Raw genomic sequence first — 144,179 nt, 5'->3', positions numbered from 1 at the left:
CGGCCTGTCGATTTTCTTTGTACTTTTAAAAGCCTTGTTGATGGGGAGATTTTCGGCTCTTCAATCTTGAAAAGAAAGCTCTGCAGGTTTTGTACTTTGCAACAAATATATCCACCCAGGTACAGAATGGTCCAGCTCCTTGCACTGCACTGGGCTTGAAGCTTGGATATCCCTTAGCTTGGAACAAAATCCACTCTCCTTAATTTAAAATGAGAGTGAAGTTATTTTCTTTCAGTTTATGTGCTTTTAAAACTAAGATTTCAGCATTTTCAAAATGCTTGCGAGGGTTGTACTCACAGTTTGTATTGTAACTCTGCAGGAACTTTTAAAACAGCAGCAATTTTTTTCCTCTGTACAGGAGGCTAGAGATCTGACTGAAAAGGGTTCTCTTCCTCTTAAACTCTGCAGGCTCTTTCCTTTTTTAACCATTCTCTGCAAGTTCCTTTCTTTACTCTGCCAGCCAATTTTTCTCTAACTTTAGCCTGGTCACCATGTGTTATGCTGTGGTTGTGGAACCCCTCTACAGCTTTCTTTCAGCTGCCCTCTGGATTCTGAGCCCTGGGACTGCCACCTATTTGAAAATGTAAGTACAGCTTCTTTTCTGTATTTTTGCTTATTGTCTCGTGAACTGTCCAGGTCCTTTGACTGTGAGTCACTCAGGAGCTTGCAATTTCCTGTAGTGTTGCTCACCCTACTTGTGATCTGAGTAGTATTTTTTGCTCTGTGTCAGGGGTCTTGCAATCTTTGTAGTTGTGCTCGCCTGTCTTTGTGATCTGCCCAGGTTATTTTCTTTTTTACTTTGTGTCACTTGGAGGGTCTTGCAATGGACTTCCACTCACTCTGGTGGATTCCTGAACTTCTAAGCCTGTCGTGAAGCTTTTTCAACTGTTTATTCTTATGCCCTCGTCTCTCTGGTTTGACTTCAGCTGCTTTTAATTTGTCAGAACTTGGGATATTCTTCTGGGTTCATCATTCAAAATGCCAGGTCTCATATCACCATCATTGCTCACCATGCTGTATTATCACAGCTAATACCATGTTGTATTATGGTGTGTGGTGGTGTCTCAATGATGATATCTTGAGACTTGTATGTTTAAATGTGAACCGTTATTGTTAACCTTTAACGATTTACAGATTCCACGTTACTGTCATGCATGGTGTTGCTCCATGTAGGTAGGCTGCTTCTAGAGTGTTCTTACTAGAATTTTCTCTCAGTCTATTATCATGTGACTCTATGCATCATACTGTCAGCAGTATTATTCTACAGCCCCATGTTAACCTTTGCTCTGCTGAGCACCTTCACATTACAATGGCATACAGGCACACACAGCATCATGCAACAAGAGTAATATGGTTGAAGTGGTCTACATGGACTTCCAAAAGGCATTTGATAAACACCACCTAACAGGCTTAGCAACAGAATTAGAGCCCATGGAATAAAAGGGGCAGAGTAACATAGGTACCGGCTGATTGGCAAGAAACAAAGAGTAGTGGCAAACGGTTATTTTTCAGATCGGAGGAAAGCATGTAGTGAGGTTCCTTATGGGTCAGTATTAGGACTGGTGCTTTTCTTGTTCAATATTGACCTAGATTTGGTTCAGAATGACATAAAACCTGGAAATACTGTGAACTGTGAGGAGGATAGTGATAAACTTCAAGAGGACGTAGTCATGTTAGTGGAATGGGTGGACAAGTGGCAGATGAAATTAAATGCAGACAAGTGAGAAGAGATTTATTTTTGTACGAAGAATGAGGAGAGGCAATAGAAAATAAAGGGTATAAATCTAAAGGGGATGCAGGAGCAGAAGGATCTGGGTGTGTATGTGAACAAATCATTGAAGATGGAAGTGCAGTTTGAGAGAGTAGTTAATTAAGCATACAGGACCCTGGACTTTATAACTAGAGGCACTGAGTACAAAAACAAGTAAATTATGATAAACCCTATATAAGACACTGGTTTGGCCTCAACTGGAGTATTGTGCCTAGTTCTGGGCAACACATTTTAGGAAGGATGTGAAGGCTTTAGAGAGAGTGAAGAAAAGATTCACCAGAATAGTTTGTGGAAGAGAAACTTCAGTAATGGGGTTGGTTGGATAAGCTTGGGCTGTTCTCCTTGGAGAAGATTAAGAGGAGATTTGATAGAGGTATTCAAAATCCTGAGGGGCCTGGACAGAGTAGGTAGGGAGAACCTGTTCCCATAGGCAGAAGGTTGAAGAACCAGAGAACACCATTTAAGGTGATTGCAAAGAAGCAACAGGGTCATGAGGAAAAAACATAGTGAATGGTTAGGATCTGGAACGCACTGCCTGAGAGTATGGTGGAGGAAAATTCAATCGTGTCTTTCAAAATGAAATTGAATAATTATCTGAAGAGAAAAAAAAATTGCAGGGCTGTGGGGAAAAAGCTGGGGAGTGGGACTAAGTGAGTTGCTCTTGCAGAGAGAGCTGGTACAGACTGTCATGAGAGCATAATGCTTTTCATAATATTTTTCTAGTTTATTGTAAAGTAGGCTTATGGGGGTAAGTAGTTGGGTTTGTCTGTGTGTATGATTTAATTACATTTGAAGTAAAGCAGACTGCAAGCTTGAACTAATCAAAAGAAGCTAGGTGCTTGATATGCTAATGAGTAAACATGGATGCGGCTTAGCATGTAAGATGTGAAGAGAATTTGTAGTTTTAGATAGATGAAGGGGAATTGGATTTCAAAGGGATCTCAGTCTATTTACAAATAGCTAGACAAGCAAGCTAAGGAACGTGTTTATTTTTCCAAGGGTTACTGACAATATATAGTGATAACATGAAAGTTTTTATGTTATGTGGATGATATAGTTTCAAAGGCGTATGAAACAATATAATTTAGATATTAAGAAGAGAAATGTTTATAAAGGAAAATGAGGCTATGTGTCAGGAGAAGGCATTGTGAGACGTAACAGAAGTGTGTGAAATAGCCTTCATGAAGCCTCCAGTATTTGTGCAGAAGCCTGCTGTCTACCGAAACTGAAGTTGGAGGAGAAAGACATTTGGAATTCCACTGTCCAGGGTATTGTGTTAATTTTCTGGATCTGCTTAAAATCTAAAATCTATTTTTGGACTGTTGCCTTAAAGGGGGTGTGACTCGGAGTCAGGTTAATTAGGGATTTTAGGAGTTATTATAGAAGTAATTTGTATGTGCTTGAAATCTTCTCTTTTGCTAATGAATATTTTAATTTAGTTTTTAAAAAAATCTCTACAAGTCTTGGTGGACTTATTGCTTCTGCATTCAGTGCAAGCATTTTGAAATAAATACAAATTATATAACCATTGTGATAGCTCGATCAAGTTTCCCTCGTAGATTTGATCCACCTGGCACACATCATCTGCCGTGTCATAACATAGACACAGTAGGTCCAATGGCCTCCTGTTACCGTAACCATTCTATGAGTCTGGATAAGCATATTTCTCTTCTAAATTCAATAAATCTTTATTTTCCAGCGGCGATGTTTTAACTTTACAAAAACTTTCAGATTATATTTAAACTTTAAACTTTCTGCTGTGCCTAAAATGAAATCATTTGAGCCACAATTACTAATTTTAGTAGAAAACATCTGACACATGATACAGGTAAATATGCTTCACTTTTATATTTACATACAAAACATCTAGCACTACTCAGTGCAAAGACCTACGGTCTTTCACTTTCACTAAAGTTTGGAATTCTGGTGTAAATTTATCAGAGACAGCATATCTTAATGCAGCTTCTTGGTCTTTGTCCAACAAAATGTGTGCTAGTTTGGCTTCATCAGAGTGATTGGTGAGAATGTTCGTTCACACAACAAAATGTACTCCCACGCTCCATCCAGAAACAAACTTGTCCTCTATCTAGAATGCGGTTGGATGCTGCTCGCCCTTTGCCACAACGTGTCCTGTTGGAGCTTCTCGTAATTGGTTGAACCATCCTTTCTTTTGTTGTTTTGGAGTTATCATTCTGAATTGTTGAGTTGACATGGTGACAGCTCCGCTCTCTATACAATGTTGTTGTTGTTGTTATAGTGCTGAAGTCCAGCGTTTTCACCTATGTTACACAACATTTTAACAGATAACTAATAAGAAGTGACCAAGGAACTGAAACACACAGAGCCATAAAATCTATGGTTTTTATTTCAAATATAGTTAAAAGCCCCAGCATTGTGCAATCAGTCATTCTTGAAACTGGTCTCTGTTTTTGGCAAGCACATTCCCTCAGTTTAAAAAAAAATACACAAAGGGCAGAAATTTTCGCTCTGCAGGCGGGCACGCGCCTGACCCGCTCGAGTGTGAAATGACACGTGTTGCCATCGACCGAGTGTGCCGATGTCAATGTGCAGTCGCATGATAGTTCAGTCGGCGGGTGCACTGCTGGCTCCGGCACCCGCGCGCTGACAATTAACAGGCCTGTTAAGGCCATTAAGAAATTAATTAACTTAAATTTGTCACTGCCCGTCCAACCTAACAGTTGGTGGGCAGACAAAAAGGCCAAGCGGCCTTTGCATTTTTTTGGAAACCTCATCCACGGGTGGGTTGAGGTTTCCAAAAGCAAATAAGGATAAAATAAAAGTTTTAAAATGGAATTAATAACATGTCCTTGTTTTATTACATGTTTCATTGCATTTTTATTTACTTCATTTTCTTTTTTTTAACAGCGCTTCATCTCCCTGAGTCTGGTCCCGGTTGCATGCCGTGGTCGGCTTCCCGATTGCCCCCGCCCACACCCACCGAGCCCGCCTGCCAAGGTCAAAATTCTGCCCAAAGAAAAGTTTACCCAAACTAAAGCTTTACAATTTTCTTCCACATCGCTTCAAACAATTTCGAAAAACAACCCAATGGATGTTATGGAAACTGAAAATAAACACTTTCGGCGGAATTTTCTGCACCTGCCCTCTGCCGCAATTTTCCGGTCCCGCTGCAAGTCAATGGACTTCTGGCTGGGGTGCTGCCTCACCCGCGGTGGGTCCCACCCACGACAGGGCCGGAAAATCCCGGCCTTGAGCGTTTGAGGTGACAAAAATTTGCTGATGCATTTTGTGCAATTGTGTATATTATATTGGCCTTAGTTGGCCCACCCACTCAAAATGGCAGCGGGGCCTGCTTCAGTGGCGGCAATCGGCTGTCCACCCACCCATCAAGGGAAAAATTCTGCCCTGTAACATTCTTTCATGTTATCATCACAGCCAGCAATTTTAGAAAAAAATGTCATAATCACTTTGTCTTACTTATCTTGCCAGTTGTAAAAATCTTCCATGTCTCTTTGAAAATCAAACACTTCTCTACTTATCTAAACATACTAATTCAATCCACACCGTCTCTGCTGAGGCTTCACCCTAGCTTTACTCATCTCCATTTCTAATGCCTGTTTTACACCTCAATTCTTTGATAATTAAAATTTTGCAGTCTATCCATCTCTAATCTAATTAATTTAGCCCCACACACAGAACCATACACATTCGCACATATAAGCCTGCTTTAAAATATCCTACAGTAATATCAGGAAACATAGGTTAGTTTCTTGACATCCTGCAAGAGAGAAGACAAAATGTCAGTGTTTGTGTTGTGATTGGGTTATGAGCTTGCCCTGGCTTAATAGCTGGAGGTATGTGGGGGCAACAAGAGGTGGATGTAAGGCTGGAATCATTGGAAGATGGATGAAGGTAAACTGGAGTAACTGAATGCCAGGCATGAGTCCTGAATGCTAGAGACTGCTGATAGTTGAGTGACGCGGGTATGTGCATTAAGCATAAGAAGTTGCTGGTGTGGTGGATATACAACAGGCCTGTCCCACCTTTTCACTCGGGTGGTCACGTTTCCACTTTATTCTCACTCAAGGGGCTGATGAACAAATTTCGGAAAGAAAAGGTTTGGCACAACATTAGACTGAATTTCGAAAAATAGTTGAGTATTAAAAAAGAAACAACTTGCTGAGCAAAAGTAAATCAATATCATAGCAATAAACTGTTATGTTAAAGGAGAGTAGTTAATAAAAAGGGGGTCAGTGTGTGTGTGCCAGGTTCACTCCCAGTCTCAAGGTGTTCCCTCACTCACCCTCAGCCACTGTGAGTGGGTGTGAGTATGTGAAAAATTTTCCCCCCGTTGCGGGAGAAGGGCAGGAGCAGGCACAGGCGGGTCTCCAATCGACGGTCCCACCATGGTGTGCTGCCATTTTACGTGGGCGGGCCAATTAAGGCCCGCCCAGCGTGACGTCCGCCAGGAAGCGCTATGCGCTCCCTGTGTGGGCGGGGGGGTGATTCCCTCAGCCAGGAGTGAGCTCCGATCTCCCTAAGGTTAAATGCTGCCTCAGGGAGATTGGTTCCCAAAGTGAAAAAGTTATTCTGTTGAAAATTTCATTTGCTATCCATGTCCCCTCATGTGACAATGTCACATGAGTTGGGACATGGACACAGCTTTAAGTAAAAGTGAATGTTAATTTTTTAATTTAGTCATGAAACCTCATCCTGCCCATGGAGAAGTTTCATGCTTTTTCAGGCGGCCGCCAGCGCTCCCAACCTGCCCACTTGGTTTAATTGTTTTTTGAATGGCCTCAATAGGCCATTGACAGGTCGGCGGGCGCACAGCTGACTTGGCCGCGCCCCCGCTGACCTGAAAATGCAAATGATGCGGGATCACGTTGGGAGTTCTGCCCAACGTCATTTTGCGTCATTTTACACGTCGCCGAGTGGGCCCCGCCCCCTCTCGCCGACGGGAAACTTCTTCTCTATGTGTTGCTGTGTGATGGTGGGAGTGAGTGAGAAATCTGAGACTGGGAGTAAGGCAGACACACAATCAATTTCTCACTCCCACACACGCACACACTCGCTCTCACTTGCATACACACACACAGACACACACTCACTCTCCATTACACACACACACGCTCACACTCACTCTCATTCCCATGCACACATATAGAGGCACACACTCACTCTCTCACTCCCACATTCACTCTCTCACTACCCCCTACTCTCCACCCTCACACACACTTTCACTCCCACACACATACACACACTTACACACACACTCATTCTCCCACTCCCACACACACACTCGCACATCCACACACATGCTCTCACTTCCATGCGCACACTCTCACTCCCACAAACACATACAAACACTCTTTCTCGCTTGCTCCCACACAAACACACACAACTCTCTCTCTCTCACTCCCACAACCACAAACTCACACTTACTCACACACACATTCTCGCTCCCTCTCCCACACTCGCGTGCACACACACACACACACCACACAATCCCACACACAAGCTGCACTCTCTCACTCCCAGGCGCACGCACACACTCTCTCTCCCACTCACACACACAAACTCACACTGTTACTCCCACACACACACTCTCTCTCCCACACTCCCACACATACACACTTTCTCGCTCCAATACTCAATCTCACACTCTCACACACCACATGCACTCCCACACGCGTGCGCACACACACACACACACACACACATTCTCTCTTTCTCACTCACACATTGGGCAGAATTTTATGCTGATTGGTCGGGTGTGCGCCCTACCCGATAGGGCATGAAATCGTGAGAGAAGACGTCGGGCGATCGTCCCGATGTGATTGAGCACTCGCATGATAATTTGCTCAGCAGCCATGTGCCAAACCCGGAATCGTGCCTGCCGGTAATTAAAAGGGCAATTAAGCCTATTAATGGTGCAATTGTCTGCTATTTTTCATCGATCGTCCAGTTGGCGGATGGGCGAATTGGTCAGGCGGCTTTTACATTTTTCATCAAACCTCATCCAAGGGCAGGATGAGGTTTCCATTATGAAATAAAATAGAAGTAAAAATCTGTGGGCGGGATTTTTATCATCTATATTTTCAGGTGCCTGATTATGATGCTCGGACATTTTTTTCCTGCTTTTTAAAACTTCATTGGAACGTATTCGGGTCTGTAGCTCCCTGAGGCAGCTCTCCGCCTTCAGGGAGCGTTCTCTCAGCGCTCGCCTGCACCCGCATTGATGTTATCACACACCCTCTTCCTGCCCCCAACCCGGCAGCGCTGAGCTTTTCAACATGCGCTTCATGCTGACTGGTCATCAATTGGCCAGTGTGAAATTGCAGTCAGGGGCCGATTGCAGTCTGCGGTCCATTTCCCGGCTGATCCCAGGCCCGCCAAGCGTGCCCGCCCACCGAGCTGAAAATTTAGGCCATTGTTTCTCTCACTCCCACACACACACAAACACATGCACACAGGATGGAATTTTACAGCCCTGGCGCAGCGGGGTGGAGCCATTAAACGCGGCAAGTGGTTCAAAAGCCCATTGACTTCAGCGGGATCAGAAAATCCTGCTGGCGGGCGGGGCTATAAAATTCCACCCATGAACTCTCACACACGCCAGCCAGCCTCTTCCACACACCCATCCTCCAGCCAAAGGCTCTGCAGCGTCTCACCCCCAGGCCTCACAGCCAGCCACTCCTCCCCAGGGCCCCCAGCACCCTCTCATCACCCGCTGAGCCCTAGCCCTCTGTTCCGCCGCCCATCCCGGCACTCCGCTTACCAGCCAGGCCTGGCACTCTGCTTCCCTACCAGGCCTGGCACTCCGCTTCCCAGCCAGGCCTGGCACTCCGCTTCCCAGCCAGGCCTGGCACTCCGCTTCCCAGCCAGGCCCGGCACTCCGCTTCCCAGCCAGGCCCGGCACTCTGCTTACCAGCCAGGCCCGGCACTCCGCTTACCAGCCAGGCCCGGCACTCCACTTCCCTGCCAGGCCCGGCACTCCACTTCCCTACCAGGCCTGGCACTCCGCTTCACCACCGGGACCCCGCGCTTTGGCGTCCCCTGCCACACACCACCTCCACCCTCACAAAAGAAAACCTCTTTCTCCTCAGCACAATCACCACCACTGGTGTTCGCTGCTCCTCTACTCACAGAGCGTTTCTCTCCCACATTCGCTCCTGTTAACCTCATTAGTGGGCCTATCAGCAGCAAATGCAGGAGAGGATGGCCTGTGATTGGAGGAGCAGCTCCTTGCAGAATCTTCCCCTCCAACTTACCCGTCTGACCAGCATTTTGAAACTGGCTCTGGGGGCCACTTTGAATGGCTTTGGGGACCACAATCTAGCCCAAAGGCTGCCAGTTGGATAAGCCTGGTGTAAAGTGTCATGTGAAGATCCATTCACTGCCTTTGGTCAGCCGTGCTAGGTCATTAAACATTTTCTGGTGCTGCTGTCAGATCCTTAGGGCCAAACTCTGGGAGTTCATCCCCCTTGTACCTACTCCCATATCATTCTGAAGGCATTCCTTGAAGGCATCCAGGACCTCCCATGGGATCATAGTGTTGCACCCACCCCAAGGAGGGAGTGTTGGTGTGTCGTATTTGTGTAGTCAGTAGTTGAATTAGATGGGCAATAGGACCATGTGGCATCCCATTCATTGAGAGGAGACAGTATGAAGTTCAGGCCTTGCATAATCCAGCCAAAATCTTTGCCAACCCAGCAGCGAACTCACTGGAAACAAGACTTTTTTTCTCATCATGGTTTCTGCTGCCTTTTGATGCTAACATTTTTATTCCTTAATTTCACCTTCATCAGGAAAATCTGTTACATATTGGGAGAAATTTGTTAAACACAGACAGACAAAGATAGCCAGAAAACCACTTTAATGGCATCATCATGCACTAGGCATGGTCATGCATGAACACATTTAAAAGATTCAAAGGGGGAACAGAAATTGTAATGAACTTTACAACTTCAAAAACAAATAATCAAATCTCTGTGAAGATTCAAGTTTTCCTGTAGGCATCGCAGTCCTTTCGATAACTGTAGGATTATACATTTCACCCGAGCTTCTGAGAACAGTGGCTGCATATTCTCCAGAAGACTGACAAGATTCTGTTCACAGTATCCCATTACCAGGAAAATACTGCCTTAGAAGCTTCTCACTGTTACTGATGGGATTTTCCAGCCCTGCCAGTAGTGGGCATCATCACGGGCAGGAAATTAACTTGTGGGCGGTCTCCAAGTTTTCCTGTTTCACCCACGACGATGCCCGCCACTGGTGGGACCGGAAAATCCCAGCCTACTTATTTTAGATCCACACTAGGGGTGCTGCAGTTTAAGGAGCAAATTAATCTCTCTCAAACTACTGAAGGAAATTCCTATCTTAACACATCCTTTATTGGTCACTTGCAAGTTCGACACCCGAAAGTCTCTGTGAATATTGACACTTGGCAAAATAACAACTGACTCTTTTTCTATTTGAACTATGTCTACAAATCATGCCTAATGCTTGATTAATCTGAGAACTTTAGCACATTGGTTAAATGGGGGGGTAATTTCTTGGAGGTCTCACCATAGCATTTCTCCATCTGTTAACCTCCATGACTAAAGCCTCCAGTGCTTTTAGCATAAACAGCAGAGTTCTCTCTCTGTCCTGATGTTTCATTTCCCTTCTCTCCGACTGCAACACTGTAGTCTGCTTTCATTCAGTGCAGCTTCCCTTTAAAGAGGGGAGGACTATCTTTTAAGGGTTGGAGCCTAGCCTGAACACATGCTTGCATGCTGTTATGGCTGTTCTTGTGCATGTCGCAAGGCCCTGCTAATATAGAGGGCAAAACAAAAACAGAATTACCTGGAAAAACTCAGCAGGTCCGGCAGCATCGGCGGAGAAGAAATCAGTTAACGTTTCGAGCCTTCATGGCCCGATTTCCAGCATCCGCAGTAGCTTTTAGCTTTTTGTTTTTATTAATATAGAGGGCACTGTTTTTATAACAACAAAGAACAGATGCCTAGCAAAATCTCACTCATCGGACAGGAGTTTGACTTTGTTTATTTATTAAATCTCTGCCATCAAAAGAAATAAAGTCAGGCCGTACTGTTGTAAAATGGACCAAATGACATACACTGGTGTACAAGCACATAGCATCTAGTTTGTCAGCAAGCGCATTTCTAGGGGACCTTTTAGGACACTCTATGACCCACCTGTAATAAAGACTAGTTGCAGTTGGTTATATAGAATTACATCAATTATACAGCCTAGAAACAGGCCATATGACCAGCCAGTTTGTACCAGCTTTTATTTTCCACTCAGTTGTGTGATGGAACTGAATAAATTATGATTTGTTTGAACGGTGAGCTATCTTGAGCTTGTTCACAAGAAAGAATAATAAGTTGCACAGGCTCCCAAATTTATTCACTCAAGCAGCAACCTTGCTGGTTTAGTGACCTCGGCTTAACCTCACTGATGCTGGCCTGAGCCCTAACCATACAGTTCCCAGCCTCGGCCTGAAAGTCACAGGATGGAATTTTCTGTGCTGGCTGGCGTTGGGTGTGTGCAGCGGCGTGAATGGACAACATGGTGAGAAGGCCAAAAACCTTTTGCTCAGCCCATCGATGGCTGGCAGTGTTTCCCGCCATTGGACGTTGGGAACCTCATTGTAATACATCTGCATATCATTATAAGGCCAGCCTGCCAGAATCATCCCCTCCCCGACTGGATCAAAACACGCCGGTAACAGGGGACAAGACGGCAACTGGGGAGGTAGGTGTAAGGGGTGGTGGAAGGTGTAAAGGGGGGTAAGGAAAGGAGTTCAGAGTGGGAGAAGGAGTGCGGAGAGGGGAGATAGTCCAGGAAGAGGAAGGAGTGTGGAGAGGGGAGGGAGTCCACGGGGAAAGAGTTCGAGGGGGGAGGGAGTAGGCTGAAGGAAGAAATATGGCTGGAGGAAGAAGAGAGGCTGGAGGAAAGATTTGGGAGCGGGGAGGGGGGAAGGACTAAGTGGGGGGGGGGATATTTCGGGGGTTGTGGGGGTAGTGGCGAGGACTAAGGGAGGGGAATCTGGTGGGGGGAAGGGCTTCAAAGGGGGAAAGCAGTTCCAAGGTGGGGGGAAGGGATTCCAAGGGGGAAGGGGTCCAGAGGCAGGAAGGGGTGACAAGGGGAGGATGGTTTCCAAGGGGGAAGGGGTCCAGAGGAAATGGGTGACTGGGGGAAGGGAAAGGACGGGGGAGCAAATGAAAAGCCGAATCACTGTCTAAATCAAAAGTGAAACGAGAGTCATGGGGGTGAGATCAGGTGCTGTATGGGAGTGTGATCAGTGGGTGGGCGGAGATCCAGGTCAGCTCAGATGGACAACTGAAAGCAAACCCCAGCAGGCAGCATTGAAAATGCTCAGGACATTGAGGTGAATATGATATGGAAAGCATCCGTGTGCGTGGGAGAGTGCTTTCATGGGCCTCTGAAAGACTCTGACACAAACACAAGTCTCCCTCCAGAATCACTCGTTGACCAGCTGCTCCCTCTGCGGTGACAGAGGACGAGGTTGAGGGGCTCACAGGCAAACGGGACTCGGAGGGAGAGGACAGCCTCTGAGATTCCTCAGTGGGTGACCCAGGTGTGTCCAGCTGCCGCTCCTCCTCCCTTCAGGTGCCCAGGGGCCCCGGCCTCATTCCTCGAGGGGAAGAGGAGCGGCAGCTGGAGGGATGTCGATGTGCCCCGTTTTCCTCTCATGTTGTCAATGGAGGAACTCACCCAAGACTCCCACGATGGAGTGCAGATCTGCACACGTCTCCATGGCACCTGCCATCCTCGCCATGGAGACTTCCATACGCGCACATGTGGGAATCATTTCATCAGAGAGCAGGTGGACGCACTCCTCCAACTCTCGAGCCACTCTGTCGAGGGCTTCCAACAGCTCTGTGTGATGTTGCCACAGCTTCTGCTGACTCTCCAGGACGAGTTGGAATGTCAAATCCAGAAGCTCATCATTTGACTCAAACCTGACAGATGCCTCTTCCCCAGCAGTCCTCCGAGTGCCGGGGAGCTCGGCTGAACCTGCCTCCTCCTGCGGACACGGGTCCATGTGGTGGCCACCAGATTGTGAACCCGAGCCTGCTCTAGGTCGAGGTCCCACCAAGGTGTGTGTCTCTGTGCTGGTGGGGGATGCGGGTAAGCACTGTGACAGGTCTTCCAGGCTGCTTATTTCTAGCTCTTCAATGGAGGAGGTGACCCCTTGGCTGGAGGAGAGGGCCTGGATGGAGTTGAGGGACTGGCTGGCTGAGGGTGATGGTCACTTGGCAGAGTTCCCTGTGAACCAAAGTAGAGATAATTAGTACATGGCAGCAGAGTCAAAAGCAGGAGAGAGAGCACTCATATTTGCATTGAGAGAGAGATGATGTGGTGCAAAATCCTCACATGGGTGTTCGCCGCTGACCTCACCGTCACTGCAGGCAGGGCCTATGTCCTCACAAGTCAGCGCGATGGCATGGTCCTCAAAGGGAGTGAGGGGCCGAATGTGGGCCACTTGAGTCCCGGTTTGGGACCTCTCCCTGCTGATGTGAGCAGGCTTCTTCTGCATGGAAACAGATGGAGAGAGTGTGAGCAGGATGTATGCCACTGTGTGGAGTGTTTGTGTGGTGAGCGGAGCCATGGACATGATAATGATGTGAGCTCCAGGGTATATGAGCCTGATGGAGATGTGAGGGTGTGTGCGAGAGTTAGTGGTGTTGTCCCTTGAGATGTGAGATCCCTGTGGATGTGTGATGGGTTTGTGAGTGTGTGAGGTATGAGAGTGATGAGAATAGTGACTTACCCTGTCAGAACGGATGCGACCATTCATCCTGTAGCGGCGCTGTCTTCTTCTGCAGGGTGTTGGTGCTGACCACTGCTGCCACTGCCTCCCATGCTGGATTGATGATTCTACTGTTCATCTTGCAGTCAGAGCAGGGGTAGAGGACATCACGGCAGGCCTCCACAGCGTCCAAAAGACGCTTGAGGGGCACGTCACTAAACTGGGGGGCTGCAGTCTTTTTGACTTTTGGGGCTTTCCTGCTTTCTGTGCAGAAGTCCTGGTTGAAAGCACTGAGAGGTGTGCATGCTGCTGGACTTTAAATGTGGTGCCTGCTGTGATGAAGCGGCGAGGTGATAGTGTGGCAGCCAAGTAAGAGCCTGCCCGCCATCAAAATGGCGTGTTTCCTGGGAATGCAGAATTAATGCGGCGTGTTTGGACGCTACGACGTGAGAAGCCACCATTGCCTCTGGTGGGTAAAACATTGTTTTACCCGCCTGCTACCACACTTAATGCAAATCTGGGATGATTCCACCCACAGCCTTGACCCAAAACTCTGCGTCCATTGTTAGGTCCAAGCTAATTGCCTCCCAGTCTCTGCTCTGGTTTTAATCTCACTGGCCCATCAGACCCAAAATGTGCTACCTCCACGTTTTATTGCAAGAACAAGGTAACCTTCTGCATTAAATGTAAAATGTCATGTTTCAGGTAGTGTCATGGCTCAGTTAGTGTCACAGTTAGATTGTGTCATGGTTTAGCTGCGTCTTTCTTCAGTATAGTTCAGGTAATGCCGTAAATCGGTAGTGATTCAGACATGTCTTGGTTCACATAGTGACATGGTCCAGTTGGTGCAATAGTTCAGGTGATGCAATGGTTCAGCAGTTCTAGGTTCACATAGTGGCATGGTTTCTGGTGTCTTATAGTTCAGCTAGCATCATGGTTGAGCAGTGTCATCATTCATGTAGAGTCATGGTTCAATAGTGGGTTAGTTCAGTTAGTGTCATGGTTCAATAGTTGTTTATTCGGTCATATCATGGTTCAGTTTGTGTCAATGTTCAGGTTGTGTCATGGTTCAGTTGAATCATGGTTCAGGTCAAATCAGGGTTTAGTTGTTTCATTCTTCATTAGTGCTATGGAGCAGGTTATGCCAAGGACCTGTAGAATCATGGTTCGGGTGGTGTTAAAGTTCAGTAATGACATTGTTCAGTCAAGTCATGGACCAGTTAGTGTCATGGTTTGGTCATATCATGGTTCAGATAATGTCATGATTCAGTTAGTTTTCTGGCTCTGAAGTGTCATGGTTTCAGTAAAGTCATGATTCCAGTAGTGCCATGGTTCAGTTAATATCAATGGTTCAGTCAGGTTATAGTTCAGATAGTGTGATGCTTCAGTAGTGTAATGATTCAGCAGTGTCATGGTTCAGTGAGGATCATTATTCATCCAGATTCATAGTTCAATAGTGCCATGGATCACTTGTTGTTGCAGTTAGGTAATGTCATGGATCAGGGTTGTGTCATCTATCTGATAATGTCATCTCTTACAATTACGAGATTTATAGGATTGTTATGTTTTGGGACTGTGTCTTTAATTCAAGGTAAAATTAAAGGATTTGTGAGACCGGTTCTGAAGTCTGCCTGAGAGCAATCCTAGTGGTTTGATTGTTAGAGATTAAAAGGGGTGCAGATTGTTTTACTGGTAAGAAAGTGCAAGGTGTTTACGCTTGGAGACAATGGCAACAGGCTTTTAGTCTCAAAATCTCAGAAAAGTGTTGAAAATATAGGGTTGTAAACAGTTCTGCTTTAAACTATCCATTTACTTCCAAGATAAAAGAGAACTGGGGTCTCAAGGATAGCTAAACTGCATTTCTACCTGGATACAAGGTCCATATGATTCATGTCACCATGGGGATGGGCTTTGAGAGGGGAAGGGTCTCTGATATCACTGAAAACTCACAGAAAAAGTTCATCTGCTGGGAACTGGGAGAGGGAGAGCAGCTATAAAAAACAAAATGCTGTAGTTCACCATGCCGGAATATGCGTAAAAGCTAACACTCAGATTGAAAAGGCCAAATTCAGAGGAGTTAAAACAAGGTTAGAAGATTTGCCTAGCTTGAGCTAGAGGAGAAATCTCTGGGAAGAAACCTCATTGTAAAAGACAGTCCTGAGATTGAAAGCCTCCAGGCTGAGAAGGGAAAACAACAGAAGTAAACCCTCAGGAACTAAGAATCAGCTTGGACTGAGAATTGAATGTCTACTTTGAAGAAGAATGGAAAGTATTTCTGTGAAGTGTGTTTTCAGTTGTGCTGAAAGAAAAAGGGGAATGTTCTGTTTTGTGTTTTAAAGTATACGTTACCTACAAAGATCATGTTTATTTAAAAGTGCTTTTAGTCTTTTGCTACAGTAAAAGTCTTAACAGGTGAAATCCTGTCATGTCTTTGTTTCAGTTATTAGCAGAAAGTTTGAATTTCTTTTTAAAAGTTACTGGTCTCAACGGAGGTCAAAAATTATTATTTGTCGTGTCATGCTTCAGGTAGTGACTGGTTTAGTGCTGTCATGAATTTGTGTTATGGTTCATGGCATAATGTTCTATGTGATGGTTCAGGTTGTGTCATGGTTCATTAATGTCATGGATCAGGTAGGCCCAGATCTTCTGCTCTCCAGATAGTCGGAGGCCGGATGTACTCTGGAAAATGTGCCATGGGACCTGTTAGAAATCCCAACACAAGGACCCTGTGGGAATTGCCCGGGGAGTTTGAACTTCTGATGCGCAGTTCCCTTGCTCCCCGGGACCCTCCTAAAAAATGTGCAACTCTGAGTTAGAGCTGGAGACTTTGGACAGTTCCTACTTACTTACTTGGATAGTTACCCTTGAAATGTTAGACAGGAAGAAACCTTGTCTCGCACCTGGGTAACTATACAACTAACCCTCCCAATTATTCACACTGAACCCCCAACTACCCTCCAACTCCTGCTGGCTACCCCATGAGCCTCTGATCACACCCCCTAACCCCGATTCACCACAAACTTGACCTATTGAGACCCCACCCCCAGACTCACCACCGACCCCGTAACCTGACCCACCTCCTGCCTGACCTGACTACACCCCAACACATGTACCCACTCACCCACCTACCCACCTGTCACCATACAGACCTTAGCCACCTTACCCACTCTACCCCCTTACCCACTTACCTTACACACTTACCTTCTCTCCGTAGCTGTTTTCAAAGCAGCTTTGGGACTTTTAAACTCTACTTACTGGAATACTGTAGGTAGTGTTGTAAAAAGTGGGCGCAGCTTCTGTGCTGATTCTTTTTGCTGCTCTCTACGAGCTTTGCTGCGCTGGATTGGATGAGAAGGAGCTTCCATCGAAGCATTGCTCAGAAAAATCAGAGGAAAGTAAGTGTGCATTTTTTTGTCTGATCAGTGTTGGAAATAGGAGTTTCAGCCCCGATCGACAGATTTGGGCCGTAGTGTCATGCTTTAGCCATTTCATGGTTCGTCGAGTCACGGTTGAGTTACTGTCATGGTTCAGGTAGTATCATGGTTCCCTCATGCCAAGATTCAGCTAGTGCCATGGTTGAGTAATTTCATAGCTCAGGTATTGTCATGGTTCTGTCATGTCATGTTTCAGTAGATTTATGATTCAGGATAATTCAGGTAGTGTCAGGTTAAGGAGAATCATGTTTTAGCAAGTGTCATTATTCAGGGCCTGTCATGGTTTACTAGTGAAATGGTTCAGTAGTTTCATGGTCCAGGTAGTGCCATATTTCAGGTGTTGTCATTGCTCAGTCAGTTTCAAAGATCAGTAGTGCCAGAATTCAGTTGAGTCATGGTTCAGTAATGACGTGTTTTAGTTGTGTCACAATTTATATAGTTTTATTGTTCATTGGTGAAATGGCATTGTCATTGTTCAATCATTTCATGGGTCAGATTGCGTCATGATTCATGTAGAATCAGGATTCTGAGGTATCATGATGCAATCTTGCTGTGGCTCATGGTTCAGTTGTGTCTTGATTCAGCGAGTACCATGGATCAGATTGTGTCATAGTTCTGGTACTGAATTAATTCAGTTGTGTGGTGTTTCATTTGGGTTAAATTTAGATAGCGTCATGGCTTAGATGCCATGGTTCAATAGTGTCACGATTCAGTAGAGGCACATTTCAGTAGTGTCATCTTTCAGATAATGTGATCATTCAATAGTATTATGGTCCAGTAGCATCATGATTCGTTAGTATTGGTGTCATGGTTCAGATAATGTCATCATTCATTAGTAGTAATACCATGGTACATAGGTAGCAATTCGCTCATGGGATGTGGGCATCGCTGGCTTGGCCAGCATTTATTGTTCATCCCTAATTGCCCTTGTTCAGATGGCATTTTAAGAGTCAACTACATTGCTGCTGTGGGTCTGGAGTCACATGTAGGCCAGACTGGGTAAGGACAGCAGATTTCCTTCTCTAAAGGACATCAGTCCTTTGGATTTTTACAACAATCAGCAATGATTTTGTAGTTATCATCAGACTTTTAAATTCAAACTTCACATCTGCCATGGTGGGGCTTGAATCCAGGTCTCTAGAATACAAGTCCAGTGACAATACCACTGTGCTACCACCTCCCCTATGGTTCAGTAACGTCATGGTTCAATAGTGTTCTGGTTCGGTAGTGTCATGATTCAGTAACGTCATGTTTAGTGGTGACATGGTTCAGTAATGTCATGGTTCAGTAGTGTCATGATTCAGTAGTGTCATTTCTCAGGTACTATCATGGTTCAGTAGTATTATGATTCAGTAATGTCATGGTTAAGTAGTGCCATTTATCAGTTGTGTCGTGGTTCAATGGTGTCATGATTCAATAGTGTCATGGTTCAGTAGTGCCATTTTTCAGTGTGTCATGGTTCAGTAGCATCATGTTTCAGTGGTGTCATGGTTCATTAGTGTCACGGTTCAATCATGTCATGGCTCAGTAGTGTCATAGTTCAGTAATGTCATCATTCAGGTAGTGTCATGGTTCATTAGTGTCATGGTTCAGTAGCGTCGTTGTTCAGAAGTATCATGGTTCAGGCAGTGTCACGGTTCAGGTAATCATCTTTCAGGTAATGTTATCGTTCAGTAGTGTCATGGTACAGTAGCATCATGATTCAGTAATGCTATGGTTCAGTAGTGTTCTGGTGCAGTAGTGTTATTTGTTTTTAAATTTATTCGTCATGGGGTGTGGGCATCGCTAGCTAGGCCAGCATTTATTGTCCATCCATAATTGCCTTTGTTCAAGGGCATTTTAGTGTCATGGTTCAGTGGTGTCATGGTTCAGTGGTGTCATGGTTCAGTGGTGTCATGGTTAAACAGTGTCATGGTTCAGTAGAGTCATGGTTCAGTGGTGTCATGGTTAAACAGTGTCATGGTTCAGTGGTGTCACGGTTCAATGGTGTCATGGTTCAGTGGTGTCATGGTTCAGTGGTGTCATGGTTCAGCAGTGTCTTTTTTCAGGTAGTATCATAGTTTATATAGTTCAGTTGTGTCCTGGTACAGCTTGTCTCATGATTTAGTACTGTTTTGGTTCAGGTAGTGTCATGACTCCGTAGCATCGTGCTTCATGTAAAAGCATGGTTCTGTAGTGTCATTGGTCAGTCGTACCATGATTCAGTTAGTGTAATTGTTTTGTTGTATCATGGTTCAGTGATGTCGTAATGTTCAACCACGTTATGGCTCCTTATTGTGATGACCATAGCTGCTGTTAATTGCTGCACAAACCAAATACCAGCGGGAAACTTGGCTTACAGGCCAAACCTTTTATTTCTGCATTCTGAAAACGAGAAGAGGACGTACCAATCTCAGCAGTAAGAGGTCTAGTAATGCTTTTGTGTTTTAAAAATTAAAAGTAAAAGTTTTATTTACAAGAATAAAAGAAAACTTAAGCACAAAAGATTACAGTTATACAATTAATGTTATTCTTACAAAACATTCCCCAAAAAACTCTCTACTTAGTCAATCCCAGAAATAAACACCTTCCAGGCAACACTCCCTTACAGATATTTAAATACGAAATCCAGTAATATTATCCAAGGCAAACTGCTGTAACTTTAATAAAGTCATACCACACGACCTCTACCCTCATCCACTCTGAAGTAGAATCCACTTCAGAATAAAACTGCTTGTTGCAGCCCAAGAATTTTCTGCCTTGACTGGATGGCTGGTTCAAATGGCATCCTCTCCCAGGCCAAAGTGAACAGCTCCCAGCTCAGCTCCAGCTATCTCCATCTAAGCTCTCCACAGTATCTCTAAAATACCATTTTTTCCTTTCATCTCTGGTTCAATTGTTCTCACACCTGTTTGAAACTCAAATCCTTCCAAAATATAACACATTTTATGCCTGTATCTTGTCTTTGCTTACTATTTACTTATTGAACTCCTGCAAGATGCAAACATGTTTCTTGGAACCTCTGACTCCTCTTTGATATTCAGACAAACTCTCAACTTATCTAAAAATGCAAATTTTATGTCTAGCCTACTTACTTGTACCTCAAACTTAACACCGCTATGCTTTTCATGTTTTAAACCCCCCAGACAACCTGACTCCTATCAATCTCTTGCCGGTCTTAATTAAATCACATGCACGCAGACACCTTTTTTTTTACAGAATAGCACAATATTACCTAAAAATATTAAAACAAAACATCCATTCTCGCAAATGTCATGATTCAGGTAGTGTCATAGGACAATGATGTCAAAGTTCAATAGTGTGATGTTTCAGGTAGTGTCTTGGTACAGCTGGGTCATGGTGCAGTAGGGTCCATTATTCTTTAATGTCATGGTTCAGTAATTTTGTGGCCCAGTGGTGTCATGTTTCAGGAAATAACATGGATTAGACAGTGCCATGATTCAGTTGTGGAATTGTGCAGTAGGGTCATGGTTAAGTTAGTATCATGGTTCAGGCATGTCATGAATCAGGAGTGAAACTGTTTGGTTGTGTCATCATTCAGGCAGTGTCAGGGTACAGTCTTTTCATAGTTCTGGCAGTAGCATGATTCTGTACTACATGGTTCAGGCACTGTCACAGTTCAGCAGTTTCATGGTACAGGAAGCTTTACGGCTCCTTTGCATTATCGCTCAGGGAGTTGCATGGTTCAGTGGTTTTATGGTTCAGATATTGTCATGATTCAACAGTGTTATCATTCAGGTAGTGTCATAATTGAGCAGTTTCATGCTTCAGGTCATGGTTTAGTAGTGCATGTTTCAGGCACTGCCAGGGTTCAGTAATGTATTAATACACATAGCATTGCGATACAGTAGTGTTATGGTCCAGGTAATTTATTCATTTAGTAGTGTCACAATTCTGGTAATTTAATCATTTTGTCATGTCACAGTTCAGGTCATTTCATAATTTATTTGTGTCAGAGTTCAGGGGATGTCGTGATTCAGATATTGTCAGGTTTCAAGTGGGGTCTTGGTGCAGCAGTAGAACCATAGAAAGGTTTTGGTGTAGAAAGAGGTCATTCAGCCCATCGTGTCTGCGCCAGCCACAAAGGAAAAAAGGAAACTAGCCACTTATTTTAATTCCACTTTCCAGCACCTGGTCCGTAGCCTTGCAGGTTACAGACCTTCAGATACAGATCCAGGTACCTTTTAAATGAGCTGAATATTTCAGCCCCAACCACCAACTTAGGCAGTGAATTCCGGACATGGTTCAGGTAGTCACACAGTTCAGTAATGATTTGGTTCAGGTAGTTTCATGATGCAGTTGTGTCACCATTCATATAGTCTTATGGTGTCATACTGTAGTTGTTCAGGAAGTGTCATTGTTCAATATTGCCACGGTGTCATGTCTTAGTAGTATCATGATTCAGTCATGTCATGATTTAGATAGTGTTATGGTACAAGGGTGTAAAAGTTGAACAGTGTCATGGTTAAGTTTCTGTCATAGTTCAGTTGTGTAATGGTTCAGTTGGCTTCATGGTTTAGGTGGTGTCATTTTTTAGTATGGCCATGGTTCTCCTCATTTCACAGAATGTCTTACATTGACCTGAAAGGATAGAGCAATTTCATTTTAACATTTCACTTGAACAATGGCACCTACTTTAATGAATCAACCCAAGTACAACTTGAATTAAATGTTCAACCGACTGCAGCGGTTCAAGAAGGCGGCTCACCAGCACTTTCTCAAAGGCAACTAGGGATAAGCAATAAATGCTGGCCTAGCCAACAATGTCCACATCGCATGAAAAAATAAATAAAAACAATCCTGAAGTGGGCTTGGAGATGTAAGGAGCACATGGTCAGTAAACTAAGCCTGAGTGAGTGAGACGGAGACCGAGTAAATAGCGAATTAGGTTCACGTGGTAAATTCTGTTAAGTCTTTTTCAGGTTTAAATATAGATTAAGAGTCAAGCTCTGATATAGAACTAACAAGCTTCAATTAAGTTAGACTACGGTGGTAAGCAGGGAACTGCCTGGTAGTGGCAGGTATCTGTCAATCAGCCAAAAGTAGTTAGTTCAATTGGTGTTAATTACTGTAGTAAGAAGCTAAACTAGCTGGTGACTCATCAGAGGGTCGAAAGGAAAGTCAGGCTTTTCAAACCACATGGTTAGTAAGGGGCACATAGTCAGGTGACTTTGCCTGATTGAGATGGAGACTGAGCGAGTAGCGAATTAGGTTCACATGGAAATTCAGTGAACAGGGGAAAGAGGCGCTTTAAGTAAGGTTTATTGCAACGCATAAGCTGTGTTAAGTATGAGTCGGATTTATCTATACTAGTAAGGTTTATCAATAATTGTAAGGTTTATTAAGGTCAAGTAAAATTAATATAAGTAAACCAAAGTAAAATAATCTTAATGTAAGTGAAATAAAGTTATACATGGCAGGGCAGTTTGGTTGCGTGGAATACGTGTCCTGTAGTACGTGGAAAGTTGTGGACGCTACCAGTGACCTAGATGATCACATGTGCAGGAAGTGTCACCAGCTGCAGAAACTCCAGGTTTTGGAGCCCGAGGAGTGGCTGGAGTCACTGTGGCGCATCCGCGATGCTGAGAGCTACATGGATAGCACGTTCAGAGAGGTGGTCACACTGCATGTTGGGAGCAAGGAGGCAGAAAGGGAATGGGTGACTGGCAGGCAGTCCAAGAGAACCAGGCAGGTAGTGCAGGAGTCCCCTGAGGTCTCGCTCGCTTATCGGTTTTCTGCTTTGGATGCTGGTTTCTTGGAGGAGTGCAGTCAAGTCAAGTACGTGGCACCATGGGTGGTTCAGCTGTACGTGACGGGTGGAGGAAGGGGGAAGAACAGTAGTGATAGGAGATTTGTTACTTAGAGGAACAGACAGGTGCTTCTGTGATCGCAGACGTGATTTCAGGATGGTATGTTGCCTCCCTGGTGCCAGGGCCATGGATATCACCGAATGGCTACAGAGCATTCTGGAAGGTAAAGGTGCACAGCTAAAGGTCGTGGTCCACCTTGGTACAAATGATATGGGTAGAAAAGTGAATGAGGTCCTGAAGGTTGAATTTAGGGAATTAGTAAAGAAAATAGTGAGCAGGACCTCAAAGCACGGGGTAATCTCTGGATTACTCTCAAGGCCATATGCTAATGAGTATAGAAACATCAGAATACACCAGATGAATGTTAGGCTAGAGAGATGGTGTAGGAGGGAGGGTTTCAGATTCCTGGGGCATTGGGACTGGTTCTGGGGAAGGTGAGATCTGTACAAGCCGGACAGTCTACACCTGAACAGGAACAGAACAACTATCCTTGCAGAGAGATTTGCTAGTGTTATTGGGGAGTGTTTAAACTCGATTATCAGGGGGGTGGGAACCCGAGGGCAGATTCAGATAGGACAAATTCAGAGCAGGGAACGGGAGACAGAAAATTAATAAGTGACTCTGCAAGGCTGAAGAAGCAAAGGTTAAAAAGTGTACGGCACAGGAATTTGGCAGTGTTAAAAAATATATATTTAAAGGTATATAAGGTATAAGATATATATTTAAAGGTATATAAGGTATAAGATATATATTTAAAGGTATATAAGGTATAAGATATATATTTAAAGGTATATAAGGTATAAGATATATATTTAAAGGTATATAAGGTATAAGATATATATTTAGTATAGCAAATAAAGCTGAAGAGCTGAGGGCACAGATAGACACATGGCAGCATGATATCATTGCTATAACAAATACTTGGCTTAAAGAGGGGCAAAATTGGCAGCTCAACATCCCTGGATATAGGGTTTTCAAGCAGGATAAAGAGGGGGCTAAAAAAGGTTGGGGTGTAACATTATTGGTGAAATAATTAATTACAGCTATCAGGAGGGATGATATGGTAAATGATTCATCGAATGAAGCCATATGGGATGAGCTCAGAAATAAAAAAAGGGCTGTGACACTACTAGGAGTGTACTAAGGACCCCCAAATAGTGAGGGGGAGATAGAAGAGCAAATATGTAGGCAAATTTCTGAGTGCAAAAACAATAAGGTAGGAAAAGTTTGGGACTTCATAGCAACTGGGCTACAAACAATATAAAGGGCACAGAAGGCTCAAAATTCTTAAACTGTATTCAAGATAACTTTTTTTAGCTAGTGTGTAACAAGCCCAATGAGAGGGAGCACGATTCTAGAGTTAGTCTTGGGAAATGAAGCTGGGCAAGTGGATGAGGTAGCAGTGGGTGACCATTTTGGAGATAGTGACCATAATACAGTTAGATTTAGCATAATTATGGAAAAGTATAAAGATAGAGCAAGAGTATAAGTTCTAAATTGGGGAAAGACGAATTGTATGAAGCTGAGAGGTGATCTGGCAAAAGTGGACTGGTTACAGCTACTTGAAGGGAAATCAGTGACAGACCAGTGGGAGGCCTTTAAAAGTGAGATTCTATGGGCACAATGCAGGCATATCCCCACAAAGCAAAAGGGTTGGTACTGCAAAATCTAGAGTGCCTTGGTTATCTAGAAGCATACAGTGTAAGATAAAGCAGGAAAAGAAAGCTTATGACAGTCACAAAAGAAATTAATACGTTAGGAAGTCTAGAGGAGTATAGAAAATAGAGGGGTGAAGTAAAAAATAAAATTGTGAAGACAAAGAGAGGATATGAAAGAATGTTGGCAGGTAAAATCAAGGAAAACCCAAAGATGTTTTATCAGTACCTTAAGAGCAAGGAAATAATTAAGGAAAGAGAAGGGCCTATCAGGGATGCACAAGGTAACTTATTTGTTGATGTAGAAGATGTGAGCAGGGCTTTTAATGAGTACTTTGTCCCTGTCTTCACAAAGGAGGGGAATGATGCAGACATTCTAGTTAAAGAGGAGGATTGTGAAATATTGGATGCAATAAGCATAACGAGAGAGGAAGTACTGGAAGGGCTGACATCCTTGAATGTAGACAGATGGATTGTATCCCAGGCTGTTAAAGGAAGCCAGAGAGGAAATAACAGATGCCCTGAGGATCATTTTCCAATCCTCACTAGATACAGGTGAGATGCCAGAGGATTGGAGGTTTATGAATGTTGTACCATTGTTTAAAAAATGTGTGAAGGATAGGCAAAATAATTATAGGTCGGTCAGTCTTACTTTGGTGGTGGGCAAATTATCAGAATCAATTGTGAGAGACAGGCTAAACTGTCACTTAGAAAGACAAGGATTTATCAGGGATAGTCAGCATGGTTTTGTTAAGGGAAATTCATGTTTTTCTAACTTAACTGAATTTTTTGAGGAAATAACAAGGAGGATTGATAAGGGGAGTGTAGTGGATGTGGTCTACATGGATTTTAGTAAGGAATTTTACAAGGTCCCACATGGCAGACTGGCCAGATAGGTAAAAGCCCATGGGATATAATGGAATGTGGCGGGTTGGATCCAAAATTGGCTGAGTGACAGGAAACAAAGGTTAATGATCGATAGATGTTTTAACGAATGAAAAAGCGGTTTCCAATTGCATTCCACAGTGCTCAGTGTTGGGTCCCTTGCTGTCTGATGTATGTAATTTGGACTTAAATGTGGGAGGCATGATTTGAAAATTCACAGAGGACACAAAAATCAACAGTCTAGTTGACAGTGAAGAGGATAGTGGACTCTAGAATGATATCATTGATTTGGCTGAGTGGGTGGAAAAGTGGCAAATGGAATTCAATCCGGAGAAGTGTGAGGTCATGCATTTTGGGAGGGCAAACAAACCAAGGGAATACTTGATAAATGGGAGGATATTGAGAAGGATAGAGGAAATGAGAGCCTTTGGAGTGCATGTCCACAGGTCCCTGAAGGTGGCAGGGCAAGTAGATAAGATGATAAAGAAGACACTTGGAATGCTTTCCTTTATTGCATGAGGTATAGAATACAAAAACAGGGATGTAATGCTGGAACTGTATGGAACACTGGTTAGGCCACAGTGTTTCTGGTCACCACATTATAGGATAGTCATAACTGCTCTGGGGAGAGCAGAGAAAAGATTTACAAGAATGTTGCCAGGGCTGGAAAATTGCAGCTGTGAGGAAAGATTGGGTAAGCTAGGGTTGTTTTCCTTAGAACAGAGGAGGCTGAGGGGTGAATTAACTGAGGTGTACAAAATTATGAAGGGCCTAGATAGAGTAGCCAGGGAAGACTTGTTCCCCTAGCAGGACGGTCAATTACCAGGGAGCACAAATTTAAGCTGATTGAGAGAAGGATCAGAGGAGGTATTAGGAAAAAGGTTTTCACCCAGAGGGTGGTAGGGGTTTGGAATTCACTGCCCGGACTGGCAGCTGAGGCAGAAATACTCAAATCATTTAAAAGGTACCTGAAGTGTTGTAAACTGCAAGGCTATGGAAGGTGGGATTAAAATGGGTGGCTACTTTTTTTCAGCCATCGCAGACACTATGGACTGAATGGCCTCTTTCTGTGCCATAACATTTTCTACGGTACTATGGTTCTAAGATGTATGGTCACATATTAAGAAAAATTCACAACTTTCTCCACTCCCAGGCATGAAGTTTAACCTGGTGGTCCTGTGTGGAGTTGCTGTTGATAGGTTGGGAAAGCATGAATTTAGCTGCAGGGCACTATGAAGCAGGATTTTTGCTCACAGCTAGCATGATGTTTTAAAAAAAAACATTCATGGCATACGGGCATCGCTGGCTAGGACAGCATTTATTGCCCTTGAGAAGGTATTGGTGAGCTACCTTCTTGAATTGCTGCAGTCCATGTGGTGTAGGTACACCCACAGTGCTGTTAGGAAGGGAGTCCCAGGACTTTGACCCAGTGACAGTGAAGGAACGGCGATATAGTTCCAAGTCAGGATGGTGAGTGGCTTGGAGGGGAACTTCCAGTTGGTGGTGTTCCCATGCATCTGCTGCCTTTGTCCTTCTAGGTGGTAGAAGCCACAGGTTTGGAAGGTACTGTCAAAGGACTCTTGTTGAGTTGCAGCAGTGCACCTTGTAGATGGTACACACTGCTCCACTGTGCGTCAGTGGTAGAGTGAGTGGATGTTGAAGATGATGGATGGGGTGCCAACCAAGCAGGCTGCTTTGTCCTGGATAGTGCCGAGCTTCTTGAGTGTTATTTGAGCTGAACTTATCCAGGCAAGTGGAGATTATTTCATCACACTCCTGACTAGCACCTTGTAGATGGTGAACAGGTTTTGGGCAGTTAGGAGGTTACTCACTGCAGAATTCATAGCCTCTGACCTGCTATCATAGCTACATTGTTAATACGGCTGGTCCAGATCAGTTTTTGGTCAATGGTAACCCTCCGGATGTTTACAGTAGGGGATTCAGCGATGGTAATGCCATTGAATGTTGGGGGAGATGGTTAGATTCTCTCTTGTTGGAGATGGTCATTGCCTGGCACTTGTGCGGTGCAAATGTTAGTCGCTGCTTGTCAGCCCAGGCCTGAATGTTGTCCAGGTCTTGCTCCATTTGGACATGGGCTGCTTCAGTATCTGAGGAGTCGCGATGGTGCTGAACATTGTGCAATCATCAGCGAACATCCCCACTTCTACCTTATGATGGAGGAAAAGTCATTGATAAAGCAGTTGAAGATGGTTGAACCTAGGGCACTACCCTGAGGAACTTCTGCAGTGATGTCCTGGGACTCGGGTGATTGACCTCCAACAACCACAGACATCTTCCTTTGAGCTAAGCATGACTCCAACCAGCAAAGAGTTTTTCCCCTGATTCCCAATGACTCCAGTTTTGCTAGGACTCCTTGATGCCACACTTCGTAAAATGTTGCCTTGATGTCAAGGACAGTCACTGTCACCTCACCTCTTGAGTTCAGCTCTTTTGTCCATGTTTAGACTAAGGCTGTAATGAGGTCAGGGGATGAGTGGCCCTGGCAGAACACAAACTAAGAATCAGTGAGCAGCTTAATGCTGAGTAAGTGCCGCTTGATAGCATTGTTGATGACACTTTCCATCACTTTGCTGATCACCGAGAGTAGACTGATGGGGTGGTAATTGGCTGGTTTGGACTAGTCCTGCTTTTTGTTGACAGAGCATACCTGGGCAGTTTTGCACATTGTCAGGTAGATGCCAGTGTTGTAGCTGTACTGGAACAGCTTGGCTAAGGGCACAACTAGTTCTGAAGCACAAGCCTTTAGTTCTGTTGCTGGAATGTTGTCAGAACCCATAGCCTTTGTAGAATCCGGTGCCTTCAGCTGTTTAATGATGTCATGTGGAGTGAATCAAATTGGCTGAAGATTAGCATCTGTGATGCTTGAGATCTCACAAGGAGGCTGAGATGGATCATCCACCCTAAATTTCTGGCTGAAGGTGGTTGCAAATGCTTCAGCCTTGACTTTTACACTGATGTGCTGGGCTCCCCCATCATTGGAGATTGGGATATATCCAATATATCCTCCTCCTGTTAGTTGTTCAACTGTCCACCACCATTCACGACTGAATGTGTCAGAACTGCAGAGTTTTGAACTGATCTATTGGCTGTGGAATCACTTAAGTTTGTTAATCGCATGCTGAGTTACCTGTCTGGCATCCAAGTAGTCCTGTGTTGTAGCTTCACCAGGTTGACATTTCATTTTTAGGTATGCCTGGTGCTGCTCCTGCCATGCCCTCCTACATTCTTCATTAAACCAGGGTTGATCCCCTGGCTTGGTGGTAATGATAGAGTTAACAGTCTGACAGCATCTAAGGAGAGAGAAACAGAATTAACGTTTCGAGCCCATATAACCCTTCTTCAGAGCAAGATGGATCTGCTTCCTCTTTCAGATTTCTTGCATTTTATCCTCTGACACAACCCCAAACCACCATCCTTTAGCCCCCATGTTCGGTGTTTGTTAGTTAAGGACTGGGGCAGTTACTGATTTCTTATGTTCTGTTGGGAGGACATCCAGTACAAATTTAGTTTGTCTCGGTTTACTAAGCTACTAGTCATATATGTTGTGCATATTTTGTAGAATCATTTTTTTCCAATTACTTTTGAGTGTAACTTTCTTTTTCTACTGATGCATTTTACGTAACACAGTTGCTGTTGCAATTCTAACTTACCCAGGTTCTTTTTTTCACACCCAAATTTAAAAGTTCCCATCAACAAACTGTGAAATGAAGCAAAACATTTTGTACAAAATAATCCATGATAAGAGTACCAAGTGAAGATTAGACTAAACAACCGAATGGCCATTCACAGCTGCAAGCAGTGACAACAAACTGTGAAGTCAGTTCAAATAACACAGCAATCCTGAACCAGTTCATGAAAGATTAAACAGACAAATCTACTAGTCAGGTTCCTTTGAATAGCTTTCCTAGCAGATCTTTCAAAGAAAATATAGATAAACACTGATCAGAAACTGACTATCTTCCTGATTCCTACAGGGTATAATCTTTCTCTGGATTTCATGCCTGTTCCTACCTATAAGAGTCATGTTTTGTCTTCTTATCAAAACTATTATGAACTGGTATATCAAAAGTGGCTGATCCTGATACCCGTGGACCTATCTGAAATACAATGCTCCCAACTGAGACCTTTTACTTGTATAAGCAAATTCCAGACTATAAGCAGGGAGGCATGCTGATGGCTACCTGCTGGTGCTTGACAAGTGCTGTCTATGCTAAGGTTATTCCTATTCAATTAGGTCATTGATTAGTAGCTTGATGATATCTGTTAATTGTTTCTAGTGTTTTGGTATGCTCATATCTGTTAGTAATCAACAATTTGGATTTGACTGACTTCTTTTTGATATACCTCATGCACACCCAAAATAATAGAGGTCAACCTCCCAGCTTTGCAGAAGTGAATGGTATTTTTCTTAAAAGAATTAAGCAAGAAAGGTAGCAAAAAGGCCAAACATTACGGACAGAAATAGTAGAACAATTATGTCTTTCAATGGTTTCACTAGTAATGTTTTGATATGCGTTTTCCATTTTGGCACTGCAGTTGTTTACACTGCAGTAAGACACTGTCCAATAGCACAGCACAAAAGCAGCAACATTGTACCAGCATTTTATAATAACATTTAGATCCATCCTAGGAGCTAAACGTTTAAAAGATTAACTGCTGCACTAGAGATGCACAAATTAGTACTTGAAATGGACAAGTCCAGTCAGCCGCAGTGTCCTGGTTCAGGTCATTTGTCCCTGATCTTTCTGGATTATGTCCCTGAATGGCTGATTCAGAGGTGCTGTATGCATATGCAAATATAAGAGAAAAGATCATTCATAGCCAAACTTTCCTTCTGGAACTGTGATCTGTCATTGGCACTCATTGAATTACTGCCTTAACTGCGAAGATCATTTCAAGGATCCTCCTCAATCACGTCCTCCCAGTGCCTGAAGATCTCCTTCCCGAGTCGCTGTACAGTTTTTGTCATTGTAGAGGCACCACAGACTTGATTCTCACTGCACGACAAATTCAAGAAAAATGCAAGAAACAGCATCAACCGCGGTACATTTTTTGACCTCATGAAAGCCTTTGACTCTGTCAACCGTGAATATCCTCATCAAAATTGGCTGCCCTCAGGAATTCATCACCATTCTCTGTCTCCTCACATGACCTGCAAGCCATGATCCTCACCAGCACAAACCCTATTCCAGTGAAGACTGGGATTAAACAAGGCTGTGTCATCACACAAACTGCTCCATTTTTTTTGCTGCAATACTACACCTTGCCTCCAGCAAGTTACCCATGGGCATGGAGATTATCTGTAGGACAGAACTGAAATTGTTCAGCCTACAATACCTTCAATCCGAAATCAAAATTACCCCAACCCCAGTCATTGAGCTCCAGTAGTCAGACTATTTGTATGCTCACTTAGAAATTGAACTCCTGGTCATCATTGCTCCAAAGCATGTGAGAAAATGGCCCTTTCGCTAAACACCCAAAAAAGTAAGGTCCTCTAGAAAACAGATCCTTCAGCACAACACATCACCCTGTCGATCAAGGTCAATGGCGAGATCCTGGAAAATGTGGACCATTTTCCATATCTTGGAAGCCTCCTCTCAATGAAGGCTGACATGAAAGATAAAATTCATCATCACCTTCAATTTGCCAGCTCAGGTTTGGCCAACTGAGGAAAAGACAATTTGAGGACCAGGATCTCAAACCTGAGACTAAGGCTTCACCAAGCAGCAGTCCCGAATCCCTACATTCCTATATGCTTTGGAGACTTGGACAACCTACAGCAGACACCTCAAAGCATTGGAGAAGTACCACCAGCAAAGCCTTCACAAGATCCTCCAAATTTAGTGGCAAGAAAGGCGGTTCAACAGCAGCACCCTCTCCCAAGCCAACATGCCCAGCATTCAGACACTAATCACTCAAAACCAGTTCCACTAGGTGGGACATGTTGTTTGTATGTCTGACACCAGACTCCCAAAACAAATGTCCTACTTGGAACTTGGTGGTGGCAGAAGAGTCCTCAATAGGACAGCAGAAATGCTTTTGGGATGTTCTCAAATCACCCCTGATGAGATCAACCTGCAGTCTCATGGGAGTCCCTGGCTTATGACCGACCAAAATGGAGAAGGTTATTTGGGAAGGCACGGAAAACATTGAGACACTTTGTTAGGAACATGAAGAGGTGAAGCCAAAGCTCTGGAGAGGGCACACAAGCCTCCAAACAATTCATCTGCCCGATCCTTCAAGCATCATCTGCCCTGTCTGTGGCAGAGCCTACAGATAATGCATTGGATTTATAAGCTAGCTCAGAACCCATTAAACTAGATTGGAAGCAAATCATCCTCAATCCTGAGTGACTGCCTAAGAAGACTCACTGAACACTCAGAAGTTCACCAACACAATGCAAATGAAGCCTGAACTTGAAACTTTTTCAGGTTTCACGCCACTGCTATCAAGCAGCTGGAACATCACTCCACCCACAGCCTGACTGATATGGGTAAATGTTGAAAATTGCCGCCTAGATATTTAACATTATTTTCAGTTGAATATTTAGTTAACTTATGAATGGTACAAAAATAATATTTGAAAATCGCCAATGAGTTTGTGTTTTTCACAGTTTGTTTTCAAGTAAGTTCCTTTTTCTTCAGGTGAATTGTTGAGTATTTGCATTGCTCTCTATTTTCGTAAATGGTCGTGTGATACAACTCAAGTACAGACCTGCTTAAAAGACGATTCTTGTTTACACTGTGAAAGCCATGCAGGTCTGCAATCAGGCACAATAGCTACATTAGAACATACAACAGATTGTGTTGTGCCTTGGGGCCATGCAGAGATGACACACCAGATTCTATGGGCAGAATTTTTCATCCTGTGGGCGGGCGCGTGCCCGACCTGATCGGGAGTAAAACAACGCACAATGATGTCAGGCGAGCATTCCCACATCATCGCTCACTCGCACAATTTTCTGCTCGTTGCACGGGCAAAACAGGCAGGCGACTAGCTGACATTTTCACAAACCTCATCCAAGGGCAGGGTAAAAAGGGTCAGCAGCATTGCCAGTGTGAGTAGTGAACAGTTTTGGGGATAGTTTGCAGCTGGTTGCCTTTTGGTACTTGGCAGCTTCATCTCTGTTCAGGGCTTCATTCTATGCATTTCCAAGCCTAATTTCAGGACTCATTGCCGTCTGCCAAGCTCCCGGAGGATTCAGACCGTGTGGACCCTTCCAGTTATCAGCCAGCCTTCCCTTATCCTGGTAATGGGGATTGTGGTCTCTGCTGGAGGCACCTCCTCTGAGGAGGAAGCAAGGGGCAGAAGGGAGAGGAGGCCAGGTGTCCCAATGCAGCTTTCAGGGGAGGGACCTGTGGGAGGAGAGGCACAGGCACAAGGGGCGCAGGGCCAGCAGGAAGGAGCCATAGAAGACACCACTATCCTGCCACCAAGGTTTACAGGCAGCGATGCAGCTACCTCAATATGTCTGAGGTGCAATGCCGAAGGAGGCTCCGCCTCTCAAGGAAGAGCGTGACCTCCATTTATCAGATGATTAGGCCTGAGGTCAGCTCTGACTGTGTGTGTGGACACCCCATGCCAGTGGCTCTGAAGGTCACAGTGGCCTTCAACTTCTATGCCTCTGGCTCTTTCCAGGGGTCAGTGGGGGATCTGTGTGGAGTTTCCCAATCAACTGTCCACAGTTGCATCAAACTGGTGACAGAAGATCTGTTCCGGCGGGTACTGACCTTTATTCCTTACCATACAGATGAGGCCAGCCAGGCTGAGTGAGCCAGTGGCTTTGCAGCTATGGGTTCCCCACGTCCAGGGTGCCATCGACTGCACACATGTGGCCATCAAGGCGCCGGCGGGTCAGCTGGGTGCCTTTGTCAACAGGGAGGGATTCCACTCGGTGAATGTCCAGATAGTGTGTGACCACAGGATGCAGATTCTGCAAGTCTGTGCACGGTACCCTGGCAGCTTCCATGATGCTTACATCCTCAGAAACTTCCAGGTGCTGAGGCTCTTCAGTGCTCCAGCCCAGATGAATGGATGGCTGCTGGGTGACAAGGGCTATCATTTGAAGAGGTGGCTCATGACGCCTCTCCACCGCCCAAGAACAGAGGCAGAGAAGCATCACAATACGATTCATGTCTCCACAAGGGCAGTGGTAGGGAGGACCATAGGTCTTCTCAAGATGTGCTTCCGATGCCTGGACCATTCAGGAGGAGCACTACAATATCCCCCAGAGTGGGTGTCACTGATTGTGGTTGCATGCTGTGCTCTCCACAATCTGGCACTGGCAAGGGGGGACCCACTGGAGGAAGAGGATCTTGATGTAGCTGCACAGGCCACAGGTGAGTCCAGTAGTGATTCCAAAGATGAGGATGGTGAGGTGAACGCTGAGGGCATGGATCCAGACCTTGGTAACCTCCAGGGAGGCAGGGACACCAGGGATGCCTTGATCCAACGCCTTGATCTTGATGACGGCAGCAGCTCCTCTGCCCCTCTGCCAGTGATCGTGGCATCTGATGAGGTTGTGGCAACTGGGGAGATGCCAGGCATGTCTCTGGCCACTCCTTCCCAGGTGGGGCTAGCACAGGCTCCACTGACCAGAGGACAACCATCAAGGTCATCAAGGCCAACAAGACAGTAGAGTCAGCAGGCTGTCTCCAATGCCAGTGCCAGTGAAGGGGGAGTACCTAGAAGTAGCACTCGCAAACGTAAGTTAAAGGCAATAAGAGCACAAGAGGGACAGTTCATGTGTGATTTTATGTTAATTTCTGTTCACTTTATCTATTCTGGTATGGGATTGAAGACCTGAAACATTTATGTAAATAGTTTTGAAGTGTGACAAGGAGAAATAAATCTGTTTTTGTCATCATGGCCTGGCCATATACTTCACCTTCAGCTAGGCTACCAAAGATCAGCTTCAACCGCATGCCAGGGCTGCCGTCTCAATCCCAGATGTCTGAAATGACCCTTTCATTTGAACCCAAAGAACACTCAGTGTCTGAACAATAAAGTTCAGAGCCACTTATGTCCAGCATTACATACTGGTGTACCCTGCACCAATTAAATAAAAAGGTGAAGTATACAAAGGTCATGATGACAAAAACAGGTTTCTTTTTCCTTGTCACACTTCAAAACTATTTACATAAATGTTTCAGGTCTTCAATCCCATACCAGAATAGATAAAGTGTTCAGAAATTAACATAAAATCACACATGAACTGTCCCTCTTGTGCTCTTGCTGCCTTTAACTTATGTTTGCGGGTGCTACGTCTAGGTGCTCCCCTCTCACTGGTACCGGCATTGGAGGCAGCCTGCTCACTCTACTGTCTTGTTGGCCTTGATGACCTTGGTGATCGTCCTCTGGCCAATGGAGCCTGTGCTGCCCCCACCTGGGAGGGAGCAGCCAGAGACATGCCTGGCATCTCTCCAGTGGCCACAGACTCATCAGATGCCACGGTCACTGGCAGAGGGGCAGAGGAGCTGCTGCCATCATCAAGAGCTTGAGAGGAGCCCACAGAGACAACGGGAAGCTCGCCCTGGACCTCCCTGCTCACCATTGATGGACCTTGTTGGGATACTGGGGGCCTCATCCCTCTCCCACACTGACACTGACCACCTCATCCTGTCCCTGGACCTGCATCTCCATGAGAGTCACCACTCTCTTAATAGGGGAGGCAGTACGCTCGCTGATGACAGGCAATGCAGTGCTCACGCTCCACATGGACTCCTCCATCACGGAGACCATGGCACGCGGACCCTCTCGGATCTCCGTCAGATCATCCCACACATCTCACTGGGCATCCAGCATATGCCGCCAAATGGACAACTCCAGTGATTCATCAACAGCCTTCAACTGATCATCGTCCTGGTCCCTATCAGTCCTCCCACTGCCGGGACCCTGGGTACTCTCAGCCTCCGCCTGCACCTCAAGCGACTGTGAAATGCCCTCACCAATATGTTCCGAGATACTAGCCGCTGCTCTAATGCCCACCGAGGTGCTGGTATCTGTGCTGCTGCCTGCTTCATAGAGCGGGTGACACAGGTGAAAATGATGCCTGGTGGTCCTGCGGTGTCAGGGGTGGCCCTTCGGAGTCCACAGAGCATACGCCTGCTGGTGAACCTAAAAGGGGGAAGAAGAACATGTCATTAGTTACAGTCATCGCACTGTCCCTGCGCATGCCAGGCACCCTGGTGGGACAATAGAGATCTGCATCATGGTGCCATCATCTTCCAGTGACCAATGGGGACTCCAGGTTCAAGGCTTCCATCAATGAAAAGACTACCCTAGAATGATTACACAATCTGAAAGTCTCACCTCTGAGAACTGCGCTCTTACCTTTGTCTGGCACCCCCGCCTCTCCATGCCCAGTTGCACGGGGACCATGCCGGCTCTCGAGCTCAAGGGCATCCTGCTCAAACCTGCTGAACAGCAGGAGGTTGGGCAGTCCTCCACCAGTACATGTTCTCTTGGCTTGGTTATGGCTTGTCTTCTCCTGAAAGGACAGAAGAGCATTGATTAGTCCACTCTCTACCTGCAGCGCCATTTCAGCCTGGCCAACCCCAGCTGAGGAACACCTCGCAGGGCACATCCATGTTGTGGCCCTCGAGCTGCAAGACACTCAGTCCAAGCAGCCAGAGTTCACCCCCTTGGCCAGCTCCGGTGTAATTGACAGTTGGCACTCAGACTCTAACACTCTGAGGTCCACAGGGGGGCGGCCACACCTTAACACTTCTGCACACTGATCCATGCCAACATGGTACTCACCCTTCCTAAGCATAGCAGGGCATTGATGTGCTTCTGGCACTGGACCCAGGTGCACTGCACCATGTCATGGCTGCTCACCTGGGATGCCATCTCCTTCCATATTCTCTTGGTGTGGTGCTTTGGCTTCCTCCTCCCATCTCTGGGGACAAGAATGTCCCTCCTGACAGCCACCTCCCCCACAAGGTACTCATCAGAAAAGCAGGGGGCCAAGTGCCCACCCGACCTGTCTTCCAGCCTGGTGTTTGCAGCCGCACTCGAGTCCATCGTTAGAATGGCAGACAGAAGTCCTTCCCTGGCAGTCTTTCTTGGGATGTCTGGGCTGTTTTTAAACCGGCCGCCGGGTCGCCATTGGACCCGAAGGCCGTCAGGTCCCCGCCCCCCACCCCCCCGGCCCTTCCCGGCCAGTGCAGAGCCACGTTTCATGCTGGGCGGGCCTTAATTGCCTGCCAGCATGACATCGCGGTTGGGGCCAGATTGTGGGCAGTGGTCAGTTTCGCAGCCGCCCCCGGTTCTGCCCGTCTGATAAGGGGAATATCCTGCCCTATGTGTACAGTTGCTTGATTCATAGCGCTTTTAAAATATCTGTCCTTATACTTACAGCTTGTTGCCAACAGTTTTGTTTCTCTTTCTCAGTCACCCAGACTTAACTAATTACACACAGTGAACAGTCAACAGGCACACATAATCAAACACCAAACAATTGAACACTACAGATGACTATGCACAAAAGAAATGGCTGTCTCCGATAATAAAGGAAAGCCAATCATGACGATCTCATACCTTTACTTGTGGAAAATAAATGTAAAGACTTATAGTTTAGTAACCCACATTTTCCTACACCAACCTTTTAGACAGCCTTAGGTCACCTAACATGCATTTTATTCCTCCACCTCACTTGGTACTCCTTCTACTGTTGAGCTCTGCAATTCATTTAAGAACTTTAACACTTGATGTGTGCTCTGAAAATGCAAACATGATACTGCAACACGAAACAAATGTGCACTGTTCCAAAGTATTATATTAAAAAAAAACTATCTCAAAGAGACTACACTTTAGTGCTGGAAAACTTAGTGTGTGGGTGTTTTAGCCAGAAACAGTCACACTCTGTCAGCTGCAGTGTGTGACTGTCAGCTCTTTTATAGTTATCTTCAGATATTATTTGTAGTCCCTCACCACACTGACTGCCAGTTTCTTCTCCTGAAGGCTCAAAAGAGATGGAATACAATCAGAGAGTAAATTACATGACTCTTGCTTCACTGATTCAGAAAAGGAGAAATGTGCAAAGTCCATTCAAACTGAAAACTTCTTGGATGTTCTGTGAAAGGGTTTATCCTTGAAACTTCTGTACTGAGCAGTTGGCACACTTCAGTTATACTGGCCTATGGAACATTTTAATTAGCTTTGCTTACATTTGTTATTTTGTTTCCTTAGCTATTTATCATGAGAGATGTTCTTTCTTCACTAGCAGATTTTAATTTGCATCTGTTGGTGTAAATTCATTGCAATGTACCAGCGGACAAGCTTCCATATCAATATTTGCAGACGTTCTCTTGTGCTATTTCACCAGTATAAAAACTGTAGCACCTTTCCACATAGCAGATTCATAGTAGAAGAGAAAAAATATAGATTGCGTTAAATACAGTGGAGGAAACAAAATAATTTGCAATACCAGAACGGAAAAGAAAAATTAGCAGACTTGATAGTCTTGAACTTCAAAAGGACATGTACATATTGGTGGATTGGGCAGTCAAGTGGCAGATGAAGTTCAATGCAAAGAAATGTGAGATGATTTATTTTGGCAGGAAAAATATGGTGGGACAGAATAAAATAAAAGGAGAGACTCTAAATGAGGTGCAGGAACAGAGGCGCCTCAGTGTAGTACATAGGTCATTGAAGATAGCAGGGCATGTTGAGAGAGCAGTTAATAAAGCATATAGTATCTTAGGCTTTATTAAAAGGGTTATTGAGTACAAGAGTAAGGAGGTCATTTTGAACTTGCATAAAACACTAGTTAGGCCTCATCTGGATACTTCGTCTAGTTCTGGACGCCATACTTGAGGAAGGATGTGAAAGAGTACAGAATGATTCCAGGGATAAAGAACTGTAGCTATGAGGATAGATTGGAGAAAAGAAGGCTGAGAGGAGACTTGATAGAGGTATTCAAGGTCCTGAGCGGTATGGACAGGGTAAATAGTGATAAACTGTTCCCACTCAAGAGAACATCAAGAACTAGAGGGCACAGATTCAAAATAATTGGCAAAAGGGGTAAATGTGATGCGAGGAAAATTTTTTTCACCCAGAGGACGGTTGGAGCCTGGAACAAACTTCCTGAAAGGGTGGTGGAGGCAGGTTCAATCGAGGTATTCAAAAGGGAATTGGATTGCTACCTGAAAAGAAAGAATGTTCAAGGTTATGGGGATAAGGCAGGGGAGTGAGACTAGGTGGAATGCTCTTTCAGAGAGCCAGTGTAGACTTGATGGGCTGAATGGCCTCTTTCTGCACTGTAAAGATACTGTGATACTGTGACTTCATACCAGAAAGATTCAGGCTGTTTGTAGAAAAGCCTGTATCTCCCTAAGTGATGATTTCATTCAAAATGCATATTTAAGCTAAATATTGACCTAGACTTTGCAGCTTTATTGACACCGAAATTGTCAACGGTCATTGGGGAACTGATAGCAGCCTCTGGTACCCATGTGCACTTAAATTGGAAATTTGGAAGTTACTGTCAGCAATTCCCTGCTCTTTCCCAGTGTGAATGCTTGTTAAAAGATGGTTGTTGTGTATTTGCCAGTTTTTTTGAATATTTTATATATTTGATTTACCTCCGAGCAATGCAGAGATGACATGGATATAATGAAAAGAAAATCCCCAAGGCAAGCATCGCCTTTTAATAGAATTTTGTAAGCAACCTAAGTAGCAAGTCATGTTTAGCATTAAATGGCACTTCCATTCCTTCATATCCCCAGAGCACGGATCTCCAGCCCTGATAACACACAGATGGCATTCATCACTGAACTGTTTGTTTAGTCATTTCTAGACTGAGGACTTTTGTTTTGCTTGTATAATAGGTGTTCAAGAGAGAAAAAAACATTCTGCAGGGACCGATAACGATGCAGGGTCTATTTGAATTCATTTTAAAATGAGAAAAGAAGCAGCCTTTACAACACACCATTTTAACATAAACTATTACCCATGCTCCTGACCAAAGAATGCAGTCAGATTTTGTAAAGGATAACAAAAAAAATCTGAAGTGGGATAAGATATTTATGTGATGAATGCATTCACTCTCTGATACTGTCCACGGTCAGTTAATCAATGCTCAGTTCTAATATTCTTATCCTTATTTTCAAATTCCACTGCAGCCTCGCCCCTCCCTATCTCTGTAATCCCCTTCAGCCCCTCAACCCTTTGAGGAAGAGAAGGCCAAGGGTACATCATGGGACTTGGAGGTAATGGTGCAGGGGCAGGAAAACAATAATTTGTTGGAAACGATCTGGATATGATTGGATAGCTAAGAGTGGAACCAGGAATAGTCTCAATGAACTGGATAATGAAGAAAAGATGCTGGAAGAGGATGCTGTGGTCAGCCATGTCAAAGGCTGCTGAGAGGACAAGGAGGGATTATGCACCATGGTCATAATTACAGAAGATACCATTTGTCATTTTGGTTAGGATATTTTTGGAACAATGGATGGAGTGGAAACTTGATCTTATAGATTTAGCATGTTTTTATTGAAAAGAAATGGGCACAGATTTGTGAGCTGACAACATATTGGAGGATTTTGGAGAGGGAATAGAGGTTGTAAATGGTGCAGTAGTTGCAAAAGACAGGATGTCAGAGAAAGGGGAGTTGACAGCTGTTTTGAAGGGGAGAGTTGTAATATTGGAGGAGAATACCAGCCAGGCTGGGGGCCAGGAAGGGAATTTGGGCAAGTAGTGGTTAGTTGAAATAGAGCCACGGGATCTCATAGACAAGATGTGCTGGGAAAATACATGAGGGGAAATAAGATAGAAAATAGACAATGGTGCAGATTCAGGACTAGGAGGAGCTGTGCTGAGTTATTTAATTTGTTTTGCAGTAGCTTTTAACACACATTGCTTATTGAAAAGTAAAATTCCTACTGCATTTGTTTGAACATTCATTCACTGCTAAAGAAAACTTGTCTGTTCTGAAATTAATTGTGCAACAAAAATTTATGTTTGTTTTGTGCTTTTAACATGATAAAACATCCCAAGGCTCTTCACAGGAGCATTTTAAACAAAATATGACACAAAAGGAGATATTAGAACAGAAGCTTGGCTAAAGAGGTAGGTTTCAAGGAATGTCTTAAAGGAGTGAAGAGAAGTAGGGAGGCAAAGAGGTTAAAAGAGAGAATCCCAGAGCATAGTGCCTAAACAGCTGAAGGCATGGCCACCAATGTCGGACTGATTAAAATTGAAAATAGGCAAGAGGCGAGAATTGGAGAAACATGGAGATTTTCAGGTTTTGTAGTGCTGGAGGGAGGATTAAGGCAACTGAGGCGTAAATTGATGCTCTGTTGGAATGGGAGCCAATGTACATCAGCCAGTGCAGGTGCAATGGGAAAGGACCAATATGAGTTAGGCAAAATAGTTTTGGATGAACTCAAGTTCATGCAGGGTGAAGTATGGGAGAGCGTCAGAATAGCTAAGAATAGCAGTAACAAATGAATGTTCATGATAATGTATTCTTTTCCTTTCTATCTTTGTGTCATGCACTTTGAAAAATAAATATAATAACTGTAAAAACACAATTAAAAACATTACAAAAGCAAAATACCATGGATGCTGGAAATCTGAAATAAAACTAGAAAGTGCTGGAAATACTCAGTAGGCCAAGTAGCACTTAGAGAGAGAGAAATAGTTAATGTTCAGGTCAATGAAAGAATTCTGGTGAAAGGATATCGACCTGAAACATTAACTTGGTTTCTCTCGCTATAGATGCTGCCTGATCTCCTGAGCATTTTTAACATTTTCTACTTTAATTCAATAGAAATTTTATTTGACATACTCAAACTCTGCGATCAGTAGTCCTGATAATACTTTGCGTAAAATCCTCTGAAACTTGTGAACAACACTATTGGAGATTCTTTAGTTTGTAGAAAAATCTTAGATCTAATGCATGAATATTCCATGCTCGATATCACAGTCCAAAGTGTCACACTTGGTCGAAAATACAAAATGATATATTTTTTAAAAAGCAGTAGTACCCTGCTGGGCGCTTTTGCCCTGGATTCAAAAAACTTGCAAGCATCTGAAATTGCTCTTTAATTGGAAGAGTTTACGTGCAGCAATATCTATCTGCTTTCATCTAATTTAGATAATTTTCTCACAAAGAACACTTGAGTGGTGGAACAGGCCTAATTAAATACAGCTCCATGTTAATAACTAAACTTCATGGGGTAGAATTTCCACAGGTGGTCTTCCACACTCTCTTCCAACCTTCAACTGAAGTTAAGCTGTAAGATTTAGAATAATTCCAGTAGCAAATACCAGCACATAACTTTAGTCCATGCTACCTACACACATCAGCATGGGAGATCCACTAGTTCTAATAATGCATGGTAAAAAAAGAATCTTCTAATCTCCTTCTTGACTCTAAAGCTTTGCTCCTTTGTTCTCTGCATTGACCAGGGGAAATAGTGTTTCATCAGTTGCTTTCTCAGGGCCTTTCAAAATTTTGAAAATTTCTGCTAAATCCTCTCCTAGCTTTATCCCCTCCAGTGAACTCAGCTTTTCAAATTTTGACTTTGTGGCTTCATCAAAATGACGAAGCAGAATCCAGTTTGGCATGTCAAAAAATCCCTGGACCAGTTGAAATTGAAATTGCTGTATGTCTTACATCCCTGTCTACTTGTTTCTGTATTTCCAAACTAGAAATACTTCTGCAAATGTAATGTGACACTTCATTCTAAAATCCTAAAATTTACGACTGTTATTGTCTCCAGTCAATTGAATTTGGGAGCAAGTCATGTACTTTGAAAAGGTGTTTTTGCTGCATTAATTGGGTATTTCTTTCTCAAGTGACAAGTAAAGTAAAGAAAAAACGTCTGGGAAATATGCATGGAACTGTTTCTGGCACATTGGGGAATTTACAATTTTTCTGAATAAGTATGATAATAGCAGAACATATGCTATAAGCAAACAGTAAAATTCATTTCTGAAACAAAACAAAAATCACATTCTAAAGCTGCAATAATTTCAAGTTCTTACTGCCTGAGAGGAATAATAGAAGTGAGTGTGATTTTTGCACTGGCAGTACAATGTGCTCGAGCTAGATTTGTTCAATATAGCTTAATAGGCAGGAAAAGAACTAGACAAAAAATAAAAGTGAAATTTTTTGATTAGTTTGAATAACATGAACTTTTTCTGACATAAAAGCCAACAATCTTGTTTACATACTTAGTGAGTTCCTATTAGTGGATTTTATCCGCATCCAATTTGTCCACACTATAGTGATCTTACACAAAGGAACAACAGCCTAGTAGACACTTTGCCAGATATTCTGAGGCATAGTCAAGTTGAGGTGGCACTCCCATTTGCTCTAACCTTGTTTACTGTGATAGTAAATTTTTATAAAAATATTGGGAAACTGTAAAAATTAATGCTTCAGGAATCGCACATGCTGCTTTGTAAACAAGCTGCATTTACATAGCACACTCAATGTGGAAAGCATCCCGGTGCAGTGTTACTGGGGGTGGGGTGGTGTTGTGTTGTGGACCATGGGGGTAGGGGAGTGAAGAAATATGTAAGAAAGTTAAAGGGATGGATGCCAAGCCAAGGTGGGAGAGTTAAAAAGGTGAGCAAAGGTATAGCTGAATTGGTGAATTTTGAGAAGTTTTTAAAGGTGAAGAGATTAGAGAAGGCTATACACAAAATGGGGTTGCAGTGGCTGAAGGCGCTACCAATAATGCTGGAACAAAGAGATGGGAGGATGCACAGAAGGCCAGAATCAGAGGACTGAAGGGTGAGGAAGAAAATGTAAAGCTGGAGGAGGTTCCAGCAACTGAATGGGTTGAAGCTGAAAGGATTGTAGATAAGGAGAGTTTTAATTTCAATGATTTGTAGATCAATGATCCATTGTAAGTCCATGAGTAGACTTACATTGGGAGCGATGGTGCAACAGGATTTGATGTGGGACAGGATAGAGGTGGATGAACTTTGAACCAGTTTGTTTTAAACTTTGTTTATGGTGCAGAAAAGATCAGGCCAACAAGAAGAGCATTGGAGAAATTGAATCTAGAGTTGGAAAAATCATGGCTAAGGGGTTCAGTGGCAATGGTGCTGAGATAGGACGAGGTGAGTAATGCTATAGAAATGGAAGTGAATGGTTTTAGTGACATACAGCGATATGGGGTTTGAATTTCAGCTCTGCATTGACCATGGTGTCAAAGCCTTGTTGGGATTTATTGAGCCTAAAGGTGGAGTCATTCCAGGTTTGCACAAAATGCAGTAGCAGGTGGGAAAAAGTGTTTTTACCCGCTGGCCGCAATGGCGGATTTTTGCACTGTATCATCTCACTCCCGGTGCATCCCGCCTCACTTATAATCCATTCATGGGAAACACACCGGTTTGTTGGCAGGTGGGCTCAGAATTACCAGTCCCGCCGTGACCTCAGCGCTTCCTCTCTTGGGCGCCATAGTTAAAGCGCACTAGAGCACATGCCCACTTCATGTTGACAGACCAAGACTGCTCCAAGTGATAGATGGCCCCAAAAGCAAAGAAGATGGCATCCTCCAAATTGAGTGACGCCTCTCTGGGGTGCCTGCTGGGTGCAGCTGAAGGCCGCCGCGATGTCGTCTATAACCGCTCTGGCCACAGGAGATCCACCAGGGTCACCAATCTGGCCTGGGAGGCGCTGGCAGCGGTGGTCAACACCACCAGAGCACAGAGGACGTCAGCCATCCAGTGCAGGAAGAGGATGAATGATATTATCCGTTCCATCAGGGCAAGTCAACCACCTCAACACTCTCCACTCACACACTCACAAACCCAGCACACATCCACAGGGATCTCACACCTCAGGAGACAACACCACTAACTCTCACACACACCCTCACATCTCCATCAGGCTCATATCTTCTGGAGCTCACATCCTCATCCTATCCATGGCTCTGCTCACCACACAAACATTCCACGCAGTGCCATGTGTCCTGCTCACACTCTCTCCATCTATTTTCATGCAGGAGAAGCTGGCTCACAACAGCAGGGAGAGGTCCCAAAAAGGGGGTGGAGGGGCCCACATTAGGCCCTCATTCACTTTGATGTCTGTGCCATCGCGCTGACTGGTGAGGACGTGGACCATGCCTGTGGCGACAGTGAGGTCGACGGCAAACACCCTTTTGAGGATCCTGCACCTCATCATCCCTCTCTCAACGCAACTGTGAGTGCTCTCTCCCCTGCTTTTGACTCTGTTGCCATACACTAATTATCTCTACTTTGGCTCACGGGGGGCGACCATCACCATCAACCAGCCAGTCCCTCAGCTCCAGAGGTTCTCACCCCCAGCCAAGAGAATACCTCCTCCATTAAGCAGCCTGGAAGATCCATCACAGCGCTTACCCACACCCTCACTCATGCAGAGACACACACCTCGATGGGACCTAGATCTAGAGCAGGCTCAGATTCACAATCTGGTGGTCACCAAATGGACACATGTCCACAGCAGGGAGAGGCAGGTTCAGGCGAGCTCCTCAGAACTCACAGGACTGTGGGGAAGAAGCATCTGTGAGGTCCGAGTCAGATGTCAAGCCTCTGGATTCGGCCTTCCAACTCATTGTGGAGAATCAGCAGAAGGCGGGAAACATCACGCTGAGCTGTTGGAAGGCCTCAACAGAGTGGCACGTGAGTCGCAAGAGTTCATCCGCCTGCTGTCTGATGATGGGGTGCCCACATGTGGAGGTTTCCATAGGAAGGATGGTGGACGCCATGCAGACCCTGGTCTAGCAGAACGTGGAGATGTGTCATGGCAGCCATGGGTGAGTTCCTGTAGTGGCAATGCGAGAGGGAAATGGGCACCTTAACATCCCTCCAGGTGCTCCTTCCACTCAAGAAGTCAGGCCGGGGCCTTCAGGCACCCGAAGGGAGGAAGAGCAACAGCCAAACACCCTTGGGTCACCCACTCCAGAATCTCAGAGGCTGTCTACTTCCTTGAGTCCCCTTTGCCTCTGACCCCCTCAACCTCACCCTCTGTTACTGCAGAGGAAGCAGCTGGCCGACAAGAGGACAGCACGCTAGGGTCCTCAAGGCCTCCGCTCTCCAGCGGATGCACGCTGAAGTCATCAGAAGCAAATGGGCCAACCATTACACAGGACGTCTCCACCACCTCTGCGGATTTCAGGGTAGCACTTAGAAGAAGTGGGAGTGTGGTAATTATGGTTTTATTTAATATGTAATATACCTTTGAGAAGAATATTTGGTAAGGAGAATCACATGATCTTCAATACCCAATAGGAGAGTTGAGTGGGCTGCCTCTGTAGTTAGTAGTGGAGAGATAGAGTTTGAAGTGAAAGCAAATGTGTAGTTGCTGCTGAGCACCTTTGTAAATAAACTAGAAATTTTCCACCTAAGAAGTGTCTGCTGATCAACTCTATCAATAGTACCACTCGGCCACCTCTCGCAATAAACTGGCGATGAGGACTGACAGGATCCAACAAACTGGAGACGAGGATAAAACAAGTTTAGCGGAAGAAATCAGGTGAAATGAAATCGGCACTGTACCTCACACAGTAATTGTAAGTAGAAGTTATGTTTGAATTGAAGAAGTAATTGCCTCTCAGGTTGCTGCAATTCGGAAGAATTAAGCCTTTCAATCCAAGCATGGTTGATTGATCTCATTATATTGAATGCCTCACGTTCTTTGTCCAAGTGATCGAGATTACGGGGGAAGAGAAGAGGTGAGCGATCCTCTTAAGTACATGTGGGAATAAAACCTAGAGTTCATTTCAAAGTTTGACGGCACCCAGTATCCCAGATTTGAAAAATTTTGATGAATTAGTGGATCTTGTGAAGAGTCATTATCAACCAAAACCCTCAGTGATGATGCAAAGGTTCAAGTTTAACTCGAGAAATAGAGCCCCAGGGGAGACAGTTGCATGCTATGTGGCAAGATTGAAGCAATTAATGGAGCATTGTGAGTTTGGTACATCTCTGAATGACATGCTCAGAGATCGTTTAGTGTGCGGTGTGAATGAGGACATGATTCAGAAGAGATTGTTGTCTGAAGCAAATTTGGATTTCAAGAAGGCACTAGAGATAGCACTAGCCACGTAAGAGATTCAAAAGCCGTACAGAAAGCCACACCTATACACATGCTGAGAAGTGAGAAACAGAAAATGAGAAAAAAATGACTTAGCAGCAAAACAAAGAACAATTTCAAACGAGGTAGAAACAAGTAGTCTTTTAACGATTGGCAGTTTAAAAAAAATACAATGTTTTTATTGTCACAGAAATAGACACATAATGAGACAGTGCAAGAAAAGAGTCAGGAGTTAGCAAACAAATACCAAAAAAAGATGAAAGAGCTGAAGTATCAGCAAAATGAAGCCAAAGAGGCTTTGGAAGCAAAAGTCACAGAATTTTCTAAGAGGCAGACAGGTTATGAAATTTTGGGAGACTCAACCACTGAATTCACTCAAGTCGAACTTACATTTGAGAGTAGTCTGGCTAATATTGTAGTCGAAAAGAAGGCTAAGATTAAAGTCAGCACAAGAAAGAAGAAGGCACATAGAAAGAAGACACAGAAGCACACATTTTTTTTATTCGTTCTTCAGATGTGGGTGTCACTGGCTAGGTCAGCATTTATTGCCCATCTCATTGCCCTTGAGGGCATTTAAGAATCAACCACAGTGGTGTGGGTCTGGAGTCACATGTAGGTCAGACAAGGTAAGGACAGCAGATTTCCTTCCCTAAAGGACATTAGTGAGCCAAATGGGTTTTTACAACAATGGTTTCATGGTCATAATTAGACTTTTAATTCCAGATTTTTTTTATTGAATTCAAATTCCATCATCTGCTGTGGTGGGATTCAAACCCAGGTCCCCAGAGCATTACCCTGGGTCTCTGGATTACCAGCCCAGTGACAATACCACTACACCATGCCTCCCAAATAAGGCTTTAATCCTGGCAGCATACATGTATACTTTCGTACATAGGCCTGGCAGTCAAATCACATATGCCAATGCACTTAGTCGTTTGCCTTTACAAGAAAATGATGTAGACGTCCCAGTTCCACAGGAACTTGTTTTATTGTTAAATTTCTTAGATTCCTCACCTGTATGTGCTTGACAGATCAGAGACTAGACAAGGGACTCAATCTTATTTCAAGTACAAGAACAAGTGCTTCATGGTTGGTCACAAGAGCCTGTGTCTGACAAAATGAAACTGTATTTCAACAGAAGACATGAAATAACCAGCCAGGATGGAATCTTATTGTGGGGAGCATGAGTGATAGTTCCTCCAAAGGGAAGGGAGCCACTTCTAATTGAACTATGCAGCGCACATTAAGGAATGAAGACCATAGCTCGCAGCTATCTATGGTGGCCTGGGAGGGATGGTGAAATAGAGTTTAGTGAAGAATTGTATGCAATGTCAGCAACTGCAAAAGTTGCCTTCAACAGCTCCATTACACCCTTGGGAGTGGCCATGAAGACCATGCGTGTGGTTACACATTGACTGTGTGGGACCTTTCATGGGAACAATGTTTCTGCTCATTGTTGATGCCCATTCAAAATGGATGGACATATGAGATGAAATCACCAATGACTTCTGCTACAATAGAGAAGCTATGTCAAAATTTTTCCATTAATGGACTACCCAAAGTAGCCATTTCTTATAGCGGCACAATATTCACGAGCACTGAGTTTCAAAGGTTTATCAGCTTCAACGGTATCACTCATGTAAAAACTTCACCTTACCACCCTTCCTCAAATTGACTGGCCGAAAGGGTGGTTCAAACATCCAAGGCAGGCATGGCGAGGCTAACTGGAGATTCCCTGGCAACCAAGCTAGCACGTTTTCTTTTCCATTATAGGACCACCCCTCACAAAACAACAGGTGTCACACCTGCTGAGTTATTGATGAAACACTGTCTCAGGATGAGATTGAGCTTAATAAAGGGGAGGGCGGAAAGGAGTCAGGGAAGCCAGAAAACTAGACATGACTGGCATAATTCTGAGAGGAAATTTACCGTGGAAGAGTATATGTGGTATAGGTGAAGAACTTTGGAGAAGGACCAAAGTGGTTACCGGGTGAAATAAGTGCAGTAACTGGGCCTCTATCTTACTAAGTGGAGGTGGAAGGCTGAGTCATATGGATACATGTGGATCATCTAAGGAAGAGAGAAACAAATCACCAAGAATTGATTCCATCAGTGTTCATGACCGGGTCAGCGTTTCCTAGTTGAGAGTACTCAACCCAGTACAGATGTGTCTGATGTTCCTGTAAGAGTTGAGGATACAGATCTGCAAGTGCCCACCGAAGCACCTGATGTTCAATCAACTCCGGTAAAGGAAGTTCCTGACAAAGCATCCGAAGTTTTGGAGCTGAGACACTCTACTCGCCTCAGGGAATCCCCAGAAAGACTGAATTTGTAAATTACTTACCTGTGTAAATATTTTGCTATCTTGAGAAATATACTTGTAAATTTAAATGTATATCCAAGTAAAGTGGGAGGGATGTGGTAATTATGGTTTTATCTAATGTCTAATATACCTTTAAGAAGAATGTTTGTTAAGGAAGATCACATGATCTTCAATACCCAAAAGGGGAGTAGTACGGGCTACCTCTGTAGTCAGTAGTTAGTAGTGTAGAGATAGAGTTTGAAGTGAAAGCACACCGGTAGCTGTTGCTGAGTACCTTTGTAAATAAACTAGAATTTTTCCACCTAAGAAGTGTGCTGATCAACTCTATCATTAGTACCAACTTGGCCACCTCTTGCAGCAAACTGGTCATCAGGGAGGCCTAGAAAAGTTAAGATATTCTGATAACAAGTGGTTGCACAGCTGAATACATTTTGTCATTTTATAATCTGAAAATATATTCACATTCACCGAGTAACGTGTAATGTTGTCTTTCAACTTCATTTACAGGCTCTGCAAGTCCTCCCACTGCATCCCCCCTACCATTAGCAGATCAGCTGCATGCAGCCAGACCTCGAGTTATTCTGGAGGGAGAAGTGTGTGTGTGGCAGGGCCTTTCCAAGCCTCGTGCAAGCATTCTCCCATGCACGCAAAGCCTTCATCCATCACATTCATCTCACTGTATCGAGCATTTTCAATGCTGCCTGCTGGGGTTCTATTTCAGTTGTCCATCTGAGCTGACCTGCATCTCCACCCACCCACTGATCACACTCCCATGCAGCACCTGTGCCCATCCAACACAAGGCTCTGCTCCCTTTCGATTTTAACAACGATGGTCGTGGCCAGATTTTTGCTCAACTCCCCTGTCCTTTCTCCTCCCCAGTCATTCATGTCCTTTCCCCCATCACTGTCAACCCACCTAGCATCATCTTTCACCTCCCACCATCACCTACCAACCCAAACCCTTGTTTTTCCAGGATGTCCAGGTGAATGTGCACGTTCTCTACCTTCCTGAGAATCCCACCCATATCCAAATTGACCTCCACGACCTCCTCCTTCCCACCCCAAGACAGGGTCCTTATCTGCCTCCAAGTCCCCACCAACAATGCCCGTCATCGCTTTTACTGCTACTGATGCACCCTCAACCTCCCTCCCTTCTGGCTCCCTCTGCCCCCTTTCATACTCACCATTCCCTTCTACCACGATCACCCTCAGTTCACTCCCCAGGAGCCAGTCATTGACTCCACAGACCCCTCCCTTTCACGTTCACCTGGACATCCACCACCCAGTACTCCCCCCTCCATCCTTACTCCCTCCTCCCCCTGGAGTCCTTCCTTCCTCCAAAATTCCTCCTCCTCCAGACATCTTCCCCTCCTTGGACCCCTTCCCCCCTCCAAACACCTTCCTCCTCCCCAGACACCTTCCTCACCCAGGACTCCTTCCCTACTCCAAACCCCTTCTCTTACACTTTACACCTACCTCCCCACTTGCCACATAATCCCTCATTACACCCTCCTCCCCCATACTCCTTCCCCCCCTCAACCTCACCCCTCCCAACACCTTTGTCCCCGCTCTCCCAACCTCACCTCCCCCTGCAACTTCGCTCGCCCCCAACTAACCTCACCCCCGCACCCCGACACCTTCGTCTCCCCACCTCCAAATCTCACCCTCCCTGGTAAACCTTTCTTTCCCAGTCACACCTAGATCTTCCTCTCCCACTCACATTTGGACCATCCTCTCCAAATATCCTCCCACCCCACTAATCATTCGTAGCAGCCCATGGCCAGGACCGTGATGTTCTGAAGAAGACCCGAGACATCAACGGAGACCTCCCACCTTCCGTGAGCTGCTTCGCAGCAGAACCACGTCCATGAGAATCAACCCAGCATGTGATGCATGTGTTCCTCCAGGGTCAGGTAGCTGTAGGACTGCAGCATCCCCTGCTCCCTGGATGTCTGCGATTTGAGCAAGGCCCTAATGGGAAGCCCTGACCTCTGTACGTCACATTTTTCTAGACGTGTTTTCAGCTGACGTGTTTTCCCGCCAGTGTAATGGTAAGTCTAGCGTGGGGGGACGATTTTGGTCGGGCCTTACTTTGTTCCCATTAATGGGATGCAAAGCAGGTTCATGCCGGCCTCCAGCGGGATTCACGTCCCACCATGGCAGACACCATTGGATGATTCCGCTGTGCTTTCGTGATGGCCTGAAACCGATTTTTTGGCCTTCTCGTCATATTGTTTTCCCCCACCGCTGCTCGCCATAACACCCGGCACCAACAAGGCTGGAAAATTCCGGCATAAGTGTGTGGTTAGTGAGGGGTGTGGAATTACTGGAAGGAGCAGGGTGTTGGGGGTGGGTGTTGAAACCAGAAACTATGGCTTTGGTCTTCTGAACAGGTAGTTTTCCTGGAAAACTTGCAGGTAAATTTTTTGATTAGCCTGTTCTGGGATGTTACAGCAACTTAAATAGGAACATATGAACTAGAGGCTGGTGTAGGCCACTCGGCCCTTTGAGCCTGCTCTGCCATTCAGTAAGATCATGGCTGATCTGATTGTAACTTCAACTCCACATTCCCGCCTACCCCTGATAACCTTTCACCCCCTTGTTAATCCAGAATCTATCTACTTCTGCCTTAAAAATACTCAAAGACCCTGCTTCCACCACCTTTTGAGGAAGAGATTGCCAAAGAGTCTCAACACGCTGAGAGAAAAAAATTTCTCATCCATGTCTGAGATGAGAAACCTCTTATTTTCAAACTGTGATCCCCTAGTTCTAGATTCTCCCACATGAGGAAACATCCTCTCCACATCCACACTGTCAAGACCCCTCAGGATCTTGTATGTTTCAATTAAGTCGCCTCTTATTCTAAACAACAGTGGATGCAAGCCTCGCCTGTCCAACCTTTCCTCATGAGACAACCCTTCCATTCCAGGGAGTTGTCTAGTAAAGCTTCTCTGAACTGTTTCCAATGCATTTTCATCCTTCCTTAAATAAGGAGACCAATACCGTACACAGTTCTCCAGATGTGGTCTCACCAATGTCCTGTATAACTGAAGCATAACCACCCTACTTTTATATTCAATTCCCCTTGCAATAAACGATAACCTTCTATTAGCTTCCCTAATTACTTGCTGTACCTGTATTACTTATTCATGCATTGTTCTGGGGTTTTGATTAGGGGCTCTGATGAAAGGTTATCAAAGATTGAAATGATAACTCTGCTTCTCTCTCCTCAGATGCTGCCTGATCGGCTGAGTAACTTCCAGCATCTTTTGTTCCTATTTGCTCTTGTTGCGCTGTAGGTCTTTTTTGATGGCAGCAAATAAAGATGAGTGTCAGATCAGAAGGGCCTCTGTCCACTTATGGAAGCTATTATCTAGCTTTGAGTGCGAGTCCAATTGTTGGAAAAAAAATCTTGAATTCTAACCTGTGTTAAAATGATGGCCCACTTTTAGTTAACGTTGAAAAGGTTAATTCAGCTTCATTTCAGCCAGTGCAAAGATAGTAGGATGTGAGATTATTCTCACACTACTTGCTAAAAAGCAAAAAGCTTTCATTTCAACCACTTCACACTCAAGTTATGGGACACATTATAATTGGTGTGAAGTTGAAATTGCTTTATAGGTGCAAAATATGTAGTCTAATCAGCCAAGGAAAGGGGAAAATACAACATTGCATCCAACAATGTGAACTTGGCCCAATTGATATGAATTTTGCCTTTAAATAACAAATTTGTAGCTGGAACCCCCAGAGCAAAATTTCACCAGGTTAATTTATTTTGTCAGTGGAGCACTGAGGGAATATGGCATGATAGAATTGCCATCCTTTGATTAACACCCAAGTCCTATCTATCAGTTCCAGTCATCGTGGTGTGAGAACACAAGAATTAGGAACCATTTGACCCCTCAAGCCTGCTCTGCATTTCAATAAGATCATGGCTGATCGGATTGTGGCCTCAACTCCACTTTTCTGTCTGCGCCCCCACAACCCTTGACTCTCTTATCTATCAAAAGTTTAACACAACCTTGAATATATTCAATGATCCAACCTCCAATGCTCACTGGGAAGAGAATTCCAAACACTAATGACCCTCTGAGAACAGAAATTCCTCCTCTTCTCCATCTTAAATGGGAGACCCCTAATCTTTAAACTGTGACCCCCTAGTTCTAGACTTCCTCATAAGGGGAAAGATCATTTCAGTACCCACCATTTCAAGTCCCCTCAGAGTCTTATATGTTTCAATTAGATTATGTCTCATTCTCCTGAACTCCAATGGGTAAATGCCGAACCTGCTCAACCTTTCTTCATAAAGTAGCCCCTTCATCCCAGGAATCAGTTGAGTGAACCTTCACTGAACAGCTTCTAATGCAATTATATCCTTTCTTAAGTGAGGAGACCAAAGTTGTACACAGTACATGCTCTCACTAAGGCTCTGTGCTGTTGTAGCAATACTTCCCTACTTTTATACTTGATTCCCCTTGCAATACATGTTACATTGAATTTGCCTTCTTAATCATTTGCTGTACCTGCATATTAATCATTTGTGATTCATGTACCAGGACTCTCAGATCCCTCTACACCGTAGTGTTCTGCAGTCTTTCTCCATTTAAGTAATATGCTGTTTTTCTACTCTTCCTGCCAAAGTGGACAAGTTCACATTTTCCCACATTATACTCCATCTGCCAAATTTTGTTGCCACTTAACCTGTCTATATCCCTTTGTAGACTCTTTAAGTCCTCTTGACAACTTACGTTCTTGCCTATCTTTATTTCATCAGCAAATTTAACTACCATACATTTGGTCCTTCAACCAAATCATTAATATAGATTGCAAATAGATGAGACTCCAACACTGATTCCTGTGGCACTCAATTAGTTACAGCTTGGCAACCCGAAAATGACTCGTTTTTCCCTACTCTCTGCTTCCTGTTAGTTAACCATTCCTCTATCCATGTTCATATGTTACCACCTACATCATAAGCTCTTATTTTGTGAAATAACTTTTGATAAGGCATCTTATCGAATGCCTTTTGGAAATCCAAGAACATCACATCTCCAGGTTCTCCTTTATCCACTTTGATTGTTATTTCCTCAAAGAGCTCCAATAAATTAGTCAAACATGATTTCCTTTTCACAAAACCATGTTGACTCTGCCTGATTGTATTATGATTTTCTAAATGTCCCGCTATTACCTCCTTAATAACTAATTCTTGTATTTTCCCTATGACAGATGTTTGGCTATTTGATTTCCTGCTTTCTGTCTTCCTCCTTTCATGAATAGAGGTGTCACATTTGCGATTTCCCAATCCACTGGGACATTTCCAGAATCAAGGGAATTCTGGAAGATCACAACCAATGCATCTACTAACTCTGCAGCCACTTCTTTTAAGACTCTAAGATGCAGGCCATCAGGTCCACGGGACTTGTCAGCCTTTAGTTCTAATAATTTTCCCAGTACTTTTTCCTTACTGATTATAATTGTTTTAAGTACCTCCATCCCTTTTACCTCTTGCAAAACAAAAAATTATAACACAGGACAGATTACAATACCTGAAAGCTAGAAAAATGCAGGATTTTCATAGCGGCATCAGTGGGCTATTTAAACAGCTATTTCACACAGTGTGGGCCTACCTCTATGGGTAATCTCAAAGTAAATATGGCAGATTAACTAAATGCAGCTGTGTTAAAACAGATCCTTTGAAAGGCTGGATTTAGTGAAGCCAAGAAAGTAACAGCACAGATAATGCCGGCTACTGGAGACCTGTATTTCCGGATCTGACAGTACAAATATTCCATTTCCACCAATATAAATAAGGGCTTTAAAGGTTTCAATAGGCAGAATTTTCCATTTTTGAAATTAAGTGCCATGGCAGGCGGGTTCTGTGGTTCATTCGCTGGTCGGAGTGGCGGGAATTCACATGTGATTTTGCGATTGGAAGTTAATTAATTATGCATAGGTGAGTACCTCTCTGAATCATAGTGAGTTGGGAACTGATTCGCCCACCCTTCTGTTACTTAACAGGGTCAAAGCTTTGGGCACCATATTTAAACGCTACCCAAACACACATATTCACTTTGTCCAGACCAACTGTCTTTAGGAGATGTCTCGAGATGGCTGCGCACAGGAAGAAGGCAGCCCCAAGTTTTAGCCATAACTCCTTGGAGGCTTTGATAAGAGGAATACGTCAACACCAGGATGCCCTCTACCCCAGGGATGACTTCAGGAAGCCTGCCAGCCTCGCCTCACTGGCCTGGGAGGCGGTTGCAAGGAAGGTCAGCTTATCGGGCACCCACCCCAGAAATGCCATAAAGTGTAGGAAGAGGATGAGTGATCTCATATGCTCCGCAAGGGTAAGTCAACATTCAGCTCACTCCAATCTCACACTCTCATCATGGCATTATGCTCTCAAAGGGTTACACTATACAGGGATGCATGCATGTTCCCAACCACTGCTCCATCCCTCCTCACCACACTCCATCCATTTGTCTTCATGCAGATCAAGCTCACCCATAACAAAAGGGAGAGATCCCAGACTGGAGGAGTGATGGCCAACATCCAATGCTCACTCCTTTCGAGGAGGATGCCGCTGAACTGCCAGGGGAAAATACTCCTGTGGGGAAGGTGAGATCGGGCTCTACCAGCAACCCGGTTTGGATAAGCCCTCCATGAATTGATCACATCCTGACATTCACAGTGACTAACATGCAATCTTGTGTTCAGCCTGTTCATCAACTAAACCTACCTTCTCTCTCTTACACGCATCAGAATGTCCAGGCACACCAGCAGAGCCAACATAAACCCCAGGCCACCTCAGAGGAGAATGTTGAGGAGCCATCAGAAGAAGAGCCGTCAATGCGTTCACCTGCAACCTCACCAGCGCAAGAGACACACACTCGGTGGTTCATAGTTCTCAATTAGGCTCGGTGTCACATTCTGGAGAACACATCACTGAGACGTCTCTACAGCAGTCGGAGACAGTGACAGTCCAGGTCTCGGGAACTTGGAGGACTGCTGGAGAACAGCACCTGTTGAGCCCGAGTTAGATGATGAGCCTCTGGAAAGGGCCGCCACAAACATGCTGGAGATGCAACGACAGGCGGGGAGACATCAGGCAGAGTTGTGAGAGGCAGTCAGTAGATTGGAGGAGCCTGTCCACGTTCTGACTGATATCGTGCTTCCGACATGTGAGTGCCTCAAGGTCACCATGGGAAGGGTGGCGGCCACCTTGGAGACCTTGTCAAGCTGTTTCTGCTGGAGATGCACTCAGACCTGCACTCCATCGCAATAGACACTGGTGGGATCTATCAGTGGCTAGGCGAGGGGGCAGTGGGGGGCACGGGACACCTTGACCTCTGTCCAGGTGCTCCTTCTCCTCAACGAGTCAGGGAGGGGCCCTCAGGCACCCACAAGGAGGGTGAGCATTTGCCAAACACCCCGGGAGTCTCCACACACAACGCTCCAAGGGTGTCCAGCCACTCTAAATTCCCTATGCCTGTTACCCCATCAACTCCAGCCGGTCAGGCCGAGGAGGGCGTACCTGCACCTAAGCAGGAAACCCTTATCATGCTGGGGCCCTCGAGGCCTCTAGAGGATGTCCGCCAAGTTAAGCCCAGACAGCAGAGTATAGCAGTCAGCAGGCTGCCTCCACATCTGCTGCGTATGTTGGGGCTGCACCCTGGCTGGTATTAGCGTTAGAAAAACTGTGAAATTTTGACATCACTTTGGGTCACAGGTGTTCAATCACTGTATATATTATGAACATTTGTAAATAGGTTTGCTGTTCATGAGAATGGTCTCATCATTCGAAAGTGTCACCCTTATGATTCTATGTGTCCTCTTATTGCGAGGGTGAGTCATGCTCCCACTGAGTGACCACCTCCTTCTGTGAGCCTCACGTTCATGTGATGTCTACCTGACTCGATAGTCACTCTACCCTTGTGTTATCTCAGGGAGATGTCTCAAACTCTTTATTGGAAGTGTGTGCAAAATGCGTTTGTGACCTTTACTCCTCACAAGACAACAAGACCTCCCTGCTCAATAGCCTTGGAGGGTTAGCTGCAATTGTATCCATTCATTGGTAGTGTCAAAGCAGAAGACTGCAGCCATGATGGTCTCGCTAACCATGTGAGGATTTTGTTGCCCGTTGAAGTTTCTCCTTATGGTGGCAAAGACTGCATCAAGTCCTTCAGTGCAGCATTTGCGCTGTTGCACAGACTTTCTCTTCCCTGACAGCACGAATACAGGGTTTGCTGCTGACCCTTCCAAAGATTAGGACATGTTGAATTATGAGGGTTGAAGTTGCAAGATCGAATGCTAAACTTGCTCTTGATGTTACTGGTTGTAAAGGCCTTTCAGTGTACTGACATAGTATTAAGGGACAGGAAGAATGTGGCCACCTCCTGTTGCCTGCACCCTACTCCTTCTGGAATCTTGTGGCTACCAATGTGACACGAGCATGTCTTCCATGTCATGCTTCATCATAGCATCCTCATGTGGAAACTGACCTCCATCTCCCTCTTTAGTTTCTAGACCTTCCTGCACTTCATCGTCCGAAGATCTCTCAGCTTCCTCCATATTTCCCTCTGGCAAGGGAACCCCCTTTAAAAGCATCAGGTTGTGAAGGGCATAACATATCATGACTATGCAGGACACTCTCTGTGGAGAGTACTGCAGAGCCCCACCTAGGCAGCCCAAAGGTTAGAAGTGCACCTTCAGGATCCAGTGGTCTGCTCAATGATGGATTATGTGGAGCTAGGCGTTGTGTTGTATCTTTCCTCTGAGGATGACACATGGGTGCCATGTGCCATCGTTTGAGCGGTATCCCTTAGCCCCAAGTAGCCAGCCCTGTAATTGCTGAGGGTCTTCGAATATATGAGGCACCTGGGAGTGACTCAGGATGTAGGAGTTATGGGAGCTCCCAGGGCACCTGGCACAAACATGCATGATGTGCTTCTGATGAACCAGTTGAAAGTTCAGGGAGTGAACATACCTTTCCTGATAATGAATATCAGCGGCTACTGTCAAAGACACATATGTGCAATCAATTGCACTCTGTTCTCTAGGGAAGCCTGAGATAGCTACAAACCCATGAAATCTAGCAGCTTGGCTAGCTTCATCGAGTGTAAACTTCAGATAATGATAAGCCTTACTACAGAGGTCATCTGTCACCTCCTTGAAACATTTATGGGTGGAAGGCTGTGAGAACCTACATAGGTTCCCTGTGGATCCCTGAAACGAACCACAGGCAAAAATGTTGAGTTCAGGGCCATCGGCAGGGGATGTCCTCCCAGCCCTTGGGGTAAAAATGTGGCAGATATGATCCACCACATCTCTGGACAAGTGCAGATGTGTGCGGAATTGTCTTTCGCTCATCTCCAGATAGGAAAGTCTTCTTCGATAGACCCTCAGTCACACGAGCCACCTCCGTGGGATGGGTCTTACCTTCTCATCCTTTGGGTCTTGCTGGGTATACCCTGGACCATGGACCTCAGGTGGGGCCTCCTCTCGAAACTGTGCTAGGTAGCTCTGGGCCCTTCTTGTCCTCCTTCATTGCATCAGTACCATTAAGAAGGCAGCATTGAGCCCAGACCCCATTATTCAATCCTCCTTCTCCCTGTGGACTGATAGATGCAACAGACGAATAACTTCTGGGCAATTATAGTGCCCTGGCCAGAAGACAGGAAAGAAAAAAAAAATATATATATGTATATATTATATATATCGTCAACCTGGCTACTTTATAAAATTATACTTTTTATTTTAAAAATGACAAGTCTTTACCTGGCTTTACTGAGGCCCTCTGTGATGGCCGACAACCCAATTCCAAAGAAATACTCCAACACCTGTTTACATTTCTAAGGCAGAGCCCCGGCCAGCGGAGACGGTATGTCTGCAAAGGGCAAAAGTATCCTGGCTCCTCTATTCAACACCTCAAGATTCCAGGCCTGGGAAAATACATCTTTTTTCCAACACCCAGGAAAAGTGAGAGGTATGTTACATGACAATCCCGAAGCTGCCAAAACCTGTAATATTGCCATGCGGAACTGAACACAGGGAGTCTACCATTTTACCATCCAACAGGAGCAGCAGAAAGAGCTATGTCCATCTGAAGTGCCTGGCCCTCATCTACACTGTGAACTACTGGAACACTGGAACTTCTGTATCTGTGCCTTCAAGGCTAATTCATCTTTACATGCCTTCTCCCATCATGGAAGTCCTCGCTTCTGGAAAATCTGATCACCCTGCAACAGTTTCAGCCTGCTACCCTATGAAGGAATACGCCATTGGACTTTTGATTCTGGACTCTGTACTCATGTGAAACCATAACTCCTATTTTTATTGTGGTCTTGTCCTGTATCCCTTCCATTCCCTTATCCCTCTTTTATTGTATGAATGCAAAAAGGGGTGGACATTGCGAAACCCTTTGCCTGCATTTTGTGTGTGTGTAAAATTTATCTATCTTATTTTACCTTAGTCAAGTTTGCTGTGGGATTATTAATAGAGGATTTGATTACTCTAAACTGAAGGCCTGGGGAAAACCACTTATAAAGGGAGAAAATCAGAAATCAAAAACACACCTTTCTGTTTATGGGTGGGTAGAAGAAATCAGGCTGTTTAAATTCTCCCCCCCATGTCCATAACAGAAATTGAGGGATCGTCTGGGATAACCCAATTTGAATTTGGCCAGAGTCCACCATTTTAAAACGAGCCTGAATTGCATACTGAAAGAAACCAATTAGATGCCAAAGAGGAAATATTTGGTTGCTGGAGCTAATTTTACAACAAGAAATTTACCACAGCAAATTCCTTGTCCTAACACTAAGGAAATGGCAAAGTTTGATGCCCAAATATTTGTTCAGCAAGAGAATTTAAACAGGGAACCTTTGGCAGCCCTTAGCACAGATCAATTGAAAGGTGTAGCTCGGATGATAGAGTTCAAATTGCCCAGCAAAATCAAAAGAAATTAACTGATCGTGGCATTGAAAGAACATCCAGATTTGACGTTAGCAGTTCTGCAATCAGATGAAGAGCTTAATCGTGACTGCCAATCTCCTCCCCCAGCCAATTTCAAGCTGGAAAAGCTTAAATTGAAGCTAGAATTTAAGGAGAAGTAAAGGCAGAAAGAGAAGGAAGCTCAAGAGAGGGAAGAGGGAGCAAAGGAATAAGAGAAGGAAAGAAAATTGCAGCTCCAAAAATTGGAAATGGAGCTAGCAGCTCAAAGAGAGAGAGAGAGAGCAGACAATTAGCTGCTGCAAGGGGAAATCTTTCTCTACCCGGCAGCATTTCCTATTCCCCTAACCTGGAACCACTCTCCGAGGTCCTGAAGCGCGCAAGGTTCCTTCCCAAATTTGAAGAGAGTGATGTGGAGTCATTTTTTACCACCTTTGTGAAATAATAGGACAGCTGAAATGGCCCTCAGATACCTGGACAATTTTAATTCAAGGGCAGCTGTCAGGTAGAGCTCCAAAGATCTACTCCATTCTGCCTTCTGAGGTGACTTTAAATTATGAGCCGGCTAAGGCTGCAATCCTAAGTTCCTATGAGTTAGTCCCAGGGGCGTTACGCCAGCAATTCTGGAATGCTCATAAGAAGTCAACCCAAACCTACATTGAGTTGGAACGGCTGAAAGAAATAGTGTTCGACCGATGGATAAGATCCCTAAAAATCCCATGCACCTGTGAGGGGCTATGCGAGTTAGGACAGTTGAAGGAATTCAAAAATTGCCTACGCTCCCACCTACGAATACACCTGGAGAAGCCAGTGGTGCAGCAGTGACAGCAAGCAGCTATAACCTTACCCATAGGATGGACTTCACCCTAAGTTCTTGAAAGAAGTGGTTACTGATATAGTTGATGCACTGGTTTTAATTTCCCAAAATCCTCTAGGGCAGAATTTTCTGCCTGTCGGGCGGACCGTGCAGGACCGAGCGCGGGCAGGTGCGGACCCGGTCGCTGCCCGCGATCAGGTCCGCGCCACCATTTTACGTGGGTTCCTGAGGGCAGCAGGAGTGGGCAGGTGGCAGTGGAACTGCTATGACCGCCGGGTCCAATGGTGACCCAGCAGCCTGTTTAAAAGAGCTCCTGCAGCCTTGTAAAGGCTGTCAAATATGGCCAACAGAAGGGCTCCCCAGAGCGCTGCTGGCGAGCAGGCCAGGCAGGGGGTAGGGTAGAGGGGCACTGTGCCCCTCATTTCTCAGACGATTGCCTTGCTGCCCTCCTTGAGGAGGTGGCAGCACAGCGGGAGGTCCTCGTTCCCAAGGACGGGAGGTGGGACATGACCAAACGTGCCTGGGAGGAGGTGGCGGAGATAGCCAGCTCCCGTGACGTGATGCAATGCACCTGGATCCAGTGCCGCAAGCATTTCAATGACCTTTTCCACTCTGGAAGAGTGAGTACCATGTTGGCATTGGTCACTTAACCTAGCAGGTAGGCTTTCCCAACTGGATGCACCCCCCCACCCCCAACCAGCTCTGAGTGTGGTGACTGCATTGAATCATTGATGGCATGTGTCCTTCGCTGGGTGGGCCAGCAGATATTGCTCATGCCGAGGTCACCCTGAGAGGGTGGTAAAGAGATGGGTTCTGCCCCTGCAGCATGTGTTACACTGAGATCCACATTACTGTTTTGGGGGCAACCTGGAGGAGCTGCACCTAGGCGCAGTGCTGGAACTCCAGGACATGTCAAAGTCAGGGTGATGACACGCTGGGAGGGGAGCTTCAAGGTGGCAGGGCACCAATACATCTGCTGCCCTTGGCATACCATGTGCTTGCGCCTCCTTGCTTTGCAAGTTTGGACTGTGTGGTGCCAAATGTGTTGTAGGCTGCATTTGGCCATGGAGGGAGGACAGGCTTGGCATCTTTGTGTGAGTGTGTGGCAGCTGCGAGGTGAGGAGGCACTGGAGCCCTGCAGTGTCCCACTCTGGTTGGGGTGGGATGGCAGCGAAGAGATTCCAGGTACAAGTAGCACTAATCAATGCTCTTCTCTCCTTTTCAGGAGAATGCCCATAATGCCGCCAAGTGGTGGAGGGCTGGCAGAGGGCTGGCCCAGTTGGCCATTATTACCAGGTTCGAGCAGGAGGCCCTCGATCTGGAGAGGTGCCATGGGCTCAGGTCCACCGGTGTCGGTGAGGCTGGGGTGCCACGGCCCGGTATGTTTGCCCAGCACTGAGGCCATCATTAGTGTCTCAGCAGCCATGGCAGCGCTGAATGCTCAGTGATTGAAGTTTGCAACATGGCTTGACCATTGCTTATGGAAGGATGAGCGCATAATGATCTAGTGGACAGGGATGCACATTGACATTGTTTCCATGTTAACTGATACAATCTCCTTGTTCTTCCTTTCAGCATCAGCGGAGCAGGGTCGGGAGGAGGAGCAGCAGAGGCCCCTCTCACACCTGAGGGCCATGAAGTCTCAGATTCACCAGTGTCACACCATCTCTGCCAGGCTGGCACCAGCACAGATACTAGCACCTCAGTGGGAATTAGATCATCGGCTAGTGTCCCGGGGCACAGCGGTGAGGGAACTTCACAGTCGCTTGAGGTGCTGGCAGAGACAGAGAGTGCCCATGGTGCCAGCTGTCGGAGGGCTGCAAGGGACCAGGCACATGCTCAGTCGGTGGCTGTTGATGTGCTCTGGAGTCGTCTGTGAGGCAGCAAACGCTAGAAGTCCAGCAGGGTGTGGGGGAAGATCTGGCAGAGATACATGAGGCTGTGCTTGGCTTGGACTCCGTGGTGGAGGAGTACACGCGGACCATCATCGATGCAATGAGCCTCATGGCTGAGTGCTATGCTTCTTCCATGGAGAGAGCGGCAATTCTCGTAGAGAGGCTCCTCCAGGAGACCAATCAGGGTTTCCTGGGGATGGGTTCGGACCAGCGAGCCCTCACATTGGCATTGACCTCAGCTGGTCAGTGCCAGTGTGGGAGATGGTCTGGGCACCAAGTTTCCCAGCTTGGTGCCCATCCATCTACGGGATCAGGGAGGTCCAAAGTGATCTCATGTCGTTGCAGCAGCTGCCTGTCATCTCTGCGGGCTCCTCTCAGGGAGCTCTGGATGAGGGCAGCAGCTCCTCCACCCATTCTGCCAGTGACCGTTGCATCCGATGAGGCAGTAATGACAGGGGAGAAGCCAGCTGTGGAACTGGAAGCTCCCTCCCAGGCAGGGCCAGCACAGGCTCCACGGGCCAGAGGACATCTGCCAAGGTCATTGAGGCCAACAGGACGGCACAGTGAGCAGGCTGGCTCAGATGCCAGGGCCAGCGAGGGGACAGCACCTAGGTGTACCACGCGAAAGCATAAATTGAAGGCACCTTAGGTACACCATGGCGCTTTTGTGTTGCCCCGCAATGAGGTCGATTAGCCGGTGTGCTGTTTAACACCTTTGTCATTTTGTTCCCTTAAGTTCATTTTGTTATATCATTAAATTTAGACATGTGACCATGGATGAGAGTGTTTCTTTTCCTCTGCAGGTGGATGGTTACCCATGATGTTATGAGTGAGTTGTGTCACATTGATCTTTATTGACAAGACCCTTAGTTACTGTTCCCATCCAGGCAGATTTTGCACTCAGGTGTCGAGTATGGAGCCTACAGCCCAGACTTGTCCTGGAGGTCCATATGTGGTATGCTAGCTGAAGGTTCATTGGATTAAAGTCTCCTGGGCATCCCTGCCTCCCTGCAGTATGCCTGGGTCAGCGTCTACCCCCTCAGCATTTCCCTGTGCGTGCTCATCCTCGGACTCACTGCTGGGCTCACCGTGTGTAGCCGAAGCCACTGCGTTGATGTCTCCATTGTCCATTGTGTCCTCCCTTTCCAGCGCAAGATTGTGGAGAGTGCAGCATGCTACCACTATCAGCGACACAAGATCTGGGGGGTACTGAAGTGTGCCCCCTGAGCGGTCCAGGTATCGGAAGCACATCTTGAGAAGACCGATGGCTCTCTCCAGCACAGCCCTTGTGGAGGCGTGGCTCCTATTGTACCGCTGCTCAGCTTCTGTTTTTGGATGGCGGAGAGGCATCATGACCCACCTTCTGAGGGGATAGCCCTTGTTACCCAGCAGCCATCCATCCAGACGGGCCGGAGTACTGAAGAGACCCGGCACCTGGGAGTGTCTGAAGATGTAGGCATCGTGGGAACCGCCTGGGTACCTTGCACAGACTTGTAGAATCAGCATCCTGTGATCACACACTATCTGCACGTTCATGGAGTGGAAGCCCTTCCTGTTGATGAAGGCACCGGGCTCACCTGCTGGTGCCTAATGGCCACATGTGTACAGTCTATAACACCCTGGATGCGGGGGAAGCCAGCAATCCCACGAAGCCTCTGGCTCGCTGTGTCTGGCTTGCCTGGTCCCAACGGAAGTGGAAGAAGGTCAATGCCCGTCTGAACAGAGTGTCCGTCACCTACTTGACACAAGTGTGGACAGCTGATTGGGAGACAATGCAAAGATCACCCACCGAGCCCTGGAAGGAGCCAGAGGCATAGAAGTTGAGGGCAGCTGTGACCTTCAGAGCCACTGGCATGGGGTATCCTCCCACACAGTTAGGGGAGATCTCAGGCCCAATCATCTGACAGATATAGTTGACTGTCTCCCTTGAGAGATGGAGCTTCCTTTGGCACTGAACCTCAGACATACTGAGGTAGCTGCTTCGGCGCCTGTATACCCTGGCAGCAGGACAGTGCCATCTTCTGTGGCCTCAATTGGCCATTGACAGGTCGGCGGTCCCGCAGCTGATTTTGCTGTGTCCCCCGCCTTCCTGAAAATTTAAATGGGGCGGGGTGACATTGGGGGTTCCACTCAACGTCATCCCGTGTCATTTTACACGTCGGCGAGTGAGCCCTGCCCCCTGATCGCCAACAGCAAAATTCTGCCCATAGAGTCTACAGCACAAAAATAGGCCACTCGACCCAATTGGTCTATGCCAGTTCCTTACTCTCTAATTATTATTTCCCACCATGCCTCCATATTCCTCTATTTCCTTCTCAGTCATATATTTTCAACCTTCATTTAAATATATCTGTGCTATCTGCTTCAAACCCTCCAAATGGCAGCCGTGTTCCACATTTTCATCTCTGTAAAGAAATTCCCCCCAAACTGTATTTGATCTGTTCGCGGTTACCCAATTTCAATGCCTTTGAGTTATGAACTCAACCACAACAGCAACAGTCTCTCCACAGCCACCGACCAAATTTTTCACAGATCTCCTCACTCTTTTCTCCAGAGAGAAAAGCCCCAGTTTGGCTAATCTTTCCTGACAGTCATATCCTGTTGATTTTCCTAACATCCTTGTAAATCTTTTTTATATTTTCTCTACAAAGAATTGTATTTATATAGAACCTTTCACAAACCTCAGGGTATTTCCAAGCAGTTTACAGCCAATGGAGAACATTAGAAATACAGTCATTGTTGTACAAAATGTGGCAATAGGACACCCACGGAAGAACACTCCTGCTTCTGTTCTTCTCTAGCGCTTCAACATTCTGCCCCAGATTTCATTTCCCCACAGATGCATCAACTTGGTGAGATTTTGTTAAGATGCTTCAAATTATTCAGGACCATAGAACCCTAGGAACCATAGAAAAGTTATGGTGCAGAAAGAGGCCGTTCAGCCCATCGTGTCTGTGCCGGCCAAAAAAAATAATAAACTAGTTGCTCATTTTAATCCCATGTTCCAGCACCTGGTCCATAGCCTTGCAGGTTACAGCACTTCAGATGCAAATCGAGGTACCTTGTAAATGAGTTGAGTGTTTCGGCCTCAACCACCAACTTAGGCAGTGAATTGCAGAGGCCCACTACCCTCTGGGTGAAAAATTATTTCCTCATGTCCCCTCTAATATTTCTAGCAATCACCTTAAATCAATGTCCCCTTGTAATTGACCCCTCAGCAAAGGGAAACAAGTCTTTCTGTCTACCCTATCTAGGCCTCTCATAATTTTGCTCTCCTCAATTAGGTCACCGCTTAGCCCCCACTGTTCTAAGGAAAACATCCCTAGTCTATCCAATATCTCCTCATGGCTGCAATTTTCACACCCTGGCAACATTCTTGTAAATCTCCTCTGCACTCTATCCAGAGAAATTATGTCCTTCCTGTAATGTGGTGTACACAAAATTTCAGCTGTGATCTAACCAGCATTTTATACAGTTCCATCATTACATTCCTGCTTTTGTATTCAATACTTTACCCAATAAAGGAAAGCATTCCATATGCTTTCTTGACCACCTTATACACCTGTCCTGCCACCTTCAAGGACCTGTGGATAAGCACTCCAAGGTCTCTCAATTGCTCAACTCCTCTGAATAACTTCCCGCGTTTATTGAGTATTCCCTTGCTTTGTTTGCCCTCCCTAAATGCATTACCTCACACTTTTCTGGATTGAATTCCATTTGTCACTTCTCCACTCACTCAACCAAACCATTGATATCATCCTGGAGTTGACAGCTATCCTCTTCATGATCAACTATGCGATGAATTTTTGTGTCATCTGCAAATTTCCCAATCATGCCTCCCACATTCAAATCTAAATCATTAATATAAGACCCATAAGACCATAAGACATGAGCCACTCAGCCCATCGAGTCTGCTCCACCATTCAATTAGATCATGGCTGATCTGATCATCCTCAACTCCACTTTCCTGCCTTTCCCCATAACCCTTGATTCCCTTACTGATTAAAAACATGTCTATCTCAGCCTTAAATATACTTAACAATCCAGCCTCTACAGCCCTCTGCGGTAAAGAATTCCACAGATCGACTATCCTCTGAGAGAAGAAATTCCTCCTCATCTCTGTCTTAAATGGGCACCCCCTGACTCTGAGATTATGCCCTCTGGTCCTCGACTCTCCCACAAGGGGAAACAACCTCTCAGCGTCTACCCTGTCAAGCCCCCTAAGGATCTTATATATTTCAATAAGGTTGCGTATCATTCTTCTAAACTCCAATGAGTAAAGGCCCAACCTACTCAACCTCTCCTCATAAGAAAATCCCTCCATCCCCAACCTAGTTAAACTTCTCTGGGCTGCCTCCAATGCCAGTATATCTTTCCTTAGATAAGGAGATCAAAACTGTTCACAGTATTCTAGGTGTGGCCTAACTAGTTCCTTGTACAGTTTTAGCAAATCTTCCCTATTTTTACATTTCATTCTCTTTGAAATAAAGGCCAACATTCCATTTGCCTTACCTATTACCTGCTGAACTTGTATGCTAGCTTTTTGGGATTCATGCATGAGAATCCCCAAATCCCTCTGTGCTATAGCTTTCTTCAGTCTTTCTCTATTTAAGAAATGTTCAGCTCCTCTATTCTTCCTGCCAAAGTGCATAACCTCGCATTTTCCCACATTATATTCCATCTGCCATGTTTCTGCCCACTCACTTAACCTGTTTATATCCCTTTGTAGACTCTTTGTGTTATCCTCACCACTTGCCTTCCCACCCATTTTTGCATCATCCACAAACTTGGAGATAGTACATTTGTTTCCCTCATCCAAGTCATTAATATATATTGTAAATAATTGTAGCCCCAGCACTGACCCCAGTAGTTTCAGGTTGCCATCCTGAAAATACCCCCTGTATCCCAGCTCTCTGTCTTCTATTAGTTAGCCAATCCTCTATCCATGCTAATATACTACCCCCAACACCATGGGCTCTTGTCTTATTAAGTAGCCTCATGTGCGGTACCTTATTGAATGCCTTTTGGAAATCCAAATATATTACATCTACTGGTTCCCCTTTATCTATCCTGCTTGTTACCTCCTCAAAGAATTCTAATAAATTTATAAGGCATGACTTCCCCTTCATGAAGCCATGCTGATTCTACTTGATTATATTATGCATTTCTAAATGATCTGCTGTTACATCCTTTATAATAGACTCTAACATTTTCCCAATGACAGATGTTAAGCCAACTGGCCTATAGTTACCTGTTTTTTGACTCCCTCCCTATTTGAATAAGGGTGTTACATTAGCAGCTTTCCAATCCTCTGGGATGTTTCCAGAACCTAAGGAATCTTGGAAGATTACTACCAGTACATCCACTATCTCTGCAGCTATTTCCTTTAATATCCTAGGATGCAACCCATCAGGTCCAGGGGACTTATTGCCTTTAGCCCCAATAGTTTCCCTAGTACTTTTTCTCTAGTGATAGTTATTGTATTTATTTCCTCCCCCCATTTTGCCCCTTTATTATTTAGTACTTTTGGAATGCTATTAGTGTCTTCAACCGTGAAGACTGATGCAAGTATTTATTCAACTCCTCTGCCATTTCCTGGTTCCCCATTATTATTTCCCCAGCCTCATTCTATAAGGGGCCTATGTTCACTTTGGCCTCTCTCTTCCTTTTTATATATTTAAAGAAGCTCTTACTGTCTGTTTTTATATTACTTGCTAGTTTGCCCTCAAAGTTTATTTTCTCCCTCTTTTTTTTTTGGTCATCTTCTTTTGGATTTTAAAACTTTCCCAATCCTCTGGCTTACCACTAAATTTTGCCACATTGTGGCCAGAATTTTACAATGGGCGTGCTGGTGTGCGCCCGACACACCTGAGCACAATATGACGCGTGATGACATCAGGCATGAGTCCTGACGTCACCAGACACCCTCGCGATATCTCACTAGGCAGGCGCGCGATGAACATGGAGGAGCACCTGCCATTAATTAACGGGCCAGTTTAAGGCCCTTGAGACACCAATTGTCTGGAAGTTTACATAGCCTGTGGGATTTTCAGGTCATCACACGGACGCAACGAGCAGACAGGTGGGCCACATTTTCAAAAACCTCAACCAAGTGCGGGTAAAGAGGGGTGAGTGGGCTCACAAATACGAGTTGTTTGTACTTTAGCTTATAAGTTGCTGTTGCTTGCTTGTGTGAACAGAACAACTTCATTTTGCTTCAGAGCTGCTTTGACAGAAATAGGACGCTTCAGTTCAGGACTCTGGAGGAGTCAACACTTGGGTCCTTCCAGGTATCAGACAGCCTTCCCTTACCCTGGGAATGGGGATTGTGGTCTCTGCTGGAGGCACCTCCTCTGAGGAGGAACAGAGGGCCAGAAAGAGGAGGAGGCCAGGTGTTCCTATTCAGCCTCCAGGGGAGCAACCTTTGGGAGGACTAGCACAGGCACAAGGAGTGCAGGGCCAACAGGAAAGCCAAGGCAGAAGGGGCTGCAGAAGACACCACAATCCTGCTGCCAGAGTTTACAGGCAGCGATGCAGCTACCTCAATATGCCTGAGATGCAGTGCCAAAGGAGGCTCCACCTCTCAAGGGAGATAGTGACCTCCATCTGTCAGATGATAGGCCCTGAGATGAACTCCGACATTGTGGGTGGACACCCGATGCCAGTGGCATTGAAGGTCACGGCTGCCCTCAACTTCTATGCCTCTGGCTCTTTCCAGGGGTCGGTGGGTGATCTTTGTGGAGTCTCCCAATCAGCTGTCCACAGTTGTGTCAAGCTGGTGACAGACGCTCTGTTCAGGCGTGCATTGACTTTCATTCACTACCGCACGGACGAGGCCAGCCAGGCAGAGCGAGCCATAGGCTTCGCGGCCATTGCTGGCTTCCGCTGCGTCCAGTGCATTAGACTGTACACGTGTGGCCATCAAGGCGCCAGCAGGTGAGCCCGGTGCCTTCGTCAACAGGAAGGGCTTCCACTCCATGAACGTGCAGATAGTGTGTGATCACAGGATGCAGATTCTGCAAGTCCGTTCAAGGTACCCAGGCAGCTCCCATGACGCTTGCATCCTCAGACACTCCCAGGTGCTGAGGCTCTTCAGTGCTCCAGCATGACTGGATGGATGGCTGCTGGGTGACAAGGGCTATCCCCTTAAAAGGTGGCTCATGACGCCTCTCAGCCACCCAAGAACAGAGGCCGGGCAGTGGTACAATAGGAGCCACACCTCCACAGGGCGTTGGTAGAGAGAACCATCGGTCTTCTCAAGATGCACTTCCGATTCCTGGACCATTCAGGGGGCGCACTGCAATATGCCCTAGATCGTGTGTCACTGATAGTGGTTGCATGCTGCGCTCTCCACAATCTGGCACTGGAAAGGGGGGGGCACAGTGGAGGAAGAAGATGTTGACACAGCTGCTCTGGCAACAGACGTTGAGTCCAGTAGTGAGTCTGAGGATGAGCACGCTCAGGAGAACGCTGAGGGGATAGACGCTTACCTGGGCAACCTCCAGAGAAGCAGGGACACCCGGGGTGCTTTGATCCAATGCTCCTTCAGCTAGTCTACCAAATAAGAACCACCACCGCATGCCAGGGCTGCAGGCTCCATACTCGATACCTGACAGGAACATTTGCTTGGTGAACAACAAGCACTATGTGCCATTTCAATAAAGTTCAATGACAAACAAGTCACTCATAACATCATGGGTTACCCTGCACCTGCAGAACTAATGAAGCACCCAGAGGCTTGTTGAACGGAAACACATTTAATGCTATGGTGTCTGGTTTACATAAAACAAATTAAATCAATAGGTGTTATCCATCACACCAAATAACATTTAACGTATAAGTGGGGGGAAAATATATCACCTGTGGTAAGCCTGTGTTGTACTTAAGGTGCTTTAAGTTTTTGCTTGCGGGTGCCACATCTCGGTGTTCCCCCCTCATTGGCACTGGTAATGGGGCAGCCTGCTCACTCTGTTGTCTTGTTGGCCTTGATGTCCTTGTTGGGTGTCGTCTGGCCTATGGAGCCTGGGCTGGCCCCGCCTGGGATGGAGCGGCCAGTGCCACGGCTGGCATCTCCCCAGTCATTGCAGCCTCATCGGATGCCATGGTCACTGGCAGAGGGGTGGAGCAGCTGCTGGCATTATCCAGTGCCCTGAGAGGAGCCCGCAAAGTCAAAAGGCAACTTGTGCGCCAACGTGAGGTCACTTTGGACCTCCCTGCTCACCATTGATGGATGGGCACCTAGCTGGGATACTGGGTGCCCAATGCATCTCCCACACTGACACTGACCACCTGAGGTCATTGCCTGTGTGAGGGCTTGCAGGTCTGAGCGCAACCCCAGGACCCCCTGATTCAGCTCCTGGAGGAGCCTCTGCATGAGAGTCACCACTCTCTCTATGGAGGAGGCACTGCTCCTGCTCTGCAAGATCTCCTCCACAACGGAGACCATGACACGCATTCCCTCATGTATCTCTGCCAGATCCTCCCACACACCCTGCTGAACTTCCAGCATCTGCTGCCTCAGGGACAGCTCCAGAGGCCCATCATTGGCCACCGACTGAGTGAGTTCCTGGTCCCCAGCATTCCTCCGGCTGCCGGCGCCCTCGGCTCTCTCTGCCTCCGCCTGCACCTCAAGCGAGTGTGAAGTGGCCTCACTGATGTGATGCCCACCAAGGTGCTGTTATCTGCGCTGGTATCTGCTTGGCTGAGAGGGTGTGACACTGATGCGTTTCAATCGTTGCTGTCCTCTGGGGTAAGCGGTGGGCCTTCGGGATCCTCACCTGGATAGGCTGCTGGTGAGCCTGAAAGGAAGAACAGGGACATGTCATTAGTTGAAGTCATTACACTGTTACTGTGCATGCCTGGCACCCAGATCAGGGTGCCCTCGTCTTTCCATTATCAATGGGGATTCCATGTTCAAGGCTCACATCAATATAGAGACGATAGTGGAAAGGTTGCTATTACAGACATTCTGACTTCAGTGCACTGGACCCTTACCTCCCTGTGGCACCCCAACCTCACTCCGGCCGGTTGACCTAGGTGCATGGTGCCTCTCCAGCTCCAGGGCCCCCCGCTCGTATTGAGTTAGGATGAGTAGGTGGGGCGATCCTCCGCCAGTCCGCAACCTTTCAGCATTGTTATGGGATGTCTTCTCTGAAAGGACAGGGGAGCATTGATTAGTCCACCCTGTACCTGCATTGCCATTGCAGCCTGACTAACCCTACCTGAGGAATACCTCGCAGGGCTCAGCCGATTCGTCACCCTGGAGCCGCAAAACATTCATTCCAAGCAGCCAGGGCTCACCCCCTTGCCCAGATGCTGCCTCATTGACATTTGCCACTCATGCTCTAAGACCTCTGAGGTCCAAGGATGGGGGGGAGAGTTGGCAGCTCCTAACTGTTGTGCTAAGTGGCCCATGCCAACGCGGTACTCACCCTTCCCAATCACAGGAGATCGTTGAACCGCTTATTGCACTGCAACCATGTGCGCATCACCACATCATGGGAGCTCATCCTGGATGCCACCTCCTCCCAGGCACTTTTGCTAAGGTGGGGGGCCTCCTCCTCCCGTCCCTGGGAACAAGTGTTTTTCTCCTCACTGCCGCCTCCTCCAGGAGGGCAGCGAGACACTCATCAGAAAAACGTGGGGCCGACTGCCCCGCCGATCTGCCCTCCCACCTGCCGTGTTCACCAGTAACGAGTTCCATGACGAGGTGCGTGTGTTTCACTGGCAGCCATCGCATGGCTGCCACGGCCGCTTTTGAATCAGCCACCGGGTCGCCATCGGACTCGGTGGACATTGAGCTCCTGCCCTCAGCCACCTCTTCTCGCTGTTGCCGCTGTCTCGTCTTACACTGGGCGGACATTAATTACGCCAACCGTAAAATTTTGGCCTCTATGTTTTTTCTTTCACTTTGATACTATCCTTAACTTCCTTGGTTAACCATGGTTGGTTTATCGCTTTCCTACAATCCTTCTTCCTCACTGAGATATATCTTTGTTGCGAGTCATAAACTATTTTCTTAAGCGTCTGCCATTGTTCACCAACCATCTTTTCCACTAAACTCCTTTCCCAGTCCACTCCAGCCAATTCTGCCCTCATTCCTTTGTAATTACCCTTTTTTATGTTTGTCACAGTTGTCTCCGAACTAAGTTTCTCACACTCAAACTGAATGCTAAATTCCACCATGTTATGGGCACTGTTTCCTAGGGGATCTTTGAGATCATTTATTAAACCTGCCACATTACACATTACCAGATCCAAAATAGCCTGATGCCTGGTTGGATCCACAACATATTGTTCTAGGAAAGAGTCCCGAATACACTCTATGAATTCTTGCTCATGGCTACTTCTGTCAATTTGATTTTCCCAATTTACATGAAGATTAAAGCCACCCATGATTAATATACTGCCTTTTTTACATGTCCTCATTATCTCCTGATTTATTCTCTGTCCTACAGTATAGCTACTGTTAGGCGGCCTACAGACTATTCCCACCAGTGTCTTCTTCCCCTTGTTATTTCTTACCTCCACCTATATGGATTCCACATCTTCTGATCCAAGATCATTTCTTGTTATTGTACTTATTCCATCTCGTACTAACAAAGCTACCCCACCACCCTTTCCTTCCTGCCTGTCCTTTCGAAAAGACACATACCGCTGAATATTTAGTTCCCTGCTTTGATCTGCTTGTAACTATGTCTCTGTAATGGCTACACAATCATTCCCATTAACCTCTATTTGTGCCATTAATTCATTTATTTTGTTCTGAATACTACATGTATTTAAGAACCATTAATTTTGCCTTTTTACCATTTTTTCCCCCTTTTACCTTATTTGTTGCTGTTTTTTCATGTTTGGACACTCTATCCTTTTCTGTCACACTCTGGTTATCTTTACCTATGTAGCTGCACTGCAATGCCGCCATATCATTTTGCTTTGTAAGCCTACTTATCCCATCTGCAGAACCCACTGCCCCTCTATTTAGTTTAAAGCCTTCTCGACAGCCCTAGTTATTCGATTCTCCAGGACACTGGTCCCAGCATGGTTCAACTGAAGCCCATCCCACCAGAACAGCTCCCTTCTACCCCAGTGCTGATGCCAGTGCCCCATGAACTGAAACCCATTCCTCCCACATCAACCTTTGAGCCACGTATTTAACTCCTTAACTTTATTTATCCTATGCCTGTATGCTCGTGGTTCAGGCAGTAATCCAGAGGTTATTACCTTAGAGCTTGTGCTTTATAATTTAGCTCCTAACTGTTCAAATTCTTTTAGCAGAACCTCGTTTCTAGTCCCTAGCTTCTAGTTCTTCATCAATGTCATTGGTACCAACGTGGACGATGACAACTGGATCCCTCTTGTCCAACTCCAAGTTCCTCTGAAGCCCTGAGGATATGTCCTTAACGCTGGCACCAAGCAGGCAACATAGTCTTCGGGACTCACACTCACCGCTGCAGAGAACAGTATCTATCCCTCTAATTATACTGTCCCCTACCATTACTATGTTCCTATTTCCTCCCCCAACTTGAATGGTTCCCTGTACCATGGTGCCGTAGTCAGTTCGCTCATCCTCCCTGCAGTCCCGGCTCTCGTCCACACAGCTTGCAAGAACCTCATAACTGTTGGACAATTGCAGGGGCTGAGGCTCCTTGAACGCTACACCCTGGTCCCCATACCTGCCTCACCTCCATTTGCACCCTCCTGTTCCTGATCACAGACCAAATTTGAATTCTCTGACCTGTGGAGTGTGACCGCCTCCTGGAGCAAAGTGTCCAGGTGACTTTCCACCTCCCTGATGTGGTGCAATGTCTACAGCTCAGATTCCAGCTCCTTAGCTCAGATCCGAAGCTCCTCGAGCTGCAAACGCTTACTACAGATGTGTTTGCTCTGGATCATCTTGGTGTCCATCCTAACCCACATGCCGCAGCAGCAACACAGCACCCTTCCTGCCATCGCTATCTTATCTTGTTTAATTTATTAATTAATTACTCCAGTATCCCTGCTCTTTGCACTTCATTGAAATTAATTATTTACACCAGTATCAATCTTATACTTACCAGGCTTTTCTTACAAAAGAAGAAATAAAGACTAGAGATCTAAACACTAATTATAGACCTTAATCTTAATCTAACGACTAGAAATACTCACCAATCCAACTCACCAATCAGCTGCTCTCCATGCTCTTTTTAAATGAAGTCTCCTCACTCTTTGTTTTACATGAAGTCCACAGGCTCACCCACTCTCTGTTTAAAATAAAGTCCACACGCTCACCCACTCTCTGTTTTAAATAAAGTCCACACACTCACCCACTCTCTTTTAAATAAAGTCCACACGCTCACCCACTCTCTGTTTAAAATAAAGTCCACACACTCACCCACTCTCTGTTTTAAATAAAGTCTACACGCTCACCCACTCTCTGTTTTAAATGAAGTCCACACGCTCACCCACTCTCTGTTTTAAATAAAGTCCACACACTCACCCACTCTCTGTTTTAAATAAAATCCACACGCTCACCCACTCTCTGTTTAAATAAAGTCCACACGCTCACCCACTCTCTGTTTAAAATAAAGTCCACACGCTCACCCACTCTCTGTTTTAAATAAAGTCCACACACTCACCCACTCTCTGTTTTAAATAAAGTCCACACGCTCACACACTCTCTGTTTTAAATAAAGTCCACACACTCACCCACTTTCTGTTTTAAATAAAGTCCACACGCTCACCCACTCTCTGTTTTAAATAAAGTCCACACACTCACCCACTCTCTGTTTTAAATAAAGTCCAGATGCTCACCCACTCTCTGTTTTAAATAAAGTCCACACACTCACCCACTCTCTGTTTTAAATAAAGTCCACACGCTCACCCACTCTCTGTTTTAAATGAAGTCCACACGCTCACCCACTCTCTGTTTTAAATAAAGTCCACACACTCACCCACTTTCTGTTTTAAATAAAGTCCACACGCTCACCCACTCTCTGTTTTAAATAAAGTCCACACGCTCACCCACTCTCTGTTTTAAATAAAGTCCACACACTCACCCACTCTCTGTTTTAAATAAAGTCCAGATGCTCACCCACTCTCTGTTTTAAATAAAGTCCAGATGCTCACCCACTCTCTGTTTTAAATAAAGTCCAGATGCTCACCCTGCTCTCTGGAAGGGACTTTCCATGCCTGCCCGCTGCTGGGATTGTCCGGTCCCGCCGCAATTCAATGGACCTCTGGCTTGGGCGTCGCCTCACCTTCGCGTGTCCCACCCGCAATGGAGGCGGAAAATCCCAGCATCTGTTTTAAATGAAGTTCACACTCCCTGTGCGGTCAGGGGGGGATTCCCTATGCCAGGAGTGCGCTCTTTCGCGTGTGCTGCCTCAGGGAGATCAGCGCCAAATTTAAAAATGGTCAATGGACAAAAATAAAATTTCCTTGACGTCCCCTCATGTGACACTGTCACATGAGTTGGGACATGTCCATAGCTTTACCTCAAACCTTTATTAAATTTTTAAAACCCTTCATGAAACCTCAACCCATCCGTGGATGAGGTTTCATGCTTTTTTCTGAAGTCCGCCAGGGCTCCTGGCCTGCCCACCAACCTTAAGGTTGGACGGGTAGGTCCATTAACTACTTGAATTAGTTTTTAAGTAGCCTCAATTGGCCATTGACAGGTTGGCAGGTGCACAGCTGATTGAGCTGCGCCCCCGCCGACCTGAAAATTGAAATGAGGCAGGGTGACGTCAGGAGTTCCGCCCGATGTCGTCCCGCGTCATTTTATGCGTCGGCAAACGGGCTCCGCCCCCCGCTTGCCGACCTCAATATCCTGGCCATAAAGTTTAAAGGAAGTATGCAAACATTACTTTAATACAGAATTTTTAACATAAAAGCTCAAATATTTCTGGGGATGCCTTGACTACCTTGAAAAATGGGTCACCCGTTATTGCTCTAACGAGGGAGAGGGTTGTAATTGGAACGTGTGTGTTTACAATTGCCCTCATTTTAGTCAAAATGATAGGTTTGATCTCCTCGTTAATATTAAGCAGTGCATTAAAAAAAAACTTCCCTTTGCTCTGTTATGAATTTACTGCTGGGAAAAAGAAAATTTAAACTATAAAGAAATATATTGAATTTCCAATGCCAACATTGTGAATGTGTGCTGTGGTGCCATCTTTTCAATGCAAGTTGATGGTGCTGTGGGATGAGGAACTGGCATATGAACATTCTGCTTTTATTATGAAACTTGGATAGTCTTCTGTTTCAATGCAGTTCTTTCCAACACACCCCACTATGCACTTCCCCTGTGCTTTAACAAAAAGAGTCTGCGCTCCATCCTCAGAAGTGACATTTATTCAGCTAATTTGCACCCCGCCAAACCCCAAACAGCTTTCATTTAATTCAGATATTTCTACCCCACTTTATTTACTTTCACCATTGCTGCTGGATTCCAATGACCTAATCCCCCTGCTGCTGAGGGGAAGTATGGCTCCCTCTACAATGTATAATCTGCTGACACCACCAGCCATTTCCAAAGTTAATATTTAACACTCTGCCCAATGCTATTTATGTAATCCAGTAGCTCCTGCCAGCTGATGGGCCCAGGCAGATCAATGAATATTTGTTGAATTTCTGGTTTCTCCATATCATTCTTGGACTTCTGTAGCTCTCATTATTTTCTTGGCCTACCATATTAATATTTGATTTTAGTCCCCATATTATTTAATTTGTGTGCACCAATACCATTTATTTTACTTTTACTTTTCCCTTTACCACTAGGTTTTGCCTTGCACCATCGTCATTTTTATTAATTAATCTCTGTTGCCTTCCATCCTATTGCAAACCTTCTTTTTGGTTCTTTTGGGGTGTGTGTGCAAGTGTGTGTGTGTGTGTTAGTGTGTGCATGTGTGCGTGTCTGTATCTGTATGAGTTAGTGTGTACCTGTCAACGCGCGCATCTGTGTGTGTTATTGTGTGCGTGTCTGCGTGTTAGTATGTGCGTGTATTAGTGTGTGTGCGTGTTAGTGTGCATATATATTAGTGTTTGCATGTCTGTGTGTGTGGGGCCTAGATTTTCACTCATGGTTCGGGTGGGCATGAATGGGAGAATTCCTGGCTCTGTGAACCTGGACTTTAAAAACTGCTGCCCGGATGTCAGATTTTCAGGCTTGGTGGGTGGGGTGTGGTGGGGGGGGCGGAGACTGGGCTGGATTATAAACTGTGGCGGATAACCCAGAAAGAACTGAGGAGGATGCCTCATTGGCGGAGGCAGGCTGGATGGAAGGTCTGTCTTGGGGCTCCGGCACTTTGTTCAAGGTTTAAAAGTAAACATTAAAACATGAAACATCCCTCCAGCCCTCAGCCCTCAGCCCTCACCCCCCCACCAAACACTCACCATGCCTCACCCATGCCAACCCATGTCATCTCATGCCCACCACCCATGCCCCATAACCTCTAATACCCTCTATATCAACCTATGACCCGCCCAACCTCATGGCCCTTTATAGCCCCTATGTCAACCTTTGCCCCCTCACTCATCCCCGTGGCCCTTTAAAACCCCTCTGCCAACTCATAGCCTCTCTATCCAGCCCCATGGTGCTTTATAGCCCCTATTCCAACCTATGTGCTTTCAACCACCCTCCGTGGCCCTTTATGTCTCTGATCGGGTACGGGACATTCTGAAGGGGGAGGGAGAACAGCCAGAGGTCGTGGTACACATTGGTACTAACGACATAGGCAGGAAGAGTGACGAGGTCCTGCAGCGGGAGTTCAGGGAGTTAGGCAGAAAGTTAAAAAACAGGACCTCTAGGGTTGTAATCTCAGGATTACTCCCTGTGCCACATGCCAGTGAGGCTAGAAATAGGAAGATAGTGCAGCTGAACAGGTGGCTGAATAGATGGTGTAGGAGGGAGGGTTTCCGATATCTGGATCAGTGGGATCTCTTCTGGGGCAGGTGGGACCTGTACAAGAAGGACGGGTTGCATCTAAACTGGAGGGGCACCAATATCCTGGCTGCGAGGTTTGCTACTGTCACTCGGGAGGGTTCAAACTAGTATGGCAGGGGGGTGGGAACCAGAGCAATAGGTCAGCAGGTGAAATAAATGACCGGGAACCAGTGAATATGGCCAGTAGGACTAAGAGGAAGGGCAGGCAGGGAGAAATTACTGAACACAGTGGGACTGGGGGTCTGAAATGCATTTGTTTCAATGCGAGAAGTATAACAGGCAAGGCAGATGAGCTTAGAGCTTGGATTAGTACTTGGGACTATGATGTTATTGCTATTACAGAGACTTGGTTGAAGGATGGACAGGATTGGCAGATAAACATTCCAGGATTTAGATGTTTCAGGCAGGATAGAGAGGGATGTAGAAGAGGTGGGGGAGTTGCACTGCTGGTTAAGGGGAATATCACAGCTGTACGACAGGAGGACACCTCGGAGGGCTCATGCAGCGAGGCAATATGGGTAGAGCTCTGGAATAGGAAAGGTGCAGTCACAATGTTTGGGGTTTACTATAGGCCTCCCAATTGCCGGCGGGAGATTAAGGAACAGTTATGTAGGCAGATTTTGGAAAGATGTAAAAGCAATAGGGTTGTTGTGGTGGGTGATTTTAACTTTCCCTATATTGACTGGGAATCAGTTAGCGCTAGGGGTTTGGATGGTGCAGAATTTGTAAGGTGCATTCAGGAGGGCTTCCTGAGACAATATGTAGATAGTCCAACTAGGGAAGGGGCAATACTGGACCTGGTATTAGGGAATGAACCCAGCCAAGTCGTCGAAGTTTCAGTAGGGGAGCATTTCGGGAAAAGTGACCATAATTCAGTAAGTTTCAAGGTACTGGTGAATAAGGATAACAGGAGTCCTCGGGTTAAGGTGCTTAATTGGGGGATGGCTAATTATAACAATATTAGGCAGGAACTGAGGAATCTAGACTGGAGGCGGCTGTTTGAGGGCAAATCAACAACTGACATGTGGGGGGCTTTCAAACATCAGTTGATAAGAATTCAGGACCGGCATGCTCCTGCTAGGATGAAGGATAAGCATGGCAAGTTTCAGGAACCTTGGATAACGAAGGGTATTGCGAGATTAGTCAAAGAGAAAAGGGAAGCATTCGTAAGGGCTAGAAGGCTGGGAACAGATGAAGCCCATGGAGAATATAAAGAAAGTAGGAAGAAACTTAAGCAAGGAGTCAGGAGGGTTAAAAGGGGTCATGAAAAGTCACTGGCAACCAGGATTAAGGAAAATCCCAAGGCCTTTTATACATATGTAGAAAGCAAGAGGGTAGCCAGGGAAAGGGTAGGCCCACTCAGAGACAGAGGTGGGAATCTGTGTGTGGAGCCAGAAGAAATGGGAGAAATACTAAATGAATACTTCTCATCAGTATTCACCAAAGAGAAGGACTTAGTGGTCGATTTGTCTAGGGAAGCGTGTGTAGATAGCCTGGATCATGTTGAGATCAAAAAAGAGGTGTTAGGCGTCTTGAAGAATATTGAGGTGGATAAGTCCCCTGGGTCAGATGGGATCTACCCCAGAGTACTGAGGGAGGCAAGGGAGGAGATTGCTGAAGCCTTGACAGAAATCTTTGCATTCTCACTGGCTACGGGTGAGGTCCCAGAGCACTGGAGAATGGCCAATGTTGTTCCATTGTTTAAGAAGGGTAGCAGGGATAATCCAGGAAATTACAGGCCGGTGAGCCTTACGTCAGTGGTAGGGAAATTATTGGAGAAGATTCTTCGTGACAGGATTTACTACCATTTGGAAGCAAATGGGCGTATTAATGAGAGGCAGCATGGTTTTGTGAAGGGGAGGTCGTGTCTCACTAACTTGATCAAGTTTTTCGAGGAAGTGACAAAGATGATCGACGATGGAAGGGCAGTGGATGTTATATACATGGATTTCAGTAAGGCCTTTGACAAGGTCCCTCATGGCAGACTGGTACAGAAAATAAAGTCGCACGGGATCAGAGGTGAGATGGCTAGATGGATACAGAATTGGCTTGGTCATAGAAGACAGAGGGTAGCAGTAGAAGGGTGCTTTTCTGAATGGAGAGCTGTGACTAGTGGAGTTCCACAGGGATCAGTGCTGGGAGCTTTGCTGTTTGTAGTATACGTAAATGATTTGGAGGAAAATGTAACTGGGCTAATTAGTAAGTTTGCAGACGACACTAAGGTTGGAGGAGTTGCAGATAGTGAAGAGGATTGTCAAAGGATACAATAGGATATAGATCGGTTGGAGACTTGGGCGGAGAAATGGCAGATGGAGTTTAATCTGGACAAATGCAAGGTAATGCATTTTGGAAGGTCTAATACAGGCAGGAATTATACAGTAAATGGCAGAACATTTAAGTGCATTGACGGGCAGAGGGATCTGGGTGTACAGGTCCACAGGTCACTGAAAGTGGCAACGCAGGTGGATAAGGTAGTCAGGAAGGCATATGGCATGCTTGCCTTCATTGGCAGGGGTATTGAGTATAAAAGCTGGGAAGTCATGCTGCAGTTGTAAAGAAACTTGGTGAGGCCACACTTGGAATATTGCGTGCAATTCTGGTCGCCACATTACCAGAAGGATATGGAGGCGTTGGAGAGGGTGCAGAGGAGATTTACCAGGATGCTGCCTGGTCTGGAGGTTATTAGCTATGTGGAGAGGTTGGAGAAACTCGGATTGTTCTCACTAGAGCGACGGAGATTGAGGGGCGACTTGATAGAAGTTTACAAAACTATGAGTGGCATGGACAGAGTAGATGGTCAGAAGCTTTTTCCCAGGGTGGAAGAGTCAATTACTAGGGGACATAGATTTAAGGTGAGAGGAGAAAACTATAGAGGAGATGTGCGGGGCAAGTTTTTTACGCAGAGGGTAGTGAGTGTCTGGAATTTGCTGCCAGAGGAGGTGGTGGAAGCAGGTACGATGGTGGCGTTTAAGAGGCAGCTTGACAAATACATGAATAGGATGGGAATAGAGGGATATGGACCCCGGAAGTGCAAAATGTTTTAGTTGACGGGCAATATGATCGGCGCAGGCTTGGAGGCCCGAAGGGCCTGTTCCTGTGCTGTACTTTTCTTTGTTCTTTGTTCTTTATAGCCCCACTTAGTGCCAACTCATGCCAGCCCATGGCCCCCAAACAAGCACCCTTTTCCCTTATACGTACCATGTCAACTCACCTAATATCCACCATGGGCAGACCTCAGGATCCATGCAGAGATAAAGTTAAGTTCTAAGTGTCTATTGCAGACTTCACCGTGTTGAAAACAATATTCTCATTCATTAAAAACCCCTTTACTACATTTAAATTCCTTCAACTGGTTGTGAAATCAGTCATGCAGTGCTAATCCAGTAATGGAAGCCTCAGGCTCGCTGGGGCCTGTGATTAAAATTTAGTGGGGTGATGGTGGTGTAATGGTAATGTCACTGGACTAGTAACCTAGAGGCCTAGGTAATTCTCTGTGATCATATGTTCAAAACCCAACACAGCAGCTGGTGGAATTTAAATCTGGAATTATAATGCTAGTCTCAGTTGTGGTGGCCATGTGCTGAATTTTATAATCAGATGCATGGCTACCTTAGTCGATACAGCATGAGGCTTTTAATCTCAGGGTCATTGGTTTGAGCCCCATGCTGTGTGCTTTAGTAGAAAGAGTCTGAATCACGATGAAGCAGTCTGGGAAGAGTGTCCTGCAGTCAGTTCTTGTTGAAAATAACAAGAGTGACATCGCGAGAGAGTGGCAGAGAGCTCAGAACCTACGTGACAGCAGGAAGCTTCAAAATGTGACATCAGCACAAAGGTGAGAGCTGATTAGTGGGTAAGGGTTTTTCTCCAGTTTAAAATAGATTAAGCTAAGGAAAGGTAAGGGTTCTAGTTTTTATTTAAAGTACATAAATAATTTAACGTTTTTTAACTGTATTTAACTTACAGTAAGGGCTTTTTTTCAACTAGAGGCAGGGCAGGGCAGTTCAGTCCCGTGAAATGTACCGCCTGCAACATGTGGGAAGCCCTAGATGCTCCTTGCGCTCTGACCGACCACGTGTGCAGGAAGTGCCAGCAGCTGCAGCTACTTGAGCTCCAAGTTTTGGAGCTTGAGTGGCAGCTGGAGGCACTGAGGTGCAACCGCGAGGCTGAGAGTTTCGTGGATAGCACGTTTTCAGATGAGGTCACCCCACAGCTTACGGAAGTGCAGACAGAGAGGAAATGGGTGACCATCAGTCAGAAGAAAGATGTCAAGCAGAAAGTCAGGAAATCCCCAGGGTGCATCTCGCTCGAGAACTGTTTTTCTGTGCTGGAAAACGGTGAGAGTGACGGTTCTTCTGGGGAGTGCAGCCACGCTCATGGCACTATGAGTGGCTCAGCTGCACAAGGGAGGAGGAAAAAGAGGGGAAGAGCCATAGTGGTAGGAGACTCGATAGTAAGGGGAACAGACAGGTTTTTCTGCGGCCATAGGCGTGACTCCAGGATGGTATGTTGCCTCCCTGGTGCCAGGGTCATGGATGTCACTGAACAGCTGCAGGGCATTCTAAATGAGGAGGCCAAACAGACAGGGATCATGGTACATATTGGTACCAATGACATAAGAGGGATGAGGACCTGCAAGCAGAATTTAGGGAGCTAGGAAACAGATTAAAAAGCAGGACCTCAAAGGTAGAAATCTCTGGATTACTTCCGGTGCCATGCGCTAGTGAGTATAGAAATAAGAGGTTAGTCCAGATGAATGTGTGGCTGGAGAGATGGTGCAGGAGGGAGGACTTTAGATTTTTGGGACATTGGGACCATTCCTGGGAGCGGTGGGACCTGTACAAGGTGGACGGGATGCACCTGAACTGCAATGGGACCAACATCCTTGCGAGGAAGTTTGCTAGTGCTGTTGGGGAGGGTTTAAATTAACTTGGCAGGGGGATGGGATCCTGAGAGGAGGTTCAGCAGGGGGAGATACACAGCCAAAATTAGCAGAGAGAACAAGTGAGTCTGGAAGGCATAGAAATTATAGGCCAGTTAAGGCACAAGAGAGTTTGGCAAGGTTGGATGGTATTTATTTTAATGCAAGGAGTCTGACGAATAAGGCAGATGAGTTGATGGCACAAATTAACACATGGAAGTATGATGTCATTGCTGTCACAGAGACATGGTTAAGAGAGGGGCAGGATTGGCAGCTCAATATTCCAGGATATAGAACCTTCAGGCGAGACAGGGAAGGAGGTAAAAGAGGAGGGGGGTATCGCAATATTGATCAAGGAGTCAATTACAGTAGTAAGGAGGGATGATATCTTAGGAGGGTCCTCAAATGAGCCATATGGGTAGGACTGAAAAACAAAAAAGGAGCAATCACATTGCTGGGAGTGTACTATAGGCCTCCAAACAGTCAGAGAGAAATAGAAGAGCAGATATGTAGGCAAATTTCAGAGAAGTGTAAAAATAATAGGGTAGTAATAGTGGGGGATTTCAACTTCCCCAACATTAACTGGGTTAGTCATAGTGTGATAGGTTTAGAGGGAGCAGAATTCTTAAAATGCATCCAGGAATGCTTTTAAGCCAGTACATAGAAGGTCCTACAAGAGAGGGGGTGGTCCCCTGGACTTAATTTTAGGGAATGAAACTGGGCAAGTGGTAGAGGCATCAGTGGTGGAGCATTTTACAGATAGTGATCATAACTCTGTTAGATTCAAGGTTGTTATGGAAAAGGACAAGGATGGGCCAGAAATCAGAGTTCTAAATTGGGGGAAGGCTGATTTTAATAAGACCAATTATGATTTGGCCAGAGTGGACTGGGCGCAGCTACTTTTAGGTAAATCTGCGTCAGAGCAGTGGGACTCATTCAAGAAGGAAATAGGGAGAGTACAGGGCCAACATATTCCAGTAAAGACAAAGGATGGGACCAAGAAATCCAGGGAACCCTGAATGTCAAGGGATATACAGGATTGGATAAAAAGAAAAAGGGAGGCTTCTGGCAGATACCAAGGGCTCAAAACAGTGGAAACCCTAGAGGAGTATAGAATATGTAGGGGGGAATTTAAAAAGGAAATTAGGAGAGCAAAAAGGGGGCATGAAAAAACATTGGCAGGTAAAATAAAGGAATATCCAGTTATTTTACAAGTACATTAAGAGTAAGAGGATAACTAGGGAAAGAGTATGGCCCTTTAAGGACCATAGTGGTAATTTGTGTGAGGAGCAGGAAGATGTAGGTAGGGTTCTAAATGAATACTTTGAGTCAGTGTTCACAAGTGAGAGGGATGACGTGGGTATGAAAATCAGGCAGAAGAACTGTGATATAATTAAAGAAATTAGCATAGAAAGGGAGAAGGTTCGAAGTGGTCTGGCAGGCTTAAAAATATATAAATCTCCAGGCCTGGATGAAATGTTTCCCAGGTTGTTGAGTGAGGCAAGGGAGGAGATAGCAGGGGCGCTGGCAATAATTTTCAATACTACTCTGGCCACAGGAGAGGTGCCAGAAGACTAGAGGACAGCCAATGTGGTATCATTATTCAAGAAGAGAGGAAAGGATAAACCAGGGAACTACAGGCCAGTCAGTCTAACCTCAGTGGTGGGGAAACTATTGGAAGCAATTCTAAGGGACAGAATTAATCTACACTTGGAGAGGCAGAGATTTATCAAGGACAGTCAACATGGTTTTGTTAAGGGTCACGTCTGACCAATTTGATTGAATTTTTCGAAGAGGTGAACAGGTGTGTAGATGAGGGCAATGCATTTGGTGTAGTCTACTTGGACTTTTGATAAGGTCCCGCATGGGAGACCGATAACGAAGGTACGAGCCCATGGGATCCAAGGCAATTTGGCAAATTGGATCCAGAATTGGCTGAGTGGCAGGAAGCAGAGGGTAATGGTCGAGGGGTGTTTTTGTGACTGGATGCCTGTGTCCAGTAGGGTTCCACAGGGATCAGTGTTGGGTCCCTTGCTGTTTGTGGTATAGATAAACGATTTAGAGTTGAATGTAGGAGGGTTGATCAGTAATTTCGTGGATGACACAAAAATTGGTGGGGGTGGTAAATAGTGAGGAGGATAGCCTTATATTACAGGAGGATATAGACGGGCTGGTCAGATGGGCTGATCAGTAGCAAATGAAATTTAATCCAGATAAGTGTGAGGTGATGCACTTGGGCAGGACAAACAAGGTACGGGAATACATGATGAATGGTAGAACCCTGGGAAGCTCTGAGGATCAGAGGGACCTTGGTGTGCATGTCCACTGGCCCCTTAAGGTAGTGGGACAGGTAGATAAGGTTGTGAAGAAGGCATATGGGATACTTGCCTTTTTTAGCTGAGGCACAGAATATAAGAGCAGGGAGGTTATGCTGGAACTGTATAAAATGCTGGTTAGGCCACAGCTAGAGTATTGCATGCAGTTCTGGAATCCACATTATAGGAAGGATGTGATTGCACTGGAGAGAGTGTAGGAGAGATTTACCAGGATGTTGCCTGGGCTGGAGAGTTTTAGTTATGAGGAGAGATTGGATAGACTGGGGTTATTTTCCCTGGAGCAGAGGAGATTGAGGGGGGACATGATTGAGATGTATAAAATTATGAGGGGAATAGATAGGGTAGACAGGAAGGAACTTTTCCCCTTGGTGGAGGGATCAATAACCAGGGGACATCGATTTAAAGTAAGGGGCAGGAAGTTTAGAGGGGATGTGAGGAAAAATGCTTTCACCCAGAGGGTGGTGGGAATCTGGAACTCACTGCCTGAAAGGGTGATAGAGGCAGAAACCCTCATAACATTTAAGAAGTATTTGGATGTACACTTGCGATGCCATGGCATACAAGGTTATTGGCCTAGTGCTGGAAAACAGGATTAGAATAGTTAGGTACTTGTTTGACCAGCGCAGACTTGATGAGCCAAAGGGCCTTTTTCTGTGCAGTAGACCTCTCTGACTGTATGACTCTATGGCTCAACAGTGCAGTGAAATAGCAAGCAATTAATTTTTTAACACTCCAGGCAAATTTTCAAGGATTTAAAGGGCAGCACATTAAAATGACTTGACAGCTCCCTTTGAACAGATGCTTCTGAGAGTTTTAATACTTCTCTTTGACAGCTGCTTCTGATAGTTTTGACAGTTGATTTTGACAGGTCTGTTGACAGTTCCCATGAGTTTATGCACTATTTATGCCTACTTTTAACAATTCCGAAGAGCATCTGACGTCCACCAAAGGGCACTTTACTTTCCCCAAAGGTGTCTCAGAATGACATCTAAAGGGGCACCTTACTTCTCCAACCCTAACCCAAATCCTGGCCTCCAAATGAATCCACAAGGTTCAGCCTGCTCCTACCTGGTCTAATCTGCACGCTTTGGGTTTCACACTCTAGGCCTACCAAAATCAGACTTTAGTGGAGGCAGCTCTGATTTAAATGACTAGTTCCTCCTTAAAACACAGATGCGCAAAATTAGTCCCACTCCCATTCCCGCCCCTGCGAAAATTGGAAGTGCCATGTTCAGGGCTGGGACTTAAGAGTTTCAGCTGCTTCTGCCATTTTTGCCATGATGCAAAATGTGTGCGTCTTTCAGTAGAATATAGTCATATCTACATTTAAGTGATTGGAGTTCACCCAGTAATGCGAGTTCTAGTCTGCCTGAAATATCAAAACATTTCAGGTCCTAGAAAGCCAGAAGACCATAGAAGCATAGATCAAAAAACTGCACTATAATTTGGAAGCTTCAGATAAACTTATAAAGCTGAAATCTAATAAATTATTCCATGTCTCACATCTGTCCAATGCTATAGATTTCACTGCAAAAAAGGACCCTTGATGGCATTCAGTGTGAATATTAGTTCAAAATGTCAGATGGAATGTCTGTCTCGATTTTCAAATAGTAAAACATTTGCTGTGACTGCCAATGTGAATCATTCATTGTATTCAGTGAGAACGAGAGCATTGGGAATGTGTGAAAATTGTATCATTTAGGATTGAATGCTGCTTGGGAGGGGGCAAGGGTTTTTTTGATGTAAGTAAAGCCTAGCAATTCACATATGTTGAATCCTCTGTGTCAGCTCTCTGTTCATGAGACATTATATCAACTCTAGCCTGATAACACTCTGAAAACCAAGCCCCAGGCTTATTACACTCACATACTGTGCTGGGACTAGCTGCTCTTGTTCATCTGTCAAACTGTGCACCTTGTATCAAAGTAAATTGTCTGCTGTGCCTTATACAGAAAGGTCTTTGTTCCTGAAGAGTAGAAAGTCAGTCCATCACCAGAGAGAGATGTTGCTGTTTGGCCAAAAGTCTCTTCATTGAACATACATCTTTAATATTAGGTCTTAACACTGATGTACACCACAAGGTTGCATTTAGACTATTAAATAATTTAACTGATTAATTGTTTAATTCATCTTGATTTATCAGAAATACTGACAAAAACATGTACACTGGGAATTTACTTGGTCGACCTCTGTATTGTCATGTCCAGTACTAGCAGGTCTTGTTTGGAACTTCAAACTAATTTTTATATTTTAAAACTGGACAAAAAGGCTGAAAAGATGGCCACCTGAGGGTCATCTGACTTCTTTTGGGATTGAAACCGTTCCCCTGTCTAATGAGGGTACAAAAGGGATATTCCAGACTCATGTGAATCAATACCCTCTCCTGAAACCAATCCAAAAAGGGTATTATCCAATTGAACGGGTCATTCAAAAACAAAGATACTGACCGTCTCAAAACCTTAAGGGGTTAAACAACAACACAGGATGTTGGAATTAACATGAACACAACCTTAATTTGGAAAAAGAGTTGGGCTTGTAGAAAGTCAAATGATGAGATAGCCATGTTGTTGTCTGCTTTTAAAATCAGCTGGAATCTGTTTTGCACTGTTCCACCAAAGGTCTCAAACTAGCTGCAAGTAATCAAAGCAGCCAAGGTAATTAACAATAATACCTTGAAAGTGAGAGAACACAACAGAGAGAAGGACTCCCCCAACCTGTTCCAATTAAAGTTCACCTGAGAACCAAACTCTTAAAAATTCAACTATAAGAAACCTCACAGCCAGTTGAGAATCCTGTGCTTTGCAAAACTCTCACTTTGGCTGAAGCATCAACTTTCCTCAAGAAACCATGTCTGCCACATGCGACCGGAGATCATAAACCTGAGACTGAGTGAACCATAATCTGTAACAGTGTACTATCTTTACCTGTGACCAATCTAGGTGTGTATGTGGGAACGGGTATGAGAGACATTGCGTTTTAAATTCGGGGTAAGTGAGTGAGAATAAATAACTGTTTTTATTTTAAACTCACAAAAGCTTGCTGCGGAAATATTTAATTTGGGATCCACACTCCAAGGGTAAGAAATACAAATCATACCGATCATGGACAATAGGAACACATACATTCTGTCTGTGAAAGTATCTTTAGCGCAAGGTCAGTTAAAATCCTATTTACACATGTATCTTGCACTTGTGCCAATCTTGTGCTGAGGCTACTGAGGCTAATGTGGAGTACTTCCAAACAAATTTCCAGTGATAATCTCCATGTCTTCAGGCACATTCTTCCTTGAGCTTAGTAGATAGTGGATAGGCTTGAGGAGTCAGGCATTGAGCTGCACATCAAAGTACTCAGTCTCTTCTTTGCTACTGTAACCATGGTGATGATATTGGTTGGTTTAGCTTCTAGTCAATGGTGCTTCCAAATGAAAATATTTACAGGGTGGGGGGTGGTGACGGGGGAGACTCATTGATGTTGATGCCATTGAAGGTCATGGGGATGTTGGTTGGCGTTGTCTTTTTAACATGGTCCTGATCTGGAACTAATGTGATATTGCATGCCCACTGCCACTTGTCAGCACAACCTGAATGTCTTCAAATTATGATAAGTCTAACTTGAGCTGCTTCATTAACAGATGAATTGCCAATTGAGCTGAATGTTCAGCCCCATTGCTGATTCTGTGGTGGAGAGAAGGGACAGGATTTTCCATTAGGGGTCGGGTTTTCGATGTTGGGATTAATTGCGGGTCTTGACCCTGCACCATGTCGGCAATAGTCTCTGACAAAGATTTTTACAGGAATAACCAATTAATGGCCAGGTGTGTTTTTAGTTCAAGTAATGGCAGCAGATGTGCTCCCTGGTAATGTTACATTGGCAGCCTTGCCAGTAGATTAAGACGGAGGCACTCTCTGAAGACTAGGTAATAAAATTTAAATTAAAAAACATCACAGCTATCTGGCCATCATTGTGGAAGGGCTACTCCTCCGCTGGATGGCCAGCAGCTGAAGCTGTGGCTTGATAGCGCTGATGGGGCAGGGGCTGGCCCAAGTGGAATGAATCAACTGAATCATCAAACCATTATCCCCTCCCATCTCATTTAACTGTTTTGGCTGCAGTGTGGAGCCTGCCTGCCAAGTGGAAAATTCCAGTCAGTGCAAAAAGGGACCTTAATAGGCAACTTATTTGCCTCAATTGGCTACCTGCCATCTCTGGGGGTGGGTGGGGGGTGCTGGTTGCCATTCTGAGCTGACCAAACCTCAAAAATTGGCTCAGTGGCAGACTGGTGCTGGCACACCAGCCAACAGTGCCCCATCTGCCTTTGATCTTGCCCCCATTGGGCCTCAAAAAGCATGCCCAAGGTCTTTAATGAAGTAGTTGAAGATGACTGAGCTGAGGAATCTTCCCTGTGGAACTCTTGCAAAAATGTCCTGCAGCTACAATAATTGTTCTCTGACAACGGCAATCATCTTGCTTTGTATCAGATATGGCTTCACTGGAGAGTTTCTCTTTTGGCCCCATGTATCTCACTTTTTCTAGGGGTCTTTGGTGCCATATTTTGATCCAGTACTGCTTTGACGTCAAAAGCATTTATACTTCCTTTCCTCCGACATTCGACTCTCACATTCATGTTTGGACCAATGCTGTGACAAAGTCTGGGCTTAGTGCTTCTGACATAACCGAAAATTAATGTTGGTTAATTTGGTTAGCAGTATACATGGCTTCATTGTACCAATGATGAGTGCTTCAGAGGCTTATCTCATATGGTAGTGATTTTTTGTCTGCTGCATAACTTTGCTCAGCTATGGGGACAATACATGGGAGCCCTCACTTGAGGAGGACCTTTAGTATGCTGGAGTAGACTGATGACAACAAGATAGTGAGGAAATAATTGGGCTTTAACATTTGTCAGAGCTAGAGCTCATCAGCAGCAGATCACTGAAGAAAACATTACTTGATTAACCCTGTTGTATTGTGCCCAGCAGACATACCACCTGAAAAAAATCTGCCCAAAGACTAACAATGCTGTTCATGCCAACTAACATTGACTGATCACAACTATAGATTATTATGTGCACATAAAGATTTCAAGAAGTGTTATTTCAATGCCATATACAAACTTATAATACTAATTACCACTCTAGTGTGAGCCCCTAGTACCTGCTTTAAGAGATTTCTTGAATAGTCTTGTGGTCTTGAAGGTGCTCCCAGTGGCTGTAACATGGGAGGTAGAAAGCTGCTGTGGCTCTGTCGATATTTCACGAGATGTTCGTAGCCAACAACCTCTCGGAGCTTGGAACTGAGAGGCCCCAGCTGTAGGCTGCAGCAACTCAGTGTCAAGTAGGTTTTCTGACAACAGACTGGCCATTGGTTCAGGATATGGCAGATGTCTGGATATGTAGACATCCTAAAAGAGTTGAAACATGATCCATTCCCACTGCATGACTGCTTTTGCTCTTGGGCTTCAACTCAGCCCTCCCACGGATGTGCTTGAGATAAGACTGCAAGATGTCCAGGATCTGACTGAAGCTCCAGCCTATCAAAGTTGGAGGAGGTAGTGGGACTGCAGTCTCAGTATTACTGAGAGATGCTATTAACGATGCCACAGATGCTACCTGATGGTGTCGACTGCAACCTGAAGGAGGTGTCCACACGTGCCATGGTTGACTACAGGCTGCCAATGTTATGGGTAGAATTTTACGTCCCATGGGCAGGCGAGCACCATGAGAGGAGCCTGCATAGATGACAGGCAGCACGTGCGCCAACATGAGGTCGCTCTTCACCTTCCTGCTTAGCAGTGATGGACGGGCGCCTAGCTGGGATACTGGGTGCCTCATCCATCTACCACACGGACACTGACCCCTGAGGTCAGTGCCTTTGTGAAGGCTTGCAGGTCCGAGCACAAACCCAGGAACTCCTGATTCTGTTCCTGGAGCTGTCTCTCCATGACAATCGCCACCCTCTCAATGGAGGAGGCAGTGCGCTCGGCCATGACGGTCAACACAGTGCTCATGCACCGTATGGACTTCCTTATCATGGAGACCCATGGCCCGCATACCTCGTGGATCTCTGCCAGATCCTCCCGCTCATCTCGCTGGACATCTAGCATATGCCGTCTAATGGATAACTCCAGAGGTTCATCATCAGCCTTTGACTGAGCATCGCCTGGTCTCCAGCAGACCTCCAACTGCCGGGGCCCTGGGTACTCTCTGCCTCCACCTGTTCTTCAAGCGAGTTTGAAGTGCCCTCACCAATATGCACCGAGAAACTAGCTGCCAATCCAATGCCCATCAAGGTGCTGATATCTGCGCTGCTGCCTGCTTTAGAGAGAGGGTGTGACGCAGGTGCAACAGAAGCTCAGTGGTCCTCCGGTGTCAGGGGTGGCCCTTCAAGGTCTGCAGAGCGCCGCCTGCTGGCAAACCTAAAAGGGAGAACAAGGAAATGTCATTAGTTAAAGTCAACACACTGTCACTGTGCATGCCAGGCACCCTGGTGAGACCATGGAGTTCTGCATCACAGTGCCCTTGTCTTCCAAAAATCAATGGGGACTCCAGGTTGGAGCTCTCCCATCAATGAAATAACTACACTAGAATGGTTCCATAAACCAAAAGTCTCACCTCTGTGCACTGCACTCTTACCTTCGTCTGGCACCCCCACCTCTCCACACCCGGTTGCACGGTGCACGCGCCGGCTCTCAAGCTCCAGGGCATCTTGCTCGTATCTGGACAGGATTAGGAAGCTAGCAGGGCCTTCACCAGTCCGTGACCTTTCAATATTGTTGTGGGCCATCTTCCCCTGAAACAACAGAGGAGCATTGATTAGTCCACTCTGTACCTGCAGTGCCATTGCAGCCTGGCCAACCCCAGCTGAGGAACACCTGGGCAGGGGACATCAAAGTCGTGGACATCGAGCCACAAGGCACTCAGTCCAAGCAGCCAGAGCTCACCACCTTGGCCAGCTCCAGTGTCATTCACAGTTGGCACTCAGATTCTAGCACCCCTGAGGTCTATGGGGGGTCGGCCACCCCTTAACACTTCTGCACACTGACCCATGCCAACACAGTACTCACCCTTCCTGAGCGCAGCAGGTCATTGAATTTTAGATGCTGGGTGCAATTGAGCTAATTAAGTAGAAAGAGGAGAAGATGCCCAAATAACTTGTTATGTGTGTCTCCAGCCTTTGTCACTTTCCATGCTTTCTCTGCTAACGGTCACAGCCTCTATTGGTAACATCATGTTATAGAGGAAGGGCCTTCTCTTGTTCTTGTGTTCTTGTATTCACCCTCATTCGTGCCAGCTGCTCCTGCAAGAAGAGTGGAAGGTGGTTAGTGAGTGTCCTATCAAAGGGTTTGTAAGATTTCTGTGGCAACTCAACATAGTGTGTATAACAAGAGGAGAAAACAGATTCTCCAGTTAAATCTCACCTTGGGAATAAATATTTATAAATCTTTTGCCTAATGGGAAGCAAGCAATCGTTAATACTTCTAAAATTGTTTTGCAGAAATTGCACTTGTGTTTTATTTAGCATCTAAATAGACATGAGTTAAATCAATAGTTAGGCTAAATGGTTCGTCGCATTCTCTACTCCTGCTATGCTGCAGGGAAAACTACCCAGGAGTGGATTAAAGAGTATTCCACTTTTTCTCGGGCAGCTCCTCAATCAAGCTCCAAATAATAGCATATGCTAGGCTGCAATTTGATGCATGTGGCAATTCTCACACATTCACTAATATCTACTATCTAAATTTAACTATGGCAGATGACAATATCTTTGGTAGATTAAATCTTCACAGAGGCCACCCACTTTCTCAAATGTTTACAGCTCTGATGGGCTCTTACTTATTTTAACAATGTGGATTAAAGAAGACATGATGTCAGGTTCCGCATGGGTCTAAATTTTGCCAGCCAATTAATGGTCGGCCAGTGTGAAATGCACCCGGAGAAAGGCACAGCACTGCTGGTGGGGGCGGGGAGAGGGCAGGCACCGACATCACCATGGACGTGGGTGAGCGCTTCCACTGAGCTCCCTGAAGGCAGACGGCTGCCTCAGGGAGCTGCAGACCTCCACAGAATAAAATAAAGCACAAGAATGCTGTAAAAAATGTCCATGTAGCACAATCAAGTACCTGAAAGCATACCTCATCAAAATGCTGCCCCCAGATATTTCTTTATATTTTATATCCTAATAGAGATTTCATCTCGCCCTTTAATGAGGTTTCATCAAAAATGTAAAGCTCGCCTGGCTGATTGGCCCATCCGCCAACCGTAAGGTTGGATGGGCACGAAATGTTGCTTACAATTGGGTCGTTAATAAGCTTAGTTGCCCTTTTAATTGTCGGCGGGCGTTCTTCCAATTTTTGTGTGTGCCCGCCGAGCTAAATATCGCGCGAGTGTGCGATGGCGTCAGGACGCTCGCCCAACGTCATCTCGCGTGATTTTACGCCCATTCTGGTCAGGCATGCGTCCGCCCATGAACGTAAAATTCTGGCCATGTACTCTGATGACACCCAACGCTATGTTATCACTATCTCAACCCTAGCATTTTCATTTTATTGTTGGACTGCTTGACTGGCATGCGGTTCTCAATGAGATAAAATTTCCTCCAATTACACACAAAGACCAAAGTCACTGTCTGCAAACCCCACCAAAGCCTCAATTCTCAAGCCACTAATTCTACCCCTCTCCTTGGCTACTGCCTCAGGCTGAACCAGATTGTTTAAAACCTTAGAGTCCTGTGAGTTTCAAACCACATCTTCCCCATCACAAGATTCATCAACTTCCAACTCCATAACATCAACCATTTCTGTCAGTGCGTCAATACATATGCAGCTGAAACCCTCATCGATGCTTTTGTTGCCTTCAGACTTGTTTATTCTGATGCACTCCTGGCTGGACTCTCATACAAGCATATGGATTAGGAGCAGGAGTCGGCCATTCCACCCCTCAAACCTGCCCTGCCATTCAAACCTTGAGGAAAAATAAGTTGAACCAGCTGGGAATATCAACTGGTCATAGCTGATTTCTACTGGAAATAACAGGGCACAACCAGTTGTAACTGAATGCCACCGGAACAACTAGAGATTATAACTGGAAACCAATTAGTAATGGTCCAGCTGGTTTTGCTTGGGATCATTTCAATCTCACTGGAACCAGTTGACTTGTTTACTGATTCAACTGTATACAAACGAGATAACTAGCACTTGCAATAAGAAACCAGTTGTGATTCCACTTGCCCAGTTGATTTCAACTTTAACCATTTGAATCTTACTGGAACCAGTTGATTTCTGCTGGAACAAGTTGACAGGCAGAGTGGAACCAGTTAAAATTAAGTTGAACCAGTTGACATGTAACTGCCTCAATGATTCTTTGAATTGGAAACTGTACCAGTTGAAGCCAGCTGGATTGGCTTGTCAAAAGCCTGCTTGAGTAAATGTGCAAGGCAAAACGTCATTGGCGTGTTAGTACACATTTTCACATCAAGTCTGCAATGTGTTACAAAGAGCACAATGATATTTATCTCCTCATCTCACATATATGAGTGTGTTATACAGATACAAGTTTATTAATGCTGTGCATTTAACCATTTCAAGATTTTTGTGATATTTTGAGTACAGCCACACCCAATGGGTCACATAATGGCTAAATATAAACTATTATATTGAAAACTTCTCAGGATGTGAAAAAAAGTTAAAATAATTTTTCTCATTGAGAAGCATGAAAATTAGCCATGAAGATTAGCCATTGTAAGTACCTTAGTTGCAATGGCACAGGGCGGAATTTTCCGTGCCCACTGGCATTGAGCGTGATCGGTGGCATGAGCAGACAATATGGTGCGATCAGTTTTACGACGGCTGGAAACCAGTTCGCGATTGGCCGCTTAGCCTGCAGATGGTGGGCTGTGTTTCCTGCCATTGGATGTCAGGAACCTCATTGTAATAGATCAGCCTGCCGGAATCATCCCCCTCGCCGTGCTGGATCCTCTGTCCACATCGCTGGGAAAGAATGCCGAAGCATTTCACAACAGCACATTAAAGGTGTGCACTTGGCAGCCTGGACTTTGAAGGGGACTCGGAGGTGAGTTACACATAACGTTGTGCAGCACTTGCCAGGGTAGCCTATTGGGCTTCAAGCTTCAGGGGAATTGGTGGGTCGGGGTTAAGGGCATACGTGCCATTGAGGTAACTGGTGGTGGAGGGGGTTAAGGGCAACACTGCCATTGAATATAGCATTCGGGGTGGGGGGTAGGATGAGTGAGGGACGTGGCCACGGATCGAGGAAACTTGTATAAAGTGACCTTCCCTCCGCAACTGAGACAGTTCAGGTGCAGCCACATTGATATGATTGGGGCCGGGCTCCTAGCTTATCTGCCCACTCAAGCAATGCAGAGACATCAAAGTGTCACCAAGTGCTCCAGAGATTTTCACACCCACCCGTGCCCCCGGTACAGACTGCAAAGTCATAAGCATTTTAGTGTACGGCAGAACAATTGGACGACTGCACATGTTGTACAGTCTCCTCGCTAAAACTGGCCAGGGAGCAGTCACTACTGAAGGTGCTCACAGCCTCTTGCAATGTCAGCATCCAGGTTTGGATCAGTCTCCTCCGTGATACAAGCTAACAGGGTAGCCATGCAGCGCACTAATCTCTGGCCATCCAAGTGGTGGCCAGCGCTCTGCAGGAAGCACTAAAGGGCCATCACACTTAACCAGGACAGGTTCTTAGTACATCCATGCTAACCATGTGTATCTCTCTTTCATCCTACAGGACGAGTAAATCAGGATCATGGAGCCTGGTAAACTAGCAGTATGCCTGATGGCCTACAAAGCACGAAGACGATTGAGGCACTGGCTGTGCAGAGGCAGGAGTAGCAACCTCAGGAAGAAGGGGTGGCTGGGGCTCCTGCACATGCTGCTGAAGAGCCACACCGAGCCGTCACTGGTTGGCGCCTAGCGACACCCAGGGTCAATAGACACCGCCTTTCATTCCTGAAAATAACCGAGAACCAGTGTCGCTGAAGACTGTGCATGTCTAGGGAACTGGTCAGTCACATCTGCCAGTTACTGGAGGATTTGGCGCCACGGGGACATGGAGGGCATCCGCTGCCAGTGGCCGTGAAAGTGACTGTGGTGCTCAATTTCTAAGCCTGTGGCTCATTTCAGGGCTCCACAGGTGATCTCTGTGGGATATCACAAGCCTCCACCCACAAATGGATCTATGAGGTCACAGATGCCATTTTTGCGAGGGCACACAACTTTGTGCATTTCGCCCTGGACGAGGACACCCAGGATGCAAGAGCGATTGGATTCACCCAGATCTCGGGTTTCCCACAGGTTCAGGGTGCAATCAACTACATGCATGTGGTGCTCATATCTCCATCACAACACGTGGAGAACTAGATCAACTGCAAGGGGTTCCATTCGCTGAATGTGCAGTTGGTTCGTGACCACCAGAAATGCAACCTGCAAGTGTGCGCAGGGGAGTGTGCACGATGCCTACATCCTCAGTCGGACCAGATCCCTGGGGTCTGCCAGGGTCCACAGAAGCTGCAGGGATGTCTCCTTGAGGTCGAGGGCTACCCACAGAGGCCATGGCTGATGACACCCGTGCGGCGGCCTTAGACAGCAGCGGAGCGACAGTATAATGAGGCTCATGCTGCAATTCGCATTTGGTGGAGCAGACCATCAGGATGCTGAAGATGAGGTTCCGGTGCCTGGACCGGTCTGGTGGAACCCTGCAACACAGCAGAGGGTATCACACATCGTCATCATCTGCTGCACCCTTTACAACCTGGTGCTCCAACGGGGGGACGAGCTAGCTGAGGAGGAGATGGAGGAGCTGCACATCTCCTCCAATGAGGATGACGCCAATGGGGATGATGGTGAGGAGGTCCTTGGAGGCAACGATGATGGGGATGAGGCCCTCGCACTGGATAGATGAGGCAGGCATGCTTGGGAGGTCCTCATAGCTGCTAGATTTGTGGACAATGATGACGACATGCAGTGAAGTGAACCCATAGTTCCTCAAATCGCATCTGTGAATGTTTGACTCCAGTCTGGCTTATGGCTGCATGAATACCCTCTGTGAGAATGCTCCTGTCTTGGAGACACAGTGGAGGCCCTAATAGTTGCTCAATTGCAGGAGGATGATGACGACATGCAGTGAGGATACTCCATAAATCTTCACATAGCCTCTAGCCAAGGGCCACTCAGTTGCGCTCTGTGATCAGGGTCATATCATAGAGACGCAGCCATTAAACTTTAGAAGCATCTGATTCTTTATCAGCTTTCAGTACCTGATCCCTGGTCAACGTCACTGGTCACAGATGCTGAAGAGGTGGGAGCCAGCCCCACCTTAAACGAGTTGAGAGCACACAGAGAGTATGACAGAACTCTGTGGCTCTTGCCCATTACATTCTGGCAGCAATGTCAAGCACCACTGAAGTGCAGGCATCAGTAATGTGTCCAGGGCGTACGAGGCCGGCCATCACTTTGGTTCAGGGAAGAGGCCCTGGACTGAGACACCTGCCCTTATCTTGTAGAGAAAGGTTTCACATCTGAGTGACATGAACACTGCTCATTAGAACAAGGAGCCATAGGCAGGGAGACATCCTTGGGAGTTTATTGATAATAGTGAACAGTATGTACAAGTGATTAACACTAGTGGCCAGCCTGTGCAGCTAATTCTTCCGAACTGTCCTAACCCTGCCGCTAAGTCCTGGTGCTCCCTAGCCATCCACAGCGGAGGTGGAGGCAGCCTGTTAACTGCAACACCCTGTCTGTGATGACCTTGGCGGGGTTCCTCTGGAGGGCCGAGACTTGGAGGGCCCCGGCTTGCTTCCAGGGTCCTGCTGTGTGGCAGTGGCATCCTCCTCGGCCTGTGGAGCTGCTGAGGTCACAGGAAGAGGGGAGTCAGATGGGCCGGACACTCTCGCAGTCACCTGGATGGATAGCTCCGGGATGTGTATCTGCTGATCCTCCTCACTATGGGTGCCTGAGGGCCCCAGTCTGTCTCCTTGAGGAGAAGAGGTAGCTGGAGTGAGATTGGGCTGCTCTGCAGTCCTCACACATACACACTGTTGGAGGTCAACTATGTCCTCAGCAATGGAGTTGAGCCTGCGCAGCAGTGCAGGAACGAAGTCCTAGACCAAGGTCTCCATGGCGGCCGCCATTGTACCAGTATTGATCTCGGTGCAATGGCATGTCAGTGCTATCAACTCAGTCTGAAGGTGGATGGAGTCTTCCATTGTGCTTGCAATCTGAGGAGTGCAGCGGACATCCCTTCCTGAAGTTCCCGAGCTTGCCTTTGCAGCTCCAGCAACTGTGACATGACCAAGTCCAGAGGCTCATCATCTGACTCTGATTTACCAAATTTCTGGCCTCCAGCAGTCATCCAAGTGCCAGACATCTGGGAAGTCCCTGCCGCCGTCTGCTGTGGATCAGACAGTGCGATGTGCTCACCAGATTGTGAACCCAAGGCTGTTCTAAAGCTCGGTCCCACTGAGGTGTGTGTCTCTGCACTGGTGGGTGGTATAGATGAGCGCTGTGATGGGTCTTCAATTAAGGTGTCATCAGATTCCTCTTCCGAGGTGTCTTTGGGGCTTGACTGGAGGCCCTGGGTCATGGTTGTTTCCCATATGTGCTTGCGGACGCAAGGGGAGATAATTAGCGCATGGCAGTGGCCTGTGAAACAGGACACATCACTCAGCATGGTTGTCAGACGGATGGTGCAGTGCTGGATCCTCACTTGGTAGAGCACAGCCGACCTCACCGTCAGCACAGGAATGGTCCAGATCCTCGCTGGCCAGCTGGATGGCTCTGATTTCAAAGACCGTGAGGACCTTTATTTCTGGCATTCCTCCACTGGTCTGCGACCTCTCCCCCTTGTTGTGTGCCAGCTTGTCCTGCATGAATAGAGATGGAGAGAGTGTAAACAGGACGCCTGCCAGGCCAGATAATAAGTATGCTTGGCATGTGTGGGTGGTGAGTGATCCTATGGACAGGATGAGGACAATGACAGTGTGTGTGAGAGAGTGAATAGTGATGTCCCTTGTACTGGCAGTGAGTGAGGGCCCTGTGGATATGTGATGGGTTTGTGAGTGTGTGAGTTGAGAGTGATGTGAAGAGTGACTTACCCTGGTGGAACGGAGGAGATCATTCACCCTCTTGCGGCACTGGGTGGCTGATCTATTTTGAAGGGGGTTGGCACTGACCACCGCTGCCACTGCCTCCCAAGCCTGGTTGGTGACACTGCTGCCCATTCTGCAGCCAAAGCGGGCTTATAGGACATCCCAGCAGGACTCCACTGCATCCAAAAGGCATTCCAGAGATGCATCGCTGAAGTGAGGGGCTGCAGTCTTTTTACCTTTCGGGGCCATCCCATCTTCCATGCAGCAGTCGTGGTCTGGAAGCACTGAGATGTGAGCTTGAGGCTAGACTTTAAAAATGGTGCCTAGTGTGATAAAGCGGCGAAGTGATGGCGGGCGGGCGAATGAGACCCTACCCGCCATGGAAATGGTATGTTTCCCTGGAGTGCATAAATAATACAGTGGGTTTGGGATGGTACGATGTAAAAACCTGCTATCATGGCCGATGGGTAAAATGTCATTTTACCCGCCTGTCACCGCACTGAGTGCAAATCTGGGACGATTCCGCCCATAGTTTCAATCATAACTCGGTGGTAACATTCCTTACACAAGAATACAAGAAACAACCTCTTGAAATGAATAGGAAATACCTCACATTCTCTGATACCCATGTTAGAAATGGATAATGGTAAGATAATCCTACGTGGAGACCCGCAAGAGTATAAGCTGAAAAAAGTGGCAGATACAAATGGAGCAAAACTCAAAGAAATGAACGTATAAATGCAAGAATTCAAAATAGAAATTAACATATAAACACAAGAGAGGAAGATAGCCTCTTGCTGCCTGAATACCGTTCCTTCCGCAGGCCATCCTTGCTGTTTCTGCTCCCTGGTACTGACTGCCTCCCTCCTGCTCCCTCGTGTTGGCCTAGGGTTGCCAACTCTGTCAGAATATATTCCTGGAGCTCTTATCACGTGCCCTCCCAACTTCAACCACCCTGACAGGCATCTTCAATATTTTTACTCTTAATAAACAAAGATGTTCAAAGGAGAAAAAAATGCACTATATGTTTTAATATAGCTCTATGATTTTGTTCACCCAGAGTTGTTTAAACCAGTGCCTTGGAGATTAATCATTAATTCCTGGTGACTCCAGGACAATCTTAGATTTACAACCATATCATGGCTGCTTCCCTCCCGTTCCTGTTATGGCCGCTCCAGCCCTCCCTGGCACTCACCTTTCCCTCCCTGGTAGTCGACCCTCCCTCCTGCTCTCTGTTATGGCCACTCCCTGCCCTCCCCAATAGTCGATGCCTCCCTCCACTGCTTCCCGACTTGGTCCTGATCGCCGAATCGCTTATTGGGTCACTCACCATCCTCCTAACCATACCTTCTGAGCCCTTGCTGTGAATAAGCAGCTCATGAGAAGAAGCACATTGAGCTGGTTCATTAATGCACTTTAAGGAAGGAAATCTGCTGTCCTTACTTGTCCTTACTTGGTCTGGCCTACATGTAACTCCATACCCACAGCAATATGATTGACTCTTAAAAAATGCCTTCTGAACAAGGGCAATTAGGGATGGGCAATAAATGCTGGCCCACATCCCATGAACGAAGTTTTAAAAAAGTACTGGGGAGAGGAAGGCGAGTTCTGAGGAAGGCGGGAGCGAACATAACAATGAACAGGAGGGAGGCCACCATATCGGGAATGGGAGAGGGACGGCTAGGATGCCAAAATGCGGCCAGGAGGCAGTAAAGGCAGCAATACAATCCACAGAGCAGGACAGAGAACAGAGCTGGAGGAGGTCCCACCTGCTACCCCATGATTGACCAGCTTTAGCAAAAAACTGCTTGCTGATTGGCCACAGCACTTGTAAATCAGCAGTATGTGTCCCGCCTCCTAATGTGTTGCATTCTGTCTGGAGGAGTGAAAAATCATTTCTTTGAATTTTGTCTGGGGCAAGGGAAGAATTTTATTTGACAGCTTTCCTAGAGTCAGGCCTGGGGCTATGGAACTGTTTTAATATCACTTCTTTAAACACTCACATAACAACTTTGCTCTTTTTTTTCACAGGGAGACTCCCCTTTTCACTTAATTCTTTAATGCCTGTCTGCATGCCTTCATTAATTCCTTGATTATACAGTACAGATGTAAAATTGTACAGCAGCAAATCAGCCACTGATCATAAGTCCCTGTATGGATCCCATCAAACAGTGGTGGATGGCAAGAGGTAGAGTAGAAAGTGGATTTCAAGTTTTAAGCTCATCCTCATGCTTACAGGTAGATTTCAAAGATATGAGGAAACTTTCTTTTCATCAAAAGGGACAAAAAGGTTTGTCAATCTTATAACGCTTGGGAACCATTTGCCTGATGTAATGCCCCAAACGACTAGACAGGTAACTCTAAAATGTGCCATGTAATGCTATTAAATTGTTCGTGATAGTTGATCTGCTTGTAGCCTCAACTCCTATTCCAACCTACCCTTGATAACTTTCGACTCCCTTGTTAGTGAAGAATCTATCCACCTCTGCCTTAAAAATATTCAATGATCCTGCCTCCACCACTCTTTGGGGAACACAGTTCCAAAGGCTCATGACCTTCTGAGAGAAAAAAAAAATCCTCATCTCCGTATTTTTAAACTGTGCCCCTTAATACTAGTCTCTCCCAGAAGTAGTCTCTCCCTTTCAGTACTCACCCTGTCAAGTCCCCTCAGAATCTAACCATCGCCCCTTGACATTCAATGGCATTACCATCGCTGAATCCCCCACTATGAACATCCTAGGGGTTACCATTGACCAGATACTGAACCAGACTAGCCATATAAATACTGTGGCTACAAGAGCAGGTGAGAGGCTAAGAATCCTGCAGCAAGTAACTCACCTCCTGACTCCCCAAAGCCTGCCCGCCATCTACAAGGCACAAGTCAGGAGTGTGATGGATGCACTTGCCTGGATGAGTGCAGCTCCCTAACAGCACTGTGGGTGTACCTACACAACAGGGGCTGCAGCGGTTCAGGAAGGCAGCTCACCACCACCTTCACAAGGGCAATTAGGGATGGGTAATAAATTCTGGCCTAGCCAGCGAAGCCCACATCCCATAAATGAATTTTTTTTAAAAATCACCTCTCATTTTTCTAAATTCCAATGGATACCAGCCAAACCTGTCCAAATTTTCCTCATTAGAAAACACCTCCCCTCCCAGATATAAGTCTAGTGAACTTTCTCTGAACTGCTTCTAATACATTTATATCCTTTCTTAAATAAGGAGGCCAAAACTGTGCACAGTTCGTAAATGTGGCTTCACCAATGCCCTGTACATCTGTAACAAAACATCCCTACTTTTATATTCCATTCCCCTCACAATAATAGATAGCATTCCATGTGCTTTCCTAGTCACTTTCTGTACCCACGATTCATGTACCAGAACACTCAGATCCCTCTATACCTCTGTGTTCTGCAGTCTCTCTCTATTTAAGTAATATGTTGTTTTTCTATTCTTCCTGCCAAAGTGGACAAGTTCACATTTGCCACATTATGCTCAATCTGTCAATTTTTCACCCAGTCACTTAACCTATCCACACCCCTTTGCAGACTCTGTCCTCTTCACAAATTACTTTCCTACCTATCTTTGTGTCTTCAGCAAATTTAGCAACTATACATTCAGTCCCTTCATTCAAGTCATTGATATAAATTGTAAATAATTTAGACACTGGCACTGATCATTGTGACACTCCACTCGTCACATTTTGCCAACGCGAAAATGAATTTATGCCCACTCTCTGTTTCCTGTTAGCTAGCCAATCCTCTGTCAATGCTAATATGTTACTCCCTACATCATGAACTCTGATTTTGCATAGTAACCTTTGATGTGGCATCTTGTCAAATGCCATCTTCCGCCATCCATAATTGAGTTTATCCAAAATTTTGCTTCCCTAATTCACAGCAAATCCTGTTCACCCTTATCTTCACTAACCTACATTGGCTTCTAGTTCTTTAACGCTTTGCCTTTAAAACTTTTAATCCTCATGCTCAAATCTTTCCATGGCCTCATGCCCCACTTCACCACCAGCCCCCCCACCTTCCCAACTCAAGTCACCTCCTGCAGCTCTATAACCTTGAGAACTCAAAGTTCCTCCAGCTTATGGCTTTCTTTGCATTCTCTGCAACATGAGCCCTAAGCTCAGGAATTCCCTGCCTAAGCCTCTCCGCCTCTCTCTCCCCTCTTTTAAGATTTTCCTTAAAACCCACTTTTTGATTAAGTTTTTGGTCACCTATCCTGATGTATCCTTCTTTGGCTTGATGTCAATTTTTGCCTGATTCTGAGCCCGTGAGGCATCTTGGAACATTTTACTGTATTAAGGGTGCTATATAAATGAAAATTGTTGTTATTGAAGAAGAGATATACATTCTCTACCTTGGAAGGTTTTCTTCATTCTTTAAGTTTTGCAAATTCTTTATATACCACAACCCAATTAAACCAACCTTGCAGTGCTGGAGGATATAGCTTTTTTGAGAGGGAGGGGGACTCAGAGATAAATGATAAATCATTTTCACTTTTGCTCCAATTTAAATTGAACTGGAGCTGTGGCACTTGTCCTGTGGCTTTGTATAATGTAGCAGTAGAAGGTCATATGTGGGAACATCCATCTATAGTGTCATGACATGTTTGTATTAGTGCATCGGATGTAATTTCTCCAGAAGTAATCATAATGGAATTTGCTTTTACGGTGTTTGTGGAGGATGCAAATTATTCACAGAATAAAAAACTAGATCGTGAGCTTATAATATTACAGGAAACAATGGACACTCTCCATTTATGAAAACATGTTTTGTTTGCCCATAATACAGTTATTCTGAAGTATTTAACATCTCTTTTATTTCTCACATATAAAAGAAAATAAATTCATAATTACAGTGTTCCCCTTTTCACTGTTGGGTTGCTTCTCTTTTAAAATCTGCATCTTGCCTGCTCTCTGGCTTGAAGACCAATTAAATTGCCTTTGCAGGCAGTGTTAAAAATTGTTGTGTTATTATGTGGTACATATTTGACTATCTCATTTTGCCAGAAATGTCATTTAAGGATCTTCATTTTTCTTTATACTTTTTCAATTTATTTATTTTGCTCACGGTGTGCTTTGCAGGAATTAAGGCTGCAATTATACTCTTACTATGGATTTCCAATCAGGAATTATAGTATATAATCCCATAGGCAGTAGTTTGTTTGTATGTGTTGAGTCTCACTCCTGGGTGCAGAATATCAATTGCACTGAGAGTAGTCAGGAGTGTCCATATTCTTAATGCACTTAAATAAGCTCTGGATAAATTTAGAAATTGTCCAGGAGATCCAATCATGAAGGACCCGAGTTTAAATGCGGGCTGGGCTGAGTTACCTGGTTCAGCCAACAAAGGCTGGAAATGGCACAGACTCATATTCTGTTAGCTAAGGAGAGAAAATTCAGCTTGATTTCCCACTCCTGAGGCAGGAATTTGGCCCCGTTACGAGGGCAGGAATGGAGGCAAGCACAGAAGTCAGTTCCCCACCACACTCTTGACTCCCATCCATTTTACTGGAGGTTGGATTGGTCGAGCAATGGCTACTCACACGTAAGTATTTGGTAGTTTAATAACACAATTGAAAGGTCAATTAAGGCCATTGATCAGAGACCGACTGGAATTCCAGGTAACAGACAAGGGGGACCAGCTCTCCATTTGAAGACCCCTGATACCTGGCTACAGAATGGCTGCTGTGGAGGTGTTAAATGGTGGTCTGGCAGCTGCGGCTGCCAAATATGTAATTTCAAATATTTTAAAAGCGCTGAGAGAGTGCCTCAAAATGAAGTCCCCTCTCTCCCTTACCTGCAAAAGTAGGCTACAGCTCCTACAGTGCTGGAAGCCCTCCAAATGGCCCTCCAGCTTTGAGAGCCCACCTTCCATCCTTAATCGGATGGCAAGCGTGCCTGCTGGCTACTAACTTTCCAATCCTTCTGAAATTGCTATCAGGTTACTGCTCCCAACATGGTGCAGGCTGGGACCTGCATTTGACCCGGGCTTTGGGTTCTTGACCCCAAATGGAAATTCCTGCCCCAATTCACCATCTAGCGATCTCTGCATGGACTATTTGCTTCCTAATCATGTGCTTTCTCCACCTGGTTTAGTAAAGACATTGGTCCAGATTTACTGGCCCTGATATGGCATGAGCAGAGGAGGGCAGGAGAAAAAAATGGCTGCAACCTCACAGGGCCATAAGTCTCGCCTCCATTTCCGCCCTCCCCAATCTTCTAGAGGGTGTGGGAGAGTGCAGGCCGTCAAACAGGCCCACACCTATTATCAGGCCAATTAGAACTGTTGCAGGCTTATTAAAAGCCTGTCTCTTAAATTCTTTTCAATATTACATATGAACATTTGAACAAGGAGCAGGAGTAGGCCACTTGGCCCTTCAAGCCTGCTCCGCCATTGAATAAGATCATGGCTCATCTGATTTTAACCCCCTGCCTACCCTCAATAACCTTTCACCCCCTTGTTAATCAAAAATTTATGTAGCTCTGCCTTTAAAATATTCAAAGACACTGCTTCCACTGGCTTTTGAGGAAATTAGTTCCAAAGACTCATGACCCTGTCCTCATCTCAGTCTTAAATGAGTGACCCCTTATTTTTAAATAGTGACCCCTAGGGAAAAATTCACCCCCCCGTTCGAGGGGAAGTGCAGGAATGGGCGTGCGCGCCTCCGATCGGGCGCAACGCCACTTTTTGTGGGCGGGCCAATTAAGGCCCGCCCAGCGTGATGTCCGCTCGGAAGCACTATGGGCTCCCTGTGTGGGTGGATAGGGATTCCCTCAGCCGGGAGTGCGCTTCTTTTGCGCATGCGCACGAAAGAGCGCACTCATCTCCATGAGGCTAAGTGCTGCCTCAGGGAGATCGTCTCCAATTTAAAACTTTAAATAAAGAGATTTTAAAAATTTCCCTGCCATGTCCCCTCATGTGGCATTGTCCAATGAGTTGGAACATGTCCATAACTTTTATTGAAAGATGTGATAAAAATTTAAAGACCCCCATGAAACCTCATCCCACCCGTGGATGAGGTTTCATGCTCTTTCTGAAGCCTGCCAAGGCTCCTGGCCTGCCCGCCAACCTTAAGGTTGGATGGGCAGGTCAATTAATGACCTTAATTACTTTTTCAATGGCCTCAATAGGCGGCTGACAGGTCAGTGAGTGCACAGCTGACTCGGCTGTGCCCCTGCCAACCTGAAAATGGAAATGATGTGAGATGACGTCGGGAATTCTACCCGATGTCATCCTGCGTCATTTTACATGTTGGCGAGCGGGCCCCACCTCTGCTAGCCGACCGGAAGATCCAGCCCCTCATTCTAGATTCTCCCACAAGAGGAAATATCCTCTCCACATCCGCTCTGTCAAGACCACCCAGGATCTTAAAGGTTTTGTTCAAGTCACTTCTTACTCTTCTAAACTCCAATGGATACAAGCCTAACCTGCCCATGCTTTCCTCGTAAGTCAACCCGACCATTCCTGGTGTTAGTCTAGTAAACCTCCTCTGAATTGCTTCTAACACATTTACAAGAACTGTACACAGTACTCCAGATGTGGTCTCACCAGTGCAGTGTACAACTGAAGCATAACCTCTCTACTTTTGTATTCAATTCCCCTCGCAATAAATGATAACATTCCATATGCTTTCCTAATTACTTGCTGTACCTGCATGCTAGCCTTTGGTGATTTATGCACTAGAACACCAGGATCCTTCTGAATCTCAGAGCTCTGCAGTCCCCAGATTATAAATATCAAAAATGTATTCCCAGAGGGGGCTGGCATTTAGCAGCTGTCTGTGTCAGACCATCTGTATGGAGGTGAGGACCATGTCTGCGGCAAACCATGGAGGCAGGAAGAGTTTAAAAGTTCAGTGAAAATGCTGTTCAAATGTTGAAGGGCTGAAACCTCTCAAGTAAGAGTTGCACCAGGCCATCACGGATCAGGGGAGGAACCAGTATTAAGAACTTTGAAAGTTCAAGGGTCATGTTACTCCTGGCATCATGCAGGCATCAGAGCAGTGGACAAGGTTGTTTGGACTCCACCTGAGCACCAGGAAGGTTACCGATGGAAATGGGTGCTGCACCCCCAGACATCAAGGCCATTGGAGATAAGGAGTAGCAGCTTGCACAGACAGGGCAGAGCACCAGGCATCAGGAGGCCAGAGGAGAGGGACGAGAGGCATGATAGAGAAGGAGACACTTCCCTGAGCACAGGATCTACAGGCAGAGGTGAAGGCACCTGTAGATGACTGAGAACTACTAACTTCTAAGTATGCAAAGGTTTATTCACATTGCTTTAAAATGCCTATTCCATACTTCTAGCTCTGTCTTCCAGCTTTGTCTCCATATTGTTTATTTTTCTCTGAGCCCACACCCAGGCTTAACCAATCAAGCACAGTGAGCATCAATAGTAAACAGACTCACGCAATCAAACACAGAACAATTAAACCATTGAACACTACTCTCCTTCTGCATGATGAGGTGGCCTCTTTCTGCTACCCTCTGGGAAGTGGGCTCCCCTTCTCCCTCCATCTCAGGTCCTTGTGATGCAGTGGCAGACTTTGACACAAGCTCTCTCCCTTAAGACAACCAGCAGTCTCGGGGAGGGCTGCCTTGGATGTCTGAAACTTTTCTCCATTCCTGCTCCCACTAGCTTTAACTGGGCAGGAAACCTGTCTCCATATCGATTAAGGGCTCACCCCCACAAAAATCCAAACTTTCTGACACAAAAACAGAACCAGCCCCTGTTTTGTCTCTACAAGGGGAAAATCCAGTTCATTGGCACATGGAGTATTCCATTGTTGCCACCAGTACTGCAGCATCACAGCAAAGTTGCCATTCTTCTCATTCAATGTTGGTATGCTAGTCAACCTCACAGCTTAACCTGATTCAGTTCTCACCTCTGGCCCATGTAAAGCAGAGATCACCAGATAGTGATCAGGAAAGGGAAATTAGGCTGAATTGCTACTTCCTCAAAGAATAAGAGCTCAAGTGTTTAACAAAACCAGGTTTGATTTTCTGCATTTATAACCTCTTAATATTTGAAATTTAAGATAACTAAGCATGCAATTACATGTATTTAAACATATGTACGTTCTGTGTGAAAGAAGGTCACTATAACTTGTTCCTCATGAGAAGAAGAAACTCAAAATTCAATGAATTATGAACATACATGCTGTTTATATTCCTGGTACAACCTGGAAACAGACAGATGAAGCTTATTAAAAATAAATGTTAGTTTGTGGGTTTATTCAGAAAACTATATGGAATATTGTTGTGTAGAGGTCGGTGTAATATACAATTCTGTAATGAATGACACATCTATCCATTCTCTCTATCAACCTGTCTTAATTAGCCTGACTCACTACTGATAAGGAAGCCTCACACCTCCAGAATTGATTGATATATCTGGAAATAAAGGCAATGAATCTGGTGAAGACATTTTTGCTTTTTTGGATAGGATGGAGAATAGATGTATGTGAGAGGAATAATTTAAAATTAAAAGAGGAAAGAAAATAAATATCCTAAAAAGTGATTGTACAAAGCATGTGAAGATCCTTCTTGCTAAATGCTGTGGATGTAAGCTGTGAGGTCATGCCTAGCATGAAGGACAGTGATTAAACTGCTGCCACTGATTAAAAGGAGTTAGTATCAATCAAATTATCTTGGGAATTTAAATCAGATTTTGACCCACTCGTTAACTTGTGCTTAGCTCAATTTGATGTTTCAGGCCAAAATTAACCCTATTATAAAAATGCACAGCTAATTAAAAAGAATATTTGCAGAAAGTTTTCTATAAAATGTTTGTGTTTATGGATTGTGCTTGTTGCATTAATAGTAAGTCTCTGTGTACTATTGTTGCTGAAATGCTCTGCTCAGGATGAATTGGGAGGAGGATGATGATGTTGTGGAGGCGTTTGAGAAGTTTAAACAAAAATGCAGATTGACATTCAGTCATTTTGAAATGGCACTAGTGAAAGGAAAGGGTTGGTTACATCCTTTTCTGGGTAGGAGAGAAAGGTTTTAGATCTTACCAACTGCCAAGAGATGAGTGAGGATGAAAGTTAAAAGAAACAAGGCAATTTTTTTGAAAAATTCAGCATACATTTCTAGCCAAAATCAAACCATTGGATCCATCAACATGAATTTCAAAACCTAAGGCAGGAACCAGGTGAGCCTGTTGATAATTTCTTAACGCAATTGAGAAATGTAACCAGAAACGTTCAAGGGAAAATAAAAGGCTGGTTGATCAGCTCAGTTGTGCACACCCTTCTGTACAAAAAGATTTGATTAGAAAAGACAAGTTCACAATATTGCAGGCTGTAGACACTGTCCGAGCATATGAAGCAACACGCAGACAGGTGAAGATGCTGTTTACAATTAAGTCAAGGGAAAGGCAGCAGGGTTGATGCAGCTAAACAGCAACAAAAGAATGTAGACCAGACAAAGGGAAAGATGCGCAAGAGCTGTGGACCACCACAAGAGTTCACAGGTGGAAGAGAATGCCCCACATATGGATCAAACTGCAGAGCTTGTAGAAAGCTCAATCACTGGGAAAAGATGCACAAGGCAAAGAAAGAAGATGGTAAAGGAATTACCAGAGGCACAGCAAAAGGACAAATGAGAAGGAAAATAAACTAAAACATCCTGAAAGATGACGATCGGTTTGAGGACACAATAGATATAAAAAGCATACACCTACATGAAATGGCTGGATGCAACAGTTCCCACAGAAAAAAAATTCATATAGTCATTCAGTTCAAGAAGAGAGTGAGAAATAAGTCCACAGCCAAAAATCTGAAGCTCAAGCTTGATACCAGAGGATGAGGTAACATCATTTCACTCAGTCTATACCAGAAAATCTTTCTGAAAATTTGAAAGAAAATGGGTTTCCAAAGAAAGATGCTCTGAAACTGAGCAACATCATGCTGATAGCATATAGTGGAACTGAGATTTGACAGTTAGGAATAACCTAAATGAGAGGGATACACAGAAGAAAAGACACTAACTGCATGTTCTACAGACCTATTGAAACAGATGGTCCTTCTATCCTGGGATTGAACAATTGCAAAGGGCTACAGCTGATCTCAGGGGAAAACCATGAGATGAAGGAGGTGTCACTGAGGGTTGAACATAGTACATACATTGAAAAGTGCTCTTTGATCAGAAATAAGAAAGACCTGATCCAAATGTATCCAGAGTGTTTTGATGAGATGGTTGGATGCTTTGAAGATTTTGAGTATGAAATCACTATTGATCCAGAGAATAAACCAATGTATCATCCTCCATGTAAAGTATCAATAGAGTTGAAACAATAGTTTCAAAGAGAGCTCCAAGAGATGGTAGAAAAGAAAGTGATTGCCAAAGTCACAGAGCCTATCGATTGGGTACATTCCATCCTAGTGAGAGAGAATCCAAATGGACGGCTATGGATTTGCCTGGATCCCAAAGTTCTGAATCTAGCCATAACGAGCAATCGCTACCCTATTCCAACCCTAGAAGAAATCATGCTAGCAATGGCAGTGGCAAATGTTTTTAGCAAGCTTGATGAATCTTCACTATTGACCACATTCAACACACCCTTTGGATGGTACAAACTCCTGCATCTACCTTTTGGCCTTAAAGTGAGCCAGGATGTGTTCCAGCAGAAAGTATACAAGGGATGCAAAGCAGCATTTGGCATAGCTGATGACGTATCCAGGTCTATGGGGTAGATGAAAAAGACCATGGCTACCATCTACATGAAGCCATGGTGAAAATTAGGAAAGTTGGGATCAAGCTAAACACAGGCAAATTCATTGTGAAGGTGACAGAATGCAGTTCTTTGGATAGGTGTATACACCTGATGGAATCAAGCTGAGTCCTGAATAAGTCACAGCTAACTCTCAGGTGGAAGCCCCAAGAGACAAGAAAGAGGTGAGAAGTTTCCTTGGTTTGATCCAGTACGTGTATTCTTTCATACCTCACATGTCAGAACACATAGCAAATCTACGAGAACTGATAAGAGAGGATGTTGAGTACCAGTGGTCAGAATCGCATGAGAGGAGATTTAACAAAGGCAAAGAAGTATACAAGGAGACAAGCATGTCATACTGTGACAGAGAGAAACCTGTTGTGTAAATGCTTCCACAAAAGGACTGGGTAAAGGCCTGGTACAAGAGGGAAAGCCAATGGCAGTTGCATTCAAAACTCTAATATAAACTGAGGCCAGATATGCCAACCTGGAAAGAGAGCTTTTGGCAGTCGTGTATGGATGTGAGAAATTCCATACATACCTTTATGGGAGAAAGTTCATATTGACGAGTGATCATCATCTATTAGAGCAAATCTTCAAGAAAAATCTGTGTAGAGCACCAACAAGGCTGCAAAGGTTACTCTTGTGGTTTCAGAGTTGTAATTTCACTCTGAAATACAAGCCTGGAGGTGAAGTGATGCTTGCAGATGCCTTACCTCAGTTGTTGCCACATAAAAAAGCACGAGATAAAAGATTTGGATGTAAAGATCCGTCAACTGGTGAATGTGGCACCACTGAAACTGAGCCTAATTAGAATGAGACCAGCAAAGATGAAGAATTACTGATACTCCCTCAGCAAGTGATCCAGGGATGGCCTGAAAAGAAACAGCAAATGCAGCCAGCAATATGGCAATATTGGTCTATTAGCGATGACATCTTACTAGAAGATAGTGTTCTGTTGGCTGAATCCAGGATCATTACCCTAAACGACGTAAAGAAAACTTCACCAGAAGAGACATGAAGGTCTAATGGGAATGGAGCAATATAAGCATAAGTATAAGAATGGCATCTACATGCAGTGTATGCCAGAAGTATAAAAACACATAGCAGAAAGACGAGATGATAGCCACTGAAATACCACCAAGACCATAGCGTACAATGGAAGCCAATATGTTTACATACAACTAAGAATAATATCTGCTAGTTACAGACTATTATTCAAGGTTCTCATTCATCAGAAATGTGGAAGATTTGAGAGCTACAAAAATTATCTCAGCAGTATGAGCTCTGTTTGCTGAGCAAGGGGCTCCTGGAAACCTATTATGTGGTATTGGAATCAAAATCACTTCCAGAGAATTCAAGGAGTTCACTGAACAGTTTGGGTTCAACATCATCATTTCATCACCACATTACCCAAGGAACATTGGTTTATAGAAAGCCACATCCAGATAATCAAGAGGACACTCGTGGGGAGAATTATCCCCACATCGGGAGGGTTGTGCAGGGGTAGGTGCGGACACAATCGGGACCATGCCGTCATTTTACGTGGGTGGGCCAATTAAGGCCCGCCCAGCGTGACACATCTCGGAAGTGCTGTGCACTCCCTGTGCGGGTGGTGGGGTTGGTGGGGGACGGATGCAGAAACCTCCCTGAGGCACTTCTGTGCCCCACCCCTGCTCACTGAGCTGAAAATTCTCCCCCATGAAATTGTTACGAGGATGTGTTTTTTATTTTTTTAAATTCATTTACGGGATGTAGGCATCGCTGGCTAGGCCAGCATTTATTGCCTATTCCTATTACCCTTGAGAGGATGGTGGTGAGCTGCCTTCTTGAACTGTTGCAGACCATGTGGTGTAGGTACACCCACAGTGCTGTTGGGGGGGAGTTCCAGGATTTTGACCCAGTGACAGTGAAGGAACGTCGATATATTTCCAAGGCAGGATGGTGAGTGGCTTGGAGGGGAACTTCCAGGTGGCGATGTTCCTATGTATCTGCTGCCCTTCTAAATGGTAGTGGTTGTGGGTTTGGAAAGTGCTGCCTAAGGATTTAAAGATACAATTTTTCTTTCTGGATTAAAAAAAAACTGGGACTCTCTAAACACAATGGAAAACTGCCCAGACTGCTTCAATACACACAATTTCCCATTCCACCAAGTGGAATGAAGAAAACAGACACTCAACCCCCTGGGAAATGTGAAACACCCCATCCACTGTTGGCTTCATATCATCCTGAGATTTTTCAAATGTTTCTGAGGTGAGACAGCAAAGTGCAATTACCTGTTTTGAAACAATAACTGCAGCAAACATGAACTAATGTAATTTCTCTGGAATATACAGTCAGCAAGGTACTTCAAGCACTGCTTACCAAGTAGGAGAAAGAGAACAAAAGAGAATGCTGTACTGAACACAGGCTCCCTGAAGCTGTGTGCTCCCTCGGCTTCTCTGTCTCTCTTAGAAGTGCTGCCCAATTTGCAAAATAACCATCCTGAGAAGAGAAATATACTGCAAACCCAGACCTTTTCAGAATAAAATGTGGAAATCTGCTCCATACAGCTACACCCAGGAAGAACACGGAACAAAAGGGTCACAATATGGAGTCACTGCATCAAGACGAGTCAGGGAGCAACTAAGCACCTTTTTACAAATTGTAAAAAATCCTATAAGCCTGTCCTCTTACTCTGCTATCTGTATTGGTGTGTTTGTGGGCCCAGACAAATATGTCTGACATATGAATGGTGATTGTGATTTACTTAGTTTTTTCAAGTTCCATGAATAGTTTCAACAAACTAAAATTGTTCTTTGTTTATCCTGTCTGACTAACTCTTTACAACCTAAAAGCGTACATGGTGGGACTCTTAGGGCAGAGTTTTATGTCCTGGGGGCGGGCGGGTGCGCGCCCGACCCGGTTGGGCGTAAAATAAAGCGCGATGATGTCAGGTGAGCGTCCCAACGTCATCGCACACTCACGTGATATTTCAGTCGGAGAGCATGCACGAGAGTTGGTAGTGGCCCGCTGACCATTAAGAGTTCAATTAAAGCCATTAAACTAGCAATTAAGGCAGATTTTTCACTGCCCGTCCAACCTTATGGTTAGTGGGTGGGTGAATCAGCAGGCGGCCTTTGCATTTTTGAGGAAATCTCATCCACGGGCGGGATGAGGTTTCCAACATTAATTTTTTTTTAATGTTTTGATATCATTTTTATTATGTTTATGTTCATGTGAGGTGACTCCTATGTGGGACATTTTTTTTCCGCTTTTCAAAAGCTTTATTTTTGATTTTAAAATTCTTTAGCTCCCTGAGGCAGTTGCCTGTCTTCAGGGAGCTTTCAGTGTGCACTCCACCGTGCACGCGCAGACTTTTGTGCTCGCCCTCCTCCCGCCCCCACCCTGGCAGTGCTGAGCTTCTCAGTGCGAGTTTCACGCTGGTTGGCGTTAATTGGCCAGCCAGACTGAAATCGAGGCTTGGTGCCGATTGCGAGCAGCGGGCCATTTTCCAGCCACTCCCGGACCCACCATCTGCAACGGCCCAACGACCTGAAAATCCTTACAGAATTAGCAAAGCACACCCTCTCTGAATTCACAAAAACCCTGTTACAGTCAAACCTGGAGTGGGAGAACAGAGGAATTATTTTACCCCTCCTCACATGGTCATAACAAAATGCTGAGAGGCAAAGGAAGAGCCTAACCTTTTTTTATTGCCATTTCGAGCTAAAGGCTGACATGAATTCGCCTGCAAAGCTACTCAATGGCAGAAAGTAAAAGGCAACTTTGCCAGGCAGAAGACATCCTCCAAATGACCAGAAGGAATTAAAACAACAACTCACTGATGCACAGGTAGAAGGAGGTCAACACTTCAACAAGCATGATAAATCCCTGCCTGAGGTGTTGAGAGGACAAACTATAAATGTACCAGATCCAATCCTGAGAACCTGGAACCCAGAAAATGTGGTTGATGAAGCTGAGACTCCAATGTCTTACATCATCAAGACTGAAACTGGTAAACAGGTGAGTAGGAACTGAGTCCATATTCGACCTACACCTCAGCTGGTGAAGCGAGAAAAGGTTATCATCAGCACCAGCAAGATCACTAACAAGCGAAATAACATCAACAGCAACACCAGCAAGTGGTGTAACATCAACACCAATAACAAAAACAGCATGCACAACTCCTACAACACCAGGAGCAAAATACACAGCATCGCCAGTACAGCATGCCAGCTCATCATTGAGAGTGCGGAATATCAAATCCACGAGATGAAGGCACAACGTCTTACCAACTAAGCGATACTTTTAATAATGTTTTTCAAAAAAGAAAACAAATTATAAAATACTTTATAGGTATTTAGTTTACTTATAAAAGTTTATTGTTAATTCTCTCTAGTTTAGACATATAAAAAAAGTTAATGACTGGATCATTTATATTGGTATATAGAGGCATCATATCTTTTTAAAGGAAGAGGGATGTTATATTCTTCTATTATTCAAAAAGAGTTAGGAACTATATTGTTATGCACATGTATACCTAAGTACCCAGAATGCCACATCACTCACTACTGCATCACAGACTGTGTACCAAAACAACAATATATCATTCCACAGCACATAGTGAAATCCAGAGAAATGCACTCAATGTCTGCTCCAATATTTGTGTCTAAAAATGTAATTATTTCAGATTTCTGGGAACCATAAGAAATAACACTGTGTATGTAATATGGCAATGCCACTAGGTGCTCTTATAGTATAATCTCTAAAAGAAAAATGCCAGTGACATCGCTATAGATATCCAAAGCTCTGGATTATCTTCCTATAGGTACCTGAATCAGAAGCATCCACCAAACTGCAGGAACAAAAATAATTGGTGATGATAATGAGGCTGTGCCTTTGTAATCTTTATTCTGTGCTGCTGTAGGTACTTTTTAAAAATTAAAACTGATAATGAAGTGCCAGTCTTGTGCTAAGTTTTCTAAAATGGTTGTCAAATGCTGGATATCACACGTTTGGAGTGTGAAAATTGGGAGCATTAGTTCTCCAAAAAAAGCTGAAATTTAACTCTATTTCTGCGCCTTTTTTCAACTGTACAAATAAACAGAAGCACGTGGGTTGGCAGATGTGCTGTGCGAGGCAGTTGCTTCATGATTTGTGGTCAGCCTTCTCCTGTAACATTTCTTCACAGTTATATTCTGAAAGGACTGGAGATTTCTGGCCTCATGCTGCTTGCAATTTAACTAGTTTCCACATAGTGGTGGTAAAGAGCAGCAACAAATTTAATAAATGTGAATATATGACATATTGATCAAACTTAGAATGTTCATCAAGTAGGTACAACAAAGCCTTTTAATTCAATTCTTAAATAAGTGCCCACAAAGTTGTTCACGGCATTGTAACATAACAATTTAGTATTTTTCTTTACACACAGTGGGTAAGCTATCTGAAACTTTTTTAAAAATGGAACTCGATGGTGAATGAACAGATTTGCTTGTGCTTTTATTTGAAAAATACAATGCTGCAGTGGTTATTTTTCAGTCTTGTTGACAGTTGGAGGTGGAAATTGAATTGAGAGAGATGGATTAAGAGTGAAAGGCATTTTTTGACATTGGTATATATTTTTCTTTATTTTTGTTTTTGTTCTGGTGCAGAATCTCAGTGCATTGGTTATAAATCATTGTGAGTATACTTCAGGATATGAGCAGAACTAATGCTTTCCAGTGGCATTACAAGGATCAAAATGTTCGCCCTGCATTTTCATTATAATTATAACTATTAATTTTAGTTTGTGATATTGGTACATGGAATTCCTAGAATTATAAAGGTGATAAGCAATCACTAAACTTGTCTCTTGATCATCGATTAAAGGTTTGACTAACTGTCACATTTATAAATAGTATGGGAAGGGTTTGTTCTTGCTGCTTTGCTGAAGACACGGGGAGAAAATACCATTTCTTTGAGAGAATCTTCGATCAGTCATGGTAAACGTAAAACCAAAAAAATGCTGGAAATACTCAGCAGGTCTGACAGCATCTGAGGAGAGAGAAACAGAGTTAATGTTCCAGGACAAAGCAACTGCTTGGTTGGCACCCCATGCACCACCATAAGCATTCACTTCCTCCATCACCAGCACACAGTGGCTGCAGTGTGTAATATATACAAGATGCAGTGCAGCAACTCGCCAAGGCTTCTTCATCTTTTCATGACCTTCCAAACCTGCAACCCCTACCACCTAGAAGAATAAGGGCAGCAGACACATGGGAATATCACCACTTGCAAGTTCCACTCCAAGTCACACAGCATCCTCACTTGGAAATATTATGTTGTTCCTTCACTGTTGCTGGGTCAAAATTCTGGAACTCCCTACCTAACAGCACTATGGATGTACTTTCAGTACATAGACTGCAGTGGTTCAAGAAGGCAGCTCACCACCACCTTCTCAAGGGCAATTAGGGATGGACAATAAATGCTGGTTGCTAGCAATGTCCACATCACATAAAAGGAAATAAAAACTCTGAAATGATCCTTGAAGTTCACTATAATGAAAATGGAATTACATTGTCAAGGCTGGATGACCTGGGTACTCTAAATCATTATATGGTCTCATCAGTTTTGTTTCTCTGTTTCACTACTGTGGTTGGGAATCAGTTGTAACTTTTATATTATATAAATAAATTTGGGATATTTTATGATGTATCATATGAGGATTTTGACTCTGTTCCTATGTCACAAATAATCAGTAGCTTGAAAGTAACATAAATAGAGCAATAAATATTCAAAAAATGTAATTTTCCAGTTGAGTGAACAAGAACTCCATATTATTAGTGCTATAGATGCACTGACTAGCTTTTTATGGATTTAATATATACAAGAGTTATCGAGAACAAAATGTCAGAGTCTGTGATTTTTCTTTTTACAACAACAAGAACTTATTTTTATACAGTGCCTTTAACATAATAAAAGGTCCAAGGTGCTTCAAAGGAGCATCATAAAACAAAGTATGACATTGAACAATATTTGGAGATATTAGGTCAGATGACCAAAAGTTTCATCAGAGAAGTTGGTGACGTGTCAAACCACAACCACCTTGCCGCTGCAGCCTTCTTCCGTTGTTGCAGCTGGTGAGACGTACAGTCTTTCTTCGCCTGGTCAGCCATTGAGGACTTTTCGGACCACACTTCGTCTGGCGCCTCCCTGCAAACTTGTCGCCATGGGTGGCCCTACCAGGAGCAAGGGGCTCCCAATGGTATGGCCCAAGGAATTGTCAAAGTGCACAAGCCTCTCTAACACATCAAGGTGGTGATCCTTAGAGAAGAGGGGAATAAATATTGGCCAGGACAATGGCGATAACTTCCCTCTGCTTCTTCAAAATAGTGCAATGGGGCGTAATACAGATACCCAAGCAGGCAGATGGGGCCCTGGTTTATCAACTCATCTGCACAATGACACCTCCAACATGTGCAGCACTCCCTCATTACTGCCCTGGATTGCCAATTTTGGTTTTTGTGCTCAAGCCCCAGAATCAGACTTGAACCCAGAACCTTACAATTCAAAGGCAAGTGTGCTACCATCTGAGCCACATCTGACACAAAGACCTCAGAAGACAAAAAACTTGGAAGTATCATAAACTGTGAGGATGTGATAAACTTCAAGAAGATGTAGACAGGCTGATGGAATGAGCGGAAGTTTTTTTATTCAGTCACAGGATGTGGGCTTTGCTGGCTAGCCCAGCATTTATTGCCCATCCCTAGTTGCCCTTGAGAAGGTGGTGGTGAACTGCCTTCTTGAACCACTGCAGTCCATGTGGTGTAGATGCACCCGTAGTGCTGCAAGAGAGGGAGTTCCAGAACTTTTGGCCAATCAACAGTGAAGGAAGGCGATATATTTCCAAGTCAGTATGGAAAGTGACTTGGAGGGGAAGTTGCCTCACTTTTTCCCACTTGTCTGCTGCCCTTGTCCTTCTAGATGGTAGCGGTCGTGGATTTGGAAGGTGCTGTCTAAGGAACATTTGTGAGTTTCTGCAGTGCCATCTTGTAGATGGTACACACTGCTGCCACGGTGTGTCAGTGGTGGGTGGAGTGAATGTTTGTGGAAGGGGTGCCAATCAAATGAGCTGCTTTGTCCTGGATGGTGTTGAGCTTCCGAGTGTTGTTGGAGCTGCACTCATCCAGGCAAGTGGAGAATATTCCGTCACACTCCTGACTTGTGCCTTGTAGATGGTGGACAGGTTTTGGGAAGTCAGGAGGTGAGTTACACACCACAGGATTCTTAGCCTCTGACCTGCTCTTGTAGCCACTGTATTTATATGGCTAGTCCAGTTCAGTTTCTGGTCAATAGTAACCCTAGGGATGTTGATAGTGGTGGTACTGCTATTGAATGTCAGGAGGCGATGGTTAGATTCTGTCTTGTTGGTGGTGGTCATTGCCTGGCAGTTGTGTGGCACAAATGTTACTTGCCACTTGTCAGCCCAAGCCTGGATATTGTCCAGGTCTTGCTGCATTTGTACATGGACTGTTTCGGTATCTGAAGAGTTGAGAATGGTGCTGAACATTGTGTAATAGCACTGATGAAATTTAATGCAGAGAAGTGTGAAGAGCTCTATTTCGGCAGGAAGAGTGAGGAAAGGCAATATAAACTAACTGGGACAATGTTAAAGTGGGTACAGAGAGACAGCAGTGGTAAGTGCATGTAAATCATTGAAGGTTGCAGGGCAGCTTGAGAAAGTGTTTAAAAAGGCATGCAGAATCCTGTGATTTATAAGTTGAGGCATAGAATACAAAAGCCAGAAAGTTATGGTAACCTTTATAAAGCGTAGGTTCAACTTGTGTCTGATTTTGGCTGCTGCACTTTAGAAGGTTGGGAAGGTATTAGAAAAGGTGTGGAAAATATGGATACAATACTTCAGTCACATGGATAGATTGGAGAAGTTGGAACTGTTGTCCTTGGAGAGGAGGTTGAGAAGAGATTTAATAAGGGGTTCAAAATCATAATCATAAATCATTTACTCTAGGCAGAGTAAATAGTGAGAAACTGTTCCTATTGGTGGAAGGATTGAGGAACAGAGGATTTGAGATGATTGGCAAAACCCTCATGGTGATATACAAATAAACATTTTAACCCAGCAAGTGGCTAGATGTGGATTCTCTACCTGAGAGTGTGGCAGATTCAATTGTGATGTTCAGAAGGGAACTGAATAAGCACCTGAAGAGAAAAGATTTGCAGGGCTAAGAGGAAACAGTGCGGGATTAGGAGCAGCTGAGTTGTTCTTGCAGAGAGCAGGCACAGACACAACCAGCTGAATGTCCTCCTCCTGTGCTGTAACCATTCTATTATTCAATTTCAAAAGGCCTGATATTTTTGACTGTGACAGCAGCCACTCAATCTCCATTTTCTCAGCTATCAATGAAAGTTAGACTGGGAGGAATAGATTCTTCTGTTTAGCCAGAATGCGCTAATACACATCGGGCAATTTCAAACAACAAACAAATTTAACTGACCTGGCTCAATAAACACCGCATCAAGGTAAAAACGTCTGAAGCCAAGGAAATCTTCTTTCTCTTCCAAGCCTACAATCCACCGAGATATCTGCATTCCTCTAATCCTGGCCTCTTGTACATTCCCAATTTTAATTGCTTCACCATTAGTGACCCTGCCTTCAGTTACCTTTATCCAAAGCTATGGGGAAGAATTTTCAATTCGCAAAATAACACTTGGTGACATCAGGCGTGCGTCCCGACATCACCACATGTCAATTAGATTGTCAATTCAGCGGGCGCGCAGTCGAACTATCAAAGGCCTATTAAGGCCATTAAGAAAGTAATGAAAGTTGTTAAGCATGCCGCCTGTTCAACCTTAAGGTTGGTGGGCAGGCGAGAGAGCCTAGGTGGCCTTCACATTTTCCATGAAAGCTCATCCACGGGCAGGATGAGGTTTCATGAAGGGTTTATTAATTAAATAAAACATTTTGAAAACATTTATTGACATGTTGTCCCAGCTCATGTGACATTGTCACATGAGGGGACATGCCTTAAAATATTTTCTTTTCTTCACTTAAATTTTTAAACCTTAAACTAACTTACACAGAGGTGCCTCAGGGAGATTTCTGCGCTCTTTTGCGCACTTGTGCAAAGGCCCCGACTCAGGGAATCCCCCCCACCCGCCTGCACAGGGAGTGCTCAGTGCTTCCAGGTGTATGTCACGCTGGCCTTAATTGGCCCACCCATGTAAAATGGCGGCACGGCCCCAAATGGGGTCACCGATCAGGTTCGCGCCCACCCCCGCGAAACCCCCCCAACGGGGGGAATTTCTGCCATGGAATAGCCTCCGTACATCTCGCCATCTTTCTACCCAACTTTCCTCCTTCAGGGCACTCTTTAAAACCTACTGGAAATACTCAGCATCACTAACCTTTCAAGATTGTGTGGACAATGATGGTGGCCCAAGATCCCCACGTTAAACAAAGTCACACGTAGGTTTCTACCAGGATCCATTTGCCAAGTCCTGTGGCGAAGGAGGGTTGGTGACAGGGACAGAGCTGTGAATCTTGCAGCCCCTAGTCAAGAATCTGAACACAGGCGGCAGATGCATGAAGCTGTTTGGACGCCTGTGTTGTGAAAGAGGTGCCTTTGGACAACAGCATGAGCAAAGCTCTTCCTCTGCTCACTCCAAATGGGGGAGGGGAAGGGGCCCTAGAGACACTTTCTCCTAGCTGGGGAAACACACTCTGTGAAACCGCCATCTTTGTGGTTAAAGAAAAAAAACTTTAAATTTTGTAACTTGGAATGTTATAGCACTCATAGATAATCTCAAGGCTCACTGTAAAGAAAGACGAACTGTGATTGTATCAAGGGAGCTGTCAAGACTCCAAATTGACATTGTTGCACTCAGTGTGACCTAGTTTCCTGGGGGGGTGGGTGAGGGGGGGGGGGGGCGGGTGTTGGAGGGAGATGGGGAGGAGGTGGCAGCTGAAGGAACGAACTGGGGGAATATACCTTCTACTAGAAGGGAATGGCTAACAGCGAGCCTCATGCTCACAGAATTAGTTTGCCATCCACACTAGGATCTTGGGTGCACTGCCAAAACTCCCCAGTTGTATAAATGAAAGACCCACATCACTTCATCTGCAGGTTATCCGTAACCAATATGTCACTGTCATTAGCGCTTACGCCTCTACCCTTGACTCTGATGAAGATTTAAAGGAAATATTCTATTCTGATCTTGATGAAGTCCTTGCTGCCATTCCAGAAGAAGAAAAGATCATACTTCTGGGGGATTTTGATGTTAGGGTTGGCCGTGACGCCGATATCTGGTGCAGAACCATTGGGAAAAACGGGGTGGGAAAAGCCAATGTAAATGGCGTCTTCCTGCTGACAAAGTGTGCTCAGCATGGTCTTATTATAAAACATCTTCCATCAGAAGCATAGGTACAAGACAACATGGAGGCATCTAGGATCAAAGCATTGGATTATGTCATTATTCGAGTCAAAGATATTACTGATGTCTGTATCACTTGATTCATGCAGGGGACTGATAACTGTTGGACAGATCACTGGCTTATTCAATTGCTGTTCATTTAAGATAGAGAGTGGGTGAGTGTGTGGACTCTATTTAAAACAGAGCGGGGAGACTTAATTTAAAAAGAGCGTGGAGAGCAGCTGATTGGTGAGTTGGATTGGTGAGTATTTCTAGTCTTTGGATTAACATTAAGGTCTATAGTTAGTGTTTAGATCTTTAGTTTTTATTTTCTCTTTTTTTAAAAATAACCTGGTAAGTATAAGATCGATATTGGTGTACATATTTAAATTCAATATAGTATAAGGAGCAGAGATACTAGAGTAATTAATTAATAAATTAAATAAAATAAGATAGCGATGGCAGGAAGGGCGGTGTATTGCTACTGCAGCATATGGGTGCTGATGGACACCAAGGCGATCCAGAGCAAACTCATCTGTAGTCAGTGTTTGCAATTTGAAGAACTTCGGATCTGAGTTGAGGAGCTGGAATCTGAGCTGCAGACATTGCGCCACATCAGGGAGGGGGAAAGTTATCTAGATGCTTTCCTCCAGGTGGCAGTCACACCCCTCAAATTAGGTCACTTGAATTTGGCCTGTGATCAGGGACAGGATGGTGTGACTGCAGGTGAGGCAGGTATGGGGATCCAGTGGGGTAGCGTTCAAGGAACCTCAGCCCCTGCAATTGTCCAACAGTTACGAGGTTCTAGCAAGCTGTGTGGACGAGAGCCGGGACTGCAGGGAGGATGAACGAACTGACCACGGCACCATGGTACAGGGAACCATTCAAGTTGGGGGAGGAAATAGGAATGTAGTAGTGGTAGGGGACCGTATCATTAGGGGGATAGATACTGTTCTCTGCAGCCGTGAATGTGAGTCCCGTAGGCTGTGTTGCTTGCCCGGTGCCAGGGTTAAGGATATCTCCTTAGGGCTGGAGAGAAACTTGGAGTGGGAGGGGAGGGATCCAGTTAACATCGTCCATGTTGGTATCAACGATGTTGATGGGACTAGAAAGGAGGTTCTGCTGAAAGAGTTTGAACAGTTAGGAGCTAAATTAATAAGCAGAACCTCCAAGGTAATAATCTCGGGATTACTACCTGAGTCATGGGCAAATTGGCATAGGGTAAATAAAATCAAGGAGTTAAATGCATGGCTCAAAGTTTGGTGTGGGAGGAATGGGTTTCAGTTCATGGGCGCTGGCATCAATACTGGGGTAGGAGGGTAGAAGGGAGCTGTTCCAGTTGGATGGGCTTCACTTGAACTGTGCTGGGACCAGTATCCTGGTGAATTGAATAACTATGGCTGTAGGGAGGGCTTTGAACTAAATAGGGTGGTGGTGGGGGGGGGAGGGGGGTGGGTTCTGGTGATGGGATAAGTAGGCATACAAAGCGAAAGGATATGGTGGCATTGCAGGGCAGCTACTTAGGTAATGATACCCAGAGTGTGACAGGAAGGGATAGAGTGTACAGATATAAAAAAAAACCAGCAAATAGGGTCAAAGGGGGAAAAAATGGTAAAAAGGCAAAATTAATGGCCCTTCACTTAAATGCACATAGTATTCAGAACAAAATAAATGAATTAATGGCACAAATCGAGATGAATGGGTATGATCTTATAGCCATTATGGAGACATGGTTACAAGGAGATCAAAGCTGGAAACTAAATATTCAGGGACGGAGGATGTGACTGCAGGTTAGGCAGGTATGGGGACCCAGGGGGTAACGTACAAGGAGCCTCAGCCCCTGAAATTGTCCAACAGTTACGAGGTTCTTGCAAGCTTTGTGACTTTTTGAAAGGACAGGCAGGAAGGAAAGGGTGGTGGAGTAGCTTTGTTAGCATGTGATGGAATAAGTACGATAGCAAGAAATGATCTTGGATCGGAAGATGTGGTATCCTCATGGATGGAGTAAGAAATAACAAGGGGAAGAAAACATTGGTGGGAGTGGTCTATTGGTCCCCTAACAGTAGCTATGCTGTCGGACAGAGATTAAATCAGGAAATAATGAGGGCATGTTAAAAAGGCAGTATATTAATCATGGGTGACTTTAATCTCCATGTAGATTGGGAAAATCTATCTGGCAGAGGTAGCCACGAGCAAGAATTCATAGATTGTATTCAGGACAGTTTCCTAGAACAATATGTTGTGGATCCAACCAGGCAACACACTATTTTGGATCTGGTAATGTGTAACAAGGCAGGTTTAATAAATGATCTCAGAGTAAGAGATCCCCTAGGAAATAGTGACCAAAACCATTTGCGTTCAGTTTGAGAGTGAGAAACTTAGTGAGAAACATCTGTGCTAAACTTAAGGGTAATTACAATGGAATGAGGGCAGAGTTGGCTGGAGTGGACTGGGAAAGGAGTTTAGCAGAAAAGATGGTTGAAGAACAATGGCAGATGTTTAAGAAAATAGTTCATGACTCACAACAAAGATGTATCCCAGTGAGGAAGAAGGATTGCAGGAGGGAGATAAACCAACCATTGTTAATCAAGGAAGTTAAGGATAGTATCAAAGTGAAAGGAAAAGCAGACACTGTGGCAAAGTTTAGTGGTAAGACAGAGGATTGGGAAAGTTTTAAAAAATCAACAGAAGATGACCAAAAAAAAAAATAAAGAGGGAGAAAATAAACTTTGTGGGTAAACTAGCAAGTAATATAAAAATGGACAGTAAGAGCTTCTTTGAATATATAAAAAGGAAGAGAGAGGCCAAAGTCAATATAGGCCCCTTAGAGAATGAGGCTGGGGAAATAACATTGGGGAAGCAGGAAATGACAGAATAACTACTTGGCATCAGCCTTCACGGTAGAAGACACTAATAACATACCAAAAATACTAAATAATAACGGAGCAAAAGAGGGGAAGGAAGTAAATACAATAACTACCACTAGAGAAAAAGTACTAGGGAAGCTGACGGGGCTAAAGGCTGATAAGTCATCTGCACCTGATGGGTTGCACCCTAGGATATTAAAGGAAATAGCTGCTGAGATAATGGATGCACTGGTAGCAATCTTCCAGGAGTCCTTAGATTCTGGAATAATCCCAGAGGATTGGAAAACTGCCAATGTAACACCCTTATTCAAAAAGGGAGTGAGGCAAAAAACAAGTAACCATAGGCCAGTTAGCTTAACATCTGTCATTGGGAAAATGTTGGAGTCTATTATAAAGGATGTAATAGCAGAGAATTTAGAAATACATAATCTAACCAAGCAGAGTCAGCATGGCTTCATGAAGGGGAAATCATGCCTGACAAATCTATTTGAATTCTTTGAGGAGGTAGCAAGCAGGATAGATAAAGCGGAATCAGTAGATTTGGTATATTTGGATTTCCAAAAGGCTTTGATAAGGTATCACACATAAGGCTACTTAATAAGATAAGAGCCCATGGTGTTCAGGATAGTGTATTAGCATGGATAGAGGACTGGCGAACTAATAGATGACAGAGAGTTGGGATACGGGGGGGGGCATTTTCAGGATGGCAGCCTGTAACTAGTGGAGTGCCACAGGGGTCAGTGCTGGGGCCACAAGTATTTACAATATATATTATGACTTAGATGAGGGAAGTGAATATACTATTGCCAAGTTTGCAGATGATACAAAAATAGATGGGAAGGCAAGTGGTGAGGATAACACAAAGAGTCTATAGAGGGATATAGACAGGTTAAGTGAATGGGCAAAAATGTGACAGATGGAATACAACGAGGGAAAATGTGAGGTTATGCACTTTGGAAGGAAGAATGGAGGAGCTGAATATTATTTAAATGGAGAAAGACTGAAGAAAGCTGCAGCACAGAGGGATTTGGGGGTCCTCGTGCATGAATCACATAAAGCTAGCACACAAGTTCAGCAGGTAATAGGCAAGACAAATGGAATGTTGCCTTTATTCCAAATGAATGGAGTATAAAAATAGGGAAGTCTTGCTATAACTATACAAGGCACTAGTTAGACCACACCTAGAATACTGTGAACAGTTCTGGTCCCCTTATCTAGGAAAGATACACTGGCATTGGAGGCAGTCCAGAGAAGGTTCACTGGGTGAGGAATTTTCTTCTGAGGAGAGGTTGAGTAGGTTGGGCCTGTACTCATTGGAGTTTAGAAGAATGAGAGGTGACCTTATTGAAACATATAAGATTCTTAGGGGGCTTGACAGGGTAGATGCTGAGAGATTGTTTCCTCTTGTGGGAGAGTCTAGGACCAGGGGGAATAATCCCAGAGTAAGAGGGAACCCATTAAAACAGAGATGAGGAGGAATTTCTTCTCTCAGAGGACAGTCTGTGGAATTCTTTACCACAGAGGGCTGTAAAGGCTGGGCCGATAAGCATATTCAAGACTGAGATAGACAGATTTTTAATCAGTAAGGGAATCAAGGGTTATGGGGAAAAGGCAGGAAAGTGGAGTTGAGGATTTTTAGATCAGCCATGATCTCATTGAATGGTGGAGCAGACTTGATGGGCCAAATGGCCTACTTCTGCTCCTATGTCTTATGGTCTTATGGTGATAAACATCCACCTAGCACCAAAACATCACAAGACCCAAAAGTCCACAAGGAAAAAGCTCAACGTCTCAGCCCTAAAGCAGCCTGAACGAAGTGAGGAATTCCAATCCAATTGCAGCTCACACTCAATCTGGAAAATCTTCACACATCCAACTGAATTTCAGAACAGTGGGATCAAATAAAGTCAGCTATTCTGGACTTCTGTGCCCAGTCCATTGGGTTCAAGCATTGTCATCACCAGAACTGTTTTGATGAAAATTGTGTTCAAATATATCATCTGCTGGAACCAAAACAAGCAGTTTTCATTGCTTGGCAGAACAACCTAAGGTCGTAAGTCAAGAAGGTAACATTCCAACAGCTCAACACTGATGCCCAAAGATGAATCTGGAAGATAAAAGACAGGTGGCGGGAAGAGGAAGCCCTAAGGACCCAACAATATGCTGACTGTCATGACATGAAAAGCTTTTTTGAAGCCACCATGTCCATCTATAGATCAAGGTCAAATGGACAAAATCCCATTCGCTCACAGGAATGGTGCTTCTCTCCTTAAGGATGACAATGCCACCTGTCAATGCTGGAAGGAACATCTTGAACAGCTCCCCAACTTTGAATCCACACTGGCAGCTGATACTCCCCAGGATATACCCAGTACCCTCTGGTAGAATCCATGGATGAACAACTACTGATGGGAGAGCTGCAACAAGCAATCAAACAGATGAAAAACAACAAAGCCTGCAGCACTGATTCTACTCCAGCTGAGGTCTTCAAAGCTGGTGCACTTCTGCCCACATCAAGACCCAATGGGAAAAATAACTCCAACTTCAGGAACATGACAATTGTAACATCTTCAAGAAGGGAGATAAATCATGCTGTGGGAACTATTGAGATATTTCCCTCTTGTCCTTGGCAGGGATAATCCTGACATACACTCTCCTGAAATGCCTATGCCCTATGACTGAAGAAATCCTCCCAGAGACAGCCTGGCTTTAGACCAGGCTTGTCCAAACTATGAACCAGGCCTTCCTCTCTGGCCCGCGGACCCCATGTTTAAAATACCGGTAAGTAAATTTGAAGATGTTGCAAGTGCCTGTTCTTCCAATCACAGGTTGTTTCTCTCCCATGTTTGCTGTTAATAGGATCACTAGAGAGCCTCTGAACAGCAAAGGTGGGAGAGAACCAGTCGCTGATTGGAGGAGCAGCTTCCTTCAGTCTGAGGCCTGATAAGATGATGTGACCGCAGGGGTGAGTGTATTGGGGAGGGAGGAAGGTTTTCAGGGAGCAGAGAAGAGTCAGAGTAACTACGAGCGGGGGGAGGGAGCAACTGCTGAGTGGGGGGAGGGAATGACTACTGAACCGGGGTAGGGGATGTGTCAGTGGGGGAAGGGTAGGGAGAGCGACTGCTGAGCCGGGTGAGAGAGTGACTACCGAGCATGGGGAGAAAACAACGACCGAGCAGGGGAGAGACCGACTACCGGAGAGCAACTACAAAGCGGGTGGAGAGAGAGGGACTTGTGTGTTGGGGGGGAAGAGTGGCCGCTGGTGGGAGCGACACACAGAGTGGTTGCTGGTGAGGTGTGTGAGGGTGTGTGTTTGTGTGAGTGTGAGCGCGTATTGTGAGTGATGAGAGAGTGAGTGCATGTGCATATGAGTGATAGTGCGTGTGTGTGTGAATATGTGTGTGTGTGTGTGTGTGAGTGAGTGAGCGAGTGCATGTGCGTGTTTAAGACTGCATGTGTGTGTGAGAGTGCGTGTGGCGGTCATCCTCCGGCCAGTGGAGCCTGTGCTTGCCCTGCCTAGGAGGGAGTGGCCAGTGCCACGGCTGGCATCTCCCCAGTCATTGCAGCGTCATCAGATGCCACGGTCACTGGTGGAGGAGCGGAGGAGTTGCTGGCGTCATCCTGAGCACCCTGAGAGGAACCCGCAGACATGACAGGCAGCTCGTGCGCCAATGTGAGGTCGCTCTGGACCTCCCTGCTTGCCATTGATGGACAGGCACCTGGCTGGGATACTGGGTGCCTCATCCATCTCCCACACTGGCACTGACCAGCTGATGTCATTGCCTGTGAGAGTGCTTGCGGGTCCGAGCGCAACCCCAGAATCCCCTGATTCTGTCCCTGGAGCTGTCTCTCCATGAGAGTCGCCACCCTCTCAGTGGAGGAGGCAGTGCGCTCGGCCATGATGGTCAACACAGTGCTCATGCTCCGCATGGGCTCCTCCTCAACGGAGACCATGGCACACAGACCCTCATGGATCTCTGCCAGATCCTCCCGCATATCCTGCTGGACATCCAGCATTTGCCGCCTAATGGACAACTCCAGAGGCTCATAATCTTCCTTCAGCTGAGCATCATCCTGGTCTCCAGCAGTCCTCCGACTGCCAGTAGCTTGGGTACTCTCTGCTTCCGTCTATACCTCAAGCGAGTGTGGTGTCCTCACCAATGTGCATCAACATTCAAGCCATTGATCTAATGCCCACCGAGGTGCTGGTATCTGCGCTGGTGCCTGGTTCAGAGAGTGGGTGTGACGCAGGTGCAAATGAAGCCCGGTGGTCCTTCGGCATCAGGGGTGGCCCTTCGGGGTCCAGAGAGCAACTGCATACTGGCGAATCTATGTCATCAGTTAAAGTCATCACACTGTCACTGTGCACCCTGGTGAGACATTGGAAATCAGCATCATGGTGTCATCGTCTTTCAATGATCAATGGGTACTCCAGGTTTGACGTTCCCATCAATGAAGGGACTACACTACAATGATTGCACAATCTGAAACTCTCACCTCTTTGCATTGCACTCTTACCTTCACCTGGCACCCCCACCTCTCCATGCCTGGTTGCACATGGAGCGTGCTGGCTCTCCAGCTTAAGGGCGTACTGCTTGAACCTGGCGAGCAGCAGCAGGTTGGGTAGGCCTCTACCTGTACATAACCTCTCTGATTGGTTATGGCTTGTCTTCTCCTGAAAGGACAGAGGAATTCTGATTTTCCTAACAATTCCTAACACCCACAAATACCAATATAACTTACTTAAACTATCTCTATTTCCTAACAGTGTGTGTGAGAAAATGAGTGTGAGTGTGAGTCTCATCCCAACTCTCAGGGTTCGCACTCATCCTCATCCCCACACACCAACAGTACCAACTCACAGTGGGTGAGGGTGAGTGAGTAAGCATCCTGAGACTGGGAGTGAGCCAGAAAAACAATTTGACCCTCTTACGCTCAAATGGTCATCTTTATTAATTACTCATTTAAAAAAATATATCAATCTATTGTTCTGACGTTGCTTTATTTTTGCTCAGCAAGCTGTTTCTTTTCCTCATACGCATAACATTTTATTAAAATTCATGTTCAATGTTGCGCCAGACCTTATCTTTCCAAAATTTGCCCATTGGCCTCTTCAGTGAGAAAAATAAACTGAAATGTGCCCCTCCCTCCCCCCCACACGAAAAGGTTGGACAAGCCTGCTTTAGACCTTCCAGAGGAAGGTCCGACATGGTCTTTGTTGCTGGACAAATCAAGAAAAATGTCAAAAACACCAGGAACTCTTCATTGCCTTCATCGACCTGTGTTCCAAAGATTTGGATGTCGAAGAAATTTCATCACAATGCTGCAATTACTTCATGATAGTATGACTGCAACTGTCTTGAGTGGAAGATCTGAAACAGATACCTTCACATCTGGATCGGGGTCAAGCAAGGCTGTGAGATAGCCCCCAAACTATTTACAATCTGCCTGACAGTGGATATTCACGTCATCAAAGATCAACTGCCCTCTGGTGTCAGCATTAAATACTGTCTAGATGGAAAAATCTTTCACCTCAGTTGCCTGAAGGTGCAAGGGCAGAAGGGCAGATTGATTGCAGCACTTTGTTATAAGGGAAGAGAAATTACAGAAGATCTTTATGTTACCCAGAATCAGGAGTGCTCATTACTGAGCGAAAGAGCCTGCTCAATTTTACAAGGTGGACGATCTAAATAAACAGGACAAACCAGATAAATTCAAGAGGGTATTTCTGAAAACATTCATAGGTCTGAGGAAGCTCCAAATGGCCTACCATATTACCTTAAAGCTGGATGCCAGGCCAGTGTGTTTGTTTACCCCATGAAAGGTCCCACACCCTCTCTTAAAAAAGGTGAAGCAAGGGATTGACTCCATGCTACACCGTGGGGTGATTGTTTTTTAATTCATTCATGGGATGTGGGATTCACTGGCTGGGCCAACATTTATTCCCCATCCCTAGTTGCCGTTGAGAAGGTGGTGGTGAGCTGCCTTCTTGAAGTGCTGCAGTCCATGTGGTGTATGTACACCCACAGTGCTGTTAGGAAGGGAGTTCCAGGATTTTGACCCAGCGACAGTGAAGGAACAGTAATTTATTTCCAAGTCAGGTTGGTGTGTGGCTTAGAAGGGAACTTCCAGGTGGTGATGTTCCCATCTATCTGCTGCACTTGGCCTAGATGGTAGTGGTCATGGGTTTGGAAGGTGTTGTTGAAGGAGCCTTGGTGAATTCCTGCAGTGCATCTTGTAGATGGTACACCCTGCTACTATTGTGCGTCAGTGGTGGCGGGAGTGAATATTTGTTGATGTGGTGCCAATCAAGTGGGCTATTTTGTCCTGGACGGTGTCAAGGTTCTTGAGTGTTGTGAGAGCTGCACTCATCCATCACACTCCTGATTTGTGTCTTGTAGATGGTGGACAGGATTTGGGGAGTCAGGAGGTGAGTTACTCATTGCAGGATTCCTAGCCTCTGACCTGCTCTTGTAGCCACAGTATTTATATTACTAGTCCAATTCAGTTTCTGGTCAATGGTAACCCCTAGGATGTTGATAGTGTGGGATTCAGTGATTGTAATGCCATTGAACATCAAGGGACGATGGTTGGATTCTCTCTTGTTGGAGATGGTCATTGCCTGATACTTGCCTGGCGCGAATATTACTTGCCACTTGTCAGCCCAAGCCTAGATATTGTCCAGGTCTTGCTGCATTTGGACATGGACTGCTTCAATTTCTGAGGAGTCGCAAATGGTGCTGAACATTGTGTAATCATTAGCAAACATCCCCATTTCAGATCTTATGGTGGAAGGAAGGTCATTGATGAAGCAGTTGAAATGGTTGGGCTGAGGACACTACCCTGAGGAACTCCTGCAGTGATGTCCTGGAGCTGATATGACTGACCTCCAACAACCACAACCATCTTCCTTTGTGCTAGGCATGACTCAAACCAGCAGAGAGCATTCCCACTGATTCCCATTGACTCCAGTTTTGCTAGGGCTCCTTGATGCCACATTCGGTCAAATGCTGCATTGATGTCAAAGGCAGTCACTCTCATCTCACCTCAGGAGTTCAGGTTTTTTGTCCATGTTTGAGCCAAGACTGTAATGAGGTCAGGAGCTGAGTGGCCCTGGTGGAACCCAAACTGGGCGTCAGTGAGCAGGTTAGAGTCATAGAGTCATAGAGTCATAAAGGGCTACAGCACAGAAAAAGGCCCTTCGACCCATTGAGTCTGCGCCGATCAAACAAGTACCTAACTATTCTAATCCCATTTTCCAGCACAAGGCCCATAGCCTTGTATGCCATGGCATCACAAGTGCACATCCAAATGCTTCTTAAATGTTTTGAGGGTACCTGCCTTTATCACCCTTTCAGGAAGTGAAATTCCAGATTCCCACCAGCCTCCGGGTAAAAAAAGTTCTTCCTCACATCCCCTCTGAACCCCCTGCCCCTTACCTTAAATCTATGCCCCCTGGTTATGAGGGGAATAGATAGAGTGGACAGGATAAAATTGTTTCCCTTGGTGGAGAATTCTAGAACCAGGGGACATAGATTCAAGATAAGTGGCAGAAGGTGTAGGGGGGTACATGACGAAGAGCTTTTTTATGCAGAGGATAGTGGGTGTCTGGAATTCGCTGCCCAAGTTGATAGTAGAGGCAGAAACGCTAAACTCTTTTAAAAAGTACCTGGATCTGCACCTTAAGTGCTGTAAGTTGCAGGGCTATGGGCCGGGTGCAGGAAGGTGGGATTAGAAAGGGCACCTGGGTGTCCTCGGGCTGGCTTGGACAAGATGGGCTGAATGGCCTCCTTCTGTGCTGTAACTTTTCTATGGTTCTATGATTATTGATCCCTCCACCAAGGGGAAAGGTTCCTTCCTGTCTACCCTATCTATGCTCCTCATTTTATAATTTTATACACCTCAATCATGTCCCCCCTCAATCTCCTCTGCTCCAGGGAAAATAACCCCAGTCTATCCAATCTCTCTTCATAGCTAAAACTCTCCAGCCCAGGCAACATTCTGGTAAAGCTCCTCTGCACTCTCTCCAGTGCAATCACATCCTTCCTGTAATGTGGATTCCAGAACTGCACGCAATACTCTAGCCGTGGCCTAACCAGTGTTTTATACAGTTCCAGCAAAACCTCCGTGCTCTTATATTCTATGCCTTGGCTAATAAAGGCAAATATCCCATATGCCCTCTTAACCACCTTAACTCCCTGTCCTGCTACCTTAAGGGACCGGTTTACATGCACACCAGGGTCCCTCTGATCCTCGGTACTTCCCAGGGTTCTACCATTCATCATGTATTCCCGGTGCCTTGTTTGTCCTGCCCAAGTGCATCACCTCACATTTATCTGGATTAAATTCCATTTGCCACTGATCAGCCCATCTGACCAGCCCGTCTATATCCTCCTGTAATCTAAGGCTATCCTCCTCACTATTTACCACCACACCAATTTTTGTGTCATCCACGAAATTACTGATCAACCCTCCTACATTCAAGACTAAATCGTTTATATATACTACAAACAGCAAGGGACCTAACATTGATCCCTGTGGAACTCCACTGGAGAAAGTCACAAAAACACCCCTCAACCATCACCCTCTGCTTCCTGCCACTCAGCCAATTCTGGATCCAATTTGCCAAATTGCCTTGGATCCCATGGGCTCTTACCTTTGTTATCGGTCTCCCATGTGGGACCTTATCGAAAGCCTTGCTGAAGTCCAAGTAAACTACGTCAAATGCATTGCCCTCATCTACACACCTGGTCACCTCTTCAAAAAATTCAATCAAATTGGTCAGACAATACCTCCCCTTAACAAAACCACGCTGACTGTCCTTGATTAATCCCTGCCTCTCCAAGTGTAGATTAATTCTGTCCCTCAGAATTGCTTCCAATAGTTTCCCTACCACTGAGATTAGACTGACTGGCCTGTAGTTCCCTGGTTTATCCCTTCCTCCTTCTTGAATAATGGTACCACATTGACTGTCCTCCAGTCCTCTGGCACCTCTCCTGTGGCCAGAAAGGTATTGAAAATTATTGCCAGTGCCCCTGCTATCTCCTCCTTTGCCTCACTCAACAGCCTGGGATACATTTCATCCGGGCCTGGAGATTCATCTACTTTTAAGCCTGCCAGACCACTTAGAATCTCCTCCCTTTCTATGCTATTTTCTTCAATTATAATCATAGTCCTTCTGCCTCATTTCCATACCCACGTCGTCCCTTTCACTTGTGAACACCGACTCAAAGTATTGATTTAGAACCCTACCTATGTCTTCCGGCTCCACACACAAATTACCACTATGGTCCTTAATGGGCCCTACTCTTTCCCTAGTTATCCTCTTACTCTTAATGTACTTGTAAAATAACTTTGGATTTTCCTTTATTTTACCTGCCAATGTTTTCTTGTGCCCCCTTTTTGCTCTCCTAATTTCCTTTTTAAGTTCCCCCCTACACATTCTGCACTCCTTTGGGGCTCCTGCAGTTTTGAGCCCTCGGTATCTGCCATAAGCCTCCCTTTTTCTCTTTATCCAAACCAGTATAACCCTCAACATCCAGGGTTCCCTGGATTTGGTGGTCCCACCCTTTATTTTTACTGGAATATGTTGGCCCTGTACTATCCCTATTTCCTTCTTGAATGAGTCCCATTGCTCTGATGCAGATTTACCTAAAAGTAGCTGCTCCCAGTCCACTCTGGCCAAATCATATCTGATCTTATTAAAATTGGCCTTCCCCCAATTTAGAACTCTGATTTCTGGCCCATCCTTGTCCATTTCCATAACAACCTTGAATCTAACAGAGCTATGATCACTACCTGCAAAATATTCCACCACTGATGCCTCTACCACTTCCCCAGCTTCATTCCCTAAAATTAAGTCCAGGACCGCCCCCTCTCTTGTAGCACCTTCTACGTACGGACTTAAAAAGCTCTCCTGGATGCATTTTAAGACTTCCGCTCCCTCTAAACCTATCACACTATGACTAACCCAGTTAATGTTGGTTTATGCTAAGCAAGTATCACTTAGTGGCACTGTTGATGACTCCTTCCATTTCTTTACTGATGACGGAGAGTAGACTGATGGGGTAGTAATTGGCCGGGTTGGATTTGTCCTGCTTTTTGCGTACTGGACAGGACATACTGGGCAATTTTCCACATAGCTGGTTAGATGCCAGTGTTGTAGCTGTACTGGAACAGCTTAGCTAAGGGCGCGACAAGTTCTGGAGCACAAATCTTCAGTGCTATTACCAGCATATTTTCAGGGCTCATAGCCTTTGCAGTATCCAGTGCCTTCAGCCATTTCTTGATATCACATGGAGTGAATCGAATTGGCTGAGGACTGGCATCTGTGATGCTGGGGACCTCTGGAGGAGGCCAAGATGGATGATCCACTTGGCACTTCTGGCTGAAGGTTGTAGCAAATTTTTCACGGATGTGCATTAAGGATGGAAATATTTGTGGAGCCTCCTCCTCCAATGAATTGTTTAACTGTCCACCATCATTCACGGCTGGATGTGGTGGGACTGCAGAGCGGTAGATTGCCGATGACACAACTTACTTCTTGGTGCTCAGGCATGGTGCCTGTACCTAAGCCTAACGGCTCATTTTGCATTTGTGTGAAGCTTACACATTTGAACAAAGCAGCAGAAAGGGAGGTCCATCCCATGATATTTGTCGATAAAAGCTTGTTGAAGCTCATGAGGAGCTCAGTTTTCATGAAACTAGATGCCAACAGCAGCTTCTGGCAGTTCCCATTTGACAGGAAGCCAAAATTGCTAACGACATTTATCGGGCTCTTTGGCCAGTATTACTTCAATTGCCTACCTTTTGGAGGTGCCTCAGCACCAGAGATCTTTCAACATACCACGACTGGCATCTTAGAAAGGCCCGATGGAGTCATCTGCAATATGGATGATATTCTCATTCATGGATCCAAAACTTTGGAGCATGATGCCAGGATGTGAACAATGTTACAATGCTTACAGACTGCAGGCCTTACACTTAATCATAAATGCTGGTTCTCTAAACCCACTATCCACTTCTTAGGCCAGATTGTTCACACTTCTGGGATCCAAGCAGAACCCCAGAGAAAATGCAGCCATCAAGGATTTCCCACCACCCCTTACTATTACAAAGGTTCAAAGTTTTGTGGGCATGGTTAATCAGCTGGGTAAGTTCCTGCCCAATTTTGCACACATCAATGAACCACTACAGCATGCCCTGAAGCAGGACCAGGCCTGGAATTGGGATGAACACCAACAGAGTGTATTTGACACAATCAAAGACATGCTCATGCCCATGGAATCAATGTCCCATTACAACCCAGCTCTACCCACCACCATCGTGGCTGACGCATTGTCCATTGGTCTAGGGGCCGTATGTTCCAAATTCAGCAAGACAGCTCTCGCAGACCGGTACACTTCAGGGAACTGACAGATACAGAGCAGAGTTAGTCATTGAAAAGGAGGACCTGGCAATCACATGGGCTTACAAAAAGTTTTCAGATTTTGTCCTGGGACTCAAATTCACTACCCAGACCAACCATAAGCCATTAGTCACCCTGCTTAACAGCAAAGAATTAGGGAAGATGCTGCCCCGAATTCAAAGGTTTCGATTATGGCTCATGAGGTTTGTTGCCACTACAGAATACGTCCAGGATAAACATGAAATCATAGCTTTGGGGAAGCCTACACAGAACAATGTACGCTTTTTTGAGGATGTGGAATCCTATATCTCCTTATCAACTAAGTTCCTTCCGGCTACCGCCAAGAAACTAGGAGAAACTCGAACAGCCCAGAAAACTGATGCCAAATGTGCAAAGGTATGGGGCAGAATTTTCTGCCTGTCTGGCGGGCCATCTGGGAGTGGGCGCGAGCGGGCGCAGACACGATTGCCTCTCGCGATTGGATCCGCACCACCATTTTACACAGGTGGGCCTTCCAGCATGAGACGCAGCTCCCAAGGACAGTGGGAGTGGGCAGGCGGCGGCAGGACTGCTATGACCGCCGGGTCCAACGGTGACCTGGGGCCTGTTTAAAAGAGCTCCTGCAGTCTTGCAAAGGCTGTCAAACATGGCCAGCAGAAGGGCCCCCCAGAGCGCTGTTGGTGAGCAGACCAGGCAGGAGAGTAGGGCAGGGAGCCACTGTGCCCCTTGTTTCTCAGGCGATTGCCTCGCTGCCCTCCTCAAGGAGGTGGCAGCATGGCAGGAGGTCCTCGTTCCGAGGGATGGGAGGAGGAGGCACCCCCACATTGCCAAACATGCCTGGGAGGAGGTGACGGAGATAGTGAGCTCCCGCAACGTGGTACGGCAACCTGAGTCCAGTGCCGCAAGTGCTTTAATGACCTTTTGCACTCTGGAAGGGTGAATACCATGTTACCATGGTTGATGAACCCAGCAGGTTTCCCCCCTGGTACCACCACCCCACCCCCAACTCTGAGTGTAGTGACTGCATTGAATCATTGACGGCATGTGTCCTTCGCTGGGTGGGCCAGCAGATATTGCCCATGCCGAGGTCACATTGAGAGGGTGTTGATGAGATCGGTCCTGCAGCTGCTGCACATGGTACAGTGACACCCACATTACTGTTTTGGGGTCAATCTGGAGGACCTGCACCTAGGCGCAGTGCTGGAGCTGCAAAACATGTCAAAGTCAGGAGGCTGACATGTTGGGAAGGTAGCTTCCAGGTGGCGGGCTGAACCATGTGGTACCAAATGTGATGTAGACTGCATTTGGCCAAGGGGGGGGTGGAGGGGGTGGGGGGGTGGGGTGGGGGGTGGTTGGTGACAGGCCTGCAGGCCTAGCATCTTTGTGTGAGTGTTTGGCAGCAGAGGGGTGAGGAGGCACTGGAGCCCTGCAATGTCCCACTCTGGTTGGGGTGGGATGGCAGCGAAGAGAATCCAGGTACAAGTTGCACTAATCAATGCTCTTTTCTCCTTTTCAGGAGATGAATGCTCAGAATGCTGCCGAGTGGTTAAGGACTGGCAGAGGGCCGGCCCAGCTGGCCATCATTTCCAGGTTCGAGCAGGAGGCCCTTGATCTGGAGAGGTGCCATGCGCCCAGGTCCACCAGTATCGGTGAGGCTGGGGTGCCACAAGCAGGTATGTTTGCCCAGCAGTGAGGTCACCATTGTTCTCCCGGCAGCCATGGCAGTGCTGAATGTTCAGTGATGCAGGAAATGCGGCTGGGCATGCGGGAGAGGACGGCCACCAAGGTCATCGAGGCCAACAGGACAGCACAGTGAGCAGGCTGGCTCAGATGCCAGTGCCAGCGAGGGGACAGCAACTAGACGTAGCACCCATAAGCGTAAATTTAAGGCACCTTAGGCACACCGCAGGTTTCTCACTGGTGCTTTTGTGTTGCCCCGCAATGAGGTCATGATTAGTTGGTGTGTTGTTTAACGCCTTTGTCATTTTGTTCCCTTAAGTTCATTTTGTTAAATTATTAAATTTAGACATGTGACCACGGCTGAGAGTGTTTCTTTTCCTCTGCAGGTGGATGGTTACCCATGATGTTATGACTGAATTGTGTTACATTAAGTTTTATTGACAAAGCTCTTAGTTAATGTTCCTGTCCAGGCAAATTTAGCACTCAGGCATTGAGTATGGAGCCTACAGCCCAGGCTTTTGTTGGAGGTCCATCTGTGGTGGTCTAGCTGAAGGTTTGTTGGATTAAATCCTCCCGGGTGTCCCTACCTCCCAGAAGTATGCCCAGGTCAGTGTCTACCCCCTCAACATGTCCCTGTGCGTGTTCATCCTTTGACTCACCGTGTGCAGCCGCAGCCACTGCATCTACATCCTCATCGTCCACAGCATCACCCCTTTCCAGCGCAAGATTGTGTAGAGCGCAGCATGCAACCACTATCAGCAACACACAATCAAGGGGGTACTGGAGTGCGCCCCCTGAGCGGTCCAGGCATCGGAAGTGCATCTTGAGAAGACCGATGGTTCTCTCCACCACAGCCCTTGTGGAGGCGTGGCTCCTATTGTAGCCCTGCTCAGCTTCTGTTCTTGGATGGTGGAGAGGTGTCATGAGCCACCTTCTGAGGGGATAGCCCTTGTCACCCAGCAGCCATCCATCCAGCCGGGCTGGAGCACTGAAGAGCCTCAGTACCTGGGAATGTCTGAGGATGTAGGCATCGTGGGAGCTGCCTGGGTACCTTGCACAGACTTGCAGAATCTGCATCCTGTGATCACACACTATCTGCACGTTCATGGAGTGGAAGCCCTTCCTGTTGACAAAGGCACCGGGCTCACCTGCTGGCGCCTTGAAGGCCAAACGTGTGCAGTCTATAGCACCCTGGACACGGGGGAAGCCAGCAATGGCCGCAAAGCCTCTGGTTCGCTGTGTCTGGCTTGCCTGGTCCCAAAGGTAGTGGTGAACGTCAATGCATGCCTGAACAGAGCGTCTGTCACCTGCTTCACACAAGTGTGGACAGCTGATTGGGAGACACCGCAAAGATTATCCACTGAGCCCTGGAAAGAGCCAGAGGCATAAAGGTTGAGGGCAGCTGTGACATTGAGGGCCACTGGCATGGGGTGCCCACCCACACAGTTAGCGGAGATCTCAGGACCTATCATCCGACAGATATAGTCGACTTTCTCCCTTGAGAGACGGAGCTTCCTTTGGCACTGCATCTCAGACATATTGAGGTAACTGCTTCGCCGCCTGTATACCCTGGCAGCTGGATGGTGGCGTCTTCTGTGGCCTCTTCTGCCTTGGACTACCTCTTGGCCCTGCACCCCTTGTGCCTGTGCCTGCCCTCCCAAAAGTGGCTCCCCTGGAGGCTGAATGTGCACTCCTGGCCCCCTCACCCTTATGGCCCTCCCTTCCTCCTCAGAGGAGGTGCCTGCAGTGGAGAGCACAACTCCCATTCCCAGGCTAAGGCAAGGCTTCCTGAAACCTACAGACCCCAAAAAGAATCTTCACGGCAGTGTGCTGACCTGAAGGTTGTGAGTCCTGTCCAAGCAGCTGGTATGATGTTTGAAGTATTTCTGCTCACACAGGCAAGTAACATTAACTTTCAAAAATAAATATCTGGCTGAGCACATTCGCAACCCTCTTATCCCGCCTGTGGATGAGGTTTATACAAATGTGTCCCACTCGGCTGCCCGTTGCGCCCGTGCGATGACTTGAAGATCACATGGGCCCTGAAAAATTGCCGTCAACTGGTGCCTCAAGGGACTTAATGGCTTGTTAATTAATGATGGGCGCCCATCCGAGAAAATCGCACGCCCGCTCACCGAAATATCACACTGGCGCGCGGTGACATCGGGACACTCGCCCGACGTTACCACGCGTCATTTTACGCGTCGCCTTGCGGGGCCCACCCCCGCACGTCAACAGGAAAGTTCTACCCATGGGATTACTGTGTTACTGGATGGCCTGCATATGTTCTTAGCAATTGTATTCTGAAGCAGTACTTTGAACAACACGTTACCTCAGCCTTATGGATGACTTGTTAGTCTATAATGACTGAATTGTCATTCCCGGGGTCCTCGGGCTAGACATTCTCCTACAGTTACACCAGGGTATCACCAAGTGCAGGGCTGGGGCCTGCAATTCAGCCTGGTGGCCAGGCAATCCAAAGCTTTTGAGGACATAATTTCCAATTGTACTACTTGTGCCATTCATAGACAAGGCGACAAGGAATCACTGATGGTGTCCTCATTCCCATCCCGACCATGGGAGCACCTTGGGATGGATCTTTTTGTCTTCAAGCGTAAAACTTTTCCTATTGTCATGTATTATTACTCTCAGTGGATCGAGGTCAAACATCTACACAGGCCCACCATGTTGGCAGTTATTGCCATGTTCAAGGAAATGTTTGCAACGCATGTCATCCCTGATTTCGCTGTCTCTAACAATGGCCCACAGTTTGCCAATGACTGCTTCAAACACTTCACTGAGACGTACGGCTTCATTCACATCACCAGCTTGCCCGGCACCCACAGGCCAATGGAGAGGCCGAAAGATGGGCCTGTACTGTCAAATCCTTGTTGAAGGAAAATGATAATGTTGACCTAGCCTTACTGAGTTACCAGTCCACGCTGCTGCAGAACAGTCTAGTTTCTTCAGAACTGTTAATGGGTAGGAGATTATGCACAAAGCTCCCGAGCCTCCCACATATCCTTCCACCATGCCTCAAGTTAAAAGAGATAGAAAAGGTGTGAGAAAAATTGGACCACTGCTGTGTGAACCAGAGCCTGACATACAACTATTGCCACAAAGCACAGGATCTAGCAACACTCTCGCCATAGGAGTCTGTCTGGGCCTAAGACCAGAACTGGCCTGGCCAGGGGTTGAGTGAGCCCATTCATTCGGACTCCTATCGTGTGCTTACTGGCTACAGTGTCCTCAAGTGGATTGGCACTGGTATCCACCAGCAGATGGCCTTTACAGGACTAGATTAACTACCTGGACGACCAAGAAGACAACCCGGCCAACTTAGTAGACGGTTCACAGGCCCCTCCATAAGAAGACTGCAAACCTAGCCCTCTTCCAAAGGAAACAAGATCACGATCTGGCAGAATAGTCAAACCAAGCAGTGTCTTTCTCTGTGACTCAGGGACGGTGGCAGTGACTTGAGGAGGGGGGGGGGAGGAAGTAGGATATATAAATATTTAATGAGTAGAATGAAAGACTTGGGAGGAGATGTGGCATAAAGGGTTAATAGCAATATGCTAATCGCTAATATACATCATCAGTGATGTCAGACCATGTGTCATGGGAACTGAGTGAGAGATGTTTCTGGAAGGAGTCCTGGGTTATCTATCCTTGTACATAGTTGTATATGGTTAATAAATACTTAGAAGTTCCTGGAAGCCTTGTTCCTGGTAGTTTCTGTTAAACTCACCCTGGGACTGCTTATGGTGATACTTCACCATATATGTTGAAGGAGAGACGTTTGAATATGTTGAGCACTTCCCATACCTTGGCAGCCACCTCTCTCAAAAGGCTACCATTGACGAACAGATCCAACACCTGATCAGCTGGGCCAGCTCAGTCTTCTACAAACTACGGCACTGAGTGTTTGACAACAAAGACCCCTACAAGGTAACTGAAGTCCTAGTGTACGGAGTAGTGTCATCATCACACTCCTGCACTGCAGTGAGACCTGGACTGCTCAAGGCATAAATATTTGCATGCTAGAAATTATAGATGCGACTATGGAATGAAGCACACCTAATGGAATATGATGGATTAGGTAAAAGCCTTGGGCACATGTTGAACAAATGATAAGAGTGTGTCACACTTTAATCTAGTTGTTTCCAAAGAAAACTGAGTAGTAGGGTATAAAAAATGTACCTGTCATCTATAAGATCAAGAACTGCTATTCTCTATGAAGCATTTATGAGCTTCAGTTTGAGATAGTGTGTTTAGTTTTGGTCATATTGCAACAAAAATGTGAATAGAATAGATTCAAAAAGCGCAACAAAGGTGATTTAAAAGCCTTGGATCATTGAGCTTCTTTGGCTTCTTTTTATAGCAGTTATTATTGGAAAAATGAAAATGACCTTGGACAACAGCAAAGTTTCTTTTTAAAAATGAATGGAATAAGTAAGCTGAATATATTCGGGATCAGATAATATGATTACAAGCTAAAGCAGCCATGGGAGAAACATAACTTAATGAATACATAACTTTTATACACTGAGTAATCAAACAACTTGATAGTCTGTTGCATTAGTTAATGCTGAATCAGGTGAAGCACTCAAATAAAAAGAGATGGATGGTTAGTCCCAAGACAGAAAGAAAGCAAGATTGGTTCATGCAAAGGTTTTTCTGATGGCTCTGAGTAATGGTTGCAGCTGGTGTACTGAGCTATATGGACTAGCAAAGTTCCAAGTTCAATTTCTGGTCAGTGCTGAGTTAGCTGGTCACAGAGATCTCCGTCTCACAGGCTAGGAAAGAGGAAAATAGGCCCAGTTTCATACACTTGATTGCTACTCAGTAAATGCTGCTGGAAAATACATATGTGTAGGCAAGGTTGACTAAGGTTCTTCCTCCCCATGATTGAATAGCCAGTCAACAGCTCAGTCACTTTCTATGCTCAGAGAAGAAGAAGAATGGTTAATGCGACACTGCTAACATGTAATTCTATTAATGATCTATTACATTTGTTTATAATTGTTTATAGTGTGAAATTTAAGGAGAACGATGAACATTTTTCTTTCTTCTAATATTAAAACAGCAGTGCAAAATTGCAAGAGTTTGGTAAAGCTGCTCGAGTGCAATGGTGGAGGGCAAGTGATATTCAGGGAACCATATCACGTTGACACCCTTCAGCAGATGGTGCAGAAGGTGGAGGGAAATAAGAAAGGGGTTTATGCAGATCTGACTATCACTGGTACCACTGAATTAGCTACATGGTTATTTATTTCCTTCCCATCACCTTGTGTTCATTTGAGAAGGAGTTACATTTTTGTTTGTACAAACTTTCCTGCAGTCATACTATCTCTTTTGAGGTTATCTGTCTATTGGTCTGTAACAATACTGACACTTTCTTTTACAGACCGTTACACAGTCCATTATCTCAAATGGA

This window comes from Cetorhinus maximus, chromosome 2 (genome assembly GCF_964194155.1).
Source record: "Cetorhinus maximus chromosome 2, sCetMax3.hap1.1, whole genome shotgun sequence".
Classification (NCBI taxonomy): domain Eukaryota; kingdom Metazoa; phylum Chordata; class Chondrichthyes; order Lamniformes; family Cetorhinidae; genus Cetorhinus; species Cetorhinus maximus.
The sequence above is the reverse complement of the archived record's forward strand: the minus strand, read 5'-3'. Positions refer to the sequence as shown.